Source organism: Larus michahellis, chromosome 2 (assembly GCF_964199755.1).
Source record: "Larus michahellis chromosome 2, bLarMic1.1, whole genome shotgun sequence".
NCBI classification, from domain to species: domain Eukaryota; kingdom Metazoa; phylum Chordata; class Aves; order Charadriiformes; family Laridae; genus Larus; species Larus michahellis.
This window is the reverse complement of record NC_133897.1, coordinates 52,125,994-52,270,172: the sequence shown is the minus strand read 5'-3', so window position 1 is coordinate 52,270,172 and position 144,179 is coordinate 52,125,994. Positions and strand designations below refer to the sequence as shown.

Sequence of the window (144,179 nt, the reverse complement as noted above, 5' to 3'; positions counted from 1 at the left end):
ATTAAAGTAGTTTATTTTTTTCTAAACTCATAACTCTCTTTATGTCTCTTCTTCCTCTCCTTGGAGTGAGAGGTGGGGGAGAGCATCTGTCGTCTTGTCATCGGCCAACCCGGCCCAAACCGTGACAATGTGTCAGCTCCCAGTTTAGACCCCTGGCTGCCTCTGTGGGAACAGGGCTGACACCTTACATGTGGTTGCAAAGGCAGTCTTCTCTCCTCCTCCCACTGATATCCTTCAAGGGTTTCCCTGTTGGGAAACCTTACACCTTGTTTTTTCTTGGCACGGTTCCACCGGTGCGAACCATGCCTATAGCAAAGATGCTTCACTAGAGAATGGCACCTTCTGTTTTTTACAATTTGAAGGCTTGAATGTTTTGGCCACTGTTTTGCCCTCACCTCCCGTTCGGCATGTCTGTTTTGGAGATAAACACCAAGATTTGTGCCTGTTGCAGAGACGAGCAGAAGAGTCGTCAGCAAGATGCCATTTGGTGCCATCAGATACCAAGGAGGATGCAGACAGAGGTGAACAGGGGACAGTCTTGTAAGTCGTGTCCCTGAGTGATGAATAGATTGAGGGTGAATGGAGATGCTGGAGATAAAATGTGTTATTTTGTTCTGTGTCTTACTAAGCTCTGTGGGCTGTTTTCTTTCCACTGAGTCAGAGCCGAGGAGCTTTGTCCCTGTGCTGTGCTAAGGCTGACCTGTGCTGCTGGAGCTTGGACACTTTGGTCCTGGACTAGCCTTTTCCAAGCAGCTGAAACTGCTGAGGTAGGCAGGAGGCAGCTAAAAATGGGGGGTTATCGCCAGGCAGGGTCTCAGAGGAGGACTTGGAATCTCAGCAACCTCCCTTTCCCCAGCTTTTTTTTCTGATGTCTTCCTTCTGCTAGAAGCAAATACTCCGTTTTTATTGCGCTTTGCCTCTTCAAGTTCCTGCACTCAGCTTCCCCCCTAGCCTCCAGCATTGTCACGAGAAGACGAGGCACCTGGCAGAGAAAAGGCCTTTGAGGTGTTGGTGAGCAATTCTCTCCCCGCCGCAGGAGATGGCAGCCCGGTGTGTGGTCACTAGCTTTCATTTTGGGCACGGCTCAGGTGCTGTGATGGCACTGGCCTTTCTAAATTACTGCCTGGGAGCAGCTGTTCCAATATAGAAAACATTGACCACTGATGCTACTGTTGTAGTGAGTTATGACAAAAATGAAGAGACACCAGAACAAACCACTTGAGTGTCTGTGTGCAGAGTCGTCCTTTAATGGCTCATCACTGCTCTTAACTGATGAACAGCCAGTGCCTGACAGCAAACTTATTTCTTTCTTTATTTTCAGGCTGTACTTGGGGACCCTTAGCTCGAGTGCACCCTCAGCAAGTTTGCAGACAACACCAAGCTGAGTGGTGCGGTTGACGTGCCTGAGGGAAGGGATGCCATCCAGAGGGACGTGGACAGGCTTGAGAAGTGGGCCCATGTGAACCTCATGAGATTCAACAAGGCCAAATGCAAGGTCCCGCATGTGGGTTGGGGCAACCCCCCGGTATCAATACAGGCTGGGGGAAAGAGGGATTAAGAGCAGCCCCGCCGAGAAGGACTTGGGGGTACTGGTGGATGAAAAGCTCCACATGAGCCGACAATGTGCACTTGCAGACGAGGTGGCCAACTGTATCCTGGGCTGCATCAAAAGACGCGCGGCCAGCAGGTCAAGGGAGGTGATTCTGCCCCTCTACTGCGCTCTGGTGAGACCCCACCTGGAGTACTGCATCCAGCTCTGGGGCCCTCAGCACAAGAAGGACACGGACCTGTTGGAATGCGTCCAGAGGAGGGCCATGAAGATGATCAGAGGGCTGGAGCACCTCTCCTATGAGGACAGGCTAAGAGTTTGGGTTGTTCAGCCTGGAGAAGAGAAAGCTACAGGGGGACCTTATTGTGGCCTGTCAGTATTTAAAGAGTGCCTATAGGAAAGATGGGGACAAATTTTTTAACAGGGCCTGTTGCAATAGGACAAGGGGCAATGGCTTTAAACTAAAAGAGGGAAGATTTAGAGTAGATATAAGGAAGATATTTTTTATGATGAGGTTGGTGAAACACTGGAACAGGTTGCCCAGAAAGGTGGTAGATGCCCCATCCCTGGAAACGTTCAAGGTCAGGTTGGATGGGGCTCTGAGGAACCTGATCTAGTTGAAGATGTCCCTGCTCATTGCAGGGGAGGTTGGACTAGATGATCTTTAAAGGTCCCTTCCAACCCAAACTATTCTACGATTCTATTTATATTTCCCTTGCAATGGCCAGTAAAACAATTGCAGGCACCTCTGCTTCCTGATTCTTCGGGCTATGCCAGGTATTCTGCGGGGGTTTTTTTTTTTTTTTAGGCCAAGTTTTGAAACTCGATCTCTCAGGTCATGGATTTAAGCCATCCCACTGCTGCTGCCATCCACGGCTGCAGTGAGGCACCGCTGAGGCATTGACTGCAGCTCCCTGTCCCACGCTGACTGTTGGGGGGTGCGCACTGAAGCTGAAGTTTGAGCCTGTGGAAGAAAGGGCCATCACCGAGCTCGGTGGAGTGCGTATGTTTTGCATGGCTTGTTGAACTAGCCTTGCGCTGTATAAAAAGCTTTCTGGTGAGGAAGGCTGTGATGACAATGAAGCTGTTCTCAGAGTTGAGTCAGGGCACCTGAGCTCCTTGGGCACCAGTACGCAGACAACTCTTCTGATGCTGTCGTAGCAGCCTGTTTGCTGAGGGGGTGTGTGTAGAGATCCCTCACGGAAGCTAGATTTACATATACGCTTGCACTCTGTGCCAAACACTTTTACTGTTACTGTGTAATACACCCAGCTCTGCAACCAACCAAATGGCACTGAAGCTCCATAAGATGCAGAAACCTTTCACATTAGAGAGAAAATAAGTTTCCATGCATCATCTTTGGCTTTTTTGATGTCTGTTGCTTGTCACAATAGTTTTGCTTTTCTCCACTGGCTCTGACTTGCTTATATTCTTACATTCTTCATGCTTTAAGAGCCAAAAAACATAAAAGATAAATTTTCAGGTGCTTGAGCACAAAATTAATTTATGGTAGAAGCCATTGTTCGGGGTTATAACCCTTCTGGGTCTCCGAAAGATGCAGAGGGTTTGTGCATCCCTGTTGGCTGCGGGACATGGATGTATTCTTCCCACCACAGTGCTGGTGGTTGAGATGAAATCGATGGGGAAGAGGACACGGGTATGTTCCCTAAAGAGCCCATTAGTATGGAGAGAGGGAAAAGAAGGGAAGCTACGAAGAAGGTGGTGTGGTACGTGTGCTTGCAGTACATTGATCTTTCACAAGAGGGCTCTCTGTCTTCTTCCAAAGCTCGCGTGAGCTGAATTTGGCAATAAAAAGTCCAGCTATGAGGGAGCCCCTCCGCAGTTTTGGGTATTTAAAATGGTGCCAGAGTGAGACAGGATATGTTTTGTACATCCCCCTAATCTTTTTTTTTTCATAGACAATCCCTTTTAGCAACATATAACAGTAGAATTTTTATATTTGAAAATCAAATGGAATTAAAGTGATCATACTTGGAAAGGATCCCCTCCTTCTTCTTGTGGATCAAGGATTTCCAGTTCTTGAGATTGAACGTACTGTTCAGTTGCAAGTGAAAAATTTAATTTTAAATATTTGTCTTATTCCCAGAAACTTAAATTGCCAAAATGACAGTACTGCTGGCTCCGTGGCAGCGGAAACTAGCTTGGGTTGTAAACAGTTCTGCGTATACTGCTTGCTCTTTCCATGCGTCTCTGCCTCGTGCTTTGCTACTAGTTGTAGCACGTGCCCAAAAGTGGGACCCAAGACTCTGAACCATCAACATTTCTGGCGGAGACCCTGCACTGGGCTGTTGGGGGAGCAATGAGGTCAGAGGCAGGGTTTTGTGACCTGAGGTGGACCGTGAGCTATAAGGCTTGAGGAACTCGCAGGTAGTCCTTGTTCTTGAGAAAATGCTTGTCACAAAAATAAGATGTAAGCAAGAGGAGATAAAATAGCTGTAGGTGGAAGTTGAAGGCCTTGTTGTGTTGGCAGCGCCTGAAGGATCGAGTCGTCTGACACAGGGAGGGCTCACGCCCCAGCTTCCCCCTCATTGAGCTGACAGGGGGGTTCCTCTGGGCTAGTACCACTTTATCTTCCCTGGTGCGAGTCCTACAGCATCTTGTCTGTCTCCTTGGCGCAGCTGCCTGTTTGTTGGTAAAAGGCACAAGATTTAGGTCTTGGGGTTTCTAGACAGGGGTTTGGCTGAGAAATCCTGTGGTGGGCATTAAAAGCTGCCTCTGGAGGCGGGAGCGGGTGCACAGGTGAGGGATACATCAGTATAGTACTGGAGTAAGTAAAAGGACATTCGGGTCCCGAAAAGAATCATAATTGCACTGATTTAGTGGCCTGGAAACTAAATGGGCTGATTTGAGTCATTGGTAAGTAGTTTGCTTTAAAAGAAATTTCCTCTCTAGAACGTACTTTTTAATGAGAAATGATGTTCTGCTGATGCTCTTGAAAGAATTACGGGAGCTGTTCACATGCATCGCTTAAGGAAAGAAAGCTACATATGAAATGTAATTTGCTTTGCACACCTTGAGGCGAAAGTGGCCAGAAATCTATGAAACCATGAAGAAAATACCAGTGTTTGTGCTACAGGCAGTTGCTACCTGGTCTGGATGTTCAGGCCAAGAGAATGATGAGGGGGGAATTTCCTAGACCTGCTGTGCAGACTTTATTTAAAAGTAGGTCACTGGTGGACCTGACAGTTCGTTAGTAGCTGCCAGGGGTCAGGCACATCCCTGTGAGGGGGCTGAGGTTGCAAGAACTAGAGGCGGGGCTTTGATTTTGTATAAAAAATGAGAATTTGTTGAGCATCTGTATGCATACATCATTTGTGAGCAGGTAGGTGGTCTGCTCCTTTTGTTGACCACTGAAAGGTGGCTTTGATAGCCTGCTTCATAGACCCTGTGCAGCACTGAGTTGCTTACAAGGAATACGTTTTGGAGGGAAGCCCTTTGGAGAGAGACTTTTTTTAACGCAAGTGCATCCAAGACTGAGGATCTTTAGGGATTATACAGTTTTCCTTAGCCTAATAAAGAATCTTGGAAATAAACAAATTTTGCTGCAGCTCATTACTTGGAGCCCAGTTACATCCTTGGAGAACACAGAGAAGCTTCAGAAGACAAACCAGGGACTCCTCTGCTTCCTCAGCCTCTCTCCCTGGCCCTGTGCTTCAGGCACTGCTTTGAGCTAGGTTTCTCCTGCAGTTTATTTCCTGCATAGAAAAAAACCCACACAAATCTTTCTGACTCACATCATATTTCAAATCTTCGTTGATGCTCAGTTGATACACTAGCCTATGTGTACAAATTTCTGTCTTCCTGGGCTTTTTTTTAATGTTAGCTTTATAAATCCCCTGGGAAAAGAAAAAAAAAAAAAAGCAGTGGGTGTAAGAAACATACTGAAGGAAAAAAAATCTCAACACATAATTACGAGGGTTGAGATCAGCCATACTGACAAGTTCATAAGAATAAAAACTTGAGGATCGAGTCCTTTAATCTGTATATATAAAGCTGTTGTGCAGAAAAAAAAGGCTGTGAAGCAGTCTCTGTTAGAGAATTAGCTGATTGCACAAGTTCAGAAGATGCCTGGCTTATAGCAGTCTTTATTATCCAGGCATATTTGGGTTTGGGACTGCATCTGTCTTGCCTTGAATGGAGCATAAATGGCAATATGGTTCTGCTTGAAGCTAGAGGAACCCGTAAGGTTTATGTAGGCTTTAAATGTTGAGCTCTGAGTTTATCTGTTCCCATTTGAAAAGGCACCTGAGTTTAAATATCTAATCTGACTTCTTTCGGCTCTTAAAAAAATAATAAAACAAAATGGGTTTGAAAGGGAATCAAATATAACATTTAAAAAAAAAAATCCTTTGGGTGGTTTCTGGTTTTGCTCTGTCTGATTTGCTGGATAAGCACTTGAGCTCTGCTGGGGTTGATTCATAAGATAAAGCTGTAATGTGTTATCCCATATATATCTCTGATTATCCTTTATGAGATGGAATGTCACACCTGCCAAAGTGTTAAACATAAAATATTTTTATATGACATCTTTTATCTCAAAGCACTCCGTGAAGCGCACTGAAATGGTGCTCTGAACTTCCAGATGATGGGGACCATTATTGCTGGGTGAGTCATGCTTTCAGAGATGAGTGAAGGATTTGGGATTTGGACCCGTAAGCCTGATCCTCCTCTTATGTGCTTTCCTGCAGGCAGGAAAACTCCTGGTGTGTCGCAGGGAAAAACTGCTTGACTCTCATGGTTTAAATCAAATCAGGATCAAAGCACTTCATTGACTCATTTTGGGCATCTAATAAACCGGCGATCAGTGAACTGTATATTCAGCATTGGTATTAGCAATACAACAGGTAAACCATGTGAGTAGATACTTACAAAATGTTAATTAATGCCTATAAATGCCTAAATTCCCTCTTATAACTAACCCTCCTAGCCTTCTGGCAGTGCTGGACTGGGGTTTGCCTGCTGCTGTTACCACGTTTCTCCCCACTGCTGCAAATTTTCATGTATCTTTCACGCTTGTTTCCAAACTGACACCTTTCCTCAAGTCTCTTGGGAATTCTCCACTTGTTTCTGTTTAATCCATCTGATCATTGTCTTAGGCAAACTTGGTCATCCTTAATTTCCTTCTGGCAAGGTGAATTTTGGGACGCAGATATCTCGGGTCTATTTGCAAACACTCTTGACTCCTGCATCCCTCTCACATCATCCCATGCTATCCAGGTGCAGGTACCCCCATGTTGCTGTAATTTCTGCTTCTTCCTAGAATTGGAAGTAAAAAAAATAACCTGTTGATGGAGTATTTTAAAGCACCTGAGTGTCTTAGACACACCGAATCACGTCACTTTATGAAACTGGGACTCGGCTTCCCAAAGTGCTATTGAAAAAGCTGCGCGCTGTGATTTTTCTAAGGACCCTTGCAGCGAAGTGCACCTTGAGTGAAAAACACTGTGAGCTCTTCAGCGTACGGGCAGAGTGTGCTCTCTCAGGTTTTACAGTCTCAGCTGGAGGACCGTCTGTCCATACACATGGGATCCTAGAGCATCCTACAGCAGGCTGTCAAGAGGTGTGTTCCCCTCGGAAGACAAACAGCTCGGCCTGGCCAGAGCGCTGCCCCTGCTGCTGCTGGTTTGGGGTTAGCAGAGCGATGGACGTAGAGTCCATGCACGTTGTCCTATGGCTGGACCTGGGGAAGAAGCTGCCTTGCTGAAAGCAACAGCTCATGGAAATCGCTCTTTTTACGTGGCAGAACAACCGCCCAGGGACACAGGGGGCCTTGGCCCACATCTGAGCAGGGAACGATTCCTTGTGCTGGTGCCCAATTAGTGGGTTAACTGGCCTTGCATCGACTCTTGTGCAGCAAGGACCTGTGAGTTAGGTGGCTTCCTTACAAAACCACGTGCTCAGGCACACAGGTGTTATTGAACCTTGAGGAACAATAAGGTCCCCAGGCAGCAGCACTCTTCTCCCTACAGTTTCTCTCTCCTGGTGTATTTTTGAGAGAGAAGTTAGTGTTCACAGATTGCCTGTGCAGGTGTGCTTGTTTGCATTTTCATTTTTAAACAGAGTGCAGGAGGCTCTTCCTGCTCTGGGGTGAGGAAGCCCTGCCAGAAAAACCACTGAGCTTTTCAACTTCTTGGAATATGGAAGCAAACAAAATGAGGAGCATAAAAAATGAATTTCCTTTCAAATTCAAATGGCAGGGAATGAGTACATCTGATCTGTGTCAGCTTGCCACACAGAATTGTTTCCTGAGCATATCCGTGGGTCCTTGCGTGCAAGTTTAATGTTTCTGCTCTAGAGAAATCATAAAAGATACCCATTAAACAGACCCACTATTGATAAAGCTATTTAGACACCAATTCAATAAATATCAGGCTGTTCTTAAGGGAGTATATATTCCATGAATAAATATGCCTCAAACTTTTAAATTTCTGTGGTACAGGTCAGGCCTTCTAAGTTATCTATTTTCCTTGGAGCTGCTTTGATTTTTGTGTGTCCTTGAGTGAATCTTTCACTGAATTCAATGCCTGAGATGATGATAAGCTTCCTTAATATCTTCACAAAGAAACCTAACTAAAATCATCCAGCTACTGTCGTCCAGAGAGCTGCATAGCAAGGATATTATTTATCCTGCAATGAACTGTTCTGGCACTACTCAGGGGTTACGTAGGTGTGATAAGGCCCTTCCTAATGATGATTTCTCATAATGTGTGTTCAGAGCTTGGAGGGAAGCTGCAGGGGATGAGAAACCTCCCCGGTCTCAATGTTTTGTCATCTTGCCTTGGACCTGTGGCCTCTCCAGTGACGGGACCTCCTTGTGCTTTGTCCTCCACCATTTTTTTCCATAGCAGAGGGAAATGCACAGCCCCAGTTCTTTTTTAGGTAAAATGACAGCTGAGATCCCAGTGAATGGCAAAGGGGCTGTTTTCCTCCAGCCCTGCCACTGCAGCTCTGCAGGGTCCTCCTCCATTCCCGCCTCTGACCCCCTGTCTTGCTCTCTTTCCACTGTGGTTCACGTTGTGCAGCCTTCTGGTTCAATCACACCGCTGCAGGCAGGGGCAGGCAGGGGTGTCACATACGGTTAACGATGCTTCTTGGGAAGTACAAATAACTTGCTGGCTTACTCTTTTTTTTTTTTTTTTTTCCTCTAGCAAAACCCCAGGAAAAGCGTACATGGAATTGGAGAAGGAATACTGATACAGAATAAAGCCAAAAAAGCAGACAATCTGTTTTCTCTATGTTAAGTAGGTGAGAACCTGTATGTCTACCCAAAACCTGAACTGACCCAAACACCATGGTGTTTGGCAGAGTCACTGAGCAGTTCAGGTACTTGCCAGCCTTTTTGCTGCTAAGTTGCTTTGCAACCCCCAGCCTAAGCTAACAGTAATTAAGGGCCTAATCTAAAAGCCGATGGAAATCAATGAATATTTTCTGTGACTAACAGAGTGGTCCTTCCAGAAGACTGTATCTACTTTTTCACTTGTCGATAGCTCAGATGAAATAGGTTGGGTGTTTGCATGGGCTGCCGTGGGATGGAGACCTGATCTCTGAGGTGCCTGGTAACTTCCCTGACCACAGCAAAAGCCATCTCCGCCCATCTTTCTGCTTCCAGGATTTAAACAAACTTGTCTTGTGACTTTAGCTCTTCAATGAAGGCCAGGGCGTTTTGCAGTGCTGATAACACGCTTTCCCTGTCGGCCCTTACTCAGGATATTCTTCTGGACCTCTTAAAGGATTTTAAGCTGACCTGCCTAGAAGGAAAGCGCTCTCATTATATCTGTGCTACAAGGCGAAAAGTGGGTCTGAGAGCAGGCTGGAGTAGATCATTTGCTGGCTTTAGTTCCTGTTTAAAGCATGCACTCTGTGAGTAGGAAGAGTCAGACAGGGGATTAGGCTGCTTTTGTATCTGGTGAGGTTTAGCCAGTTCTTTGACCAATTTTTCCCCTCATCGGAACTGTTTTGCAGGTGGGTAAAAGCAGTGCCATCCCCTTTTCTCATGAGGATAGAGGTGAGCAGAGCCCAAACTCCTCACTAAAGGGAGTGGCAGAGCCAGAGATAAAACCCAAGAGCTGGGCCTGCAGGACCAGGTAAGCATCCCTGCCATGGAAGGATCCCATAAATCTGCTCCATCTCTGTCCCCCAGGAAGTTCAGCCATCACTAACACATTGTGAGCGCTTCTGTCTACAGGGAGGCCAGTTTGATGTCCATTGACAGAGCAATTTAGCTATTAGGGAAATCTGTATTTGATGGGTAGCCTCTTTGATCTGTTAAAATCAGTGCTTGCAGCATACACAATAGCTTGAATTTTGACCTTGCTGTAAATTACAATTCATTACAATGTGTGTTGTGCTCGGGAGTATACCTGAGCTGGGAATGCTCCTTCAAGACCGCTTCTCCTGGGATACAGGGCTTTTTAACGTATTCTTTTCAGGGCAGTCGATACCCTATTAAGGTGATGACAAACCTTAGTGACTGTAATTTAGCACTGAGTCTGAAGTGAGGTAACCAGTTTGCTTACCTAATGATATAATCGATAGGCACAGATATGGTGCAAGGGCAAGTCTGTGTTTTTCTGCTTGCTGCTGGCAAGGAAAGCAGCAACGCAGCTTAATGAATTACGTGAACTGCCTGTTGCGTGACTTGAGAGTCATTAAAGATTGAAAAAAATAAGTCACATCTCTTTTGGGAAAGTTGCCAAAGTGTTTTGGAGGGCAGAGCAATGTCTCTAATCAATTGTCATTGGCAAAATACTGTGTTGCATTTCTTATGATATTTTTGTAAGACATTATATATATATATACACACACACACACACACATATAAAATTTCTTTTTTTCCTACCAGTTTTGTTGTCAGTGAGAGACCTGTAGAAAACTCTTACTTGGGTTTCCCAATGTTGAGAATTTTCCCATCGTCATTTGGGAAGGCCTTGCTTACCTGAGCTACAAGTGTAAGTTCTGCCAGTGATGGTCTTTAGTCCCATCATTTTATAACTCATTTTATCAAACCAGTCTTGCCAATTAATTAGTGCCTCCACTCTCCCTCGGTGCCCCATCTACCTGCCAAGAAGGTAAGCTTGGAATAGCTACAATTCCTATGATATCGCACCATGATAGTGCTGTCCCTCTGACCCATGCAGGGTCATAGCCAACCTTTCACATCTGACTTTGTCCAAATTAAGCCAATGGAGAGGCAGATGAGCTTTGGAGGATACCCTTGGCACTGAGTTCCCCTCTGCCGCCACAAACAGCGGTGGTGTCTGGGACCACAAGGCCCCAGTAGCCTTATTTTCTTTGTAACACGCCTGGGAGGGAGGTGAGATTGTGCATGGAGGATCCTTGCATGGAGGAGCTGGTTAATGGGCATGTGTCAAAAGCAGCTCTTAACTTCCCTTGTCATGCGTCACTGCCATTTCCATCCACTTCCACCAGTGGAAAGCATCTGCGCACCGTCCTTGCTAGCCACAGTGACATCTGTCCGTGCTCCTTTCTGGTGTCATGGCTCTACAAGCCAGGCTCACTCAGATGCCTGTGGTTTGGTATCTAATGGAGCATGCCGACTCAGGTGGACCAGGATGGACCCATGGGTCATCTCTGCAGCGTCTCAAGAGCGTGTGCAGGCTGAGCAAGAGAGCAGCCGCTCCTCCCCAGAAACGCTCTCCTCTTCCCACCAGCTTGGACTTCCTCTGAGGACACAGGTGTTCTGCCAAACTTACAGCATGTTCAGGTGTCCATTCAGAAGAGGACCCAAATCTATTCTGAAGCTGATGAAGCTTAAGCACAGTCTAACTTTAATGGTATGTTTATGGCACTTCTATATAACAAGCATGTGTTCCTGAAAGGTGCCATTTTCTGCTTTTATTTCATAGGGTATGACAATTTCAGGAGTATGGAATAGCAAAAAGGAAGCATTTTTAATCTGAAAAATTCTTGCTGTCGGTAAAGGGAGTGACTAGTGCAGTTTTTCACTTCTTTGGGCAGATTCTTCACTGTCCAACACAGGCGGCTTACAGCAATTATTTTGCTTTGCATTGCTATTCATCCAATTAGATGCGGATTGCTAAAACTTGGGACAGTTATTTGCAGACTCATCAGATCAAGTTCTAAAAAGTTCAAGTCTCCTTGGGGGGACAAAAAAAAAAAGAAAGATAAAAATGAATATCTGAGGAAAAAAAAAAGAGTAGATGAGTCTACTGGACTTTAACTCTGCAGTTGCCTCACTTCAGATTTGGGATAAATTAGGCTAAGAATATAAGTTCTTATATAGATTTGGGATAAATTAGGCTAAGAATGTATATTCCTAAGAGCCAATATTTTCATCCACAATCTTTCATAGTAAAGGTGTTATTGTTGAAGATTACGACATCAAATTTGCAAGAGAGGAGGGTCTCATACCTTGCAAGGTTTGGATGAGGGATATAACTTCTATGTATTTTGAAATTGCACTGTGCGCCATTCAAGTGTCCTTCTACTTCTTGTTCTATGATGCCATTGTTTGTTTTTGCATTTGGTACTGATTTCTATTTGTTAATCTCATCTTAAATGTGTTTAGAGGTTTTTCATTAAGCATGTCTGTCTTTCACGTTTTTTTCTTAAACTTAATTTTGTGAAACTGCATATGTTTCAGTTTTTTTAATTTTTTTTTCTTCAGAAGTCAGTCTCTAGCTTCTGGGGTGGGGCCTCTACCTTGCAGAAGGATGACAAACTACACAAGGTGTGAGTAAATCCAGGTGTGGGTGTCCACTGTGATCTACTTTTTAAAAATGTGGTGGTGCAAACTAGAAGTCGCTACGTGTTGGGGCAATTTAAGGCAAAAGATAGCTCCATCCCGTGAGTGCGGAGAGGTGGTAGATGCTTAACTGAGTTTCCCCATCCCTGTGGCTGCAGGGAGGTGAAGGCGCCTTGGCTACCCGGTGCGGCTGTGGACAGGAGGTTGCTATCTGGTTTTCGAGCACTTGGTGGTATCTCCTGAAGCAGCAGAGTAAGGCCGGCAGGTCGTACTGCCCGATGTACTGAATCCACCTTCCCTGTGCGAGAAAGGTTCTGATGTGTTGGTGCAAAGCCAGGCTGTGCTGCAAAGACCTGTGCCAAGGGCTTGCACTGTTTTGAAACATCTGCTGAGCAAACTTAAATTAAACCAGCTTAAACAGGGGCAGCTGCTTATCCTGGGAGTTACAACAGTGCAATTAGCCTGACCTGAACTGGATTTTGGCACATCGATTCAGGCTCTCTGTGGCAGGTCCTGCACGAGTTTCTCTGTCTGTTGTCTCAGTTCAAAGCAGAAACATGCTGGTGAAACACTGCTCTTGTTTATCTTCTCCAGGGTCATCACAAAATTTCAGTTAACTTTTTGGAGACATCAGTTACAATTGCCTTCATCTGATCAGAGTGGACGGTTGACTGTAGCATCAACCGTGCTGACACTCCTGTCCCCCTAAAGCCAGCAGGTGTCCAACCAGATGATCTTCCTGAGATAACAGCTAATGAGTTAGACTCTGTCTGAAAACTAACAGCAGGGGAAGAAAAATGTCAAAAATGTGTGATTATTATCCAGGAGAAGAAGTATTGCTTTAGTATCGGATCTTCGCAAAAGATGCAGTGAAAGTCCTTGGAAAGATTCCTTGTTTTGCCTCTTCCAGACTAACCCGGGGGGCTTCATAATGAATGGAGCAAAATACTTGCCTGGGGGGCAAGCAGTCACCTGCAGTCTCCTTTGTGTCTCTTTCTAATCTCATTTGTCGTTCCCTGATGGTTATTGTGCTAGTCTTCACTCCCGTCTAAACTTGGTTGAGCCTGCAGCTATTTTTATAACACTCCCTTGAGGTACCCAGTCGGAAGCTGCCTGTTTGCCTCGTGTTAATGGAAGTCAGGCCCAATTATATGCATGTGGGGGATAAGTTGTTTCCTCTTACTCATAATGAATCCTGACCTTTCCCAGGATCTGGCTTGTCTGTTTATTCAATAACACGCTGCCCATCACACTAAGGAAAGAAATGGAAAAATCCCCAAACCTGCCCAACGGCAGCCATCTGTCTTCTGTTTGAGCAGCTAAGGATGATAAAGCACCATGTATGAAGCAAGCAGATATGACTGTCCAAGTCTGACCCTTTGGTAGAAGGAGCACTTCAGATGCAGTTTTTGGTCATAGCGTGCAAAAGAGAGCTCCCACACTCTGCCTGAAGAAGGACCTCTGGGCACGGGGTGTAACAGTGCTTTTGTTCTGGTCACACTGGTTTATGTCTCTAGGGACCGGTCTCTGAGAAGACCCCAGCCTTCCGGGGAGCACGTCTAGGTGCAGGGGCACCAAGAGCCAGCCAAGACAGTATGGTTGTAGGTGGGGATGTGCCTTTGGCTTCGTGACTTGTGGCTGTGGCACCAGCAGGGGAACTGGATTTCTGCATAGTGGTTTTGCAATAGGACAAGCGTCATGGAAATTCAAAACTTGTGCTCTTGGGTAGGATGCGAGTGCATAAATCACACGGGGTATTTTGAAAATTTTACCCTCTAGCCTTTGGCCATGGAAGCTTTAAGCCCAATTTTTCTCTCGTTGTTTTAGTCCCCGTGTGTGTGTGCATGGAGATGAGGCAGCTGCCAGCTGCTAAATTACTAGAACAAAGGCAAGTTTTCTAAAGCGTTTTATATAAGACTTGTTCCCTTTCATTTGATGAATGATTCATTAATGTCTCTGTTTGAGATAATTATTACGAAGGCTATAACCTTTTTCATTATTTGAACGAACACAAAACATCACAAAGAAAAACTCTGGAAGGACCTAATTCGTGCCCAGCAAAAGAGGTGCTGTTCTCAGCAAGTTGTCTACACGTGCGTTAAACAGCAAAATTGGATTTATCTCATGGGCGGTGGAGCAACAAAGTCTCTCTAAATGTTTGATTAAGAAACAGATGCATTTCTATTGATGGTTAGAAAAAAATGCCCAGTCATTGCTTCCTTGCTGGTGTTTGTCCAGCCCTGGATTTTCCTTGGCTGCTCCCGGCTCTGCTGGGCATAAATCTGAACAAACCAATGCAGGCAAACCACTGGGACAGGTCTGAGGGCTGGTTCAATGTGTGACCATCAGAGTCTGTGTTTAGTTCCTGTAGTTTCTCCCTACCTTGCTCCCCAGCTTCAGGAGTGAAAGTTTGCTCTGTGGAAGGCAGTGAGGGTGCGTTACCCCAAAAGCCATGAGTGGGAGGGGGCTGGCGTAGCCTTGTGGTCTGTGGGGCCGAGTGAAAAGGGACTGACCATGCACAAAAGAGGCGTGAAGGTGGAAAAAAATAGGTCAAGCAGGAAGAGTAAAGTAGCTCTTATAACCGTGTGCTCTAGTCCTCTTCCACCATCCTTGGTGCAGCATGGCACATCCAAAGGTGCAAGATTGGTCCAGTGATGCTACCCATGGCCCAAAAGCAGCATGTACCTCTAAAGCAGAATGGTTCACTCTGCTGGTAATGTCTGAGCTCAGCAAGAAAATCATCTCTGCTCTGTTAAATCTGAGCTCAGCCCCTTTACTTTTACTCTTTGTTTTGCCTGATGGCTTCTGTGCCTTCACAGGAATTGCAGGGGGAGCACAGCCACTTGCTTCAAACACAATGTTCCCTCCGTTATCCTGGATATTTCCTGACGGTTCAGTTTTAATTTTACTGTGTGTATTAATGGTTAGAAATGTTTTGAAACATTAGTGGCCTAGCCAGTTGGAAAAATGTGAGATGACGGCATCACTATTCAAAACCTTAATGAGAATAGTGCTTTCTGATCTGCTGCACAATTTCATTCCTTTGCTTTCCAATGAGTTTCTTAGCTAGTATCAGTTCTGATTCGCAGATTAGAAGGACAGAAGGGCCATTAGATTGTCTAACCTAAACCAAATTTCCATGAAATCTTCCTTGAAAATACTATTTTTGAGTACTGACGCCTCAGGATAGCAACATCATTTTCCCCAAAACAGAATTTTGTTTTCAACACTTCTAAACTTTTATTGCTCATTTTGTGCAACTGAATTTTCCAGAATTCTCCCAGATAAATGTCCAATAGATTGTTGTCGTCACTTCATAGAGTGTCCTGTTCATAAAGTGTCAGTAAGTGATAATTTAATAAGAGTGTGTCACTTGGCATGGAAGTTAGAAAATCAATGTGTTGCTTGTAAACTTGCCTTACAACTGTGCAATATAATAGATAGATATGTTTATGTTACCAACATAACATTGCTTTAGAAGATCCGTCAGCAGTTTTAACAATTTGTAAATGAAAACTTGATTTTAAATGCAATCTCACTACATTCAGTGTTATGAAAACTATGGGGAACAGCATTGTCTCGTTTTAATGGGTGTGCTCTGCACTAGGAATGACCAGCGTTACCGCAGGCGGCTGGGAGATGGGTATCAGGACTCCGGGGTTTTAATGCCGGATTTTCCACTGATCTGTCATGTAAACAGCGAACGAGGTAATTGCACTCGTGGATCAGCGATGATTAAGTTTCACAGCATGCGGTTCTTTCTTAAATGGTGGCGAGTGGTACTCCCAAAGTAAAGCCCGCGGTCCCTGTGGATGGAGGCAGTGGGCTGCCTGGAGGGCAGAGCGGGACGGCGATACCTGCCCAGCTGCAATGAAAGAGGCACCTTCGCCGACCCACAAACTCCCTGGGTAACATTTCACAGGGGGTATTAGCGTTCCCGTAATCCCCCTAGGGATGGGAGCACCCACGAGAGCACCCTGTGTTTTCTCAGGCACGGCAGTAGCTCTGAAGGGATCGGGCTCAGGAAAATACCTTCTTCTTTTCCTTTCTTAAGCATGATATCTTTGTCACTCCAACACCAGCAGCAATTGCAGTTTCCTGATGCAACGGGATGCAGTGGGGAGGAGGAAGGGCACGATCCGCTTTGTGAAAGGGCTCTGCAAGGCAGCCCTGCCCTGCCCTGCCACCTTTCTTTTTTTTGTTTTTTGTTAGAAGAGCAGGTGTTGGGAGTACATTATTAAAATTATTGATTTTTGCACCTGCTGGACTGAAGTGTTCCATGTATGTCATTCAGTACCTTTTATTTACCCAGACAATGGAGCAACTGGAAGTTAAAAATGATGCACATGCACTTTTTGTTTACAAACTGAAATGCGTCAGCCTAAACTCAAAGTATTCCTGGAACATGGCCCTTCTGCTACAATTAGAGCCATCATTGCTCCAAACTCCTCTCCAGCACCATGGTTATGTTCTGTCTCCCAAAGCTGCTGTGTGATTGCCATGATCTCAAGTCCCTCTAGACCAGCAAGAGATGCTGTACTGAACCATGGGAGCTGTAGCTTGATCCAGACAGCACAGGCTCTGGGAGAACATAAGGATGCTAGGCATCCAAAGTATAGCTTCTCCTAGGCATCGTGTGGCATTTCAGTTGGTGGTTTTAAAAAACAAAACCAAACCCCACAAACTCCTCACAAACCTTAACATGAATACTTTTTTAACATTTTCTTATAGTGTAAACTTGCCCCTCCCGCACAACCGTACGCTTCTCAAATCTCTGGTTTGGGGTTCCCCGTGTGGGAAGCAGGTAAAAGTCACAGCCATGTTGTTAAACAAAGATGCTTCATTGCCAGATGTGAGGAGCTCAGCTTGCAACCGGTGCTGTGAAGGGTTAAATGCCCACCTCCCCTGTGTCTGGCACTGGCATGAAATGAAGACAGGGCACGCTCTCTGGAGCAGTGAGGATTGCTGGGCAGGCGCTGCAGTTACAGCTGGTGCACCCGAAGTTTTCAGGAAATTGCGGATCCACAAGCAATAGCCAGACGCGGGTGGTTGACCGCCTCTGGTGTTTCACCCAGGGTTGGCTTAGGGATTGACACACGTGTAGATTACATACACGCCCTGCTTGCAGTTTAACCTTCTTGGGACTGTGAGGCCGTGGGAGGTTGTTGCCCATTGGGCTTTTTATTTCCCAGCAGGAGATGCAAACCTTGGAGCTGTGGCAGTCACTTGGACTTCCCAAACAGCTATCCCAGGTAGCTTCTGCCCTCGCAGAGGTTATTTATCTTGCAGCTGTACATTTGTCAGCCCTGCTAGCAGCCCTCACAGAGGTTATTTGTCTTGCAGCTGTATGTTTGTCAACATGTGTGCATCGCCAATCAGAACAACGTATCTTGAAGGTTTGGTTTGGCTGCTGCCTTTACCTTCTTTCCTTTCTGTGGGTTTGCAAGTGGAGGGTACCAAAGGGAGAGAGGAAGCTCCGAGATAAGGTGGAGGTGAAATGTATTCGATTAGAGGAACATTTAAAGGATTTGTCTCTAAGGAACGATTCATCTATAATTTATCTATAAGAAAAACTCTCAAGGTACTTACTGATGTGAGGTTTTTTGAAGGGTATGTATCCTTTGTGCATTTGTCCTATTTAATTAGGTAAAGGCATACTGTTGACTATTAAGTTCAACAATAGACAGAGACAATTAGTAACAGGTCCCAGAAGGTTGGGAACTGAAATCACACGTAAAAGCATAAATGTGTCTGGGTGTAAGTGGGGTAGCTGAATCTCTGATAGAAATTATAGTTTCCATAGTATTTTGCAATAGTGCCAGAATTGTGTGAGCTTTGAGATTGACAAAGTGTCATTTCTTAGAGCTTTCCACAGAGATGCAGATAATGCAATTTACTTGCTGTTTACATTTTGGGGGGCTTTTTTGTTTGGTTGTTCTTTTTTGTTTTGCCTTTTTTTGTTTTGTTTTGTGTGTTTTGGTTTTGTTGTTGTTTGGTATTGTTTGGTTTGGGGTTTTTTTGGTGTAGTTAGTGGGGTTGTTATTTTATCCCAGCACTGTGAATGGGGTTTTATATGGAGGTACTAGTGGAGGACTACCTTGATTGAGTCATAAAAATATACATCCAGAACTTTGTGTTTGCCAAAGGATAAGAAAGATATCAGGCGAAAATGGGCTGTGAGTACCTTCCAGCCTGATTCGATATAATTTTCCTCTGGTGAAGCCTCCAGAAAGCTCTACAGGAGGAAGAACATCCCCACCCACCTGCCAAAAGGGGAGATTTAGAGTTATCTTCGTGTTTTTGCAGTCTGTACTTTTTTGTATCTGACAGAACTGGATTTTTAATTGGAAAACTAATTATTCAATTACTTTGGGAGCAGGTAAACAAAGAAATAGATGCTTTTTATCTAATGAACCATGGATAAACATGATATATTTACAATTGTTCAAGTATAAAATGGAAGGAGAGCGCACATAAGAAGTAAACTGCCAAGTGTAATTTTGATTCCTGCTTTCCACTGATGGCAAGTTCTGCCACTGCTAGTCCACAAGGCAGGATTAGAAATGGATGAACCACCATGCCTACACTGAGAACCAATGTAAATTGAGAATTATGAATTGAACTCTAAAGCTTTCAATTCTTTATATTAAAAAGATGTTTTGGTTTTTTTTTTTTATTTTAACAGTTTTTATTCTCTTTTTTCCCCCTTCTGCTTGTGTATGTAACATGTACATGGATAGGTGCAAAATTAGGGAAATATAACAAATATCTTGGACCTAGAGAGTTTCTTGTCTCCACTGTTGTCAGAGCCTGGTCGAGCCTGAGGAACTGGAACTATATTCTTGAGTCTAGACAAAGCAATTTCTATCCTTCCTTCATCTTTTCATGTGAGATAAGTAGAAAGAAAAAAAGGAATTTTCCAGCCTACTCCTTACATGCAGGGAAGGATTCATTTTGATCTGGTGTAATACAGGGTGATTAGCCATTTAGTGTACTCTGATTCAAAAATATTTCCATGTGGCCCAAGGGTGGGATTGAGAATTGGAATAGTCCAAGTTTGTTCTTAGCTCTTTCAGAACTGGAAATCAGGCAAACTCATTTGATGTTTTCATGCCTCTGCAAAATGAAGAAAGATACATTATTTAGGATGAATAAAGTTAATTTATTAATATTTGAAAAGCAATTTGATGTCTCTAGACACGAAGTATTGTAGGAATGTAAGAAATGTAGAAAAGAGACACTATTATACTTCAGACAAATCTTTCTTTTCCACCACCAATCAACTTAGTTTGCTCTGAAATGCCAATGGAGTGTACAGTATTGTAATGGTTTTAAACCCGAGTCGAATTTTTAACTGGGCTAAGTCACTCTTGCAACTAGCCTCTGCTCTTTGGAATAAAGAGCGGCCAGTGTGAGACAGTGATGTATGCTGTGGACGAATGTGTGGTTGGTGGCCCTGTGGAAAGGAAAGTGTTTTAGAATACTTTAAAAGTTTTCTGGCTCATTATTTCTTAGCTGGGAAAAATGGGAGTGACATGTTAGGTAGAGGAATAATACAGAGCGTTCCTGCACACTGTCAACCAAAAGCACTTCTGCTTCCTAGCGTTAGTCCTGGTCAGTTTTCACAGACTTTTTGCTAAGTACTAGAAGTTCCTGAGGAAGAGAGGGAAAGGAATGAAAACGTCACTTCTCTCACCTGCTCACCACGAACGCTGAATGCATCCTTCTGTGCCTTGCAGAAGGATGACAGATACGGCTCTCCGTAATGGCTCGGTTGGTCCTGCGCTGACAAGTGTAATGTGTGCGCGTTGGTCCTCTCTGCCAACAGCTTGGTAAATCATCCGTGGGAGCATCATCAGGGGGTCTGTGAACTGGGTCGCCGCTGCTGAAGCAGCACGCAGACGGTGCCCTGATTTACAAACGTCTCCTCTGTCTAGGCCAAGGACACCTCCATCTCTATGAGGAGCTGGTTTCTCTTCTGTCTGCTGTTTCTTGCCTGTAAAAGTCCCAGGCCTTAGTAGCTCTCGTTGTTTGGCTGCTGGCATTTGCTGTTGTCCCTGTGATGCAGCAAACCCTGTGCCCTTTTTCTACATACTCAGATCCTGAGCAAAGACAGGATGCACTGTCACCTCACCATGAATCTAGGTCTACATCTATACGTGCTCACAGTATTTTCTGTGATGACTCCTCAGACCAGATGTGTCCCAAAGCCAACAGGAGTCAATGTGAAGTTTTCCTTCAATGAAGGGAAACATTGTCTCAGTTTTCTCAGTCTTGTTTTATGCAGAAATGTATCAAATAGGCACACAAACCTGCAAAGTTATGATTTTAAAGGCATACCCCTACTTGGAGTGGCAGGTCCAATGAAGGCACAAGGTTTACAAAAAAGTGTCATTCTTGATGGCGCAAACCTTCCTGTCCGTTGCTACTTATGACTTGCATGATACGCGATTATTTTCCCAATTGGAGGCCGGGATTCTCTTTGAATGACTCTTTTTTTTTTTCATTTCCTCTAATAGGTGAGCCCATCTGAGGCACTGACACGCAGTGAACATCTTCACCTTTGAGTCTACATTTGCTCCAAACCAAGGTCCACTACAGGACCGTTGCATTTTTGAATGTTTACATCAGGACAGGTTTCCTATTTTCACACTGCTTATTATGCTGAATGTATGGAGATCATGATACCGCCCTGTAGTCTGGTATATAGGTAGTATTTTTAATCTCTGCTTTGTGCCAGGACATGGAGATGGATACAATCCTATTCCATAACCAAGGACGTTTAGAAACACCTACGTACCATTTAACCCTACCTGAATTCGTAACTGCACTGAGGGTCTGGTGCAGGCTGCCTGTATAGACAATAAATTATACTGTTGCTGAATTAGCTAGACAGAAAATCTGCACATGCTTTGATTAAAACTTTGCTAGTTTAATTCTGGTTACACAAAGGATATCTGGAGAGGTAAGATTGTACGCAGGGTAAAATGATGCTAGATGCTGGCTAGACAAATCAGAGAAATATCAAACTATGTCCTGGCTTGTTTTGTTTTTGTTTTTTGGTTGTTTTTTTTTTATGTCTCCTGGGGGCACTGTTAGATTCAGGATATTATGTTAGCTATTCTTTTTGCCTGACCCAGTATCTTTGGTCTTTCGCTTTTAGTAGATTCAGCATAGTTGTTTGCACTTCGTGTTTGAACAAGACTTCTAGAGTGTGAGTTGTTGCAGGCAAACAAAATGTGTCTGTCGCTCAAGCGCACAGAGTCATCCTTTTGTTAAGGCACCTCAAACACTGTGAGTGAATTTTTTTCCTCCTTAAAGGGAGACACCTTTGAAGAACACTCTGGGATAAATATCTAAAACAGGTGACATGAACTGCTATATGGAGATGACTTTCTGTCAGCTATGGAGGGCGACCAGGCAACCGCTTTAACATAGGTGCCTACATTTTAGATTATAAAAGTTAGGAGAGATGACACCTTTTTTGTAGTGCCATTTATCAGCTACTATCTCCTAATGGCAGGGGAAGATCTAGCACTGGTCCGAGATGTAAGCTGTATCAATGCTATGGCTTACAATAAGTGAAGAGTATGCCACTCAAATCCTGGTTATTCTGGGTGTATCTGGGAAGTTTTTCTGGTCAGATCTTGCATCACGTCAAGTATTGCTCTTGACCCAAGGTTGAAATTTGCTGAACCAAAATGATATGTCCTTGGGTACATCTCATCTGTGATGCCATCCAGTGAATGTCAGTGAGGGGGTCGATCTTTATTTATTATACTTTCGGAAATTGCTTGGACTAATTTATGTGGGGAGCTTTGCTAGATGGGTAAGCATGGCAATCCCATCAGTCTCAGTGCAGAGGGGAAGGATTAACAGACAGCTTCATCTGCCATGGCAGAACTTCTCTCTGACATCTGGGCCATTAAAGTAAATGACAGGTTTTACTGCAGTGTCCATCTCTTGGAGGGACGTTGACAATTTGCTGCTTAAAACCCAAGTCACAGCAGAGCACTCAGCTGACAACTGAGACCTTGGCATCAGCAGCCAATATCGATAATATACAGCACAAACACCACACGAAGGGTGGAAAACATCACTCAGACATGCCTTGTTGGAGTAGATCAACAAATAGTGCTTCCTTCTCTGTTACGCCTCAGGGAGAGAACCTTTTTCCTCAGTGTTTCGTAAAGACAGAAGGTACCAGCTTTGATTCTGTTTTTATTTATTCCTGACAAACATGATTTATGAATTAGAACACTTGTTTCATTACTGAAAGGATCTATGCCCTGACACAATGATTTCCTTCTAAGATTTTCTGCCCGTGCATTTCCTAGCCCCATTTGTAGACTGTCTTGTCAGTTCCATAAATCATTACAGATAAGTAAATCCTTCTCTTAACCTTTTGGGGTGATAGCATCGCTAATATTTTCTGAACATATTACTCCCAGTCCTTCTAGAAGAGAAGACACGTTGCTTGGTTGTGCACCACAATAAATACAAAAGCATCCTTGTTCACCTTTTTGGTCAAATTGGTGAAGTTTTAAACTCTTTGCATTGCTTGCACTCAAAGTCTTTTAAGTGAGAAGCGCTCCATCAAAGCTTTGAAACTACTTTTGAAGTTCATGTGCGCATCATCATATTTGAGTATTTTAGCCCTGAATACAGATATTGAACATTGCACAAAGCTTCTTAGCAATTTCATGAATTGTAAAAAAAAAAAAAAAAAGTCATCTGTATTTGTACAGCCTTTGAACTCCTCTCTCTCCTAGCAAAGTAATTTGGTGTACAGTAGCATGAGATTCAAATTGCTTTAGCTTTATCATAGTTCTTTTGCCGTATTGAAGAAGAGCCACAGGTCTGCAACGTGATTCAATTAATGTGACTTTGAATAAGAAAGTAAAGCCTGGAGCTTGATGGAGATTCTTTTGGAATAAAAATGGAAGCCAAAATGTACTGTAGAAAAATTGCAGCAGAGACGACAAATTTCTGTATGGAAAAAAATCAAGAAAGAAATGTCAGATTGTCTAAATAACCTTTTCAGCATTTCTCCAAGAAAGAATATGTTTTGCCATTTAAAAGGATTTTTTTTTCTTATGAAATGTTTGGATGCACAAACAGCATCATGATAGAAGGGTTCTGATTCCTCAGCTCACTGAAAAGTAGGAACAACTTTCCTCCTTCTCTGTCCAGAAAAGAGATAACTTTTTAAAATTTTATTCTTGTGACCATTTAGCAAAGATGCAAGAGAAATATTTCTTGCCCACCTTCATAGTTATGTCTCACCCCCTCACACATCCTTCAAAGTTTCATCTCCTTTGATGTCTGTGAATAGCCAGCTAACCAAGCTGTCTGTGACATGAATTTATTCATGGAGACAAAAACAAGTCAGGAATACAGACATTCCTGCATTTAAGCATTAGCAGAAAACCAGCCATGAGTGCATCCCTGACAGTAACATGAAGTAAGACCGTAAGTATGTTGATTATCTCTTTTGTTAGGGTTTTTTTTTTATAACTCTCTAGGCTCAGATAGGTCACGTATAGCCCACACAGAGATGTGCTGGTGCAGTGTTTTCCATTACAGCAGTAAGTCCTTTTTAGTGGAAATTTTGGGGGGCAGGATGGCTGCATAGCTAACTAGGGGCCAGATTCTGATATGCTTTGAAGGGGCGAGGACGTATGCTGAGTGATTTAATTCATTTCCCCGGCTTGCTCCAGTAACAAGGTACCACTCATTGTGAGCAGAGGTCACCCGTAACGAGAGCAGTTGCTATAATTAGCTGTCATCATTCTGAAATGGCAAGCACTGAAAAAAGCTTTCCAGGTTGTGAGTTTGGTTTTTTTTTTCCCCTCCCTTTTTTGGCCTCACCCTTTCAGGTTGAATAGGTCTTGCCTGAAATCTGTCAAAGGACTGTCAAGCTAAGTTCCACGACGTAATGCAGCAGGTCTCTGATTGTGCTGGACTGTGCCCTCTTTCGTAGCAGTGAATCTTTCAAGCCAGTGCATTTTTTAAGACCGTGACACATCATCTTGTCTTTTCTCTTTCAAGGTACCCCATCCATATTTAACGTCCCCTGGAGCTTCATCTGTATCCAATTTCCCTCTGCATGTCTTGGTCTAAATAGTTGTCAGGTAGCTGTCGTTCACAGGAGTTTTATTCTGTTTCCAGTGTTGGGTGTAGTAATTCTTACCTCTAGGAGCAAAACTTACCCAGCAGTCTCCATAGAGGTTACAGATGGTTGATATACCCCTGCTCTATTAATCTAATCAGCTAGTGATGAGTGATGAAGGTAAAATATGCAATTTCGTATTTTCGAGATAATTTGAAATGGAACACACTTCCAAAAAAAAAAAAAAATAGGTGTCTGATGCCCCATTGCATAGGTGTCAGCCTGTTTCAGAGTTCATTGAAATCTGGGACATGGAGACTGGTAACATGTGAGAGCTGCTAAGGATTGTCGTCTGGCCAGAGGGAGACTATAAGCATTGGGTGTTCCAGGTATGTGAAAAGTCTTAGCCTAAAATTTGATGCTACGGCTACTGATTGTCAGAGGTTGACTAGCTAGAGCAAAGGAGATGTTTGGCTTTACGACCTGTATCTTTGAACAGTAAGTGTGCATCTAATTTTCTGGTGACTGATGAGATGAACCTCCATTGGAGACACAGGTATTTGCTAATCTTAATGAAGTTGCAGTAGGCAGAAGTTTGAATGCAGTGTGAAAAGTGCTCTTTACAAGGAGTAGCAATCCATTCTACCCTTAATCATAGCAAGTTGTTGCTTGTATTTTGCCCTTTGAAAAGGGAAGATAAAGTGAATGACAACAGAATCTGATTTTGTAACCTCTAATGCATGAAGATGTCTGCGTGGGAGCCCTTGTGCTGCATTTTACTGAAAAAAACCCCTCCAAAATGTGATAACGCAGAAGTTGATCTGGAGAAGCATTAAATCAATGTCGTCCTATGAAGGTTACTCCCCACTACTTTAATTGCCTAGGGACAAATAAGAAATAGAGATCTGTTCTTCTGCACTGTATAGGGAGGTCAAAGATGCACACGTTCACAGTTGTGCCAGTCATCGTCCTGCAGATCACTTACCGGTGATGTAACAGAGGTGTCTGGCAGACTCCAGCAGAGCTAAAGAAGGGAGTAAAGTTGCTCTGTGGAGGTGGGTGCCAGGAGGTTAGGCAGTGAGACTTGGATTCCTCTTCATAGCTGAAAGAGGATGAAAGGAGGCTGAGGGGAGACTTTGTCACTCTCTGCAACTACCTGAAAGGAGGTTGTAGGGAGGTGGATGTTGGTCTCTTCTCCCAAGTGACAAGCAACAGGACAAGAGGAAATGGCATCAAGTTGCACCAGGGGAGGTTTAAGATGGATATCAAGAAAAATTTCTTCACTGAAAAGGTTGTCAAGCATTGGAACAGTCTGCCAAGGGAAGTGGTGGAATTGCCACCCCTGGAAGTATTTAAAAGATGGGTAGACATGGTGCTTAGGGACATGGTTTAGAGGTGGTTTTGGTAGTGTTAGGTTAACAGTTGGACCTGATGATCTTAAAGGTCCCTTCCAACCTAGACGATTCTATGATTCTATAAACCAGACTTCCTGGTACACAGCGTAAGTGGCTGACACCTATAGGCCTGGGAATGTGGGCTATTTAACTGTCTGCTAGCCTCTCTCCACAGCCTTCCTCTGCATGCCAGGAGGTAAAGATTTGGTTCGCACTGTCAAAGACTTGAGTGAGAGAACTAGCCTGACTGGAGAATCTGATACTGGTACCAAGAAACAGAAAGTTAAAAACAAACACCATTTTAACTGACAGTTGTGGTTTTAGCTGGTATATTGTTTTGATGGTGGTATCCTAGATGTCTATCAAAAGGCAGGATAAATTGCTCTCTAGAAGTACCAAACTCCAAACTATCACATTTTCTGAATTGCGTCACTAGTAGCATTCTGGTTAATTACTAACATTACAATACCTGTCGTATAGCAGCTCATACATGCACTGTAATAACTATTATAATGTCTGCCACTGCAACTCTAGGCATACTATGCTTATATCAGAGCTTATTAATAAGGTTAAAGAAAATTCAAGTCATTCAGAGCAGACATTTTGTACTAGCTGCAGAGGAATTTCTAATGAACTGTTTCCTGATGAGACTTGAAGGCTTCTAACAAACAGAACATGACATTCACACTCTCTGACATAATTTTAAAACTCTCCGCTTCCCTTACTAAGTATCTCTTTTCTGTCATCTGGTCAACGGAGAGCACTGCTGTGGTAATGTTTGTATTCTTTACTCCTCTCCTAAGTGAATCTTCTGGTACTCGTATCTTCTTATTCTAGCTCTTCACTTTTTTTGATACGTGAATGGAGCAGTCCAGGAAAGCCCCGGACACGGATCTTCAATGAAGCACATGCTCTGACAATTTTGTCACCGTCAGCAGTAATGTGAACCACCTATCCTTTTCCACTAGTCCATCCTAATTCACTGCTTGACTGGCTTGAATTCCAGCTCTCCACCCTCTGTTGAGGTTGCCAGTAGGACTCTTCTTTAACAGTGGTTGGTTTTATTCTTATTCTTTGGCAAAGTCTTAAGTTTTACAAGATTCCCTTTTGTTTTGTAATGACAGCAAAAACCGCTTGGATGACTGGGTTGTTGGACCAGAAGATACGTGACAACGTGCAACAATGCAGACAAGACATTGGTTGTTGCTCTAACAACATCTGAGCATCTGTTTCACCCTTTCAGCCTGTCTCTATGGCCTGACATAGCATTTCTGTTTCATTTATTCCTACCAGAGACCCAAAGGCAGATGTATTTTTCTCTTGCAAAGCATCTGAAACGTTTGGGAGACCAACTTGGGGGACTAATTAGGACAATGAACAAGGAACTTCTTAGAGCCATCCAAAGGAATCATTAGGCCAATGTGTTCAGAGCACTCCATGGAAGCCGAAATCCAGCAAAGATGTTGGAGAAGGAATGATAAAAGATTAGCAAGTCTCAATATTTCTCTTACTGGACCTAACTCAATGTCTTTCTACTTTCTGTTACCAAGTTCTGGGTTAAGACAAAAGAAGAAAGAGTAATGTGGTTGCAGAGAAAACTAAATTTCCTTCTGTTGCAGTGATTGAGTACTCAAGTCTGTTTAAGATGAGGTTGTTTCTACATCGCACTTATTATATACTCCAGTAACGGAGCAAATATAGCTGCATTAGTGTGGTTATTTGCCTGGGTGAAATAGTGCTGTCAAGATTAACTCAGGATCATATAATTTTAATTCAGAGCACAGATTTACTGAACGTGGGATGAAGCTAGGAGATTACCTCCACACTGCTTTATCGCATTTTAAGGCCATTGTGTTGGGCTCTGGCTCCAAGCTGTAGCACCTTCAGGCTGTATTCTCTCTTCCTGCCCCTGCTTGACTAAAGCTTGGCCCTGATTTAAGCAAGGCAAGGCACTGTCGTTAATGTAGCTGCCTATTGATGCTGATGACGAGTAGTTTATTCAGTAGATGGTATTCAGAGTGGCACTGAGGCTTGGTCTGCTTTCAGCATCCCATCCATCAGCTGAGCACTGCATAAGAAATGCTCTGACACTTGCTAAATTTAGAGTTGTTGGGATTTTTTTAGACAACTTCATTTGTTTTGGTGGCTCCCAGAAGACATGTGCTTTCTCTCCTGCCAAGAAAACAACCACTCCATTTTTGTTTAGTTGCACCTCTATGGGAGGGCCAAAGGGCAGGACAGGATTGCATTCTTAGGCAGAAATACACAGTCACCGTGAGAAAGATAGAAACATGATTAGTGGACCCTGTAAACATTTGCCTGTCCTAAGGCCATAGGGTTGTGGGGTAACAATTTTAGAAGGTCTGAATACATCTGTCTCTTGCTGACTTGACTTCAAGATGATGGAGAAGTTTCTAAAAACTGCAGAATGGAAATATTCGAAACCTGGCTGTAGAGCTGTAGCTTGCTAAGCAAGGGAGAAAGGGAATCAGAGCATGAGAGCCTTTCCTGTGATTTGGGAAGGGGTTGAACTGGGTCATCTGTCTTAGGATGAGGACACCCAGGTTTACTCAGTGGGTGCTTTGCACTATGGATGTTCTTCTTTCCCTGGCTCGCTCTTTCTTTGTGTGCCTTCCTTTTTTTTCCAGTCAGAGATGAACAGAAACACAGCGCGATGTCCCAAGCAAGCAAAACCTTTGCACAAATCTACGTGCAAGACGGTACCTGCACGTGAGCCTCCTGTGCCGCTCCTGGAGCCAGAGGCTGTGCCGGCTGCTCAGCCACCCTCTGACAGCCCGTCTCACTCCTCACGCCGGTCCTCCCTGCTGTTCAGTGGCCTCGCAGCTGTGCCGCGCCAGTCACGGTCTCACCACAAGTCCCCCAGCAGATGTTCCCTTCGCAGCTTGTTAGCTGGGGTTGGGAAAGGTCACTGGCACGGTAAAGCTGGGAGGGAGAGAAGTGTTGTCATCTCTGACAGCTCTCCACTGCCACCCTTCTGTGTAGGGTCTGGGCACTCAGGACAATGGGGAGAGCTGCACGTATGGGATCAGGCAGTGAACCTGCCCGTCCTTTTTCTGCCTTGAGACGAATGTTAGTTAGTTAAGGTCTAGGAGGCAAAATTGCTGTTGGTGCAGGCACTGGGAGTGCTGTGGGAAAGGAGGGTTTGTGCCAAAGCAGACAACCGAATCGTTACCCATTCTGCCTTCTCAGCATTTTTCTGTCCCTTTATTACATGTTTTGTATGTTCCCCAAGTGGCTCACCCTCTTCAGATACATAGCCTGATGGTGTGGCACCACGGTCTAGCTGTAAGTGTCTCCCATCTCAAGGGTTTGCCCTCTTCAGTTTGGTTCCCTGTGGAAAGGAGGCCATGTGATCGTACTCTCAGAGTACCTGTCCCCCTGCCTACAAACTCTTTGCCAACATCAGTCATATCTGACAGAGGTGTATCTGTCTCAAAGATCAAAATTTCCTCCAAGGTTTGTGAAAGTAAGTGTCTGGGTGGAGGAGAGCGGCACATCCACAGAGAAGAGGCAGTAAGCTTGGGCGGCACTAAGGGAAAGAGACTCTGGAAACCCTGTTCAGGGGAATTACTTTTAGAGGGGCATCATTCCCATTTAGGCAAGAGAGGGAATTTCCTAATGACATGCTTATTTTCTTCTGCATTTATTTATAATATTGATTACAGTAGTTACTTTTGTTTTGGTGTTGCGAAGTGGCAAGGAGGAAAGCACACATTCTCAGTGCTGTTCAAACCAGAACACTAAAAGCAAAGCAAGCATGGGCTAAAGTAACACAGCCCTCGCACAGCTCCCTGCAAAGGCGAGTTTGGTTTAAAGGAGGATCCAGGTTGTGTTTGGTGTCTCTTATCTAAACACAGGAGCACGCTCCAAAGGAGCCCATGGACTAAGATGTGTGTATCGCTGGGATCAGCTTGAATTCAAAAGCTTGTTGATAGCACCTTCTTGCCTCTGTTATCTGACCATTCACCAAACAGCTGGTTTTACTTTTTCTTTAAAATATAAGGTGATTTACTGCATTGTGGCTTAGTATCTCTTTGACCTTTCAGGTCATCAAAGATCACTGCCGGCACCTTTGGATTATATAGATGAACGAGGGAGCGCACAAGGCTCCTGATGGCTGGTACTGCAGAGCAGCCAAGCATTAAATAAGAGATTAATGCGGGTTCCCATAATCTGGATCAACACACAAGAATGTAAAGCTGGCTTTCTCTCTGAGTGCTTTGAACATTATGAGCTGTCATTAGTTTCTCCATCTGCCTGAAGCACCCTCGTGGGACCTGCAGCTCCCCGGCCCTCCTCCCTGCTGTTCCCTTGCACTCTGGCCAAGCGATGATTCTTATGCTGTGCCGTGCAGGATCATGTCTACCATGAGTTACGAGGGCTCAGGTCCAGCACCAGGGTATGAAGGTGAGGACAGAGGAGGAGAGCCGGGCAGGAGGTTGTGTTTCACTCCTAGCACTAGTGGCAGGCTGCGCTGCGCCTCCGATGCCACGTTTTCTCCCTTGCCTCGCTGGGGAGATGCGAGGCAGCGGGTGCTGCATCAGGGGCATCTCTGGGAAGGCTGACATGGCTGCGGGGATGTCTGATCCAGCTGGGGCCCAGGACCCAAGGGGAAGGTGAGAGCAATGGGGAAATGAACAACGACTCCAGCAGCTCTCTGTAGCAGCTCAAAAGCAGTAGATTTTCACACAGCTGCAGACACAACGTATGCCTTTCCTTTTGCAACTAGTAAAACAAACAGAAAAACAAACAAACATTGGAGATTTTACTGTTTCCCAGTTCAACAAAATCCCATTTTCCAGTGGAAGAATATGTAATTCCTAGAATTTTCAAACAGCTGTGCTGCTGCCTGCTATTTCCGATTTCCTTCCCATGATTCGGTGTGCACCAGTGGTGGACTCTGAAGATGTGCTTTCATCAGGTCCTTAATGTAGGTGAGTATATCTCACTGTAAATTACCCAGGCTTTTTGCAATTTGTCTTTTGGAAATGATCTGTAGTCTTTTTACATGTGGCCCTCAGCTGCAAAACCCTCTTAAATCTCTGTCAAAGAGGTAATAATGAAGAGAATACATTTTTATGCAGAATGGATCTTCTGACTGCAGCACACAGTAATCTCTTACCCTCCAATGTTCTTGCAGTACATTGAGCTGTCAATCATCAAATGACCTGAACAGAAAAGAGGAGACAAAAAAGCTGAAGAAAATTCTGGTACTTGAGTGAAAATAGCTGCATTTAGCCAATGGAGATCTAATAATGTTTCATATCCTAATAAAGATTACTGCAAAATGTGCTTAATGGCAAACTAAATTAGCAGTATATGCTCAATTTGGATCGGGTAAAGCTGATGTTTATGCAGAAGATACAACCCTGCATTGAAAAATTCACATGCAACAGACTCTCCCTTCTAAGCTGTCTATACAGGTGCACCCATACACCTATATCCTTATCCGCTGTACAGCCTTAGTGACCCCTTAGCCATTGTGGCTGCCGTGGTACTGCCAGGATAACAGCTAGTGTGTGTGTGCTGTGCACGTCTGTACAGGTGTCTGGCCACTGAACCCATGCACCAGTGTTGCTTTTACCTGAAGATGTTGCAGGTGGAAGAGGCACCAAAGGGTGTGGGCAGAAGGGCGATGAGAATATTCGTTGGTGTTGACCAGCTGGTGGCTTCTGAGGACTGCAGCTGCCGAAATTGTGAGGGCTGCCACGTGCCGGTGGATACCGGGGCTTTGGCAAAAACACGAAGCAGCCAGAAGCTTACGATGAAATGATGAGAGTCGGCATGGATGTGCCTCTTTCTGACAGAGGGTAGATTTTTAGAGGTACTGTAACTGGACCGCATTTCCAAGCACCAATCTAAAGACAGTCTTCATCTCCCAGCTGTCCAAGAAGGGCTTCTGCAGCACCGATTTTGACCAGTGAGTGAGGCAAGAGTGGGGCGTTGAAACATCACTGAATAAAAGTTGTTGGTCTTGGCTCACGTAGCACTCAGGGTGCCCTACTGCTAGTATGAAGGGTTGTCCCACATCTTTCACGTCCTATTGGGAACTACATTGAAGGCGCCGTGTTTCTGTGAAGATGAGCTGACCACAGAGCACTCCAGATCCCATCTGGTGATGGATGCGTCATTTCCTGAGCGTTTGCAGGAGCCAAAAAGCCTCTACATCCCATGCACAAGTCCTGTGTTGAAAGAAATTAGCCTCTGTCATCAAAAATCAGCCTGGTGTCCTCTTGGCAGCCTCTAGAGAAAACTTGCAAGTCATATTGCAGATGTGGTCAGTAAAAAGGAAGATTGACAGCCTCAGTCTCCAGGTCTGTCAGTACACCAATGAGACTTCATTTTTCCCTTCTCAAAGTGTAATATAAAATGTTTCTAACTCACATGCAGTATTTAATACATAACTCACTCTTGTTTGTGCATATGTCAGTAACCCTTTAGATTCCCCAAACTGAAATACATCTTGTTTTTCTGAAAATGTGTGCTGTTTTCAGTCACCATATTTTTGTATTGCAGGATGCCTCTGAAGGCTTAGGGCTGTGGAAAATCTGATTTCTCTGTTAAAATAAGAAATCACTGAAGCAAGTGACGTGAAAGTGCACATGTTATTAGCCGGGCATGGAAACAGGGAAGGAAAATATTAGCTCATATTTTGAGACTTGTAGAGCAGTCTGCCTGTAGTTTCCTTCTCTTTTCTTGTGTACCTGACTCATCTGTAAGTACAAAGTTAATTACTGTCTTTATATGGACAAGCCTCAGATCAATCTTTCTGTTCCAGACCCATCTGCTTGTGTCCAAATGAAATCTCAGCCTGTCTGTCTGGCATTTCCTCTTGATGTGTCATCCCCAGCTCCAGTTCAAGAAAGCTAAAACTCAGCTGTTCATCCTTCATCACAACTCTTAGCTGTTAATCAACAGTCTCTCCCTCTTTTTGGGCATCTCTGCTGTTCGGTAAGTTGCCCATTTCTTAGATTTTTCTGAATGCTTTGGGGCTGCTGCTAGTCCTTTTCTTCTTCACATGTAGGAGATAATCCTTAAGCATTGAAAAATAAAATAATAATTAAAAAAAATCTCTAATCTTTTATTGAATCCCTCAATAGAACTCTCATTTGCTGGGAGACCAAAAAAACCCTCCAAAAAATATAGCAAGCACGTCATGAATACCTAAAATATCAAGACTTTTTACTTGTACTTGATTTCCTAAGCTGAGGCTTAGCTCACTCAGAATTTTTCTGAAATTTGATTGTATTGCTATTTGAGCAAGAAGCTGGCACTTGTAAAAGCAGTGTGATTCGGAATGGAGAGCAGTCCCCCGAGTTTCACTGTAAATTCACCTACTGTTAGAATAACAATAGATGAAATTCTCCCTCCGAAGGGCTCCCATTGCAAGAGTGTAATGGCAACAAAAGCAAAAATTAGAGTGGACCAAACACCAGTCTCCCATCTGAAATCAGTCCTTCAGATCTCTGCATATGGCTGTGATTTGGCACCCTTCTCTGGCTGGGCAAAGGAGCCGCGCAGTTGTATTAGATCTGTGTCGCGTGCCTCTGAATTTGTATGTTTTTTTCCTTGTATGGGGCTTTGTGGCTACAGCTACAATTTTCAAAGATCAGTGTTTTCTAATTCATTAATTTGCTTGTTGCTGTTACCATGGTGCTTTTATTTGGCAGGCGGGGAGCACTCTTAACAAGTGCACTGAAGTCAAGCTGGAATTAATTTCTACTTTCTCTCTGTCTTTTTTCCTTGCCCCTCCAGTTGGGAAGTGTGGAAAGAACCAGCCAGGAGTATTTTTTCCAGTGTGATGGGAAGTCACTGAAGCTGGAAAAGGGGCACATGCCCGTACACCTGCTCTCACCAAGACATCCTGTCCCCCATCCTGCAGCCAGCATCTCCTGGGGCAAGGAGGAGGATGAACCTTCCCACACTGACCCAATCCTTGTGAGCTGTGCTGACGGAGAGGGAAGGCACGGCAGAGGTGGCAAAAAATGTGTCGGTGAGGCATGGCAGAAAGGTGAGGGGCTGACCTGGAAAGCAGAGAGGTGCCCCAGTGAGTTCCAACCCAGCGTGGGAGGTAGACACAAGCCCCTGCCACCAGTCCACGTGGTTTTTGGGTCTGGGGTGGTTCCCTGTGAGTCTGTGAAAAGGTAATTAGACAATCTGGCTGAGAAACCTGTTTCCTTGCCACTCCTGACGTCAGAGCATTTACCCTTTCCAAAGGTTATTTTACTAAAGGGTATACTAAAATGCTTTATTGCACATGAATCCTGATTTTTCTAATTATGGAACTAAATAAGATGTAATGCTGCCATACTAGCAGAGCTAAAATACCCACTGGTAAGCACGCTGCAACAGGTCTAAATCCTGCACCAGATGTTTGTGAATGGTGTATACTGTGCCCAGGAGCTGTGACTTTCAGGAGAGACAGCTGTTGTTGTTTCTTGAGTTTCAGCCTAATTAGAGCTACCACAGAGGAAATGTGGGTGGATCAGGTCGCCAGCGCTGGTCTGCTTGTATGTGTATGAGCTGTATGTGCAGTTTCAATGCGTGGTCACAGTGGGCCTTGTGGTTGCCCTGGCTCCCACCAGCAGACAGGAATCCGAGTTGATTTCAACAGGGCCACGACAGATTCAAACTGTGCTGTGAACATTGGGGCCTGGGTCCCCAGAAGCACAATGGCAACTGGGAGGGCAAAACCAAGCCCTCTCTAAAGACCGGATTCAGGCAATGGGACAAATTCAGGAGGACCAGAGAAATCTTCTTCTTGACAGAGTCAGTGCTGCAGGGGGTAGCTCTGCTCGGGAGGATGTCAGGAGCTACCAGAGATGTTTGTCCTCCTTGCATTCTGGAAAATGTCACCCAACCTCTTCTCTGCAGCCTGGGGTGGATGTACATTGTAAACCCTCTTCTCCTTGGGAACATGTAAGAAGTGGGACCGCTCTGCCCAGGGGTGACTTAGGGGTTTGATTCAGTGGGGCTGAAGTCAGTGCAAGGACGGCTTTTTGCATGCCTTCAGCTTCCTGCCTTCCTCAAACACTGGCTGCCGACCGCTGTTCTCAACGATCCTCACCCATGCTGGAAACGAGTCATTGGGCTCACTGGGTTGTCAGGCCCCAAAATGGCCATTCCCACCTTGTACCCGCTGTAATCCTGTGTGGTGAGCAATTCACAATTCACATGCTTTCATCCTGACCAGTGTACGTAGTTCCCGTTAAGGAATATTTGGTCTGTTTCTTCATCGACCTTTTGTCCCTTCTTCTAAATCAGCAATTGCCATTCAGTTTTTTTTAATCAATGTTCTAAATTCACTTCTGTGATACCTTGACACAGTATCCAAGCTCCCAAATCCTCAGGTCTGGGCAGAATCTGACCATACACTTAATCTCTCGGCTTTGTGTTGCTGCTTGCCGTCATCACCCTCAACTCATAGCTGGTTGATCAAGTTTTTCTCCAGGTGACAGTGTTCACAGCCAGAGCAATTTGAACTAACTTTGACAGTAAGATTTTGTGACATGGTATTAGATGCTTTGCAAAATCGTTACATATCACAGTTGCTCTCTTGCCATCAACCATACAATTTATTTTTTTTATATTCCCTTACATCTGCTCTTCTCAGTGTCCCATTTACCTGGTGTCTTCCTTCCTTTCCTTCCTTGCTTCCATTTTTCTGAGAACTGCCTTGTGGTTATTTGAAGTGTGGGATTCTCTCCCCCTCCCTTCTGCCTCCCTTGTTTGTTGTTAGACAGTGAAATAGTAGCAGTTATGATATGCCTCAACATATTGACTTGGTTAATAAATATGTTAATAGAAATTATTGAATACACAAAGCAAGTTGCTAAGTCAGCTCCACATCTTGTAGCACAACCCTTAATTATGTAAATAATCACCCCAGAAATAGTCCCATTGGATTTAACAGTGGTACACGGACAAGGGAGGATTTCTTATTAAGCATTCAAAATTGGGCCCAATGCACAACCTAATGAGCCTAGATTATGGTAATGATGTCTGCCAAGGTAAAACTAGGAGAGGTAAATGGTAGAGGGAAGAAAAATGCTGAATATTTGTCCCATTAGCAGTTTGAACCAGTTTGAGTCTTAAAATGAGGGCAGGGAGAGACAGCATTGTACATCCTTTTCCTTGGGGGATCAGCTTCAGGTTTTCTTGGTCATTAATTCAGCTAGCAGCAGTATCTCTGCTTCTATTATGGATAATGCCATGTGAATATTTACTGTACAGGTTCCAATTTTCAGTTTAGTTCCTATGATGAGATCTCTATTCCGAATCCGCATATTTCTTGATATTAAAAAACCCAAATGAACAGTGTAGGTAACTGAAGCCTCCCATTAAGAAGCTAGCAGTACAGTCCTTTCTCTTGCAAATTTGATTTTATTGATAGCAATCTCCATTCTGCAGCCTATTTCTTTGGGGGGTGGAGATGGACCAGAGAATGACAAGTCTGAAAAGAGTTTTCACTTTAACATCTCATTGAAATGGGGATTATGAAGTTATGTGATCCTCAGCTAATTCTCTGAGTTCACCAGTGTCACTCTGCAAGTAACGTGGGCTGTCGTCTAGCCAAGGTAATTAGCCCGATGTGCAGGGAACGAATACAAAACTTTGAAATCCAAGCTCTAAGCAGAATGCAGAATCAGTGTGAAAAGGAGCGGTGGGGATATTTTATTTCACTGGACTGTACTACTTCAAACAGCATTGAATAAATTAACCGATGGCGAGAAATACAAAACTTAAAATGGGGCAGCCTCGCAGTATCCAGGGCTCAGATGGGGCAAAGCAATTGTCTTGCCTTGTTTCCTTTCACGTCTTCTTGACCACTCAAATGCTTGGTTCTTCTTTCAGATGAAATTTCGTTATCCCTTTTTTAAGTGAGTCTTCTCCAACCCTGTGGTTATTAAAGGACTGCATTGCATTGTGCTGCAAAACAGGGAAGGTCTACTCTCTTCTGGTGTCTGCCCACCATTCCTGAAGGCCACTTCTTCCCTTCCAGCAAGCCAAGTGACTGCACTGTGGCAGAAGATAACTCACAGCCCCAGGCAGAGAAAGTTTCCTTTTCCTATTGGACTTGCTTGGCTTCCTCTATAGAGTTTGCCCAAGGTCAAACTGAGGATGTACAATGCAGTGCAGTGGTTTAAATCCAACAGCCATGGTGCTTGAGAAGAGTCAATGTGAAAGCTTTACCAGGATTTTGTCTGAGCTGAAGAATGCGAAATTGAAAGGGAGGACAATTAATAGGTATTAGGATTATTACAATAATAATTAGAGTTATTAGAAGCCCCATGCAAAAGAAATGAATTCACACTGTACCAAATACTGCTTTTTAATCAAACTGGTTTTGAATAACAATGATCAAAAATGTATCATAAAGCAAAAGGTGTGAATCTGATCATTGTGTAAGTACCTTAAATAACTTTCAGTTATTGGAAGCCGTCAAGTTTCCTTAAGATTCAAGTATTTCAGGTAAATAAGGGTTTTTATTTATTTTTTTATCCTTTACTCTGTAAGCTAGATTTTCTTCTCATTTGTGCAGGTGCAGGTCAACTGCAGTCAGAAAGACTGTGTTCCATTCAGAAGTATGTAATAAAATAGTTGTATTAAATACACTTGATACTAAGCGAAAGCTTTTGCCATGCCCAGTCTGTTTGCATTAGCTTACTCTCTCTTCTCTATGGTGAAATCATTCATTGACTGCACACAGATAGATGGTAAATATCTAATATATTCTGCACTAATTTATGTTTTCAGTGATCTCATTTGTTTCCAAAAGCACTTTAAGGAAAACAAGGACACAATTTGACCTATGGTTTGACTGTGATTGAATGATTTAAAGTGATCAAATTTTAAATTACCAAATGTTCGTGCAAGGGAGGCAGCCAATCAGCCCTAAATTGGTCCTTTCCTGAGATCTTGCTTGTCAAGATTAATCTTAGAGCAAATATTTATTTGTCCTTCATCATTTAAACCACATGTGCTTTCTCTGAAGGAGGAGAGGCCAATAATGTTGTGCCCCAAAGCAAGGAATGAAGTCTGGCTCCCTGGAAGGGTCTGGGAAACTGAAGACTTGGAAACTTCAAGGTGAGTAGCTGTTTTTGCATTTTTGTCAATGTCTTGGTCATTTGAGACATCACTTTATCTCCCTTGCTTTTTTAATTTCCTCTGGTCTCCCTCTCTTTCTCTTACATAAAAGCGAAGGAAAAGGGTCACAAAGGGACACAGCTCAGGTTTTCCATGAGGCAGGTTGGATTAACAGGAGAAATGAGAGAGCTCTGTGCCTTGTTCATCCCCTTCGTAAACTGGTGAAAATTAAATCACACATATCCTTGGTTTTCAAAAGCCAAACCTGAAATGATAGATTTCCATCATGCCTAGTTTGTTTACTGGTGCACAGGACACAACGTGTGGAGCTCGTGTTGGAAACATTTTCCTTGAAACAGATGCATATCACACACCCGCTACTTCCTCACAGCGGAGAGATGGAAAATCAGTGCTTGAATTTAACAATGCCTTGTATTTCATGTAACCCTACCCTGCAGAGAGATTCTTCTCTGTATTTCAACAGGCTGCAGGTCTGATTATCATTACTGGAGGCTGCCAAGACGGTTAAGTGCTCGTGGATGTGTGCCTGCTTGTCAGAATGAAAGAAGAGGACCGTGTTCAGCTTCCATTTTTTTTTAGCCCTGTGCTATGGCTCACAGTGACAGGGATGTGACTGTGATATTTGGAAGAATAAAGTCAGAGGTTATTAGCAACAGGCCACTGGGGATGGGAGACCATGCTGCCAAGAGGTCTTGTGAAGAAACTGTAGAAATTGTTAAGATGAACAATTTCACGTGCGGCATGAACTGAGCACATAAAGAAGGATCATATGTTATAGTTAAGATCTTAAATTCAGCGTTTACCTACTACATGCCAGCGTGCAAAATGTTTATTTGTAATTTTTATGCAAAAATATGATAGAACACACCGGTGAAAGCTCATATGGTCGTGGTCCGATTGATGTTAGTCCATGGTCTCTAAGTCCTGTGAATAAAACAGGCTAAGTATAATTTCTGCTTAAGTTTTTTTGTTGTTGCCCTGTGAAATAGCCTCTAATAGCTCATTCGGGCTAATTTTTGCTATCTCCTACAATGGACAAAGAAATGTATTTATGGGTAGAAAAGCAATCATAGTCTGCCATTCCTTCCCTGGGGTCAGCATGGCTTCGTGGTCTGCAATGTTCATTCTTCTTTCCTTGCAGGAGTGAAGAACAAAGTCCTGGACAGTGGCTCCTTGCTGCTCAGGTCACAGTTCACAGCGCTGATGTCTGTAGACCAGCCACGCAATATTTTTGCTCGATTCTCACAAATGAAGATAAATCCCAACTACTAAGGAAAGGCAAGTTAATTCTGTATCTTCTTTTCATTGGTATTTAGAAACTTCTCTATGAATATAGACATCAGTGTAGGTATCGCAAACTGGGTTAGCGCGATAGAAGGTATGATAAGCGTGGTAACTCACAATCATCTTTTTTCTGTCGTGTTTCAAAGATTTCTGTCACTGTGAACGTGAAAGGAAACATCTACCGTTTCGAAGGCTTTGAATAAAGGTCTGGTCATGATGTCAGAAGTGTGTGGGTGTTTCAGGGATCCAACACAATTCAAAGGACAGACATTAAGACACATTTTTAACTATGTGAGACCTGCTTCCCCACTCCCATATGTTTAGTAGATCAATATTAGCTCCTCTACAGTCAATAGAGCTCGCTGATGTAAAACTGCTGTGTGCATGTTCTTAATGATTCATAGTTTTGAAGCCCGGCCAGTTCTATAATTCAACCCTCGCGAAAGGCAAACAACCTCCTGCCAATCTGCCCTTTCTTCTCTCATCCTGTTATTTGTTAGGCGTCTGTAGCCCATTAGCTGGCTTACTATGGTATTAATATGTGGTATAATTATTCATAGCCAGATCTGCTGATAAGAAATCAAATGCTCTGGTAAACAACTGACTGCTTTTTTTCCATGACATCAACAACAAAGTCAAATAGGGTACTGGAAAAAAGGATAATTCCCAGGATCATGTTAAAAGATTACATAGTTATGTAGAGGAGGGGAAAAGCTGTTTTCAAAGCACTAATCAGGAATGTTCTGTGTCATTTCCAGCAGACACACACCAGCATGTCTTCTGCTCACACCAGGGACATATAAACTCGTGCGGCTGATCATTACATGCCACGTCTGTCCACCTTTAAGAAACGTCTGGGACTTCATGGTGTAGTTCTCCAAAATTATTTTTTTCCAACCCTCCCCCCAAGATGGCAAACTTATCTCTGGAAGAATTAGGGTCATACTTCTTTGTGCCTGTCTGCTTAAGCTAAAAGATTAAGTCAGCGGTAGCTCCGTTAGCATAGATCAGCTTTTCCGTGTGGTCATTGATATTTGGGTTTGCAAAATGCAAAATACACTGGTACTATCTGGTCCCACTCACGCTTGGGTTATTCAGGGCACACATAGTAGCAGTGACAGAAACACGTGCGTGCACTTGACCCGTGGTGATTGCCGTTCCCCTTGTCCGCTGCTGCTGCAGGTCAACATCTGCCCAGGTCAGCAGCTGGGTCTCCAAAATGGTGGCTATGCCTCCGGGTGTGGTCACAGGGCTGGCCACCGAGGGAACCTGCCTAGGCCCACTGTCTTTTCCTCCGCAGAACCAGTGCCTCGGGGAACAGGAAAGCACAAGCGGCTATTGGATTAGTTTCTGGTACTTCACTTGCATGCTAATTTTGCAAGTACTCGCTGCCGCTCACCATGTAGGAGAGAGTTTTGGGAGAAGTTTTTTGCATATTACAGGACTCCCTCTGCACACGGGGCTGCTTCGCAGTGCTCTGCGCTCATGTGCCAGTCGCGTTGGCATGGGTGCAATCCCTCAGCAGAATATGCGTGCTTTACACTATATGTGTGTTTTAGATTATTGTGATACCTCTGGCTTCGTTGGGGTTGCTTTGCTTTGACACCTGTGTGACACTAAAACCTTCCCCTCCTCCCCTTCCCAGTGTCTGCCTGACTAATAACCGGTTTTGAGGTTGAGATTAACTGTGATTAGACAACTGAAAACTCTGACTAGTGCTGCAAACACTTGGGCAACACTTATTGAAAAAGTAAGTGCCGTTTTTTAAGGCTTAAAATAATTTCCACTCCTTGTTCCTGGATAGCACAATTGCTCCTTTTTGTTTCTTTGAAGTACGCTCAATAACTTAGTGCAAGGATACTTGTAATGAAAGGCCTCTCAAAGGCTTTCATTGATTCATTGCCATTTTATATTTCAGGTTAATAACAGTGATTTTCAACAATGGTTCAGAGAGGTAAAGTTCAGACGTGACCCTTACCCTGTCTCCCACATTTCCCAGTTCTTCCCAGTCTTGCAGGGTTACAGCTGTCTTGAAGTTAGTAGCTTCCGTGCTGGGTGAAGATTATTTTCTAAGTAAATCATGTCTTTCTCAGACCAAAATTCTGCCATTCTTCTCGTATCTTGTCCAACCAGTCAGTTGCCCTTGCTCCTCAAAACATGGGCTTTATTTCTGGTCTGGATCTGTCTCATTCATCTTAGAATCCTTGGTGCTTTTTTATGTCTTTCTTGGACTAGAGAACTCGACATTGGCCTTAGCCTTGCTCTCTGAAAGCAATAACACCAGGTGAACAAATTACTCCGAAAACATCCTTTTGATGAGTTTCTGAATAACGACCTGACTAGAAGTCATTTTTGATGTGTCTGGCATCATTTTTGATGCCTTTTCCAGCATCAGGCTTTTCAGCACCTAAATTGTAACTAGTTGTGTAGCTGGTGTTCATCTTATCTGTGTCACCTGCACAGGTAACACAGTCTCCCTTACAGTGGCCACATATTTTTTTTTTTAATGTATCCTAGGATCTTTTTTTTTTAAATCCCTACTTCTGCTGAAGCTTCATCTGTGCTGGGTGGGAAACCTGAACGGGTTACATACTTTTCCGGATGTGACTGTCCTGATCTGAAGGTCTGTGGTTTCTCTGCCTTAGACCAAAAAATGTCTCTATTCATCTGAAGGGAGAGAACTTGCATCTGTGGGTGCCAGCACACGGCGTGTTTGAGTGGGTTGGCTTATGAGCAGATCACCTCCTTGTGGGTACATTTTGCCATGACTTTCCAAAAAGTTTGGAGCTGTGTTTGTCTAGCACTGAACTGGAACTTCAGCATCAACATTGGCAGTTCTTAATACATTTTCTATTGTACTGAGCATACTCTGAAAACTCCTTTCCCCCAGTCTTGACCGTCCTAGATCTTTCCCTGGTAACGTCAGCATAAACTCCAAGTTATAAACTCCAAATTTTATCTAATAATAAAAAAGAAAAATTAAAGACACTAAGCAAAAATCTAGAATCTATTTTTATGCATGGTAACTTGTTCCATATAAATTTCTATTGGTTTCTACTTTTCTTTCTTGATTTTAATATCAGCAATTACATCCTTTATCAGAGAACCAGGGAGAGCATTTAGCAAAAGATTGTTTTCACATCATTGCCCTAGTCTCTGTCCGGATGGTGTTTGATGGTGTCTTTGGGCTCGCATCCTTTTGCCCAGGACATCACCTCACACAGAAGTGACTTGGAAACTAATTTTCCTTTACTGACAGTCTGTACGGCATCACTTTCATCCTGGCTGTAGCATCTTCTTAGGTGGGCATATATGCACGTCACTGGATCCAGTATGTATTTCTTTAAGGAATACATATGTAGGCATTCAGCTTAAAACTTCAAATTGTTAATGATTATGTTTCATTCATTGTATCTTTCATTGTCTTGAAATTTTAAGTTCTCTCACAAATGTATCGGTCTCTGTCCCTTCCTTCTCTTCCTCCTCCACCTCGGGCTTTAAAAAATTTGTTCTTAATCCATCTTGTTTAACCTGCTCCTTAATTCTTTCCAACTCTAAAACACAGGCAGTAACAGGTAGGATCATATTCTCCATGGGAGTCTTTCAGCTGACTTCACGGAAGCGGCATTAGGACCTGTTTAGTCTGACCTCCATCCCCTTGGCAGTTAAACATTTTTGCCCACACAAAACCCCTCCAGCATCAGTGGGGTTCGACTCGCTGCGGATGAAGGCCATCCTTTTAAAAGAGGGATGGAGCGTAGATATTTCGTTTACTCCTCTGGGATTCCAACAGAGGCTGTTGCGGATGTTATTTTCCTCCCAGTTGTTTCAAGGGTGATCAACGCTGAGGTTCTACATGCACTTGCACAAAGACAGGAGTTTTTCTGTTGGCTTTTCTGTGGTATTGATTTAACAAAAGACGTCTGTCAAGTGGGAGGTTGTGTGGGTGGGACAACACAAGGTGACTTTCCTGGGCACGTATAGCCCAGCATTTCTGGGAAGTGTTTCAGCAGCTCGCCTCTGACTATGGAAAGCGAGGCAGAACAAAAGGGCAGGTGGCATGCCTGGTGCAAGGCTAGTAAGGCTAAGAATAACAAACAATACATGAGTTGCATGGATTTAGTTCGCAATGTTGTGGCAATTTGAGTATGAAAGCATAACAGCCCTTACCATAACATCAGACTATTTTTTGCTGAAAGGACGCCTGTGTTCTGGAAAAGCCATTGTGAAGTTATTGTCTGCTTTTAATTTAATTTGAAATCATCCACCCTTTTATAACGTCAGCCTCTGCATCTTACTACTGAGAAATACTAATTTTGGGAAAAAAAAGGCCCAATAATTAAGTTACATTTATGTGTTTATCTGCAGAGCCAGAACAGCAGCAAGAGATTTTAGAGGACTGTTTCTTCCTTCTGCTCTCTGATACCTCCCTGTCCCTTCTTTGTTCTCCCTCCAGTTGCCAGATCTGACATCTCTTCTGTTCCCAAAAGGAAGCAGATGAGATGTGTAAAGTGTGCTCTGCTCGGCTTGTGCACTATGCGCTGCATATGCATTTGTAGATAAGGAGGAGTATGAAATACTGGAGGCAACGCGTAGCCTTTCCCTTAAACTAAAGTTTGCAAAGAGTAGTTGCAAGCAGCGCTTGAAATCACCCAGTGCCATAAAAGACACCACCTGACAAATATGAAATTCACAGGAAGTACTACAAGACAAATTTTCAAATTCAGGCTCCCCCAAAAAAAGAAAAAAAATCGGTAGGAGTGCAATACTTACACTTGTATCACAAATGTCTCTACCGAGGGGGCAAAGCCAGGCTGCAGGTCTTTTCCCACGGGAAGGTGGGTGGCTGTGCCTGGACCCACCGTGCCCAGGGCAGAGCCGCACAAACCGAGTGGGAGGTTTCCTGCGTGGGAATGGGTCTCTGTGCTGAAACCTGCATCACAGGGGAGCTGCTACAGGCGTCCCTCCTTGCAGGCTGCAGGCGGGCAGAGCGGGCTGGTGGCCCGTGGCTGTTTGTCAAAGGACTGAAAACAAGGGGACGCTGGAAAATACACAAGTCTCTGACCCTCAAGTACCAGCATACCTTGGTAGCAGGAGGCCTCGTGGTTCACTTTTTCTAATTATCTCACACTTCCCTTGGGACGCTAAGAAAACAAAGCATGTCTACAGCCCGTCACCAGGGGCTAGATGACAGGCCAAAACCTATTCTGAGACGTCTCATTTGTATGCTCCAGCCCTATCTGTCTATTGTATTATTTATTCCTATGGCTTTTCCCCTTTAATCTCGGTTTTCAGAAGCTCAATTTTCTCTAGCTATCACTCTGTGTTGTGATGTACCATGAGTCATGCCCCATATACTGAGCAGTAATAGTGCCTGCAAAGGGAATTGTACCAGCCAGCATATCTGACGCAAACATCGTTTTTGGAAAGCTGTATCTGCCCTGTTGCAGCAGAGCTAGTTTCAAGTTCCCAATCTTAATGAAGTTGCTAGCTGAATCTTTATTTTTTTGAGATTTATTCTCAATTTTTTTGAGATTTATTTTGAATACATGTGATTACAACAGCCTTGGTATCTTAAAAGACAGCAGAACAATTCTGCTCTGAAGCCAGCAGGACTGTAATTAGTATAATGTCCACTAAATGACAGCCCAGTGTGTGAACTTTAATCACAGCTGCTCTGGGTGTTATTGGTCTTTCAGGACTTAGACTGAGACAAGTCATGCAGAAATGGTGTTAATCTTGCATTGCAAATATGACTGAGAGCTTATTATGAACTTCTCCAATTTCCTCAAGATTGATGCTTTATATCAACCTGCCTCTGTGTGCTCTAGCTAACGGCTGAACAGGATATTTATGCAAAAAAAAATAATAATTATTGCACCAAATATTGAACTTTGATTAGAAGATTTATTAAAGTTGACCTTTTATTCAGCAGGAATCAAAAAGTCATAACTGGATGCTTCACACATGTGGCACAGGGATCAGTTGTCAGCTGCAGGATGCTTTTTAATTTTGCCAGCTATCACAACACGAACGGTACCCTTTCAAAGCTTGCTTTTTTTCTTTTTCGTAGGAAGGTGAAAATGAGAGTCATGACCGAGAGGCTGCTAATTTATCTGGAAACCATCACTCCAAGACAAAACTCTGCTCCAAGGGGTAAATTCCAAGAGGCCCTGACCTTTGGTGGTTGGATGTCAGGATTCATTAGGAAATGGACATTGTGGGCACAGAGAAGCTGAAAACTTAGTCTTGTTTGCCTCTGCCCCAATTTAAAGACCATGAGTTGTTCAGTAACAGCCAAGAGAGAAATTTTGACTTTTGAACACACAACTGTCTCTGAAATGCAATTTCAGTCCCGTTTCCTCCTTCCTTCTAGAGAGTAACAGTTTGTAGCCAGCTGATAAGGTCAGTGAATGGAATTAATTTTTCCTGCTGGAAACCTTTCCCTTCCTCAGGTTTCCTCTGAGATCAAAGCTTTTTTTTTTGACAGCTGCTCTAATGGCAAACTGGGATTTTGCCTACTCTCTGGTGTGTTTTCACCATGTCCCACCAGACCTCGGCTGAAAATCCAAACAGGCTCAACAGGGAAGCACGGCGAACCCTGACAATAGACACCACAACACTCTGTAGCCCAGCTGCATCTTTGCAACATCTAAGTATATCAGAAGCAGCACCCATTGCCATGTTAAAATTTTTCTAATGCCCTTTTCTTATAGAAAGGGCGACTTGTAGAAACTGAAGCATTTGATTCGAGATTTTACTTACCTTGGTGAAGTTCCAACTGTGAATATGCCATCGGGAAATTTTTTGCATGGGTATGGGACAAAAAATTTCTTTATAGTAGAGAATGCATCGAGCTTAACAAAGAGGTAGAAGTAACCCATGTGGAAACTGATTGTCATTAAAAGATTGTATGTTGATCAAATCATATCTCTCAGAGACTTTTATGAACGCAGGCTTTTTACCGCCGAACACGGTAAAAAGCTTTTCATCCCCAGTTGTTCTGACACTAACACTTTTCAATCTTTTAGGTATTTTTAGGTTGCGGGTATTTATTGTGTTGTGTTGGCTCTTCAAAGCAGGCTATTTTGTCAGCTTTTGGCACCTCCTTCAGAAAGGAGATAAAAGCAGGAGGGGTTTTGGTGATACTGTCTGCCCCCGTAAAACAACCCTGAGAGTCTGCGGCAAATCTGGGAGAGGAGAGTGGTCAGCAGGAGCTTCCCGGGGAGTCCTTCACACAGAGGAAGGCTTCTGTGGGGAGGAGGATGGTGGAATTGGTGACGGCTGTGCCAAAAGCACCGGATGCATAAAACCAGCAAAAGATACAATGAGAGCTGGTGCAACTCAGCAGCTGCAGCATTATGCATCTGTGCGCGTCTGCTGAGTCTAACTGGGAGAGGAAACTTTGTCACAGAGAGGCATAACGCAATCACTGTCTGAAGCATTCTTCTTCTGGAGCCTCAAAGGTGGCTGATGTTTGGCTCCCGCTCTTCTGTCTGTGTAGTACTGACATGGCTAACACAATTAGGAGGAAAGGCAGAGTCAGAGGTTTCCAGCTGAATATTTTAAAACAATAAATAAACTGGGATTCTCACTATAAACCTTTTTCTCCACTCATTTACTGCTTTTTCTTTTTACCTTATAACTCATTTTCTACTTTTCAGCTTTGTCAGCTAAGATTCCCCACTCAATTTTTCTTAATACCTGTCCAAATCTGTTGTCTATCACCTGCTACTTACTTTTGAATAAAGAGTCTGTCCCCATCTTATTCATTTCAATTAATTGCCATGCTTAAATGATCTTTTCCAATCCTCGCTAACCCCAAGGCAACTCTTATCTGCCATCTTGATAGGTGATTAATGACTTTCCATTCCTGGAACCAATGTGAAAGACAAAAGAGAAATAAGGCAACCCAGAAAAGACTCTCCTTCTAACCTTTCTTTCACCTCAATCATTTCAGGAAGGAAGACGAGAAGGGTAATAAATGTTTCACTCTTCTTCAAGGAACATCAGCTCACTGGTGCCCAGTGTGAATTACCTGAAAAATATTTAAATGAGGGAACACAACTTAAAAATAAATAGTCCTTTTCTCTTGTCAGGTTGGGCTGGTGGCAAGAATAGATTTCTTCCGTGCCTGCTGACACTCTTAACACCCTCTCCCTTTGAGTAAGATCTTATCTTGCTCCCCACAATCCATTCAGGTCTAAGAGCAAGAGCAACACATTTTGTGGGTGTGATTTTAGGCCTATCCACATGTGCCCTTGGAGTTAAACTAAGTCAGTCTACAGTGATTTACAGAGCAGCAGTTGCAGCCAGACGTCTGTGTGGTGGTAACACTTTGGGCTCCAGTGGTACAAGATTCTCAAAGCGTTTTACAGTCTTAACTCACTTACCTTGTTCCATGTTTAATGGATTTTTATCACCCTTGTCCGCTTTTTCTCAGCCCTCAGTAGCATGGATGAATCCAAGCATCACACGGCGTACAGTTGTTATCATGCCATTGCACTCGGGCCAGAGGAGTATAAATTGATCCACAGGGTCTTCCTGCTTCCCTTCATCTTCCCTAGGGCAAAACCAAGTTCCCAAACACATTGTGCCTATTTGAGTGATGATCTGTCATGTCGGGCCGTATCGCAAGTGCTTGACTGTGATTTGACATGCAACTGCGGTTTCTACATACCCCAGGTCTCCCTGTGCCGTTCCCACCGTGGCGGGAGCTGCCTCCATTCCTCAGCACTGCTTGAATCTGATCGGGAGAGGGTCAGCTGGGGAGACCTTCCTACAATAACCTCAAACCCGTGGTTAACTAGCTTATTTCTCAGCCTGCAGGTGAGTTGAGAGTCACCATTCCTCCGCAGCTCTGTGAAAAGCTGATGGTCCCATTTTGGGAAGAAGGGACTCATGATGTACAAGCTTGGAGACGGATTCTCCGGAAGCTGGAATGGCATATTTACTTCATTTAAGAGAAATTTATGGCTCTGTTTTCAATTCCTGCTGGGACTCCCACTGTTTAAGGGCAGCCTCGAGTATGGCTTTGATATCACCTAGAGTGTTTTGGTTTTACTTGAAACAGTTCATTTTACATTAGACTGTATCTGGTGTGGCTAGGGGGTCATCATGTAAGCTGGTTAGCAGGTGTTGCTAATAAAGCAATGAACCCTGAAAGCAACATCTGTCTCATCCTACTCAGGCTCTCAGATGATAATTGCATCACCTGCTCTATATCTCATTAGCACTGACAGCTCTTCCTTCCCTTGCTCCCAAGACAGTGGGGAGAAGGTGCTTATCCCATCTGTGTTTGGATTTCCACTAAGCAGGCGCTGAATCTTCATTTTCCGTGGAGAGACTCGTGGGCTACAACGTTACATTAGATGCTGCTCCATCTACTTGTCGGGTCTTTCGTTGACTGGTCTGAGACCAAAGCCACAGTGATGCTGCTTAAAAGAGGGTGAAATCTTACTTACAAGAGGGCAGCCTCTTTGAAAGCTGGCTATGAAAAGTGGCATTACTCTGAAGGTCCAAGGAGTATCCCCCCCAGTTTTTAAGTTAAAACATGCAAAGACCTCTACCTGGCAATGCCTGCCTGAAAAAACGACTCTTTGAGGCTGAGGAAGACCTGTCTTAGTCTGGAGGTGGAACCACCCTACAGGAATGAGAGCAAAAATGGCCATTCCTATTACCTCCACCACCCACAGTTGCACTGATCTGGCAGGCAGAGGAGTTCATGCACAAAAATGGCACTGCAGGCAAGAGGCTTTTTTGATGCCGCTGGCCTACTGCAGATTGTTTCATTAATTGCTAGCATTAAATGTGACTAGTGAGCTAAATCTATGAACAGGTTAACTGGGGCACTGAAGCAAGAAGACTTCTTAAAGAGCTCTTAAAACTCAAGAAATTACGGAGCTTCCTTCTCAATTAGCAGTTTTTGTGTAACCGAAGTCTAAGGGGTGAGTACAGTGCTGTCAGATGAAGAAACACGTGTCTGCTCCAGCATCTGATCTCTCAGCTGATGCATTATGTTAATGGGGTTTGTGTATTTGGGGGTGGGAAGGGGGCATCATGCAGCGAAGCAGACTGTATTTTTGCAACCATTAATAACTTCACACAAACCAACAGAAAGGCCACTGGGGTTTTGGAGAAACCAAGCTAGAGCATCGTCACCTGTGAGAACAATATGGTCAACACTGGGCAGACAGAGTGGTGGTTTCTGCACAGCTGCATTTACCCTCTGCACCAGCTGTGCTGCAGAGCAGCTCAGACCTAGCCTACAGCCAAGGCTTCATTACGTCTGCATGAAGCACATTGTAGATACAGATATGCCCAGCGTGCCACCCTTTTTTTTTTTTTTTTTTTTTACACAAAATGCCTATAAGTGTGCAGGATACAAAGATTCTCCCAGTTAACACTGCGTGCAGGCTTGCATGTCCCATTGCACCCCTGGTATTCAGAGGGAAGGCCAGCACGGGTTCTTTGTGGTGACTCTGGGGTCTTCAAAGAGCAAGGCCTTGCAAGTGATGTGGAGGATAGCAATGGTCTTGCTGCTGCAGTCTTCAAGAAGAAATCTGTCTCTTCCAGTCTGGGCATGTGGGACCTTTTGCCCTTCTAAGGAAGATTGTAAGAAATGTCTTATTGTCTAATGAAGATTTATATAGAGGAATTAAACTGATTTTCCATACAGCACCTGTGAGTTAGTTTCAGGATGTCAGTAAAGCAGATTTGCCTGCCATTTGTGCTAGCAATTCGTATTACAGTAGCCTCTAGAGGCCACAGGACTGTACACATCTCTACAGAAGAACTACAGCGGATGGTTTAAAAGCTGCATGTATAAGATGACGGGCAGGAGTAAGCTAATAATTTTGTCTTGGGCTATTTTTGTGTATTTACCACTTTATTTACATGGTAAAATGCTGCAAACTATACAAATACTGATAAAAACACATCTGTTCCGGTGTGGTTTTCTAGAATGTCCCACCAGAGTATTAACTTTCATTTTAGCACCAGTACCATTAGATGAATTACCTTGTCCATGGTTAAGCAAGAAACTGACCACATGGGATCCAGGATACTATTTTTATGGGGTAACCTTCTCTTTACACTATAACAGCCTGGGATTGCTTCTTCCCTGTGCAGCTGATACCTCATTCCTGGCAGGACTGATCTTCAAATGGCTTAGTCAATTCAGCCAATACTTAGTAATGTGGATAGCTGTGCTTAGGTAATACATACCACATGTACTGTCAGCTTAGTCTCCCACATGCATACTGATGTAGGATGAGGTACTTTAGGCCTGCCTGCAAGCATGAGAGACTTGCAAGTGAGCCTGCTGTGGGTCATTAGGAGCCTGATCACACCCAAGCCCGCTAATCAAAAAATTCACCTTCCCACTACCCATCCGGGGTCTAGTGACTTCTGGTTAAGTGGTCTCCTATGGTTTTAAAAAAAACCAAAGGTGACCCTCTACTTCCTTGCAGCAGGAATAAATTGCAAACAAGATTGCTGTGCTGGCATCTTCAGACCTGACTGTGGTAGAGGTACCTCAGCAGGGCCGGGTGCTGCCCAGATGGAGATTTTCCATTCAAGTCACTCCAGGCCCTGCTCGAAACACCAAAAACACCAATGGAGATAGTTGCTCTCCCTCCCTTCATTCTGCTTGGGTGTTGGTGTCCACAGCATGAACGAGGCCCCACCATCCTGCAGGGAGGAATTTCTCGCTGTAACTTGGATAATACCCACAGGAAACATCGCCTTTGGCAGGAGGAGAAAAGGCAGGGAAGGGAGACCTTTGTAAGACTGAACACAAAGACGCAAGGCAGCAGCTGATGAGGATGTGGAGTGAGTGAAAGGGCGAGCAGGAGAGATTTGCATTCACTTTGCAGTTCTTGAGCCAAATGTGGAGGCACAGAGCAATAAGTAATGTAAATGGGCTGAAAACAGAAGGTTTTTCTCTTATGTTTGGTATGAGTCAAATTATACTTGGGCCTTAGAGACCCAGACTTCTTCTAAAGGATCAAAATAAGGTAGCGTGTTTTTCCCCTTCCATCCTTGATCCCATGGTAGTGGACCCTCTCCATCCCCAGTGCGGGTGGGGATGTGGCTCACAGCAGCCCCGTATCCCTTTGAATGAGGGTTTCCAACCAGTTCATAGAAGATGCCCATGTGGGAAGGCTGCTGAGCAAAGCCCATGCCAGCCTTTCCTTTTCTGGGGGCAACATGCTTGACAGCAAGCATTTAACAGAGCGGATGCACTGGATGGGCCTGAAACGTTTTTCCTGGCAGGACGGACAGTGAGACTCAGTGGGTGTAAAATGAGGGCAACTGGTGTGTTGGTGAGAAAGGTGCTGCGGCCTGCCCAGCCAGAGAGTCATATACTCATAGAATCATAAAATCACCGAATCATAGAATGGTTCTGGTTGGAAGGGACCTTAAAGATCATCTAGTTCCAACCCCCCTGCCATGGGCAGGGACACCTCCCACTAGACCAGGCTGCTCAAAGCCCCATCCAGCCTGGCCTTGAAACACTTCCAGGGATGGGGCATCCACAGCTTCTCCGGGCAACCTGTTCCAGCGCCTCACCACTCTCACAGTAAAGAATTTCTTCCTAATATCTCATCTAAATCTGCCCTCTTCCAGTTTAAAACTGTTACCCCTCATCCTACCACTACACTCCCTGCTCAAGAGTCCCTCCCCATCCTTCCTGTAGGCCCCCTTCAGGTACTGGAAGGCCGCTATAAGGTCTCCCCAGAGCCTTCTCTTCTCCAGGCTGAACAACCCTAACTCTCAGCCTGTCAAAGGACCACGAGCAGTGGAGGGGAGTGACACCTTGCAGGGAGGCACAAAGAATGACCATTTTCTGCAGTGCAGTTTGCAGCACCGCAGGGGTGTGCAGGAAGGCCAGACTCCAAGGTTTTAGGGACTGCTGCCACACTGGCTGCTTTCTTTGGCTTCTGTTTGCTTGGGATAATTTTGGTTATTTTCTCCTGCCAGACAGAAGGGCAGGCAGTGGCCAGCCAGCAACAAAACTGGCACGATCCCTGGAAGGAAGAGCATCTGGAAAGGGGCTCTGCTGGCGTGGGCATGCCGGGAACAGCCCAGAGGTCTGTTCTGTGACTGTGCCCACACACCTGCAGTGCTGCCCTCGGGCGAGAACATCGCGTGGGAGCTGCTGCCATGGCCACCCCGACCAGCTCCACCAGGGAGAGGGGGCTCCATGGAAAAGATATGACACGTTGAAGGGTTTGCTTTGCTACCAATACCACACTGCTTCCTTTAAAAACTGGATTTTACCCACAGCTACCTCTCATTTTTTCCTGTTTGTGATGCAAAGCTGAAACAACGCTCACAGTCTTTCAGTTGTGTGTTGTCAGCCTCTGACCCTATCAGCTGGCAAGCCACTGGTAGCATAGTAATTACTCAGATGTTGATTTACTTCATTCTACTGAAGGTAAATTTATATGCCCTGCTCATGGTGTGTTTGTGGGACTGACTAGCGTTTCTTTTAAAATCTTATTTTAAGCCCACAGGAATGCCGCCTGCCTTCCTCTCCTTCAGGCCTCCAAGGAGAAGTTATTCTTTATTTTCAATATCTCATTATTGTGAGGCAGTCAGGTCAGAGAGGTATGATTTACATGTTGTCCTGACAATGTTTTCAGGCTGACAATTTGTATGTGGCATGCAGTCCTAACTTTGCCTGACGAATGACATACATTTCAGAGCAGCGAGTATCCTGACTGTGCACAATGTATTGCACATTTGCGGTTCAGCTGCCTGTAACTCTGGGTTTATATGTCATATGCTTTGTCTAACGCAGATAAAACTTGTCAAGGCTAGACTCCTCTGTCCATATAATCTGTCTCAGTACTTACCCTGGGCACAAATTACCATCCTAACTAGGTGCTGAGCGCGTTAAGGTAAGGAAAAAAATCAGTCAGGACTGATTTTTAAGGCCATATGCTCTTGCCATTGGGCTGATGTTAATGAATGTTAAGATATACATATATATCTATATATGTTTATGTGTTGCTCGTATGTACATGAATAAAATACACATTTAATTTAAGTTTATTTGATTGAACAAATGACATTAATTGAGGTAGGTGTTGTATAGAGTTCCTTGAGGCACTCAGGAGGTGGGCATACATGCTGACCTGAAGCAGTCCTACTATAGTTTTTCTGGGCCTCTTTTGTGGAGACCCTGCCAAGTGTTCATTCCCCAGGCACATCACAATTTTCTATATAAAGAATGGTTTTAAAAATAACTCTCATGTACCTCTTAGATTCAGATGTTCTTTTTAGCCATGGAAAACTCAACGTTATGATGACATACATTCCCATTGGGGAAAATATTTATTCTCCTTTCTTTACAAAATGTAGTGCGCACAATCTGGATGATAATTTGGGACTACATTTTTTGTGAAATGTCTCAAATATGAAATTAAACACTTGTCTGACCCTATTTGTAGTAGAGCAGAGTACAGAAGGAGTATGCATGGGAATATCATTCACACTCCTCCCTCCTTCTATTTTAAACAGAACCTGATATACATGGTTCTTGTTCACTTTCTTTTGTGCTTGTTTTCAGTGCTGTATGACCTGTTTGATAAACGTATCATGAGTGAATAGAAAATACATATCTGCATTTTGGTTTTTGTTATGTATGAATGAGCACAGCAACACCCACCCTGGTCGGTTTGCCCAGGACAATGCTATTCACTCTGATGGTTCGTAGCATCTCAGAATGTTGTCCAGCAGAAATGCTGTGAAATGTTAGCAGAAAATGAATGTCACATAAATCTAACTCCCCAGGCATACAGTAAGTGCGTGCCACTGTTGCTGCTGGAACTTATGGACAGTCGGTATTCTTGCAGGCAGGGATAGGACCATGCTAATATTCTTCCTGTTCAGTATTTTGAATAAAACGTCCTTAATAGGATCAGTTCTATATGATATTAAAGTTATGTTTGTATTTAAATGCAAAATGTTCTACTTAGGAAGCCACTCTTCTCCACCAGCCTGTCAAGGAAATTCTATAGAAAGAAAAAGGGGGAATAAAATGCACCTCTTTTCTCATTTCTAATAATATCCATGACCAGTAACTTCAGAGGCACTGAATAAAGTACAAGACATGTGGTAGTCAGGTGTATCTGTTAGAGAGATACGTGTGTTACACCTACATATCCAGAAATTAGGGCTAGGAATTCTTCTGCCCTGATACAGATGTTTAGTCTGCAGAGGTCCACATCTGACCCAGCTATCCAATGCTGCCTTGGCTGTCGATGGATTGAAACAGGCACTCATGAGGCACAACCTAAGTCATGCAAAAGCAGAAGCCTCCAGTCGGTCAGGTGAAACATAGTACTGAAGTGCACGTTACTTTCTTTTCTGGGGAAGGGGGAAAGCAAATTGATTAACTAGCTTAGTTGTAGACATTTGCAGTTAGATCAGACAAATTACATCATAGATTTTTGCGAGAACAGTAATGTTGACTAGCCTTGTCCAAGATCACAGCTGAACTCCAGTTCCTGTGGCATTCAAGGATTCTTTTTACCGTGGATTTAAATGGGACAAGACTGATATGGCTTGCTGAATTTATTCAATGTCCTTTAGGGAAAGAAAGATGTAGTTTGAGTGCTTAATAAATCAGACTTGTCTGCACATATTTAAAATAAATGAGTTGGGTTCATTTTCCAAAGACATCTGTCTAGTGCCATTTTAGACAACCTACGTGGTCTCCAGTAGCTTCTTTAGAAGGTCACGGCTCTTCCAAATCTCCAATGTCACTGCCTGCTGGTCTTGTGCAGGTTCCTCTGATGGCACTGGGTGCTATATTTAGTCAATTGAATCTCAACAAATAATTACAAAAAAAAGGCCTGTAAGCAATGCTAAAGATACACAATGTTTGTAGGAATAAGTGTCTTAATTTCCCTGGGGCAATGAGTTCACAGCTGCTGGTGCGATGCAGCTTCTGTCTCCAAAGGAAGCCACTGAGTCAAAATGGCCAACGGTAGAGAAAGATGATAATAAACTGGGATACTGTGTTATTTATGGACAGGAGGAGGTCATGATTCAGGCATCTCATCCTCAACTCACGTTGATCAACTGTTCCTAGCACTTATGAAAGAAAATATTCTGTAGCCAGTTTTATGCTGTGGTGAGATGTTGAATGGCTTAAAATACGTTCTGACCTTCTGGAAACAAATGTTCAGGATGGCCCCACCACAAAACTTCACTCTGAGTCTACACATGCTGCATAAATTGCAGAAAAAGTACTTTAGCTAAAGTTTTGCTAAATGTGGCAAATGCAAGTACTGTAGATTTTAAATGGAAATGCTCCACAACATTTGTTGCTGATGGGTTTAGTGAATGTTCTTGAAGGTGGATAACCGAAAATGATACAGTCTGATGCAAAGAAGCCAAGAAACATACACTTCTATTCTCCTTCCAGCCATCGCATAGTCTTTATTAAGCAGAATATTAAATTAAATCTGAACAGCATTTATCTCCTAAAATTCAATTTTTCTGAGCATACGTCAGATAAAGTCCATTCCATCTTCTCTCTGACTTTTAACTGCTTGCTAATGCAGTATATATTGCAAACTGCATATGGTAGGAAAAAAAATGATGGGATACTCGTCTGGATTCAGAATAAGGCATCCAAAATAAATTTGAGGAAAATGACCTTAATTCAGCAAAGTGCTTCAGCTTTAAGCATGCAAATAGCCAATGAATCACATGCTTAAAGTAAGATTCATGTATGTGCTTCTTGCTAAATTAGGCATAAATTACGTCTACATATGAAACAGGAGCAAAAGCCCAGTAAAAAGACAAAACAAAACCAAAAAAAAACACAAAGAAAAGATAACCATGAAAGCTTTGGTTCAGAAGCAATGCTTTCTCAGATGTAATACAGTCCACATAAGGTCTGTTTTGTTTTTACTCAGTTACTTTATTAGTTATTGCTCAGTATCAAAAGGAATCAAACTGACATTGATTAAAGGCCATTGTGAGTTGTAGGTAATATTCATATAATTCTTTGACTAGTATGATGCACATTCTAGGGATAAATTGAAATCATAGAAGACTGAAATAGGAGGGAATCACAGTATGACGCAATCATGTAAACAACAGCACGTATGTGTAGATTAATACAGATTTCCTTTGTCCACTTGACAGGCCTGATCAGAAGTGGCAAATATTTTAATTCTAATGAACACTTGAGTTTTTCCTTTGAATGGGTGAATACAAAAAAAAAAATCTTATAAAGCAGAGTGGATTAATACGTCTCTACTGCTTTTCCTCTTGATCTTTAAGGCCTAGCAGAATCCTCTGTCCTCCCACTGAGTTTATTGGCTATTTAGGAAAATGAGGTGAGCAAATGTTCGTTGTTTGAACAGAAAAAAAAATATTCTAAATTGCTGATATACCCACAGAAGATATGAAATCAGATACTTTTGATCAGCCAGGAGGATGTTAATAATTGGTATAGACCACTTATGTTACAAAGGACCACATTTCAGCAGTTGACCCTCCTGCAACTTCCTCCTCTGCAATTAAGTGATACGTAAGAGCTGCAAAACGTGTCTCTGAGAGGTTGAAGACTGATCTGTTGTGTGAACTTCTGTTCGGGTGTAGAGTTGCACTGGATTTCATAAGGCTTTGAGTAAGATCAGCTATTTAAATAGGGCAACCCAACTCCTGAGACCTGGGCTTTGCAACACAGATTCAAACTGCCTCAGTCCATGGAAGCCGGACTGGTAGCTTGTTTTTAGAAACAGTGTCAACTTTGCAAAGTTGACTATACTAGCTTGCCAGCATGTGAATTTCTTCTCGTAGTATCAGGATTTAGGACATCAATTTGGGGTTAATCGCAGTAAAGACTGACATTCAGTCTCAAGCTGGTCAAACAAGGCATGAATTCTGCAGGGGGCTTTGGGATAGGACTTAATCTCTACGTCATAATACATGCTAAGCTGTTTAAATGTATTTGGTGCAATTACATCCAATTAAATACTTGGAAATTAGATTCCTTGTCTTTAAACAACGTAAGGCCCCAGCTCTACAACAGGATTGGCACTGGCTGACTTGTATAATTTGGTCAAGATCCCCAGGTCCCACAGACTGCTCTCTGGGTACCTAAAGGTTCCTGTGCTGAAAACATGTTTGAAGATGGAGGCTTACATGGACAAAACAGAACTGTCTGCACAGTCTCACTAGCATGGAGAAGATTTATAGGATGCTCACGGTGGTTTATGCCAAGGAGGAATCCATGTCAATGTATTTACTGCTGAATCTGCAAAACTTCTATTTAGCACATGAGGAAATGCCTTTGGTGTGTGAACACAATGCTAAGACACTCAGTGCCTTTCTGTCACGAGTTCTGGATTTCGATAATTACAGACTTCGCTTCTATGTGCGGTCTGTCCTTTCCTAGCATTTTCAGTCTTCTGGGGGTTAGTTAACTGTTTTATTTTTTTATAAATAGGATTAATATATAAAATCTTTTAAGTGCAATAAACACAGAAAAATATAAAACGCTTCAAGCCTGTGGCTCTTTCCCCGCATTTCGCCCATTTTCTGTATCACCAGATAAAGGTGCAGGAAACACAGAGGGACGCTTCCAAGCAGGGTTACGAATCGGAGGACCGGCTATTTTTGTGAGCGATGAGAGCAGCCATCACACCCAACATATGCTGAGAGCTTTTGTTCGTATACAGAGAAAACAAAGGAAGGACACACAAGTTCGCTACTCTTTCATATGGGAAGATCGCACAGAAAGAGAAAGCTGCCGACTTCCAGGGCACAGTGCATTTCTCGAACTGACATTCACACGCCGTCTCCAAACTGCTTCGTTGTGAGACTAAACACCAGGATTAAACGCTTAAACTGATCGGTTGAGACCGGGGACAAAACTGTAGAACCACAGCCACACTTTACTACAAGCATTGGACTGTAGTACGAGGACAGTTTGAATGGTATTTTCCCCCCTCCCCCCTAAATACACACTTCAAACAAGAAAGCAGTCCAACAGTTTTCTAAGACACAAGAACAGGACACGAGTTTAGTCCTTCAGAACAAGCTGTCTGTCTCCATCAGGGTTGTAACAGCCATCTTGCACCAGAAATCAGCCCAGAATTCCTTACCTTATTCCTGTTAGTATCCAAGGACCTCTCATTTCCCTAGTGGTTTCTGACTATAATTTCTTTCAAACGGTCCACTTTTCCTATTTCTTAGTGTTGCTGTGGCAGTCTAAATGTCTTTTTCTTCTTGCAGTTGCAGTTTTCTCACTATTTCCCTGAACATCTGCAAGACAGCCCATCTGGGTTGACACAGTGTGAGATGAGGCAGACAGGCATTGCCGACAAAGGGCTCCTACTGCAGCAAGTGGGCTGTTGAAATCAGATGTTTTCTAAGACGTCTATGGGGACAAAGCCTTTCTTCTTCCCGCTGTATACTTTGATAAAGCCATCGTGTTCCTTTTCAGAAGTCACACAAATCTGAATGCAAAGAAAGTGGGAAAATATTAAACCCTTTGCCATGATCAAAGAGAGAAATTATTCCAGGCTATTTATCAGGTGGGTTAGACATCCTGCTAGTTACTTCTATAAGTAGAACAATCCCTTTTAGACTCTCACTGCTTTGATAAGAAACTCAAACTCATATATTTAGAGAGTTACCTTTCCCCTGCCTCCCTGAAGTACCACATATACATGAGAGACATTAAAGTCGTTAAGAACTTTGTGGTAGATCAAAGATTTTTGAAACTTGAATAATGACTTCAGCCTACTGTAATGATTGTGACTTAGTTGTCTGTGTATGAGAGGAATGGGTATTTCAGATCATGAGCTAGCTGGCTCCCTCAACGGTTGGTGGTGAAAAGTAATCATGACGCCAAGGTGGGTCACTTGTAGCAGCTGATCTGAATGCAAGCATATTCTCTTTTGCATGTTTAAGGAGCCCAGGTACTTCTCAAATGAGCAGTGGGTTATGTTATTTACTCAGCCCCTGCACCTACAGGTATCTGGTTTGGGTACCAAAGTATGTGATCTAAACCCAGCTCTTCAAGCGTGTTTGCCTAACACCTACGCCAAATGGAGGCAGCTGTGGTGGAACCATATGTTTTTTACAATAGCACAAATATTACATCGCAGTAAAGGTTTGCATTTCCTGAAGACCGTTGTGATCTCAGGTATTTCCACTTTAGGGCCCTTCCTGAGACACTTCTGGTAACGGCCAAGTCATTTGAAAGCCTAGCGGCACACGTACTTTAGGCTGGGCACTTGAGCACAGAGCCACACAAAAATAAAGAATTGTTTTCAAACATCTGGGCCAAAGAACTATATATTTCTTACTAATCAAACAAGGTTAAAAACTAGCCAGAAAACTGATGGTCCTGTTGAGACCAGCTCACTGATTTCTCATAATGTCAGTGCCAGGTCTTTAAAGCCCTCTGCCTGGACTAACACTCACAAAGGCTCAGTCTGATAGGCATTTACAGTATTTAATTACAGTAATTCCAAGGGTATGAAATGAACAAAAATGGCTCTAAAGTGTTCCTGCCTAAATCCATTTCAGCATGACTGTTATGGATTGTATAGTGACACCTAAATACCACATCTGAATTCTGGGCCAGCTTGTCCTCCTGTTGTTACATACATAAAATTTACTAGCAACACTGATGCTGACAGAGGGAAATGAAAGGTCATACGAAGGAGGTGAAGCTGCTTCATATTGACCATCTCCAGTATTTGGAAATGGCCAGGTGCATCTCTGCACCTGCAAACAAAGGTTGGGAAAGCAAACGGACTCATTAATTTTCTTACTTAAGCTACCTACTTAACACTAACTGAATTGGATGCCTGGGGCAGAATGACTGAGCACACCAACAGAGCTGACATGCAATTAAAAAAAATTAATGTATTATTGTCTGGGCTAAATCACATGGAAAACATGGCAGAGATATGGAATTGATGCCGTTTAGTTTAGCTTCTGTTGCAAAACAGCCAAGCTCATTTGTGTCATGAATTCCTAGCCCAGCAGCTGCTCCCTTTGCAGTCACATCACCATTCGAAGCAGGGAGCTGTAAAGCACACAAAGGTGTTTCTGACTAGTGCTAGATGTGGGCCTGTGCCTCTGAGAAGGATACGAAAACTTCAACGATGACAGAAAAAGCCTGCAAAGAAGCCCAAGACTAAGGACGGCCAAGCATGGCAGAGTTTCCAAGAGCACCTGGGTTGAAAGATACCCCTTTGCGGCTGATCCCTGCTGCTGTGTGGGAAAATGAGCCTTTGCAGCTTCTCCATAACTACCCCTGGCCGGTTAAAAGGAATGCCTGACTCCATCACTGTGCTTTACTCCTAACTGAAGATATACACAAGACCCCTAGCTTTTTGCATGGGCCAAAGAATTCCCCAAATGGTCAGATCTCCAGAAGGGACCTCCAGCAGGTCTGCACTGCTTGCTAGCCGTGCTGCGTTTCTTGCTTAACTGCTGTTGCTGTGCAGAACATATTGCGAGAACAGAGTGCTTTTCCCTGATGTCTTGTACTGTCAGCAGAACGATTTGTGGACAAAAGAAAAATACTGAGCTTTCTGAACACTGGCTTTCTTTATCTTTGCAGTGAAAAAGGATGGTAGATTTGGTCTCTTTTTAGAGGTTTTTTTGGTTCTGCTGCTAGTTTGAGTGCTCCTTGATATCAGTGGGAGTGCTCTGCTACAGCAATAACTTTAGATCTTCCCTGGCCATGAGGAGTACAAGGCCTTTATGGAACAACTTGTCTCACTCTACATACTAATACATTGATGCGAATTCTCCCAAATTGCAGCTGAAATTCTCTCACACTGATACACTCAGCATTGCATGTGCCTGTTCCCAGATGGCAGAGTTTTTTCCCACTCCTTCCCACGGAAGGGGATGTGTCCGGGGCAGAGCGAACTTGTCCACGATATGCCACACTTTCCTAATTCTGTGCAACTCAGGAGGTCTCCTGGGGCTGCGGCAGCTGCTGGAGCTTGGCAAAGCCCTGGAACTGCTCCAAATTCCGCAGTTTCAGACAAGAGGGAACACACCACCATCTTTGGCCACTTTTGTCCTCATCCCCTTTTGTGAGCGCTGCCAAGGATTTCACCCACAAGTTGTAAACCTGGGGATTTGGCTCTTGACTTTCTTTGGAGGGTGTAAATCAGGAGTAACCCCAGATAAGTGCATGGTAGTACCCAGAGTTTTGGACTCCACCTGATGAACCAGCTGTTGCTGAGATCTATCCCTGGTGACAGACGGTAAACATGATGGTTGTGACGACACAAGGTGCCACTGCTACCATCAGGCGATCACCGTTTTCTGTATCAAATTAGAAACTGCTTAAAAAGGCAGCTACTCGGGCTGGCATGTTCTGAAGGGAAGACTGCTGGCCTGAAAAGGTAAGTGAGCGAGCCACTGAGCAGCCACCCTCCGGTGAATACGGTAGCAACACAAATGGAGATAAACGGTTGGGTGTTTTTCCCTGCACCTTGGCTCAAGAGGTTAGTAGTGGTGTAAGCCACAGGGTAAGGGACCACATCTCAGGCTATTTCTCAGTCATCCAGTGATCTTCAGAAATAGCTGAAAGTGGGATCCAATATTATAAAGTCACCTCCCCCTTCTTTCATCTCCTTTTGTTTAAAAAACCCCCCACCCCAAAACACTAAAAACAAAACAAACAACTGTTTGGATCATGGCTGCTGTTTGAACTTGTCAACACCTGCCCTGAGGATGTTTTATCTGTCAGTCAGCCCTGAGCAGATGGGGGAGATGAGCAATTAGGAAATGATCCTTTAGCCTGCACGGTCATTAATACTCTCCTGTTCTTCTAAGTCCTGTGCTTTTAATTTGGGCTCAAGTGGCAAATTCTCTTTGTTCAGGAGTAATTTTGAACTTGCTTTAATTTTCTGCAGCTGTCTCTTGCTTATCTTCTCTTTACCATACATTTAACCAATCTGTCAGCCACAGACTGGTTCTGATGAAGCAGGAATTTGGTTGTGAGGACAGTACAGTTTCAAGAACTGTCCTGGAGCCTGCAGACAGTGCCAGGTCAAGAGGTCTGAATGCTCAAGTCTTCTGTTTGTCTGTAAGAATGACAGCACAGGGACACTGTGAGTTTCTACAACTGCTGCTGCCCATGCACTAAAGCTGTTGCCTACTTTGTGAGCTTTGTGGATGGAAATGATAAGTAGTTCACTTTTTATACCCATTCAGCCACAGTCCAAATGACGATGACAGGTTTTACATCAGCTGTTTCATTAGCTTTCGGACTGAGAACACCGGCTTGTTTTACCTGTGGCATTTATTTAGGATTTTAAAGATGACTTGGACTAATCTGGATGCGTAATGGGCTGTGCCCATAGTTTGGACTCTTGCAAAACTTGTGTGCCACTCAGTATTTGTGAATAAATGGGGACACCCATCCCTGTCCAGCAAGACTGACGTCAATGAAAATCAGAGATAGCTGGAAAAAAGACCCTTTTCACCTTAAGCCTAGCTGTGAAATGCAGCAGTTATATCTGGGGAGCACATGAAGAACTACAACATCACTTTCTGCGCTAGGTTTGTGTTTTAAGTGATTCAATCAGAATGCATAAGTCATCATGATGCAACTGACTTTCAAAGGCAGCTGAGTCATGCTCTTGGAAGTTGAGCTCCTTTCAGAGTATCCCAGGATGAAAAATGTGGTGGCATAAAGTAATTGCAAGGCAGTGAGGTGAAAGGCCAGGTAGCAACAAAACATCCAGACTGATCAGAAGAAAACCTGAGGAAGGTGGATCCCCCGGGGCTGGAGACCTGGGCTGCAATCCTGCCTTGTTTAGCCTTACGTCATGGATATATTTAAGCCCATTCTCAGGCTCTCCTGGAGTGGCTGGATCATATCTGCACGTAGCTGCTAATGTACATGTGCCTAAAAGTCACTCTTTTTGAAATTTGTGTGACTGGATGTTGGGGTAGGAGGGAAGTTTGTCCCCTGAGCTGTGGCGCCAAGGGGACAGCAAGGCTGACAGCTCTGGTTCAGAGGCTGTGACCATCACAACAGCAGTGGCCTATTTGCAGTTGCTGCAGAAGTTGGCCGGGAGATGCTTTCAGTAACAGGGCTAGTTTACATCAGTGACATTTATAAAACACATCCATCGCAGAATGGATCCGTTGCACTGACCTTTATGTAAACTCACAGTCCACATCTGGATGAGGCAGAGAGTTTTTGATTGCCAGCCTTGTTACAAATGTCATGGTTTGGGGTCATTTCTGTTGCACAAGATCACTTGTGCAATTTAAAATCAATTGTGTTATTTAATCACAAAAAGCCCAACTCTAAAGTGATTTGTACTAGTGTGACTGTAGATGTCAGAGAGGCATCCAGTGAAGGATGTGAGTAGGGTGGTTTTTTTTAAAAGAGATTATTTCCTTTTTTTAAGTAGGATGTTATAAAAGGAGTGAAAACAGCCATTCAAACAATAGACTATTATGATTTCTTTAAAAATAACGATGACCAAAAATGTTAGAGGCATTTTAAGAGATGCTTTTCCACACACTGATGATATATTAGGTATGGTGATTTTTTCTTTCGTGAAAAGAGGTCAAATCAGAGCCTGTAGTCATGCAAAGAAGCATTTGTATAATGTGTAGTAATGAATTCAGGTAGGCTGGAGCAGAAGTTGCAGGCTCGAGAAAACTTTGTATATACAAATGATAGTACAATCCATAGTCGGAAATTATGCAGACAGTATTGTTTGTGAGACAGCTTAAAAGAGCAGAAAGCCACAGAAATTGTCTGGTTTTGGTTTCCCTGTTAATAAACTTGCATTATTGATGTCAGGGGCTGTGTCTGCCTCCCTCCCACCAATTCCTGATTGAACCCTGTGGTGCCCAGTCACCTTCTGAATCGATTTCAGGACCCACAAATCTGTCAGTGAACCCTAAACTCCAAGAGGTTGATGTCTCTGAAGCAGCGTGCTTTTTCTCCCCTAGGCTGGGTTTGATATTTCATAATGAAATTTTCAAGGGATCCTTCATGAACACTACCTCATGCGTATTGCTCAAGATGTTGTGTTGCTTTTTCCTCAGTCCTCTCCTTGAGTATTGGTTTTGCCAGAGAGGTTTGCATGAAGCTGAAGCTCAAAATGTTATTCCCAGGGCATGAAACTGCCAAGCGATTCCAGAGAAAGCCTCACCCACAGTGCTTCAACCTTTGAAAATGCCTCTGCTTGTCTGAAATGGCTTTTCTTAAGGTAGTCGCGTGGCTTTGTTGATGTGAATATATTGCCTTTTGCCTTACAAGAATAGGCTCTCTCCCCGGGAGCATTCATATAAGGCACAAAGGGGATAGAGAACTGCAATATTAACCATGGATGGTATCAAGCAATATAATGCAAATTCACATTACTGTCACTGGATAAGTTTTTCTGTTGGCATATCATCCTTGCCTTTGTTGTCTGAATGGCTCTGGACCTGCAGAATTTGACCCAGTGAATTAACAGTATAAAATTGAGACAATTTGCCATACTATAGTCAGAAGAATTTATTACACCAGTTAATGAGTTTTTCTAGCTAAAGTGAGACTTGACAGGAATTGGGAGCAATGAATAATCTCCCCTTCTCGCTAATCTGGAACAAGCCAGTGCTTTGCACATGGTACATATATTGCGCTCACAGCACTCTGGACACTATGCTCAGAGACAGCTAAAATGGCTGGTTACATCCCCCAGAAATCCCCAAATAGAACAACCCCCCCACACACACCCCCAACAACCAGAATTCTGCCAAACTTTTCCCAGATACCCCATTCAGATGACTTTTTTTCTTTTTATGTCTTCCCTATTGCACCCCTCTCTCTGCTTCACACGGAAAACAATAGGGAAACAAAGGACAGAAAATAAGAGAAATGGCTGAAAAAAGAAGAAAGGAAATTTGATCTTGGAAATACAAAATAAATTTTTAAAGTGAAAAATTCCCAATAGAGATTAAAATGTTTTTCATAATAAGAGGTTTTCCACAGTGAAGATAAAGTTGTTCTGTTAAAAAACCCGACAAAAAATAGAGCCATTCAGGCAGCGATCTCCATCGCGGGCACACGTCCCACAGGCTAGGTTTCGGGAGACTTGTGCTCCTGTCCCCATGCTGCTGCTACACAGTAGCCCTGTGCAGGCTGCCAGCTCTCACTGGGGGCTGTTACGGGGGCTCAAAGCCTGTATGGAGGGGCAGTGGGAATCAGATGAGTGTCCATGGCCTCACTGTGACTGTCCCACCTGGAAATTACTTGAAGCTAGTTGAATGTCTCCTTTTTGTGTAATTTGTGTGAGGGTGAAGTGGGATCTGTTGGCTCCACTCCGTTCCTCTCATGTCTCTGCATTTGAGTGTGTGTTCAGTCTGATCTCTGCCCCATTTTACATCAAATATATTTATTTTTTTCTTCCTCTGAAGCCTCTCCCAATGGAATGAGGACCTGACAGCATTCACATTCAAGCATTTGTGTGTGTTTGATATAGAGATGAATAAGTTTACTAAAAAAGAGGAAGTAGTAGACAGACAGGATGGATTCATCCCTTTCTTTACCTCCTGCCCTACCAAAGACAATGACGCCCCCCTGACTGCGAGCTCCCCTGTGAGCCTGTTATGAAGTAGGGACAATAGGAAGTCCTTGCGTTCAGGTGAAGCTGCCAGACCTGCCCACTTGGAAACTGTGATTTTGTGAGAAATGAGACAAGAAACTGGGCCCTCACTGTTTTCAGCAGCAGCGACACTGACAAGAAAGGATTCAGACCTTGACCATTCCCTCATGCTGGCGCACCGTATTCCCACACGACCCTTTCCCCAAGCTTTGCCCTTGGGTATTGCTTATTCTAGAGCACAAAGGGTGCAAAACCTCTCATTCTGCTTTGGTAATATTTTTTTCCTCTGTGTGCACATATATAAACAATAAGAAGAGGTGCTGGGTAAAAAAAATTAAAGCACTTTCTCTCTTTATAGCAAGTTCAGGGCTGCCCAATGTACTACGTGCACAGGAGGAATTAAAATATATTCTTGTCACTGTGTTGCTGTGCCTTCCTTAAAAAGCTGTGTATACTCAAGGACTGTTAGCACTTGTATGTCAGCAGCAAAGGTGTAAGTTAATCTCATCCACCAGTGGAGTGAAGTGTTACAGAAGTTCTGCGTGGAAAAATCTATGGCCCTGAAGTCCACCCTGATGCTGACTTCTGCTCTACTGGATGAAAATCAGTGTCTGTCCAGGCACTGTAAGGCAAACAATTCCTGGTGATGTGACATCAATTGCCAAAGGAAAGGAAATACCAAATGAGATGGAAGAACGCTGGGCTTCACAAGATGCAGTGAGAAAAACCTAGCTTTCAATTTCATCCAGGTGTCAGAGAACTCAAGCTGTGCGTCACCCTTAGCCGTCCATCCTCCTATTTACATGATCTTATGGCACAAACCTGACTGTCCCTTCATGCAGGTTTTGAGCAATGTTCTCCTCTCACTTTACCCTAGCAAGCATTTATAGCAGCATCACAAGACTTGACACTTTGACGTATTACATATCTGGTAAAAATTGCGTTAGAAATCACATTTACAATCAGATCACCACATAATGGCAGCCATGGCTTTTGCCTAGTGAATCCACCTGAAGGACACAAAGTAGAAGGAGCTGCTGAAAGCATGCCAGGGTGAATGGACCCTGCAAGTCCTCACCGTACGTGGTGTACTTTAGCTCACAGCAGCACTTCTAGTTTAGAATAAATTACAGCCTGTAAAGAGGGCGTGTAAGTAGCAACACAAGCAATTAATGATTAAAAATACTTTGCAACTGGTGAACAAGAGTTAAATTTAAGATTTACAGGTTTGTTTTGTGCTGTCTTAACTCTGCTCCCGCTGAAGCCAAAACAATGGGCTGTGTTTATATCTTTAGGTAAGTTAAGGTGTAGGGAGGGAGCCACTGTCTATTATTAGATTAGCTCTAATAGTGAGGAGAAAAACAGATAATTTTCCAGGCACACAAGGTCTGCCTCTAAGACCGTGTGTTCTTCAAGCTGTCCCTCTGAAGTCAGTAGGAGAGTGCATAACATGTGAAGTATCTTTATGAACACCTTTGAGACTGAAAATTTAGGCGATGTTAGGCAGGGAGTATGTGTTTGCACAAGCCCAACACTGCTCTTAACTGGCCACTAGACATTATTACTGTACAAATAATAAATCTGGTAGTAAAAGTGCAGTGAACAGCCTCTGCCTGTGCTCATCTTGCATGACTTTCCCTACAGTCATTGGTCAGACTGCTGGATGCTCAAGTCCAGTGAGGATCTGACACAGGGGAACTTACCTGGTTCTCTTTCAGAGTTATCTGTCCCTGTTCCTTGCAGCCAATGAATGTCCTGATACACCTGTAAATCTTCTCATCATGTTGCACTCTTTGAACGAAGTTAGCAGGAAAAAATCCAGTTCTGTCGTCAATTTTCCCCTGTGGAGAAAGCATGGTTAGAAGGAGACTGATAACTTTAATACTTGTAGCTTTAATACAAGTTCAGTATTGAAAATAACATTTATTTTTTTTCCCTTTAGAAAGAAAACAGATATAAAATCATTAGCACATACCTTCCACCAGTCTTCATTGGAGTCTTCCAGAAGAGTGATCATATCCCCTGGCCTGTAATTAAAAGAGGAATAGTAGTTAAGATGACTCTTAACTGTTATGCTGCATCAGCTTCCACAATTACTTTCTAATAGGAAGGCGGTCCTTTCTTGGTCATTTTATCTGAGCATTTGCTGCAAGTAGACTCAATGAGGCAGCAAGGTTTTCTTCAATTGTACATGGTAATGTAGAAAGAGAGTCTCTGTATATTTGGGCTAGATCTTTATTTTGATACAACATCTGTGAATGAAATTTTTGCTTCCTGTTTAATATGAAACTGTTTAAAATAAAGTCCCTATTTGTTACAGGCATTATCTTGTTACTTCAAGACATTTCACATTGTTGGGACACACCACTTTATCATCTGTGTTTTCAAGCTGTGATTGCAGAAGGAAGGCAGCAGGAAAATCCTTCTATTTAACTGACAAAGGCAATTAGTCAGCAGGGATATAATTCTGCCCAAGAATGTCTTTTTGATTTGAATGGGACATATTTACCTTTATAATGTGTGGTGCAGGGTTGTAATTGCTAAGTATCAGCATCCAGCTGACTAGTTCCAAAGCAGAGCTGGGAGAACAATTTGGCTGGAAATGCTAATAGCAAAATGTGCTGAGCTGATTTTGTGCAGGTAGTTGAACAGTTATTTGACCTCCTTCCCCCCATTGGTGGCACTTCATCAACATTATTATGTAATTATAATAGCACTGCATTGTAGAAAGTAAGTGGCAGCCCACTTCCAAACGGATTAACCTCAGAAAGCTCTGCCTGCTTGATAACAGGCATTTCTTTGATCTTAATAAAATTAATGGTTGACCCCTAATTATTCAGCTTTCCTTGCATTCCCTGTTAGGCTCACTGTATTGTTGAGGTATTAGCACAACAGCTTGCGAATGCATCTGGAGCATGTGATGGATAATGGGTCCAACGTAATGGGCTCTTTCAGAGCACACATAGAAGATGTGGACCTGTCCAGGATGGAGCTGGAGGTAGGGATGGTGGTGGGCCTCTTTGTTCCACTTTCCAAGTGGTTATCATTGCTGCTGAAAACTGGAGAAACAGGCATTTTGTCTTGTAACACTGCGTGTTCTGAACCAGTTTTCCAGCTTTCACAGAAAGGTGCTATCAGTAGGGCAACAGGGTAGGATTTTCCTGAAGCCCTCCTCAGGAAGACTCTTGCTTCCTAGACTAAAGCTGCTAATCCCTGAAAGGGGGCAACCTGCTCCGTGTTCACTACTGGTTGAAATCACTCTTAGGTCTCGCCTTTTTCTTCTGCAAATCACAACCCTGGATAAGTTGCCTGCTCTACATCAGCGCTGTAAATTTCAGTAGATGGCAAGATAGGAGCTCATCAGCCACCACTGATGATCATTGTAGATCCCTTCCAACTATTCGATTCTATTCTATTCTATTCTATTCTATTCTATTCTATTCTATTCTATTCTATTCTATTCTATTCTATTCTATTCTATTCTATTCTATTCTATTTTATTCTATTCTATTCTATTCTATTCTATTCTATCCTATCCTATCCTATCCTATCCTATCCTATCCTATCCTATTTCATTGCAGTGTGTGAAACCTGGTGTTGCTTGCCTCCAGGATTCTCTACTTACTGTAATATAAGGCCTTCCTTTAGAATAAGCGTATTACTGCAATGTCCTACTCTACTTATGCCAGAGCTTTGGCAAACCTGACTGGCTGCTCCTGCTGTTGAGGAAAAAGTCAATGTTGTGGGAAGTACTAATTGCTGCTGAAATCAGGGCTAACACCTCTCCACTGCAGTAATCTACTACCCATTGCATCCCCTCAGAGGTGAGCCGAGATCTCCAGAAATCTCCCCTAACTCTACTTCCCAGGTAAGCTCCTTCCACTGCTACTTGCCTTCATTATGTTAGGGTTGGTCAGTGTCTGGCAGGTCCCTGACTTAGGTTCCCAGGACAGTGCTTGTCAGTCTTGACAACACCGCTATCCTGAACCTATCTCCAGCAACTCAACTATGTTAAATGAAAATTCATGCAACTGAGCTGAATCCTGCCTGGCTCAGCAGTGACCAAACAACATTACTCGCTATTTGGCATCCCTTATGAAACAGTGTTAACCCATGCATTACTGAATTTCTGGCCATGGGACAAACAACACTGTTGTAGCTGAGTAACACTACACTAAAACCTGGCTGGTGTCTCTGGAAAGAGCTTGTTAGCCATGACAGTCCAGGTTGCAGACCACAGGTTGCTTTTTCCCCATGAGGGACAGGAGAATTTTGGAGAATGCTGTGTTTTCTGGATTGCTATGTCTTGATGAGGGTGGTAATCCAGTGCAGGCTTGTCTGAGCAGTGTTCCTCTTCATAGAACAAATGTGCAAGCTGGAATACACACCCCAGTTTGATAGAGGAAACGCAAAGTGGAATCCCTCAAGCAGAACAGCTAGCAAGTAGCACTAAAGGCCACCATACCCCGTAGTCATTTCCGGAAGAGCTGACATTCCTAAAATAATGACCAGGAAATGCCAGCAAAGCAGAATGATAGGGAAGCTTGTAATTTCTGCCTTACATCCCACACATTAGTTCCAGAGTGATGAGAAGTTATAGCTGGGAACAGGAAAAAGGCTTTCAGTGAAGGACATGCTGATGAGAGGGGCATTTCTATGGCAATTACCTGAATTCTGGGCATATTTTCACATAGGGGGTGCCTTGAAGAGAGCTGACGCGTTTCATGACAAAAGCTCTAGCAAGACCGTGCAAAATGTGAGGAGCATAAGTCAAACTAATTGCGCTATAAGATGTCCTTTCACTTCAGTGGGCTTGGATTAGACCTTGCAGTGCTAGCAGCTGATGCAGAACCAAGGAAGGAAGTGTTTAAAAATATAATTAACAAGGTTATTTTTCAAAGCTCAGAAGGCATCTTTCTTATGTGAAGACACTGTCATCCAGCAGCTGGACATCGTTCTCTTTTCTCAAACATAACCTGAATGTGAGGGACAATCAAACAGGACTGGCAAAATGTTCGGCATTAGCATGAGAGTTAGTAAGGAATTCCTAGCTGAAAACACAAAGCAACCGAAAACTGAATATTTTCTAGCTGAAAGCCATCTTGCCCCTAAAGTCACGTAAGTGTTTTTGAAACTTTTTATCTATTGTGTCCTTGCCAAAAAAGTTGGTCGCCAGCTTTTCACCTATGAGAATATCTTTGTATCTACAAGTGGATACCTCTATAAAAAATGTTTAGTACAAATGTCAGAATGAACCTTCCCTCCCCCAAAGTCATATACAGCCATATGACCCCCAGTTCACATAGGTCAAATCAACTAACAAATATTTTGGGGCTTTACCTCATCTCCAAGTCTTCATTTTCTTGTGGTACAAATTTGTACAAGGCAACATAGGTGTTCATTTGTATCGTGCTTTTATAAAATGGTCCCTTTAAGAAAAAAGAAAGAGAAAATTTAAAAATCTGTCCTGTAAAGGAATTTGGTTCACTTTGTTAGAGACTGGGGAACCATGGCCTGATCTTCCAAGGAATGAGCCGGAATCATCTCATTGCTTTCACACCTTAGAGGACTATGGCCCAGATAGGTACATTGTGAGCCACTAAGGCAGTAACTATCTTCATTTAAAAATAAGATTCTTTGAACCCCAAGATCAAACTCCAGGCTTCCAAAGAACACAAGCAGAAATCTACACAAGTTGGTCTTTCGGGTGAGGTCTTAAATATAAGTCTACCTTTTGGTCTCTGTTAATGTATGACTCACGAGCCCAGTAGTGTACCAATGGCATTATATGAGGTGTCTATTATACAGTCCTTGTTATGGATGGCACTAGAGTTGTACAGTGCGCAGGTCCAAAAAACAGGGTGGGAAAATCACTTTCTTAAATAGAAAGCTGCTTGCACTGGGCTTCCCACAAAGAAGACTGGCTACTCTCTGTCCTCATTTTCTCCACTGGTAATCTGGAGAAAAAAAAAAGTCCCTAAACCAAAACCCAAATAATTTTTCAAATCAAATCTGTGATTTTCATATTACTGCAGTTCTATTGTAATGACACGTCCTCCACACTGGATCTTTTTGTGTTCACAATATCAATTTGTAATAAACAGAAGAACATAAAAGGGACGATAACAGGTGAATCAAAGAGCCATCCTGTCCTGTATATTGCTTCCAACTGTGGCCAGTGGCCCAGAAATGGTATAAGAACATGACAGTCAAATATTGATGCTTCTCCAGAATAGTGCCTCAGCAGACCTACTCGAGGTCCTCGGCTATCCATAAAACCAAGACTTCTACATGACTTCCGATTCCCATTGCATTCTCACAAAATTTATGCCCATACCGGGGAATGTATACTTTTTGGTTCGTCTCCAAAGTGTTCTGTGCCATTTTCGGAGTATGTAAACACTGAAATAAAGCAAACAGATGACATTTTAGCAGTACTTTAAGACTTTTTACCTCAACAGGATCAGCTTTATTTTGCTAATCTCTTCCCTTTCCCCCTTACTTTCTTTGATCCCTTGTGCTCTCCTCTGAACCCTTCTAGATCCCCCCCCCAAAACACATATACCACAGGCACATGGCACAAAACAACCTCTGTCCTGAAAACTTTACAATTGTAACAAATAAACCATTTTGATCAGATGGGTATACACAAGTACAGCACTGGATATAGAACATAGGTCCCCTAATTGCATTACTATTTAAAGTCCAGCAGCCTTTTACTCACACCGAATGCTGTATTTTCATGTTTAGGATGAGCAGTATTTCCTTTTAAAAGCACCTGCAAAACCTGATGACCATATATGAGCAATATTGTGGGAAGTTTGTATGCAAAACCCCTTCTTTCCTCTTCAACCCTCTATCTCTAGATGTTTGATAGCCACCTTTGATCTTTCTCTGCAGTAGTCCCTGCCTGGGGGGCACTGGATATGCTGATTTTATAGGAGGTACCTGAATTGCTTTCAAATCAGTATGGGTTATCTGAGACGCAGGCCTGTATGTGTGAAAATTTGCTTCCAAGTTAATAAATCAGAAACTCACAGAATAAGACAACGGTCACAGCGCCTAACATACCTGATATCTAATCAGTTACCCTCTATTGTAACCGCTTCATGAGCTGACTGATGCCTGTCCTCTTTTATCTCCCTAGAAAAACTACAGCAGCTTTATTACATTGACTGAATTCCCCCTTCACAATTTAAGAATTGCCTGGTGTTTCTTGCTTCTGGATAAAGTCTGAAGATGATTTTAATAGCTGGAGTCTTTGAGTAGCCAGAACCATCAGCATCTTCTCCCACCATTTACCTCCGCAGGTGTTTTGAGCAGAAGCTGGATTTTGTAGTCTCTAACAATTTGGAAATCTCCAAAATGGTAATAACTAGCAGTCTGATTGTGTGCATTTTCTTTTTGTTTCTCTGTGATACACTTGCATGTGTCCAGAGGAGAGACGGTGCCAGGGAACACTTAACTGCTGAATTTCTTTCCCCTCTTCTCTTTCACTTGCTCGCCCTTTCTTCAATTAACACGTATTTCTGTGTCTATTCTACACTGTAAATGACAACCAAACATAGAGTCTTTGAAGAAGTTTTATGAGTGTAAGTAAGTATGAGTGTAAGTAAGGTTCCTTGATAGTAGAGAGTTGTACTTAGACATTGAGAAAATGTAGTGTTCTTGTAACAGAGGATAGCTAAAACAGCAGCCACAGAACACAGGAGAAAGATTTTGTACAAAGTGACACGCATCCACGAGCACGCACAAGCACATGTTCTCTGATAAAATGTAAGACAATATTGTCGTCATAAAGTCCAACGTGTGAATGTGAAGACAGCACGTGAGCTGATACCTGCAGCCTTTAACCTGAAAATGCCCCAAGTCGTGTCCAGGTGGTCTGACTGCAGCCGACCTGGGGGCCTCATTTGCCCCTCACCAAGTCCTGTTGTAGAGGGACTCTGACCCTGCAAACTGTCACGACTACCAGAGGGACAACCTTAAAAATAAAGCTAATTTCCTGTACCTTCTAGTATAGGAGTATATATATATCTGACATCTGTATAAAGGGGTGTAAAATGCTGCCGTTACAATCTGTCAGCATTTAATTCCCACTCAAATCACTATGTTTTGGCTTTTGTGTCCAGAGAAAAAGGCGTTAGGAAGGCAAATAGAAAAAGTTTTGGTGAATAACAAGTTGTGTAACCAGGGGCATTTTGGACTTGCAGAAAGTCAGTCACCAGATGAAGTGGAAATATTTCAGGATCACGTTTAGAGCAATTTCTGCTTGGTGACAGAAAATGAAGCTAAGTTACTAATGTACAGCCTCATGAGCTGCAGAGCTGACCCAGCAGGTGGGGTGGGAGCTGGACTGTATCCTTGTGTTTGTCAAGAAGTGCTCACCAAACCTGGGTTTGAAGGGAGAACATCCCATATTTGACTCGAGGGGAAAGGGCTCAAATCCCTGTTGATAACAGGCTCACACATGTCACTTAAAGTAAATTTTAGCTTGCGGGACTTCTGTTACAGATGGCAATTCACAGCAGTGAAGGGGTATAACTGGCTTAGAGGAGGCTGAAGGGCTGGAAATTAGGTATGCCATCTTACAGTTGTAAACTAGGAAGCTTTGCTTCACAGTACTTATGCCAGGCCCTGAATGAAAGAATCTTTCCTTTAAGTTGTCACAGGAGTCTATAGGAATGATTACTTGGCCACACGTGTGCTGGGTCCTTTCACCCCTCTACAGGCTGTGTCTTTTCTGCTGTTTCCCTTTAAGCAAAGAGTCTCAAATGGACATTCTCCTAAAATCATATTTGCAGAAGACAGTTTTTTAATGAAAAAAAAAAAAAAAAAAAAAGAACCGGAATGGACCTGATTCATCAAGGCATTAATGTGGAACTGCCTAAAGAGGCAGCGGACAACTGAGGAAAAAGGAGTGGTGAATCACCCTGTAACAACATTTTGAATTTACTTTGTTAAATTTTTAATCTCTGTTTAGCTCATGGTCTCTGGATATTACTAGGAGGCACTTGAATCTGAAGGCCACAGAGGTATGTAGTTCCTGTCTCCACACAAACAGAAATCCATCTATTTTCCTATTTGTTTGCCCTAGCAGCGACAGACCAAAAAAAAAAAAAAAAAAAAAAAGCAGGGATTTTTACAGTCTGAAAAGGATTTTACCATTTCCATAGCTTGTGCAAACAGTGCGGGCAGTTTATTAAAAATCTACCAAGGGGAAATTTTTGGAGTGACTGATGCATAATTTATAGCCTGAGCCTCTGAAGGATGGATTGTAAAAAAGCCAGTGCTGATCAAAGGAATCGTTAATGTGCTGCGGAAGTTATTTGGAGGTTTGACACACGCTGAGTTTTTAAACTAATCTCTTTGAGTAAGTTCCTTGAATGCCTCTCAGTGCATTCAGTGAATACAGATCTCGGAGAAAAAAGTTTCTTTGGGTTTCAGAAATGAAACTACTGATCGATAATGAAATATAAAGTTATCTGAAAACTCAAACAGGGCCAAATTAATCTCAGGTGGTCAGGATTAAACAATGTGAAATAGACGTAATCCTTTGTCTTTAACCAGGTCAGGTCAACTTGCATTTGCAAAACAGAAAACCTAAAAAATGTGTCGGGAGAAAGCAGATAACGTAGAAGGGAATGACTGAACACAGTGAGAAGTGATAGGACCAGGAGGGGAGGGAAGAAGTAAGGAGGTAGCATAAAATGGGAATGGACAGCTGAAGCTGTCATTTCACACACGTGAATTGCTAAGCATGTAAGGAGCACTGTGGGTGCTATGAAGAAGAAAGCTATGCTCACTGTGATTTGTTTTTGCAGTGTACATCTCATGTGAGATTCAGCAAAGCAGCCTTCAGGTGCTGCCAGAGAAGTTGTTCTGATGGTTTGGGCCTGAAGTTTTGCTTAGTGCTCAAAAACCCTTTGTACACATTGATTCCCTCACCGTGACTGAATTCAAGAACAGGGTCAGAAACATCATCCCTCAGTGGCTGAGATTTCATTACTAAGTTCTCAATTGGTATGATGATCTTGAAATCATACCAACGCCGTAAAAACATTACTCTTGTACTGCAAAGCAGACAAAGGAATTGGGTTATTAATATTGCTGGGCACATACTATAGTTATACTGAGAAGCTGCAATTATAATCAGGATTCATTGTGTTGGACATTTTACAGACATATGGATATTATATGATTCATTTCCTGTCCCAAAGACAGCATATAGAGACACGTAGACAAGTCAAACATATGGAAAAGAAAGTATTAGTTTTGTTCTACTTTGCCAATGTGGAACTGAAGCACGTTAAGTGATTAGTCTACAGTCATGTTCATGAAGCGCAGGAGATAGGGAATGGACCTGAACCAGTGTCAGGTCTGGACACAACAAATTAAGATTACTGGCGGCTTGGATTTCATCTGAATGGCAAAAAGCATTCCCCAAATTCTTGCACCAACTACATGCCGCACTCACCTCCCGCTTTGAAAAACAGCATGCTGCTAAAAGATGGACATGCCATAAAAAAACCACCTGAAATAGGTTGTACACAGGCCTATACATGTGAAGATGGTATCCTGGCCTGGCAGCACTCACCGCTGTTGCTGCGTTTCCTGCTTATGTCAAGGGTGCCTGCAGAGCTATCGCCTTCCTCAGGAACTTCTGCCAGGTCAGCTGTCTGCCGGGACAGAAAGATCAAATGAGATGGGATAAGCCAGTAAAAGTGAGCAATGAGGTGAAATAAGAGCACAGAAGAGCCTTTGGGGAATGCAGTACTTGGGTGCTACCAGAGCGCAGCAAGTCAGCCTAATGGGATTGCAGAAAACGTCGTATCTGGTGACGCACAACAAACACCTACTTCACAGGGAGCAGTGAAAGCCCAGAAAGAACTCCAGACCAAGTTTACAGTCTGGAGTACAAAAGATTTCTGCAGTACAAAGTAAAGTGAAAATTAAGGAACAAAGGATTATATTAAGCAATGCGTTTCTCTGTATAAAATAGAAGGGGCTTGGGGGAATTCGTAGGTCCTGCAGGTACACAAAATAGCTGTCTACCAAGGAGCCTGGACATTAGTTGAAACTATTGACTATTAATTTATTAACTCTGCATATATTATTCAGTAAAATAGCTGTAATGTAAGGGTGATTTTATTTCTGTTAACATGCTGTGAAAGAAGAAGCTGGAGCGGGATGGAGTTGGTGAAGTCAGTCTTTAAATATCTGCCCTCACTTTCTTATTAAACAGTCGCATGCCTGCCATGGTTAGGGAAAAATGAAACCCAAATGTTGTTGTTAGAATTACTATGATTTCTTATTTGTACCATATTAATGTCAATCATGATTAGGGACCCATTGTTCTAGGGTGTAGGAAAATGTGGGATGACATAATCTCAAGCCTCAGAAGTATACTCTGCGTAAGGCACCAGATTCCTTGGTTGGGTAGTCAGATTCTCCATGTACAGTGCATCAGGAACCAGGAGCTGCTCCAAACAACTCCATCCAATCTGGCCTTATGGAACTTTAGTTTCTGAACTTTCCACACTTGACTCCTTTTGGGTAAAGCAACCGATAAACCCCCCAAACATTGAACTTGAGTCAGGTGCTCTCCTAACCTGAAAAACCGTAAATCCTTACATGCTCCTGAACTTTATTTATTTATTGTTAACAGGATTTCAAGGCACATGGAAGGATTTAACTTCATTATTCCATGACACTTCACAATTGTACTGTACACATAACTCCGTCCATTGCTTTGCAGACCTTTGCCTGCGTTACAGGAAGAAAAGCCAAATGAGGAATATTCACTGCTTTTGTTCAGGAGTACAAAATCTGAATTGCTTTATAGATTTTTGTATGTTTTTTTCCTTTTACTAGTGTTGACAACAACGCTTTTTTTAGAAACTACTTTGACAATTTATTTCCCCTATCTAGTACATTCCTAGCTACTTCTTCATCCAAGCATACTAATGAACAAAAAGGTTAAAAGTAGATTTATGCCACAAGTATCTTGTGGTTATCTTGTTTCCCTTGCTATTTTAAGAACCTTCTACTTTACTGCTCTGTTATGCCTTGGTTTTAGACTCAGCATTTTGCAGCAGGACATGCTTGTCTTGCATCTTGCACAAATGGGTCACCCCTGGATGAGAAGGCACTGCAAGAGCAATGCTAACATGGAGTCAGTGTAGAGCATATCTAGAGATTTCTTGTTGCTGGGTGCAGAAAGGGAAAGACTGGCTTTGCTGAAATAGTAAGTCCCAGCTATTTTTCAGCTTATTGCTACAGCACGTTCCTCAGTCCTCATAGATAAGCTTCATAATTGCTGATTAGCTTCATATTTTGTTGGGTACTACTGCATATGGGATGTGCGGTGATTATCTCTTCAGTATATATACCTCACCCAAAACCTCCTGAAGTAACCTCAGTTACCTTTAATGATTTTTTAGTAAAGAGCTGTATAAAAAATGGTCTAATAGAAATGAGAGTTACAAAGTTGCTTGTAAGAGGAGGTGATCCATGAAAAACTAACAAGAACTGGAATCACATTTATTTCACCTCAAGTGACTTTCTGTATAAGTGTGGGTTGCAGAAGCACATCTCTGAAGGAAGCAGTAGGTAGTAAATCTGGAGCATATGGCCACTTTCTTTTATGGGAAATGCAGACTCCAGGCTGAAAAATCACAGTGGGTACGTCCACACTGCTCAGCCATATTAAAAATACCTTGGCTAGTTCAGAGGAAGGCAGTTATCTCTACTTTGAGCAGAGATATGAACTGCTGGAAGCTTCATGGCTGTAGAGGCAAGGCATGGCTCCTAGGCTAGTCGCCTTTGCTTTTGACTACCTTCAGCTCTGACCCAGAGCTAGCCTTTTGACAGCTTGGGCACCACCTACCAGATGAAGTAGGATCTTCGGTGTCACCATGTCCCTGGTGCCCCTGGTTCGGTGACATGGCAGAACCTTGAAGCGCTCCCCAGCTCCCAGGGCTGGGGCACAGCCTTGCAGCAAAGCCCCTGTGCTGCTGTGAGCCTCACAGCTGCTTTGAGAGGAGCAGAGCAGCACAGAAGTGAGGACCGCTGGGGAAAGATGTTAGCCCCTCTGCGTTATTAACTACACATGTGCTGCTAGCTCACATGCTCTGGCACATTTTTACCTGGGCCCTGAGGGCTCTGTGTCGTGTCCCTGCTCTGGTCACTGGTCAGTGCCTGCTCCTGGCACACACATCACAGTTGTAAAGCTCCATGGCCCCATCATTTGGATCAGGGATGTGCCTGCTGATGTTTTCATCCCTGTCCCAATCCACAGGCTTGCATTGGCAGAAGTTATGGTTTCACATGCCTGTTTATTCAGCTCTCTAATGTTTTCTGTTTTCTGTATGCTGACACGTGTTATATTCTTTCTCAGCCTCAATACCCTGGAGAAATTCCCATAACGAACTTGCGTTCCTCATTCTACACCCACACCCCACCTAGCTATGATCAGCTCCCTAGGGCAAGCTGACACAGCATTCGTGATTTCTACGCCTGAGTTGTCATTCATAATTCAACAGAATGCTTTATTGATTTAGAAAGCAATAATTACATTTGCAGAACTTCTGTTTCAAAGTAAATTAAATAATTGAAAGAAAGAACTGTAATCACAATGCGACAGGTGGTAGAGTCACTTTGTGTTTTAAAAAAAGAATGGAAATTACCAAATTCCTTTTAAGGCACAAACAAGGGTGGATAGAGGATGTGTCATTTAATAACTCCCTTGCGGATTTCACTTAGTTCTTGTTTAAATTTGTCTGTCTTCTTTCCCATCTGACACAAATGGACATCTGCTTAGAGGCCAGGTTTACCACCTGAGGTTACAGTTCAGCCATGTGAGTGAGCATTTAAGTGCCAGGGAAACGTTGTACCAAACATAAACAGATATTAGCACAACTTTAAATTAAACATGTAAGTATTTGTTCTGAGGCCTGGAGATCCAGTCTCATTATGTCTCTGTGCCTGGTGGTTTTTATTCTGAGGAATAAAAGGAGAGATTTTCAGATAACGTGTGTCTGATTTTTAGACATGACAAACAGCTTTAGCCTCCAGTGTATTCAGGTGTTTGTTTGGTTGGGGTTTTTTTGCCGGGGTGGGGGGGGGTGGGGGGGTGGGGGGGTGGGGAGGGAGTGGGGAGGATGTCTTGGAAAAAAAGAGAGCCTCAAGCATAGGCTTAAGTGCCTGTTTATGAGGTGAAAGGCTATGAAACGTTCTTTCAACACCATGAATGAGCTCCTGATCTCATGGGTCCCAGTACTGTTGAAACAACAACTTCTGTAAGCAAGAAATTGGCAATTGTTACTGTTGAACTAGGTATGGATTTAGCAAAGGCAAGGCTAAGGGAACTATCGTTTCCCTTGTCTATCTCCAGCTCTTCTGCCACTGTCCTGAAGAAAGTGACTTTTATGATCAGAGAGAGTGAATGACAAAGACTAACATGAGGTGAAAATCTCCCTGTCTGGATACAACAAGCTGAGCACACCTGCCTTTATTTGGGTTTTGGAGATCTGTGATGCCTCCCTTCTGAGTCTACACTGGGCAGGGGTGGAGGTACCAGTCCCTTGCCTTGTTGGAGTTGCAGTGTCGTTACCACTTGTATGAAGAATAAGTGCTCACCATCAACAACAGGCAGGATACATCTGCTCCAGCATGGCAGTTAAATATCTCTGTTCCGCTTTTACGCAGATATGCAAAATCAAAAGAATTTCATTTACTTTCCCAATTGGATAAAAGATTATTAATTTAATTTGTATTTTTTTTTCTTTTCTTCAAGAATCATCTAAAATATACTTAAAACCTGAGTTTTCAAAAATAATGTGTTTTCTGGTCTCATTTTGTAAGCTGAGAGTGAGATTCTTTTTTTTTTGAGTTTGAAATACAAGTTTTGTGAACTCTGGTACAAACTCCTGTGAATGAATATCTGTTGTTCCTCCAGAAACAAAATGGAAGAAAGATGTGGGATACTTACTGAGTTTCTGTTGGGAGAGTCAGACCCACTTCCAGAACTGCCCTTTTTGGTTTTCTGGGCTAAGGAAGTCCCAAAGCGGAGAGTTTCATACACAGGGTCAACCTTATTTCCACAGGCTGCAAAAGAAGGAGCAAAACATGCATTAATCCCTTGAAGACCTTTCTGGTCATGTTCCTGCTCCACTTGGAGAAACACCTGCGTCTACTAACATGGGATGTAGGCTTAGACATGAGTTGAGAGACTACCCTGATAAAAAGTATTTGATGAACTCAGTGGAATTGGATTTTGCTAGCGATTTTCTGCTGCCTTTCTGCTCCCATAAAGATCGTACTCCCTTCATACAGGCTCTTCATGTCCCCACCTTGTCTCTCTTCACCTGCCATCCTCCTTCTCTAAACATCACTGATGCTGCCTACACTGAAGGTAAGGAAGACAAAGTACCAGGAGGCTTTAATCCATGTTTGCTGCCTGTTGCTCTCAACAGTAGATGCTTGAGGGAAAAACCCTGTGTTGTTTCTGAGCTTTCTTGTGATATGGGTGGGCCATCACCTTTATCCATCTACCCTCTCAGTGCTCCTACTCAGTTCATGCGGATAAATAGGATGGCCTGGATCTTCCTTGAAAGGTACTGACATCCCTGCTGTGGGGCCATATGGGATCTGGAGGCAGGCGTGAGTAGGTACCTGCCGTTGGGAATGTGCTCCAGGTTGCTCAGCTCAGTCTAGGGGTAGACAGAAAGGCCACCACCCCTGCTGGCGTACGTCTGTTCAATTTTCATTCCCAGTCTCCCTCATAGCTGGCCCCAAAAGTCATCTCCCATGGCAGAGAAAGGGATGTCTTCAATTGGCACGAGCAAATTCAGTTCAAATCCTTTTCTACATACTGCATTATTAGACCTCAGCCTCCCTTGAGGCACAGGGCAGTAGATATGTAGAATACAGTACATTTGTAGCACTGTGTAGAAGGAGGGAAATTTTGGCCAAAATACTGAGAAAATATATGGGATTTTGAATTTTTATGAGAGCAAAGCACACTTCATTTTTTAGCCAGAGTTTGTTAAAAATCTTTCTATCAATTCTCACAAAAAAATGATGGATTTTTTTAGAAAGAGAAACTTAGATGAAATCCATGTAATCCACTTTGGTGTTTTGTTTTTTGTTTTTTGGTTTTTTTTAAACTGCTGAAAACAACTAAGTAAATGTCCTCAGACAAGTCATTTTCAATTGACTGCCTAGTTTTGGCTTTCATTTTTTGTACTGCCAGGCTTGCCTGGTAAGAGTACTGGTGCGGAGAAATATTTTCCAGAATCAACTCAACTTCTCCATTTCAAAATGTTTCTTTTCAGGAATTTGATATTACGGTGAGCAAAATCTGGTCTTGTAAATACTCGGACAATGTGTAGACATGGTCAATAAGGAAACGTATGAGGAAAGCAAGAAGTGTGGATGAAAAGGACAGCAACCTAGCAACATCACTCAAAAGCCAGACCAGTGGTTTGAATGACTCCTGCTGTTTTGATCTCTCTGTCTTTTATCTGGTTCTTCCCAGCTCAGATTTTCACCTCCATATTCTAGTGTTTCTTCCCTTTTAATTTCCTACCTTGATCTCAGGTAGCTATTATTAGAAACAGGGTAATTGCTAAGAGGTTTTATGTACGGGGTTTTGAGTGAAACGCACAATAAACACACCCTCTCCTCTTCCAGCTTTGTATCTTTGAAGTGGTTCCTTTCCTGAGATGGTAGGAGGACATCCAGTCACCGAAAGGAGCTGGAAGGCTGCTGAGGGTAAATACCACGGCTGGAAGTCTGCCGCTGCTGCTGCAGAGCACTGCCAAAAGGAGACTGAACGGAAAAGCAATCAAAACCTACCAATAGGCATCACTTCTTTGATGCAGCCAAACTGTTCATGAATGAGTAGTGGTGAGCTGTAGTACCGTCGAAATCCCTTTGGCTGGAGGGAGAGAAAGCAAAAACAAGTGAAGTGCACTGCTGCCATGACTGACATAGCAGAAATAACCTCAGCTCTTTGGCTAATGGCGTAATAGTGTGGCGAGGCTAGAAATTTGCCTCCTGTTGTTGAGTCACTGTGGGATTTAGAGATCAGGGAGTTATTTGATTTTTCTCCTGGAAAAAACCAATTTCCCGTATTTATGTGGAAGGAGGGGCTCATTTTCAGCTCCCCTTTTTCTTCTGTCGTACACAAAAGCAGCACTAATTAATTGCAGCAGAAGTGCTGAATCATTAGAGGTTCTGGGAAGTTTCCCTCTCCCTTTCTTCTTATGTAATGTGAATTTGCATTGTTTTGCATTTGCTAAACATGCGACCACCCTTTCCCACCCTAACTCCAAATCCTCATGTTCCCACATATGCACTTGTGAAACCCAAGGAATTTAGAGCCTTTCTATAGGTTTTTCTAAGATTTGTTGCTGACTGACTGCAGCTTCCACTGCTTTTTTGTCTTGTAAGGTCAAAAAAACTCCACAAGTTGTGACCAGACGTCCCCTCAATGTACATTTGTAGAGAAACGCACTATAACAACTCAAGCTATACCATTAAAGAATACTACAATATAGCCAATAACAGTGCCCAATACCACGCTAAAAACTATTCTTAGAAGGTTAAACATTTCCTGTTACCTCTCTATTTACTGTCTCAGCTAGCAAATAACTCAGGCAAAGGCTGAGTACCCAAAATGAAGGTACTAAGTCTTTGGAAATGCCCTTCAAGTTATTAGGGATCTACAGATGGTCTCTCAGATTTCTAATCTTTGTGAAAACTTCCAGCCGTATTGAGGAGTGGAAAAGCCTCATGGAGATGTGTGTATTTTCTATGTTCAGCATACATCAAAAAACCCATAGAAAACTAGTTCTTTTACTAATGAGCTGCAGTACAGATTGAGAAGGAACGAGGGGACTGACAAATTTGGTTTCTTACAGGAATAAATTCCAGACTCTCCAGCCTCTGTTTGCCCCCAAACTAGATTCAGACATAACACGAGCTAATAAAAATCCCATGACTTCCTGCTGTGAAGTTGGCATCTATTTTTCTGCTTTTGTAAACTAGTTACCACAAGAGCTGAGGTTGCAATCAAGAAATGCGTGAAACAATTCACGTGATTTAGTATTTGTCTTGTCCAAGGCTTGCAATGAGATCATTCATCTCTTCACAGACCAGCTTCCTATACCAGAATGCCTCACACTAGGGCTACTATTATGGTTTAAATGCATAAAGTTTTGCCTCAGGTGTATAAACAACAATAGCTTTCACTGAATACTGTTGGAGAAAAAAGATTTCCCTGTGAAAGGTGGGTTTTCTAGCTTGCAGTGCTTGCATTTTTTCATCATTGAACACAGTGAAACTGTTTTGTTTTAGCTCGTATTTGTCGCTGGTGCCTTCAGGTTGCAACAAATTTGAGAACATCTGAAACATGAATATGTGTCTTCAGTTTTCATATTGCAAATGGTCGTTTTTCCAAGTTCTTTTTCCAAGACTAACCAAAAGTACCGTATTCCCACAGAAATCATCAAGTTGGGTTAGAATCCTTCCAAACACAGTGTCCTGCCTCTGCCAATAATGAGAGTTTGCTGCTCAGAAGGTGACCCTGGCGCTAAGGTGCTGTGTCCATATAGGGGCAGGTCTCCTCCCAGCCTCTCCTGCTGAGAGGTTGCTTCAAACTCTGTAGTGTCTCACTGTGAAACATTGTTTGGTTTTCTTTTTAAGATTAATCATGGTTTTTCTTCAAGCCGTAACAGTGGAAAAAAGAACAAAATGTAATTTGAAGGGTTTTTATTTTGTTAAACTCCATTGAAATATTTTGACTAATTTATAGCATTCCTTGAGAGATTTACACCACAGCAAGCACAGTTTAAATCAAGAGAACTAATTTTATTATTTAGCTAAATTTGGATTATATAGCTGCATTTTCGCATCCACAAAGCAGACCAGATTTGTGTTTCATTTTTGTTCAGGTTTTTGAGTGGTAGCAGCTGCCCAAATCGATAACAGGGTACCACCTGACTTTACTTTTTCCACCTCAGTAAAGTGACCTCGTGTCAGTTCTGTTAGTGCACCAGATAAATGCCAGCCAGGGGGTCAGGCACACAAAGTAAGTGGCTCCAGCACAGGCTGGTGCCTCCCACTGCACTTGCTGCCCTGAGCTGCTCACTTACCAGCTTGCCCATGCAACGCTGTTGTCCAATACTGTCTGCACACTTGTGGTGGATGCTCATCTTACAAGCCTTACAGCGCAGTCCGTGCTTAGCGTTTGTCCCTGTGAAATGCACGGAAATGATTTAATTAGACAAAATCAATAGTTTCCATACATTTAATGAATGACCTGAAAGAACTGATGGGGAGGTCAGTTGCAGTAAATATTGACAGCATTCTTCGCCTTGACTACTTTGTTTTCTATACATTTATATATGCATTTTCTTTACAGCCTCTCCATTTTAGGCATTTCTCCCCAGGCCCTTCCCTAGGCTATTGCTTCTTTTAGATATGTATTGGATTATTGTATGATACTCTTATCAGTGATGGCTCTGCCTCGTGAACGTCAAGCAAAGCGCCTTTGAGATTTTGAAAGAGCCTGGCATGAGAGCCATGCATGGCTGAGGGAGCCACTGAAGGAGCACCCAGATTCTGGAGCTGCCCTGGGGAGCCAGGCAACCAGTGGAGGGCCAGGTTTTGTGGGTGAGAGGTAGCTCCAGGGGTGCGTGAGAGGGCTAAGACAGCTCCCTTACAATTGCCCACCCATGCACCCAGGGACTGCTACTCTCACCTCCCTGGGTCGGTCCTCAGAGGTGCAGGAAGGGTTCCTTGCACGTCCCTGAGTGCGGCAGTGAGGATGCCATGGGTCTGACCTTGCTCTCCTTCACTGGCAGCGGAAAAGTTCAGCGCTGCAGGTAGGGGAGCTCCAGGAGAAATTTTGCTTTACAGAAATAGACTTCTCCCACTTGGGCAACAGTAGTTTTGCATTATCTTCAATGTGGACCTACTCTTAAATGACAGAGCCAAGTCTGTTTGCTTCCAGGCAGGAACAGTCGCTCTTATTCATACACCCATAAGACTTCCTAAACTACACAGAAGCAGTTAAGCTGGAGCAACTCTTTTATCCCTACAGGACTGTATAAATGGAATGAGTAAACAACATGTCAGTTCATTATCATCTACTGTGAGAATGAGTAACACAAAAGGTAGTAAAAAAACCCCGAAAAACTCTTGACATTTTAACCAGCCCTCATTAGTCAGACATGATAGGAACATTAGTCACAAGGATCCTGCATCTGAAAGTACTCATGTAGCTCTTGTTTATTTGAGTAGTCAACACCATGTACGTGCCGCTGACTTCATTCAGTGAAATGCTGGGTCTGAAAGAAGCACTTCAGGGAAGGGCTCATCAGGTTGGTGACAAAAGCCGAGCCTTGACAGGACCACTTTCAGGGGAAGAGGTCCCTGAAGTGGCCGCTTTCAAGCCAGATAGATAGAGGCAGGCTGGAGGAGCTGGGAGGGCGGCTGCGGTAAGCCAAGCTCAGGCGTTTCACTTGTGCGCTTCTTGTAGGACAGGGAACTGACCTCCTCCCCGCCTGCCTACTGAGACTGCTGGAGAGATGGGGAGTGAATGGGGATGAGTGTGGGGGGCACCTCAGGGACTCCCATGCAGTGGGGTCAGCACCTTCTCCCTGCTTGTTGCTTGCCCAGCCCCTGTCGGCTGAGCTGACGCATGGCACTTCGCTGCTCGGGTACGTGCAGGCATCTAGCCTCATTCCTGGGGTCTTTTTTTCTAGTAAACACAGGATTTTCTAAAAGAACACGTCCCTGTTTGATTGTTTGATTATTTTTTTTTTCTGCATGGTTGCACTTGGATTACTATGCTGTGAGGATTTTTTCAGTTATAGTTTCTTTTCAATAACACACGCTCAAACCAGTAGTGACTTCTGCGGCTTTGTGCTTTCATTACTGATGCTGAAATGCTGAATCACCCTTCCTGATGGTCAATGACTGACACAGCAAGAAAACAGGACTTCCTCCACATTTTTATATTTTATAGGGCAGAATGAAAAAAAAGGAAACTGACATCATGCTTTGCCTATACAACACATATTTATTGTCAGTGCTTACACTGGCTCTAATCCTCCTCTCAGGCTGGTCTGTACTGGCATAACTCTTACCTGCTTTGCCAAGTTACTCCTGAGACTCATCTGAAAAGGCAGTCACTCTAACAGTCCTTTCTGCTGTCTGTGTTACACTTTTACAGCCATTTTAGTGTTAACATCACAAGGTGGATATTGGTCCTTACATGTTATAACCACGTGATCACAGAAGATACACAGTTCTCGACACAACTGTGCACCCAAATGACAGGCAAAAGGAATGCAAAGTATCTGTGCTACTTTCAAAAATCAAACCCCAACTTCTTCAGAACAGAAAGCTACGGTCATGTGAAAATGAATAAGACAATAAATTACAAAAGATCAACGCTATATTTCTATTGCTGAATGCCACTTGTTAACTGTGGGTAGGTAAGAAGCAGCTTCAAAGAGAGGAAAAGTATTTCAGCCACACACTTGAGTCTACAAGAAGTCTTTGTAAACGAAAATGAAATTCCCTGTAACTACCAAGAGCTTCAGTCTTTAATTCATTGTCATTTCTAACTACTTGGTTTACTGTGGGACTAGGCAGCTTGGAAATAATTTGCATGTATCTCCCTGCCTCCCACTGAGGAATAACTAAAGGGCTTAAAGAAGCAGCATTTATTCTGTATTTACACTTAACTACCATACCTCAAGCTCTGAAAATGGCATTTCTACAAGGCATATTTTCTTTTTTCCCCAGGATAGTTCTTTCTTCTTCAGTTTCTGACCTCCATTACAGTAAATCAAACCTCCTCAGGGAATCGTGGCTAAACTATTTCAAAACTGCATGCTAGAGATTAGACAACTACATATCGGCAATGTATCATCTGACCCAGAAGTTCCTGAGATCTAGAACTGAGGCACATCCACAGCTCACATTATGGAGAAGAACAGATCCACATTCAATATAGGTGTAAATGAGACCAGAGTTTGACCCATTGCATCAGCTTTCGGTCTCCCATGTAAGCAGGCTTGTTGACTTTGCAGCTGCCTGAATGTGGCTGGTTTTGGAAGGCATCCTGGTAGTTTGAAATGGGGAAAAAGCAGGCAGAACGTAGATCTTGCAAACAGGTTATGTAAGGCTGAGTGACTACAGTGAGAGTCCTACAGTCATGCCAATATAAGAGAGGTTGGACAGGAATGCGTCCAGGTGGGTTTTAACTATCTCCAGAGAAGGAGACTCCACAACCTCTCTGGGCAGCCTATACTACATTATTATTACTACAATACTATACGATACTATAATAATAGTAATAATAACAACTCTGCAATGGGGCAGACTATTTGAGGGGAATTTGTATCATATCACTTATCTGTTTGAAGTTGAAAGCCTCTCTATGGTGTGCTTATTCACACGGGGTTAATCTCTCTGTAGATTGAATAAAATATGGGTTTGATGGACGCACAATTCAGTGGATAAAGAACTGGCTTGACGGCCACACCCAAAGAGTGGCTGTCAATGGGTCCATGTCCAAGTGGAGGCCAGTGACGAGTGGAGTCCCTCAAGGATCAGTACTAGGACTGGTCTTGTTTAACATCTTCATCAGCAACATGGACAGTGGCATAGAGTGCACCCTCAGCAAGTTTGCTGACAACACCAAGCTGTGTGGGGTGGCTGACACACTGGAGGGAAGGGATGCCACCCAGAGGGACCTCAACAGGCTGGAGAGGTAGGCCCATGCCAACCTCATGAAGTTCAACAAGACCAAGTGCAAGGTCCTCCATCTGGGTTGGGGCAATCCCAAGCACTGATATAGGCTGGGCAGTGACTGGCTTGAGAGCAGCCCCAAAGAAAAGGACTTGGCAGTGCTGGTGGACAAGAGGCTCAACATGAGCCGTCAGTGTGCACTAGCAGCCCAGAAAGCCAATCGTATCCTGGGCTGCATCAGGAGAAGCATGGCCAGTAGGTCGAGCGAGGTGATTCTCCCCCTTTACTCCACTCTCGTGAGACCCCACCTGGAGTACTGCGTCCACTTCTGGAGCCCCTACTACAAGAGAGATATGGATGTGCTGGAACGTGTCCAGACAAGGGCCACGAGGATGATCAGAGGGCTGGAGCACCTCTCCTATGAGGACAGACTGAGAGAGTTGGGGCTGTTCAGTCTGGAGAAAAGAATGCTCCGAGGAGACCTTATAGTGGCCTACCAGTATCTTAAGGGGGCCTACAAGAAAGCTGGTGACGGACTTTTTAGGATGTCGGGTAATGGTAAGACTAGAGGGAATGGATTAAAACTAGAGATGGGGCGATTCAGATTGGACGTTAGGAAGAAGTTCTTCACCATGAGGGTGGTGAGACACTGGAACAGGTTGCCCAGAGAGCTGGTGGAAGCCCCATCCCTGGAATTTTTTAAGACCAGGCTGGACGGGGCTCTGAGCAACCTGATCTAGTGGGAGGTGTCCCTGCCCGCGGCAGGGGGGTTGGAACTAGGTGATCTTTAAGGTCCCTTCCAACTCTAACAATTCCATGATTCTATGAAGCATGGGGAAGGGCAAGAGTAAGGAGAAAGTTCACATTTGAGATGGCCACAGCAGTGTCTGGAAGGTGCAGTATTCCTGCAGAAGTAGTGAAGCCTGGCATACTAAAACATTCTCCTCAGGGACTTCTGCTGAACATACTCTGATGACCTGCACGCCTGACCATCACTCTCTTGTTTGCTTCCTGCCCCCCTAAATAGCCGACAGCCTGATTGCAGCCTACCATTAGCAGATATTCCCCTATGCTAACCTTAAAGCACAGCTGGAAGCTACTGTTATAAAGTACTCACTCAAATGTCTTAGCCCATCTGGAATCATTTCAATTTGTGGTGGATCAGAAATAGAGGAACTAAAGACTTAGCAATTAAGCTAAACTTGGAGTACCGTAACTACTTTTTTTCTCTGGTTTTCATTCAAAGGGGGAGTAGACTAACAGCTTTGATGGACTTTTTGTTATTACCTTCAAAAATAATCATCCCTCTCACCATCTTCTCCAAAGACCCTTACTAAGGTTACTTAATCAAGTTGTTAAATGCTGAGCACGCCAGAACAAAGGTTCTGCTCAGTTACTTTTTGACTGCAATCTAGGGATGCATTTGTCACTATTTTTATTCAAGACACACTACTTCATTCACTGAACAGGGTGGACAGTGTTCAATGAATGGGCAGCTCTATCCAATACTTCTTTTTTTACTTTCATTGATCAGTGTGTGTCCTGAAGCATCATCTCTTGAGTACCATACTAATCTAATTCCAAACACAAGGTGATTAATGGCCTCATGGGCGTTCCTATGGGATCACTATCTTTGTCTCTCTACGCCTTGCAATATGAACACGTTTGCCAAAACCTGCATGGGATGGCTCCCATTTGAGGGACTAAGGGGTAAAACTGTCAGAGGTGTCACTAATATGGCACTATTTGGCCCAGATGCTGGCGTTTAAGTTGTAAAAATTGCAAGCTGCTAAAACCGGGGGTTTAGAATGGAAAGTACTGGACATATTTACCTGACTCATAGTGCCCATAAACATAACTGTCAATGTAGTCATGAAATTCATATAGGCAAAACCACACATATATTTGCACGTATGTTCCCTGCATCCTATTTATTAGTGTATCTATTAATTATCTCGTAGTCTGTAAAGGTTGGTATTCCTTTTCCAAATGAAAAAGCCAAAACTGACAAAAGAAACAGTGTTTCACTGGAAGAAAATGAGGAAATTTTGTGTCAGGATACCTGAGTAGCTCTTAAATAAACTTACAAATGAGGTTCTGCCACAGCCATTTTCTTCAAATACCAGCTAATGCATCCAGACACCCGGCACTGGAAGGACACGTTGTTTTGAGAAGCAGGTCATGTTTAATAACACCTTGCTAGAAATACTCTACGACTGTGTCAGCTCCCATTTGAATATCTAAACCAGTGGCTAGGCTTTCCAGAACGGCCATGGAAAATTGAATCTTAAACTATTCTGATAATCTGACCTGAAATACTACCAAAAGGACACACTGCATCACTTTTGTAAATCTAAGCCTTTTTTGGAGGAAGCCTAAATGGAAACAGAACACCTCAATACAGGTGAATGGAAAAGATTTGGAGACAGAGAGAGACAGAAGAGACAAGGCGGAATTTGATTCCAAGTCTTTATGTCTGTCTTTCCTATAAAAGTAATTTAGTAACTACTGTGCATTTCAGGAAAGTGACATTTATCCTAAGGAATGCAAATGAGAATTATGTTTGTCACACACTTGTGAAAGGAACCTTTATCACCCTCTTGGCCAGCACAGCTATGGCCGCAGCGCTGTTGGCTGGTGCTTTTAGCCTGTTGTTTCAAGACTCAATATAAGATTAATAGCTAGAGAGGGAGAACGCGCCTTACAGCCTGGAGAAATTTGAAAGAAAACCCCAAATGTTGGTAACAACATGAAGTTTTGCTGACTGTATAAAGATAACTGTATTAAGCACTTATGCTAAAGTGAAAAAAAAAAAAAAAAGAGACGATAAAGATTCAGGTCTATAAAAGAGAGAGAGAAGAATGGAAAGAGACACACAGAGACTGTCACCTCCAGCTAATTCAGCTATGACCCAACCACTATTTTTTATCATTCCAGCTGAGAGGAACGTGCCAGTAAGAAATTGTTTTGATTTAAAACTTTCATAAATACATACATTTAAAATTACGTATTTTCCATAGAACTTCAACTTCTGCCACGGGAGGCTGATAAAAATAATGAGTCTCTTGCCCCTTTCTCCCCAAGCACATTTGCAATTGTCACCAGAAAGCTGTCTCCATGCCAGAATTTATGGGAAATAGAGAATTTTAAGCAAGCTGGGCCAGTATTGTAGCAGTGAAGGGTTTAGGCGGTCACCTTAGAAGGAGAAAGAAAAGCCCCTGAAATGGCACTGGTGCCCATGCGGTCATCTCTAAGCCATTCACAACCTCCTCTCCCATCCCCGTCTTCATAATTAATTGTCTTTGCGTAAAAGCTCTGACGCTAAAAGGGAGACTATTTTTAAAAATTCCTCTATGGCTATTTCCTGCCCCTGCAGCTGGATACTGCTGGACAAGTGCTCACCCTCCTCCTTCTGCTCTGCCTCAGTCAGGAGCTGTGAGTAGATCAGAGAATGGCATTTTCTATGCAGAACATCCATACCTTTAAAGTTAAAAATCTTGAGCCTAATTGCCCCAAATCATTGCAGTTTGAAGGATGAGCTGGGCATCCCTTTTCTTGCCCTTCCTTGGCCTTCAGCCTCCCCAGGTGCCACGCACCACCTCAGGAATTGCCCCCTTTCTCTGCGGTAATACCCTCCTGCTTCTTTTTCCTAACTGATGCTGGGACCCCTTCACCTGCCCCAGCTGACATTGTGGAGAGGACAGAGGTGCAGATCCTCAACTGGCCATCAGGTGAGCTATAGATCAAAGCCTGAACCCAGATTTCCCCAGCCACCCTAGATGGCCAACAGCTGGAAGTCATTCCTGTCTGATGCCTGACTGATAATTCAAGTTGATGGGTGCACAGTTGCCAGGTGCATTCACTGATACACCTCAGATAAAATTACCTGTACTATTACCAGTCCTCCCATTGCACCTTCCTCTGCTAAATACACGACTGAATGGATTGTTCAAAAAAGTAATAAAAAGAGGACATAATGATTTTGTGGTCTGCTGCGTATTGTTCCTAATTGGCCTGCAGATAAACGTATTATGGCAGCCCTTGTCACTGTCATTTTGACGTTTCAAAAGGATCCATTTTCCTTTTTCAAGGAGATGAAATTGCACTTTACGGATACCCTTCTCTTTTGACCGGACTAGATTAGTCTACACTCATGTGAACACTGTGGCAAATGCATGAATAACAGATGTGTAGGATGAAAAAGTTCAACACACACAGAGAAAACTAGGCAAAAAACTTATTTAGGCAATTTTTCATGAATAACGGCAGCATGGGATTGACTTCAAAGATTTTACTCTTTAGTAAAGGGGTTTTGGGTGGTTTTTTTATTTTACAGTTAAATCTTTTGGTTCAAAATGTGCAGAGTTGTGGGTAGGTTAAATCAGTAGCTCCTTGGGATGGGGGTACATTGTACAGGGACATCCAATAACATGTGGGAGTTAGAGAAGGAACCCCTCCATCTGGGACCAAGCTGCCAGGTCTGGACCTGACACCTTGACTTACTGGAGTCCCCGTTCCCCTGAGTCTACCTTGTGTCAGTCAAAACCAAACGGGGTATGGGGAGAAGCTGGGACTTTTATACTTATGTTCTGTAGAATAGGACTTGATATTCAACCATGGTACCTGTCCTGCCAAATTAATACATTTTAGATTATATATCACTGAGAGGTATGTGTCTGTTTCAGTGCCTACCCCACCCAATTTCCCCATAACAATATCCGATGTTTAAATAGCAAGAAAAGTTGGCTTGCATGTAGGCAGGCTACAAAACAGTGCATAAAATTAGAACTGACTTCCTAGTGATATAGTTTTCTTTAGAAACAACATGCTGAGAAAAAACTGAGGCAGTAATAGGCAGGTTTTTCTTGAAGGCTGTTACAGAGAAAAATATCCCTGCTAAGATAAAGTCCTTTCTAACTTCATGGTTTTAAATCATACATATCAGCAAGAGGAAATGCCTTTATTCTTCTTGCAAATCAACTCTGTAACTCCTTGACAAAGAACTTCCAAACTCCAGACCTTTTATTCTCTGGTTCAGGAACAATGAGACTTACTTAAAATGCAGATTGGCATTTCCTGTCTTTTGGTGCAAAAATGATTCTCATTCTGGTGAGTAGAAGAGAATGAAACTCACTGCCCTGTGCTGAAAAATTTGGACACAAGAGGTTTTTTTGCAACACACTTTTCACATATTCAGCAGCTTTGCTATAAATGTCTGTCCCTGAAAGGAAATATCCACCTCCATATTTCTTAAAATATCATCTTAGGTTTTTGATCATCTAAATGTTAATTAAGATGCTGGAGTGCCATGATAAATAAACTAAGAGCTAAATATTGAAAGAAAAAGTCCCAGTCCTCTAAAAACCAAACACAATAAACCATATCTAACGTTCTTTGCTGTAAACAAACTGACACTGATATCACAATACCTACTTTTCTAGACAATTTTCTAGACTGCTTAGCCTATGCTTGTAGATCTTCGCACCAGGTTGCTTTGTTGAGAAGGAAAATAGCTCAAAGAAGATAGGCATAGACTTGCTTATGGTACATGAAGCTGAACTGCTCCAGAGATGATGATGGTGCCAGAGCTGAATGGGAATGGCAACATGGAGAAATTAAAGCTGGTGTGGTGTCCCAAAGGAGGACAAGCAGAGATCAATGACTGATCTTGCTCTCAGTAATATTAGTAAACATAGTGTGTTCAGTAACGTCAGACTTCAAACAAGATCTTCATGTTCACAGGCTCAGGTTATTTGTACCTCCATTCTTACACGTGTTGAAATGAAAAGCCGTACAATTACAGCCTTTTTTTGTGTTTTGAGACACTTTGAAAAAGCAGTTGAATTTTGTAAGGCCACTTATATGTGCTGAAACAAGGGCCTTGTACCATTATGATAGAGGAGCTGAAAAACAGAAAAACAATAGCTGAATGTAAACTATGCTGTGAAATGAAGAGCAGGGTTCTGGGCTTGCTGAAAATGTGGGAAAAATGTTACAGAACAAAAGACCAGTCTCCCCTCAGTAAAGGGATTTAATATCCTCTCTGGTCTACTAATGGACTTTTAACATTGCCTGCTGCTTGCAAAGCTCCATCATCAATGGGTTTCAAATGAGAGACTGCTATGTGCCAGAAGATTAGGGCAATCAATTAGGACAATACAAAGTTTAGTTTGAAAAAAAACCCCTGATATGTAAATAGCCATTTGCTCTCTGGCCTTCTGCTGTTTCAAACTTACTGAGGTTTTTGGCTCCTTCCTCCTGTAGTAAAAACATTCCCTCATCAGCACAATGTCTCGGTGTTGTTCCTGGTCTTTGTTAGCACGGACTGACTGGCAGCGCCTGCAGCGACGGAACTCGCACATGAAATGCTGACGTGTGACTTACCATGGCCACGAATCCTCTCCCTCCCTCTTTTGCCCATTTCACAGTAGCTAGTGGTGGAGCTGGGAAGTGGAGCAACAGAAGATAACTACACGTGTCTCCACCCAAAATCTAGTGTGTGGTCAGGATCTGGCCTCTCACAAGCTTCTGCTCCAAAGCTTTTTTTTTCCTTGGATCACATGTAGCTGAGGAGGACCTCATCAGAAGCTACAGGTGTAAGTGACAGCATGATTTGCTCAGACTACGGGTAATTCAGGGCACCACTATAAGTAACTGTGCAGTTATACCAATTTGGTGGGATCAGAGAAGCCATGTTTACAGTTAGTCACAATGTGTTGCTTCTTTACAGAATTTTACAATCGCATTTTATAACAAAAAGCGTTTCAGTTTCTTTTCCGTAGCAGTTTTGAAAACAAAAAATGAAACGGTAAATGCGGAAAAACATTCAAATGAAACCTTTCAACCCAAGTGAAAGTTTTTTAAATTTCTTTTTTCCAGAAATAGTTATTGATTTCAGTGAAATCACACAGGTTGGGCAGAAAAACACAGTTTACTGCTGTCATCTGCTCAAAGAGGCAATCTCAGCCTTCACTGTTACAACTTGAGAGAATTTAGTGCTTGACACATAGCAGTGCTGCCTAAAGCACACCTACAAGTACACTTCCACATGGCATCAATTATTGTTTAAATGAATACGAAAAACTTCTGTCAAACGATTTTACAGAAGTTTCTTCAGCTCAGCAATGCAAAAAGAGTATTACTTGCCTGGCGGTCAATCTGGGGAGCAAAAAAATATGGACATTAAGCTGAAATTTTCCTTTATTTCTAAATATTTAAATAATTAAACCAAAAATACCAAAAATTTGTTTTCTAAGATTTTGTCTCTCAACAGGAACAATTCAACGCATCACTCATAACCTGTCCATGGTTAGAGAGTATTTGCATTATCTGAATTCACCCTGGATTCAAATACGAACAAGCCAAGCCAACTCAAGCCATTGCTTTTCTCATCTACACATGTGGTTTGCACCAGCATGACTTTGTGGTTTGTTGTCCAAAAGCCTTAATTAACGTTGACCATAATTGTGTTACCACTATTACAGATAAGGAAATCCATAGAGGTTTGGTAGCTACAACTGTCTGGCCTGTACAATGATACAACCTATAACAAAAGTCTAGCAAAATCCATCAGATAACCTTGCTCTTAGCAAAGTGATTTCCAGTGCAACAGGAGCTGTTGGTGGGAAGTCACTGGAGGCATGATTTGGAGAGGAAGGAAGAAAAAAACAGCAGATCAGTGTGTCAGAAGGCACTGGCATGTAGCTGGAACTCCCTAAGAGAGAGCTGGGTCATTACATATATTTAGATTTAGGAGCTGTCATAGGCAAAAAATAGCTGAAATTGTGAACACGAACAGGCAGCAGATAACTGTGTGTATGTGCATGGGTGAATGTCTGAAATTGAACTCTTGACCCTCAGACAGCAGCCTGCTACTTGCAAGCTGCAACCAGTATGGGCTGCTTGGTAATTCTGATAAAACTTTGACTAAACAGAAGTGACGTATTCCAAATCCTCCAATTAATAAAGAGACAGGAGATTGACCCACTAGTTAAGAGGCTGATCATAGAATCATAGAACCACCTACGTTGGAAGCACTGTTCTTATGCACGTACGTTATTTAGACTGGAGGAACTTTGAGCTTGGTTTCCAGAAAGGGAATCTGGTGCCAAGAAATGAGTTCCTGAAAGGAAGAAGTGGTCTCGGAAAGAAGAAGGGGACCCAGAGAGAAGAAGCTGAAGATCCTGGCCTCGGGAGAGGTCTGAGAAATAGGGCAAGATCCCGGAGATGAGGAAGCCATGGACATCAATGCCAGGGAATGCTCAGGGACCTTGACCAGTGGCACCTGAGATGGATAAGTGCAAGCAGCATCACAGAAGGAACCAACAAGACTTTCTGCCCAACCTTCCCAGCCCAGTAGTGACCTCGCTGCAGGGAAGGGGAGACCTAGGGAATGAAATTCTGCCAGAGGGTGAGTGTGAGAAAGACTAAGTAGGGTAAAAGCTGTAATGTCACTGATTCTTCAATAAAAAACCTGGTATCCAGATCCTTTCCACATTGGCATTTATGCTGTCTCACCCTTGACAAGAGCTCGGCCTCATTTTTGATTCTTTGGTTAAGGAACAGCATAAATTTCCAGGTGGGGCATTTTGAAAGAGCATCTGTCAGAGATGCACCCAAACCCCATCAACATCTTAAGAGTTGGATTCTCTGTTGCTCTTCAGAAAAATCTCTAACAAAGAGTTTGTTGCCCTCGGAGAGCACCACTATGCAGTTCAGTCTGCCAGCACGTGTCATCAGCTTGTTATGGAAAACAACCGCTCATAAGAGGCTATTGCTCATCTGCTGCTCTCCAAGAGAAACTGTCCTGTGTCCTCCCTTCTGGTGACATTTGAGACCCATCATTCTCAGTGGCCGTTTATCCCATTGTGATGGTTTTGTCTGGGATACAATTAATTTTCTTCATAGTAGCTGGTAAGGGGCTATGTTTTTGATTTGTGCTGAAACTAGTGTTGATAATACAGGGATGTTTTCATTATTGTTGAGTAGTGCTTACACAGAGTCAAGGCCTTTTCTACTCCTCGCACCACCCTGCGAGCTGGTAGACTGGGAGTGCACAAGAAGTTGGGAGGGCACACAGCAGGGACAGCTGACCCCAACTTGACGAAAAGGGTATTCCATACCGCATGACGTCACGCTCAGCAATACAACTAGAGGGAAGGTTGGGGGGGGGTTGCTGCTCAGGGACTGGCTGGGCATTGGGAGGTTGGTTGTGAGAAGTTGTTTTTATTTCCATCATTTGTCTTTCTTGGGTTTTGTTTCTCACTCTTTTTTATTTTCCTTTTCATTATAATTTTATTATTATTGTTATTATATTATATTTTATTTCCATTATTACACTGTTTTTATCTCAACCCACAAGTTTCCTCACTTTTACCCTTCCGATTCTCTCCCCCATGCTGCTGGGGAGGAGGGAGCGAGCGGCTTTGTGGTGCTTAGTTGCCAGCTGAGGTTAAACCGTGACACCCATCCAGAGGTTATTAATGGAAAATGGACTTCCATGCTCAGCTGTGTTGAGGGACTAGATTGAGAAAACCAGACCAAGCATCTTGGCGTAACCTCTCCATATTTGCTAGCTGTAAAAAACTGCAAGACAGACAACATCTCACCTTGCAGTGTAACAGATGTGCAGATCAACCCATGATGATGCCAATGTGCTGTGCCTGGGCTTACAGAGGACGGCAAAGAGGTGAAACAAAATGAGGCTGCATGTAGCAGCCTCTCATTTCAAGCCCGTTGATGATGGAGCTCTGTAAGTGACCAGCAATATTAAAAATTCATCCCCATGCTTCACAAAAAAAGACCTGGGGCAACACAAAGTCTGTCTGGAGAGTTTCACGTGCCACAGATCTTGCGATATGAAAGACTGCTACGCTTCTGAGAGGTGCGGCTAGAAAAACAGGCAATATTAGCACTGCAAATACAAGTTCCCTCATCAATACATCCGCTCCTCATTTGGAGGGATCTTCCCGTGTGCTGAATCTATAGCCTTTCTTTTGTGATTGCGGAGGAAGACAACCAGTAACATACTGATTATGACGTTATAGCTCACGCTGGCTCAGGCATTATAGAAGCCATATGCCATTTTCTCTCTTGGCTGGGAAAATGGAATTGTTGTGGGGAGTGGGGGGAAGACATAGCCACCTTTTTTTTTTTTCTTTCTTTCTTTCTTGCTTCCAACCCTTCTATTAAGCAGGAAATAATCTAGTGGTCAAAACAAAATATTTCAAGATTTTCAAGATCACCACCTGCATGTTACAGAGGAAACTACAATGTAATCACAATTTTCAACTGCAGAGAGTCTCTTCAGAACTAGAAGTCAGGGAGAGGATCCGTGTGTGTGCAGCATCCTTCAGCAATTATAGATTGTGTATTCCCAGAAAACTAAAATTTAGGCAGTTTAGAGAAGATAATTGCTGAAGTTGCATTTACTTGCATTCAAATTACCAAAGCGGAAAGAGCATGCAATGTTCTGCGTAAGCCACAAGAGTCACTGCTCTCTGATACTTCCTTCTACATTAAGGACAGCAACAAGAATTTTACTCTACATGATGGCAATGCTCTATTTCTTGCAAAAACATTTCTGCCAATTGCCTCATTTTATGGCCTCTGCAACTCATAGTAAGGTGAAGCTCCTAATAATTTCCCTTCTAGATGATGCTTTTGTCAGCTATGTGGTAATGTAATTATCCACATAACGGTGATACTCTGGCAGACAAAGACGCTAAATAGAAAAATAATGTTTTTACTAGAAGGTCAGCTTCAAAGAAGATGCATTTAAATTGCTTATCTGAAAACACCCGATGTCCCACATGAGCTCAGGAAAAGTACACAGCAGGACATAAAAAAAAGAAATCTTGTACTCTGCTTCACCCCTAGGTCTTTAACAAACCTTAAGCTTACCATTATGTTCTTCACTAGGGCTGATCTCAGGAGCAATGGCCACTTCTGAGTAGGGCGTTTGGTGTTTTTCAATATAGTTTTTGGATAAAAATCATCTTGGCTAACATCACGTTAAAATACTGATTGTAGATGTGCTGGAATTTTTTATTGTTTTCCATCTAATTAGGCAGCAAATGTTGGTCAACATCTTTAAAGTCTCGTTTCACTGAGCATTAACTGCAATGTCACATTAATAGAAACTTCCCCAAAATTACAGTAAGCTTAAAAATTATCTAGTAACAAATGTGAAACATACTTGATGCTGTTCAAGGACAAATTAGAATTTAAAATATATTTCCACCCTCTTTTCTCAGCTAAGCAGTTCATGATTATCCAATTTACTGATAACATTCTTGCCTCATCTCAGAGGAGGAAGCCCTCCCAGAGGATAAACAGACTAAATAGTTGCTTTTCAATATTTGCTTTAAAGTATGTTTAACTCTTTATTACCAAAGAAAAATATTAATTTAATGCAGGGATAATGTGTAGCTCTCTGTAGCTGCTTTACAAATGTGAGGCTATATGAATTGGACACTTTTTGTCATGCTTATTAAAAATAGGAGATGTACTGATGGAGCACACCTATACTACGTATACCATATGTGTTTCTATCTCTTTCCATCTGTTCGTCTCCACTTTAAGTATTTTAATAGACAAACTATCCACTTTCTGGAAATTTTGCAGAGTCCAGATGACGTTATCTATACCTGACTACTCCATAACTAATGGTTAACTGCATATTGTACAGTTTGATTAATGTAGTACTTAACTTCGTATTTCCAGAAGGCTTTTGTTTAGCTCTTCCTACAGGGCTCCTCTCAAAAATGTGAAGGTCTACACTTATGGAGAGTTATTAACCCAAGAAAGAAATCATCAGAGAAGCCAGGTTCAATTTCAAGCTAATAGATATGTTGACATTAATATTTTCAATCAGTTTTTTGCAGGTGTGTGTTAAAAAATACAATGGTTTTGTTTGCCCTAAACCCTGGCATGGCAGGTCAGAGAGGACTGAAGTAATTCTCACTCACACCTATTCTCAAAAGTGCTAGAAGACTTAGGTGCCCAGAGCGATTCAGTATCAATTGGAGTGAGAACCAGTCTCCTAAATCCAGGAGTGGATTTACTGGAGGGAATGAGGAGGGAGAGACAAGGACTTTAGGCCATTTGATAACATATGGGATGGCACCTGGTACCGGTCCCTGACAAGGTTATACAACCGACCGTTTTCCTCACAATCAAAACCAAAGGAGGCTGGATTCAGCTGCTTTTGAAAACCTCTTTCTATAGGGAAACTCTTTGCCCTCTTGCATTAATAATAAACAACACTGACACACACACAGAGTATTTTATACTGTAATAGTCTATAATCTGGAAAATAGGGAAGGGGAGTCTATAATCTGGAAAATAGGATCTGGGAAGGCTCAGTAGTGACTGTACAAGCCCATTGGAGAGGTGGACATGAAATAACCTCCACAAGTTGCTTCAGGGGCATCTCCTCCTCCCTGACAGCTCTTTACCCTTCTCTACAGGGGACAACTCCAATGCTGATGCAATGGCAACACGAATCTCTGCCCCCAAGGTCATCTGGGCTGGGAGATGCTATGGGAATAGTGGAGAGCAGGGTGAACACTAAATGACTAACATTATTTTTTCCTTTATCCTGCAAGTAAAAAATAAAGATTCCTCCTTTTTTTTTTTTTTTTTTTAAGAGCTCTGGAGGAGTCCTTCACAATACCATAGCCTTGGAAACACAGCTTCAGTTACAGCCATGCTTCCCAGGAGTACTTCTACTTTGTCTAGCTGCCAAGTAGTGGTGATCAACCTGTGACCATTTATCACATCCTTGTCTACCTGGATAATGCTGAATAAAGGCAGGCTTGACTCAAACCAGAATGCCTGCTTAATGGAGTACGGCAGCAAGCTTAAAAACAGTCAAGAATATTCTTTATGAGGGAGCTGATAAAACTGGAGGCAGAAAGCACTGTGTCATAGTTCCTGTGAAATTTTGCTATATTTAATAAACATACACATAAATTACAGTTATATAAACACTTCCTCAAACTATGGAGTTTTTCCATTACTTATTAGTCATAGTTACTGATAGTCTAAGAGAAGAGGTTCGGATGTAGTGACTATCAAAAATGTGGGACCATAGCTCCAACCCAGATCTCTTGCGTTCCTTCATTCCTGCATTTGAAAAGCTGGGCCAATTTATCTACTTTGAGCCTAGCTTTATGGAGGCTGTTGCAGTACAGCTTCGGGGATAAAAGTGGTTGAAAGTTCTAGTAGCCACAGCAGCACAGTGAAATAAAGAAATACAGGCTGCTTTTAAAAGATGATGTGGCCAGAAAGAATTATTCATGGCACTTTGTTGGTTGTTCGACCTGGATGACTGGCTAAAGCAGAACAGACAGTGGTAGGAATGAGCCAACACTGAAGGGACAGGACAATTTCATTGCTTAAGCACTGTTGATTAGTAGACTGGAAGTAAACTGTGCTAGGAGTTCATCATTGGTTTTATGAAACGTTGCTTGTTACTACAGGTTTCTCTCACTGGAACCTAGCTAGTTCCCTGAGAAGGCAGGTACTGACTTCTTTACCTCCAGAGCTGCAAAGGTCTGGACAATCTGCATCCAAACCAGAAACTCAATTGCCTGAGTCAAACTATAAATGTGTATATCTCAGGTACCTAAGCCAGTGATGGCATGATCCAGAAGGACCTGGTTTTGACTCTTATTGGAAATTGCAGACCAAAAATTCGTTTGGTCTTTCTGAAAGTTTGTGGCGCTCTAGCATGCCTTTCCAGGTAAAGATACCCCAACAGGTATGTCAACAAAACAGGCATCTGGTCAAAATTCTGTGTCAGAGTTAAGGTTAAGTGAAACTTAACCTTAATGAAACTTCTCAGTACATTTTTGAAACACAAAGAAACATACAACGATGTTATAAATGAGCAGCTATTTCTTTAAAACACAGCTTTAAAGGATTGACTTTAAAGTCAGCTATTTTTAAAAGCAAAGTGGTTTATTTTTTTTCTACGCTACTTATATTTGACTTAGATGGGAATACATTAATTGCATGTAATATGCTTGGAATGTGTGGAAAATAACATTTTTTCCATGTGAGTCAGCACAGGAAATGAACTGCAAATAAGTAAAATGTTGAGAAGTCTACAGATGGAGTTTTTTTAAAAATACACGATGTTTTTCAAGAGTAGAATACTGATATCATGTTTTCTTCAAGAGTAAAGTATCACAGAGATGAATGATCACACACCAGAGACTGAAGAAGTGCAAGAACTTGCTTCTGATCATCATAGTTTAAGACTCTAATCTGATGCAACATTAATTTAATAGTTTCTATCTTTGCCGGTGTCAGGTAGCTTTGCCTCCCCTTATTGGACATTGCCAAAGCTTCCCACGTTCTTGCTAAACACAGAAAATGGTAGATGGTATGAAGTAAACTCAGAGGTGTGCTGACTTAATTTTCTTTTCATAGTAATGTAAAATAAGCAAACCGGTGTCTTCTAAATAATGACCTTGTGATTCCACGAGGTACTTCAATTTTCAAATTTTTCCCTTTCCAGGGTTAGATATTAAAATAGTAATAAATACTACTAGTAAGAACAGCAAATGAATGGGTTCTAGGAGTCATACTATGAGATGATGTTCATGGGTGGATATATTTAGGAAAATATGTAACCCACCATGAAGCTGAATCCTCACTCCTAACCTAATTGACACTTGGAGCTCACAGTGGCAGCACACGGAGAAAGGAGCAGAGTCTGCTCCAACACACTATTGATTTGCTCTGAAATTACATGAATTATTACTTTTGACTTCAGTATTATAACTGACGATTGTATTGGAGTATTTGATGCTGTAAGAAGGCCCCATTAGTGTAAAATGGATCATCCCTGCACTCCTCAGAGCTCCCTTGAATCTGAAATTTTCTCCCTTATTTCATTTAGCAGAAAACTACCGCTTCTATATCAAATTCTCCTTCTGTTTACTGAGGTGCAACTACAGCCACAGTCCAGTCCAGTTAGTAGGAACACTTTGACTCCTGTCTTTATTGTGAGGTATGAAGCACACTATTAATACTGTTTTTTCTTTTTTGAACTCAAACCAATAAACAGAGTTTCTTTTGAATATGTTGCATTGCACTCTGGGATACATGGAAAGGATCTGAATGATTAAGTTTGCATTATACTGATCCTAGTAAACATCTTCCTCTGAATGCTGAAACCAATTACTTGTATTTGGCCTTTATCTTATGACTGTACTTCCGTCAAATGAACAAACAGGCACACGTGGTGCATCCCAAAGGCAACATTTGGCTCATAGTGCCTAACAATCAAAGAGAGATGATGCACATATTTTTTGTAGGAAGATAACGTTTCACGTTCCTTTGCTTTAATTTTGCTGTGAAAAGAGCAGCACGGGGAGCCTGCTGCCTCTGCTTCGAGTGTCCTGCTCGCTCTGAAGCTACAGACGGATTCTGCCACCCGAGTGAGACTGAAGCGCGTACTGCACATCCGTGCAATGCACAGTTCATCACGCTGCCCTGTACCAAACAGAGCTGCTTAGTTCATAGATCAGAGAGCCATTTAAGGTGAACCTGGAATGATTCTTGGTGGCAAAATTGAAACCATCTAAAGTCAAGCCGGGATTTTCCTGGACTCTTTCCCCCAGTCTTCAAAACATGTATCTGTCTTTGCCTTTACTCTCATCAATAAGGAATTTAAAGCCATAGACTCATTACTCGCAAATGTCACTACCCGTGAAAAATGCAAATAGAGAGAACAAATAGGCTCCATGTTGCAAGTGTAAATTTAGAGTCCCTGTACAGAAGCGATTTTTTTTCAGTCTGCCTTTGGGAGCATGCTTGACACAATTTCCTGAAAAGCTGCCTGTTTTTCTTCACCATCCCCATGACCAATAGTTACACAACTTATATGGATTAATTGAGCTGCAAACAGTAACATCCAGTTCTCCTATGCTGCTTAAAATACAATACAGCGAAACTAGGCATGACTGCAGTAAGGATCAAAGAGAGAGGATTACAAGAATAGAGTAGATGTCTGTCTATGAGAATCAGGACATCTAGACACTAAGGCATTATAAGGCAAAACTCTTAACATCTTTTCTGTCATACCTCCAAGCAAAGATGAGCTGGAGGAGGTCAGAGCAATTCACCTGACTCAGCCTGCCGCCAGACAAAATAGGTCAGATTAGCTTCTTCAGCAATTATGAAAGGCTTCTTTCTCTAATGAAGTGGCTAAAATACAGAACAGAAAAGCGAAACCCTCAGAGGATAGAAAAGAACAGAAAAGTTTCAGAAGGCAGCTGATGTTTTGAAGCTTATAGCCATGCTTCAGGACTTTCTTATCCCAGGCAGGACACAGATTGCCCAGCAAAGGAGAAGGGCACGGGTGTTTATGAACTGGAGTTACTCCCTGCGAATTTTGCTGCCAGTAATAATCCATCTTGAGCAGCAGTGTTTTGAAACAAGTATTGCTGAGTTCTGCAGATTTGTGATGATACTAATCTCCATACAACTTCATGAGAAGCTGCCAGAAATGCAAAGGACTTACATTTGCAGTATATATTTGCGAAACTAAGCTTTGATAGAACGTCCATCCACAGTACAGAAGGAGACAAGTTCTGGGCCTGCTTCCACACGTAAAGTTATTTCAGCTGACTGCCTATCTTCCAGACTTCCTTTCAATCTCTGACCTATGAACTTCCCTGATGCTGATGCTTTGCTCCTTCTCCCTTTGACTTGTTATATCACTTAAAGTAGAAAAAACCTTAAAAGACTGGAAAACACCACCAAAAATCTGGCATCAAAACTCCTCTGTTTCCCTGGATTCAGTAGAGCTGTGGTGCAGAGAGGATGAAATCAGGCCTCATATTTAATTCTTTAATTTATGGAAGCAGGATTGTCTTGCATCAGGTTTAACGTTCTGCAGACAGCTACCTTTTCCAAAGAACATGAGTTCCGCACCCAAGTGGGGGACACTGAGCACCCCCATGTGGAAAAGGAGGTACCATTTTTTGAAAAAGGTTGAGTAATCTTATCAGCATCCTTCAAGAACTTACCATACTGTTATCCGAAAGGCACTGAATTCATGCCAAGGGACTTGAATTTCTTACAGTAAGCTAGATGAAATTACAGACAATAGGTGGTACCTAAAGACCTGCACTACTTCTACATGAAGCTAAACCAGTGTTTTACTCCTTGTCCTGCTCAAAAACCTGGAAATTATGTCACTCGCTTTCATACCGGTACACTATCATTGAATTTATTCCTAACCTACTGTGCTGGGAAGACCAGATGATAAGCAGCAAGAAGACCAAATCACGTGCGTAACAAGCTAGCCACAACAACGTGAATTTCTAGGACCAGATTTCTGAACAGCAACTCCTGCAGCTTCCCACAGTGGCGACCATGCGTGTTCTACACCTCCAGCCACCTGACACTGCTTCCTTCCCGCCCTCACATTGCACAGTCCCATAGATAATCCGCATCATGAAGGCTTTTTAGGCCTTCCCCTGCGCACTGAAAATTACCTGACAAGCAGGGCTCAGTATGGAGTTGTTCTCTGCACACTGAAGAGAATAATAAATGATTAGGCTTGTCCTCTACGTCTGTCTGTCTGTCAGTCCCTGGCAGTAATTTATATGCTCATGGACAGTTTGAGAGAGAAGACAGGGCAATCCTTCAAAGCTATAAAGTTTGTGTCAGGTTTTGTGAGCAGCAGAGTTCAGGTAGAGAATCCCAAGAAAGTCTGCAGTGTGAATTCAGCTGTTATTTGTTCTGTTGACCTGGTCTCCCAAAACACGTGAACTAGACAGCCAACACGCACACACAAGCAGCCCGGAGCCTACCACCCAGTAGATGCTACTTCCTGCCCAATTGTCACTTAGGAGAGATGTGAGGCAGCTGGAGGAGGAAGGCATGGCCGCCACAGTGAATGGGAGCTGGGAGCATTGCAGGGTGTGGGCACAAGGTGCAAGAGAGTTAGAATTACTGCTGTAGAAGAGTAAGGAGAGCAGACACAAATTTGCAAGACAGATTTCTGCTGTTTCTAGTGTAACATACAACAGAGTTTGTACTTGGTGCTCAGTATAACCTGAATGAGAGAGGAATTTAACTGTAGCCGAAACCCTCGCCTGTGATTTGTGATAACAGTAGGTGTCTACAAGGCAAGAAATCTGTCAACAGCTATAGAACCTGTATTAGCCTGTGGCAGATGTGACACAAGTCCAGATCCTTTTGGCATGAATATTCTCAAGCAGACATCTGGTCTGACACAAGTTATGGAAAGGTCATCCTGCACGTTCTAGCGTGGACGCCCACACAGATTTAAAAAATCGTTTCTTACCAACAATCATGTGGTTGCAGACATCGCAGAAGGTGGGTTTTTTGAAGATGTGCTCCTGGAAGATGTGAGCCTTGTTGTTTTCTGGCAGCTGCTGGGCTCTGGTGGGGGAGGACGCCTGGCTCTCTGAGCTGGGGAGCTGCCCGGTGCTCGTGCTCACCTCAGGCATCAAGTCTACTTGCAGTTTCACATCACTATTAGTCCTCTGGAAGAAATTGTCTGCACTTTTACTCCGCAAGCTTTTGGTCTTGAAGGAGAGTGATCGTTTCAGTTTCTGCAGCTGCAATAAATAAGCCAGTTACAATTACTGCCTTTTTCCTCTTCAACAGCAAGGCAAGGCTCCTGGTTTTGGGGTGTGCTGTGGAACCTTGGAGCCACTGGCAGACCTTGAACCACCTGAACAATAAAATTTACTTTAGAATTGAACCAGCAACTTCAGAGCAAACAAAACAGATCCCAATCAGAAAATAAAGTACTCCACATATGCTTTCTGACAGACAATAAACCCTAATAGCCCTAATGAATGCTTCTATTGGTCTTTTCTTTCAGGTATGACAACAAAGAGAGTTGTACGCATTGGAGAATATATCCTTTGTATTCAAGCATGAGAAAACTTGTAAAATTATTATTATTCATCCTTGCATGGTCCTTAGGAGCCCATAAAGCCATTTCCGGAACAGCTGTTAAATGGCAGTACAACAGGAGTGAATTCAGTAAATACATTTGATATATTTAAATTTCTTTAATCTGGCAGAAACAGAGATTATATGCGGTTTTGACTGAGAAATTCTTGTTGTTTTTTTCTAAAGGAACTAAGGCTAAGGAGCAGTAACAGTATAATTAACTAGCCAATTGATAGTTATTGCATTAATTAATACTAGTTAACACACATTCACGTATATTCTTGTATATTGTATGGTGTATTGATTGTCAGACTATTAAGCACCACAATAAGGCATTATTAACTTAAATTTGTTAACTCAAACCCTTTACCTATAAACTGTCTGGTACCTTATGAGAGCTCCTCTCATCCTTACCCACCGTATTTTATATAAAGCTGAGAAGGGCGCTAGGTGAGGCGCAGAAGCTATCAGGGTATCAACTACACAAATTTGCGAGCTTGTCAATTCCAGCAGCCCACAAGTAGAGTCTGGGTAAAAGGAAAGCCAGCTCTGTGTCCGCTTCATGTTCGCTGTCTCTGAAGTGTAATACCTCCATCTCACCTTTCACTCAGCATTATTCCAACCACTGCAAAATCATTTCAATCAATCACTGCTGCAATTCTCTGGATGAATGTGATGTAACAATTGAAATTTTCCATGCCGCTCAGGCTGCCTGTGGTTACCAGCAGGAACGGTTTACATTAGAAACTGTTTATGTTAGAAGTAATGATGATCGGGAATCATAATTCACACTAATATAAAGGGAAGGAGTCCACATACTTTCCCAAAAAAGCATGGCACTGGTCTGTCATACTGACTTAGTGGCCCCAGAGCACTCGTTCTCCCCAGCTTCTATTCCGGATCCATCCACTTACTTTATGATGCAGCTGAAAGCACGCTGTTGGAGAGAAGCCTCAAGGCGTCCCGGGGGGAAGCCTCTCTTCTACCTTCAGACCAGGCAGCTTGTTCTTGGAGAAGGGAGACACTCCAGCTCTCTTCCCCACGTTTCACAACAAGCTCCCTGAGTCCAATAAACAAGTAAAGAGCTGCCCCTGCCTCCAGTAAACAGCATTCGGGTTTGCTACATGGGAGCAAACTGCATTCTGCTTCCTGAGCTGTTTCTCTGCAGCGGCTTTGGGAGCAGGGAGGGAGAAGAGCCAGGGGCCCATCCCACATGCACCACTCTCACCCATGTCTCTCTTTGGGTTCACAGGAGGAGCCCTGGATCCAAAGGAAGGAAATACCTGTTTGCAAGAAACTCTCAATCTCTGAGGAAATGTGTAAATAAGAGCAATTAAGGCACTAGATGCCAACTATGTAAGAGCAGTTTCTGGTTTCTGAAGCTGTTTCAGCTGAAGCCTATGTCTTGGACTAGCTGAGCCCAAAACTCACTGTACAACAGCACCAACGCAACGTAAGGTCTTCCTTCTTCTGCTCGAATGTTAAGTCACCGGCTCCTGAAATCACTGAGGTTACTCAGTACGGGGATTACTTCATCTCCCCAGTGACAGTGAGGAACTCTGCAATAATTCACACTCCCCTGCTCTTGAAATACTTCTCACTGAAGTGAGACCTAATTAGTGTAGCAAAACACAGAGAATTACAACACCACAAGGTGACTGAAATGGCATTCATTATTGATTTGCCATCCATTTCTACAGTGCCACATGAAGTTAATTAAATTTCAAAATGCTGCTTCTGCCACAGAAAGGAGACTAAGCTGAGCAAAACAGTATTTGTTTTATCATGAAACAACTGTCCTACTAGTTTGGACAATGCGTGCAGTATATTTTAAGGACGTCTGCATTTACTATCCTCGTCCTGCTCTCCTGTGCACAATCATTTGCCAGTCAAGGGATGTACCAGCAGCCTTTCCTTCCCCAGGCAGAAAAGTCAACAGGTTTCCAAAGAAGGTAGTCCAGCATTCAGGCTATGTACGTCCAAACGTATGCATACACACTAAGGTGAGCATGCAACCATGTGGACTCCATGCATCTCCAGCCACAATGTTCAGGGCAGGACAGAAATTCAAGAATGAGTTAACTAGGTTACATTCACAGATTTGGTAGGCATCTCTGCACAAGCTAGTAGTCCTCTCTGAGATTCCCTGAGAACTGTCCTGTGTTAATGTGGTTAAATAATTTCCAGACAATGGGGGCATCCTTGTTACCCAAATGCATATTTCGTACTCATTTGCATTCAGGCTGGAAGACACCTACCGGCTTTGGCTTGCATTGCATACCTAAAACACCAACGAAAGTCTGCAGCTACTATATCCCAAATTGTGTACAGAAGTGACTACGCAAAAATGCAGAACATCTTGCACACACTTTGCACAGTACTTTTTAAAAGTACTTCTCAGATCAGAGTGTTTTACATGCATCTTGCATAAGTGCGAGTACACAGGGCAATAGAAGATTGGCATCAGGTTTTAAAATGTGATCCAACTTTCCTTTCTCATACTAGGCCCTCGAGAGAATTTGAAATAGTGTACTGGTATGTGATTGTTTATTCAGGAAAAGTTGGCCCAAGAAACGGCAAGTTGTTGTACAAATAGTAAAACCATAAAAGCTTAAGTGATTATTATGCTGCGGTCAAGTGAGTGTCACATCCCTTACTTAAATACCAGCTTCTCCTCATTTTGAAGTTTGCTGTGTTCTTTTATTGGAAGATTTCAAATGTGATTAAGTACAGGCAGGTAATATGTGTCTGATTTTGATCTGCCGTAAACTGATTTAATGCACTTGTGATGCCACTGGCTTCTAATAGAGTGGCTATAGCATTCACCTGAGGCAGGAATCTGCTCTATCAATAGAGAGGAAAGTATGCAAATTTTACTATTCATAATTTATTTCTGCAGAGTTAATGAGTCCAAAGTTAAATCTTAGGAAGAAACGCTACCAACCTTTGGAAAAACCTGTGACTAGGGCTGTTCTGCACTCGATACTTCAACACTTCAGTGAAAAATCATGTATTGGGACTGAAAGAAAACCCTAAACCAAGCACAAAAAGGCTTTAAGAAACATATTTGAGATAAATTTCCTAAGCCTTTCACATTTTCTCCTCTGCAAGGACAGTTACAAATTAGCTTTCATTTAAATAAAAATTAAATTCCCACAAGCACAAGAGTTTTTCTAGACTCATGATAGCATCATGAGACTTTGCAACATTGGCACTTCAGAAACATGAACCCTTGATATCAAATCCAGGATGTTCCTGTGGTTTGAAATTAGAGTCAGGGAAAAAAGTTATTCTCTAGTTAAAAGCACTTTATCAGTCACATGGACTTTCAGTGACTGCACATACTAAGCCGCAGGCAAGGTAGAGATAAGTGCAATAGCTAAACCTCAGAGCATGATTAACCTTTTTTTTTCATTATCATCTAGCACAATCTCCATCTTCCTCAGAGTTACTGAATGTTCAAGCTGCAAGGGATCCCAAAGCTCTGATGAACCATTGCTTATCACCACCTCCTCTGTTCCTAATTCCCCTATACTACAACTCTTTAGTTGCTATAACCAGAAAAAAAAGAGGCAGCAAAAGGACAGCTATTGAGAGTCATTCTTAGTGTTAACTAGGGGCCGCTGCTTTTGATGTGAACGAGAATTGCACCTGCCCTCACTAAGGCTTTATTTGACTTAAGCATTGGAATCACACAACTCTGTTCTACAATTTTGGTTTAAGAACTTCCCATGGAAGTTGGGAAGGTGTCAAGGATTTGAGCTGTTTTATAATCCCTAGCTTTGCAACTACAGAAGATAATCGTCCACCCTGCAAAGAATAATTTATTCAGGCTCCTAAATGCTCCTTGATATCTAGAAGCTCTTTTTCCCTTGCCTCTCCAGCTTGTCTACGTTAGCAGTCAGCATGGCTTAGTAGGAGCAGATGTGGAGAATGAAGCAGGGGCTGTTGAGGACCCAGCGTACACACTGTATGCATCCCAGGGCACAGAGTACTCTGAACCAGACCAGTCCATTAGTCCTGGTGTGCATTAGGTGCATTACTAGAAGGAAAAACTGTTTATTATGTTATATTGTATTACATTACATTATATTAGTTTGCTTGGTCCACCAGCTTTGGCATTCAGAGCAACCCTCATGGAGTCTGCCCACATCAGCTTATTTCCCAACATGCTTGATCTTGTTCCCTCCTCAGCCACTGCTAACCATCCGTGCCAGCAGCGGGGGCTCCTGCGCAGCATGGGGCCAACAGTGAGATTATTTTTATACGTTTCCACTCTTAACTATCTTCCAGGAGAAATGAACCGGGCTTATCAACTGTACTTTACTAACAGACCATATAACCAAGCCCTCATTTTCAGACATCAGCTGTCTGCTGTATTGCTACCGTGCTAGCAATAAAAAAAGATATCTCTTGCTCTTCTCTATTCCTTTCTTTACACTACTGTTAACAATATCATTAGATGGATTACGAGTAATACAGGGTATTAACAGAGTTGTAATCAGCCATCAAGCCCATTTGATTCCTGCAATTCTTATAAAATGTAGCTATTTTGTTTAGCTATGCAGACTAAAAACGCTCTGTCAGCAGATTTCACTCTGCTGTGAAATAAACATCCACCTTCTGTAAGGAACCCTTTCTTCTTCCTTTCAGCTTCCTACAGCAAGTTTCCAAATTATTTAACTCTCGCATCACTGTAAAAGAAGGACTTAAACATACAGGGCCCAGATGATGTTGTGTAGATTCACTAGAGAGCGTCAGGTACATGGGATACTACCAAAAGGGACTCAGACCAAAAGCCTTTCAAATAAGGGAAAGAACCAAAGTCTTGATGAATGGCATCTATTCTACTGAGTACAGTCCATTTTCTGGGTCAAGGAGCATTCAATTTGTATTAGCAACCCTCAGAACATACTTCAAATGTTAACTAGATTTGTTGAAGGACTGGATGTTACCAGGGTGTAAGCTAGCCTGGCAGCATTGCTGGGCTTCAGTTAGCTATGCTGATTAAAAGCAAACAAGGAACAAGCTCAAACAGAAGTGCTTACTTTTTGTGAGCATGAAGGCTAATGACTTTCTTCTTAAAATTGAGGATACAAAAGTAAGTGATTTTTGAGCACAGAAAAGGGTGGGTTTTTTTCTGGATTTAATTTGAAAATGCACTGCCTTGGCGTTTTAATGAGCAAAAATAAGATTATGACATGCCCAAAGCCAGTATGCAATTTCATAAATAATATGTGTGTTTGCCTGCTGATGAGAGAAGTACCATGTCTTATAGAATTAACAAGATAAAAGGCTTTTTCAAACACTTAAGGGGTTGGTGTTGCTTATTGGCAAAGCATCCGTTATAAAACTTGTGAGCAAAGCTGATTCCTTTTCTACCCCCTTCTTCCTAAATAATAAATAGTACAAATACTCTACTGGTACAAATTTAATTACCTAAACTGACTTCAATTGTAGCTGATTTATACAGTCTGAGAATCTGGCCCTATCATGCATTTGTGTCTGCCCTAGCCAGCTTTCTTGGAAGCTGTATCCTTTTAATCCGCTACAAAGAGGGAGTGTTCGTTATTGCAGAATCTGCTACGTATTATATTTGTGTATTTTCCTAAACAGATTGCATAGCTGACATTAGAACAAATACGTTTGTTATTGTTGTAAAAAAATAAATAAATGAAACTGATTGCTTGAATACTGTATTGGACTAGTCAAAGGGGAGACATTTTCCATAACACCTAACAATGACATTGTTAGTGATTTATTGGGTATCTGCAACTACTCTGGTTGGCTCTTGATGCTCTGATTGTCATCCTCAGATTCTCCTCCCTGCCCTATACTGTTTTTGAAACCCACTCACAGATCCTCAAACCTATTTAGGATATAAACCTTTTCAGGCAGGGCTCTTTCTGTGATTTTTTTTCACACGTACGGTCCTAAGTACAATAAAGTGCTCTGATTGGCGTGTCAGTGTGTAACAGCAAAAGTCCCTGAAAGAGCCTCAGGGTTTGAAAGCATGAAATCTGAAGGGATGCTCAGTTGTCACTGCTCTCACAAATGTCACTGTGAATCACATGTTCTCAGCCTTCTCCTGATGTACAACATCCTTGGCAGCTGTGCGTTTGCATCTCTAATTGGCAGACCTCTAAATTATGAAGAGGTACAGTCTGTATGTGTAGCCAAACAGTGGGTTTGCTTACCAGACCTGTTCATTCTGTAAGACTTTCTGGTTTGGTTTAAACCGAGCTGGACAATTCATCTAGCTCTCAACAATTGCTCCTGCAGTTGGTTTGAAATTATCCTAGTTTTGGGTACATCTTCTTCTAATATTGCAAGGAACCAGGATTAGCAAATATGTGAGACAAATGTGAAATAAGTACTGAAAGTTTCAAGACCTGAAAATACGAAAAAGTCTCCCTTGTCCTCCAAATTCCTTTATCTACCTTCAAAATGAGCATAAGATGTGACAGGACAAAGTAATGCAGTCCAGGGAGAGGTAGATTTGAGGAAACACAAACAATTTATTAAATATAACAATTGCCATCAAATTTCAGGGAAATCCAGTTATGTCCAGAACTGTCTACTTAGTCTTAAAGCATAAGAGTAAACTCTGTATTAGATATTCTGCAATTGTGACTTACCCTAAGCTCATATTACCTTCCCTACCAAATATATTTTATATTAACTTCAAAAGACTCACTGTCATTTAAATAGTTTAAAACAGCTTGTAAAAAGGAGGAAACGTGCAAAATAAATATAATGATACTTCTATGCATGTCAGATCCACAAAACTTTAAGGCATTTTAATCAAAAACTAAGTAAAATCCCCTCCTCTTTTATAAATCACTTATTTAGCCAAAACTCCCAAATTTTCTATCTGACAGAATTTTTGCTGTTGTGTTTGTGAACAGTGTATTCCTCTCTTTTCTTTTAGTCAAGCTATATTAGAAAGAGTAATCCAGAAAGAAAAGAGTGCATATTATATTTCTCTTCCTGAGAGATCTAGTCTCTATTAGTATTTCTTCAAACTTCCTAATGAGTTTGATTCAAGTTTAGTTTGGGGAAAATGCACGCAATATCACTCAGCCATGGTTAGTGTGCAGCCTGCTTCTAGCATAGAGGAAAAACAGTGAATCTTTCTCAAATTTGCAGCATTTCAAGCTAACAACTCACAAGATCTTTCAGAAACACTTTACTGTAGGTTTCCAAAGTTTATCATCTGATTCATGAAAATCAGATTAACTGTCCCAAAGTAAGATCTGCTGGGTTCGTTGTGTTGAGCTTAACAACCGTCAAATCTTCCTCCTTTGTGAACATGTGCATAAATCAAAACACATTCGAAACCTAACTAAGCAACATTTCAGCCATGTCCAAAGCCTATTGCTTGTTTTATATCAGGGTTGGAAAATGTTTTGTCCCATTGATCTCCTCTCCTGCGTCACCTAGCAAAAGAAGAGCTGCTCCTCTCAGGAGCACAGGGAAAGACTAGAAATCTCAGATTTATATCCAGGATTATATTCTCCCTGCCTCTAAACAGCTGTTCCAACATGGGTGGCACCAGCTGCAGGAGAGCTTTTAGAATGGAGGTTATGAAAGGTGGCTGGTGGAATAAGCAGCTGCAAACCTCTGTGTGGCTCCTGTCTCTCTTTCATGGTCTGGCAATTGAATTGTCTCCAGTCTTTCCTCCAGAAACCAACAGGAAAGCCCACGAAGAAAGCAAGAGATGGTTAGGAATAGTCCTTCAATTTGTTTAAAATGCCCCTGTACTTTCAGTTTCAAGACAGGTATGTGTTTACAACATCTTGTTTTGTACTTTGGGTTTCACCTCAGGCATCTGGTTGCTAAGCAGCAGGTCATCTCCATACCTTGTCCTCATTAGGATGAGGCACATGTGGTTATCTCTTGCCTCTTGACATAGAAAGAATTTGGACTGTTATCTCTGAGGTCCCTTCTGGGAATCCCCCATTTTGCTGCCCTGTTTGAATATCTCTTTCCATTTCAGCTTCTAAATGGAACAGTGATTTCCCTTTGGTAAGTCCTGGTTTAGTTATTTACTAATCTTTGCTGTGGTGGAAGTGGCACAACGAAATTTGGAGACTAAAAAGCTGGATTTCAGAGTAATGTAAATCCAGGCAGCCCTGCTGAGGTGAAGGAAACTACACTGGTATCTACCTGCTGAGAGTCTTCAATAATAACAACAATAGGGCCTGAGTTCTGCTTCTTTTCAGAAGAATGAGAATGAGAATTATTCTTCTCATGAAAAAACTGCAGTGAATGTGATTGTGAATGTAAGATTAATTATCCTTGATTGTATCTCGTGTCTGTCCATCTATGAAGTGTGCATCATTATTTTCCACTATTAATCTTGTGAGAAATTAAAGCTCAGTACAACTCCCTTAGACCTTTAAAAAACCCCCCAGTCTTCTGCTGAAAAATGCTGGTCTACCTATAGCAATAGTTTCCACTAATTTATTTTACCGTTTTACCGATTTGCTATTCCTTTTTTTTTTTTTTTTTTTTTTTAAACAGAGCTGTTTTATAATACTTTAAATGGTAGTATGTCTCTGGAAGCAAATATGGAAATACATCTGGCAGGGAGGCTGATACTAACTGAGGGCAAATTAACATCAGCTCCAGATCCCACATACTGTATAATCACATTTGTACTGTCTTAAAGCAAAAAGGAAGACTGAGATCTACTGGGAGCTGTTATAGTTAATATTCTGCCAGTGTTTCCACTCCTACTTCTGGGGTTCCAAACTTATGCTGTTAAAATTGCTTTGCAGTGAAAACACGTAAGTGCTCAGCTCTACAACAAAGTTATTGTCACTGGGCCAAATCCTAAGGACTTTGCTTACTGCTAACTCCTGCTGACTTCAGCGAGCGTGTTTCCTGAGTAAAGGCTTGGAGTTTGGCTGGGTTGTTGATTTTTTTGTTTTGAAACAAAACTTTTTTTTTTTTTTTTTTTTTACTTTTTTTACACTGTGCATTAAAAGCAAAGGCTTTCTGCACGCCGTATGAAAAAACACCTGTCCACATTTGGAATCCTATTATCTGGCTGACTTTATTCAACGCTTCTCAGTTCCCTTCTCTTTTTTTTTAAACCATCTCTATCAACCTGCTCCTCCACAACCAAATATAGACAAATACAGGGGGACACGTATTGCTTCTCGCTTCTTTTCTCTTTCCCAGACACTTGTTTCAAATTCATAGTTTGTATGAATTAATGCTGCCCAAGTAGCTCGCTTAGCTACTGTGCTTTAACTCTGAGATGATGTTACCTCATTTTCCGATCAAAGAACGAACTAGAACCACAATGCCAGATTTTGGGTACTATATGGCCTATTGGCTTTTAAAAAGCCCTCAAATGTAGATATTTTGGCTTATTTGGCCTATTAAGGGGTTTCTGCACTCTATTCTTTGCTGCCTGTTCATAAACAGAGATTCAAATCCAAATTTTACAACTTGTTTCCATCTTTCCATTTCAAACTCTTCTCAGTGGGAAGATGGGGCACGAACTTAAGCCTTACAGAATATTAGCAGTGTTTGTTGGTTGACTTGCAATTTTTGTTTTTCATAGTTCCCTTCACCCTGTTTTTGCAATCTGGTAGCAAATTTGCTGCCTTCCATCTTCTTTTTATCCCTCCTGAAGACTGATGCTGTCCCATCCTGTGAATGCTGCCTCTTGCCAGCCATTCTGGAGGTCAGGGTGTGCAGCCACCCTGGCACTGCCTGTTCTGACACGACAAGTCCATCAGGATCCATATGGTCCTGGTGCCGATCCATGTGGCTTCCCTGGCACCACTCTGGCCTGAAGTCCTGGATGTGGGGGAAAAGCTGGCAGCACAGGTCGAACAAAGCTCCTTAATTCCTCTGGACTTCTCCATGCTTCACCTGAGTACCCACCGTGTTTCCAGTTCTAAAGGCCTACAGCAGCTACCAGATACATGATGTGCCAATTAACATTTTTTCCTACCTCAATAACATCTTCCTTGTTGTTCATTCTGCATCCAGTTATCTTACTGTCCACCACGATAGAGATCTGTTTATTTGCAGACCCAGTTCAGATACAGCACATTTTTCATTAAAGCTCTTCTCAAAGTGCAACTTAGGGCGTGCATTCTTCCCTTTCAACACATCTACTCTAGCTGTATTCTCATTTTCAAAAAGTACTTCCAAACCATTTGGGGGAAAATTACGCTCGTAGTACCAGTTTCCAAGGAACCTGTTACTAGTACAGAAAGTTTCCATCTCAATCTGTCTTTTGTCTTCTTGTTATTACATGTTAGTCATGCCCAGAAAAAAATGCATTCAGTGTCCTACGTAAAGAATAGGCCAAGTCTCCACAGGAAAAATCTGTTTAACTTAATGATGATATTGTCATATATGAGACATACAGTTACTTGGCAGTTTATGGAGATGTTTGAAGGCCTAAACACTGCTTCAAGTGTTGACAATGTTAAATACATATATTTGGAGATGTTAATTGGCAAGAGTTGTCATGTGTGAGATTTATCATACATCTTTGACTCCTTTTGCCTCAGGCTAATCCATTTCTTTTGTATTTTTCCTAAACCTCCAAGCTGCTGAACATCTTTGGCCAGCTATTGTTTCAAGATCAACCTTGCAAAACAAAAACATTTCATTTTATTCTCACCAGCTGCACAACTTTCCTCCTCAAATTACCTCTATCAAAGTTTCAAGATTAAAATGACTGTCTGAACTGCAAAAATGTGTTTTTATACTGAGATAGCTAGCTTCATGTAAAGTGCTACATACAGCATACTGCAAACAGAAAGGCAGAGAATTTAAGACTATAACTGTTTCTGAATGTTAAAATAGATTTTTTTAAGTCCCTCAGAATCCTCTAAAGTTAAACTGTTGCTAATGAAAGTCTGCACACAAATATCTAATATTAAAAAAAAAAGAAAAAAGAAAAAAGCTTGTAACACTGTCGTGAGGTTGTGCTCACCTAATAAATGAAGGCTATCCAAACTTCATATTTTTGGTGTTGAGAGAGAAAAGAGATGTTGGTATTGACATAAGATAGCAACAGATTTAATAGGAGTTACTTATTTGATAGGAAAGTGAGGGATCTTGAACCAGTAAACACTGTGATGCCTTGTCTGACAAAAATAATAGCAGTGACTTCAAAAGGAGCAGCATATTGCACGGGCTTGCATGAGGGATTCAGGCAGGCAGGAGAGCAGGGAATAGAAGAAGGAAGAGGAAAGGAAAGTCAAGTTAGGACAGAGAGTTTTAAAGAAAATGAATATTAGTCCTGTGTAAGAGGGGGAATTTCCATGAGGTACTTCACTTTATTCTACTGTCAGAGCAGGTACAATTCTTGATATCAGCAGAGGAGTACTGACTTAAGAGTGTGACATATTACAGCAGAAATCAGAGCTACTGACCACTGCTGAATTGAAGAGCAAATGCAGTGGTAACTTCTAAGATTAACATCCATTTTCTCCTGCCAGCTGACGGTTTTCTTTTTTAATATGCAGTAGTGGCTATGAGTACGACTGTGCTGGAGGGATGGTAACTCATGGAAAGGAGATTTTCTTCTGGAACTCAGCAGCTGGTAGTAAAGACCAAATGACGTTACCTCTATTGCTACTTCAGGAATATTGTATTTATTGCAGCATGTACCCTACAGTGCCAGAAAAAACAGGTTAGTTTTCTCATCTTGTTTCAAAAAGGTCTGACTTTTTTTTTACCAGACTGAGTGACTACTTCTTATGGCCAGCATCGAGTCATAGCTGAGTTCTCCTCAGAGGCAGATCACACTGTTCAGATTTTTGTTTTAAGGCTTGGCTATCATTTTCTGAACCTTTATGAAATGCTTTTAATTTATCTACAATGTAGCAGGATTCAAGTACATCTATTACAGTTGTTGGCATTCATTTTAGCTTTGATAATCTCTAAGGAATCATTTTTCCAGAGCATTTTTCTGCTAAAAAACCCAGTGCTGTCGAAGCACAGATTTGCAGTCCAGGGAAGTCTGTGGGAGCCTAAACTGCTGAGGAGGCAGGAGCTCAAAAGCCCTCCACTGGCAGTGCAGTTGAAAAGGGATCTCCTGAGTTGCATTGGTCTTCAACTACCTACCCTGAAAGGAGGAGACTGAGATGACAGGGGACATTAAGAAGAGGGCTTAATTTCTTCTGCATAAGGAATGTTTTCTATTACCTCATTGCCTAGGTTTTAAGTTTATGTATAGTTCCCTGTATAAATATATAATGAAAACATGAGGTTACCTCAAGAGATAAATAGGCATCCACAAGCAAGGAACAGACCATGTAATACCAGGCAATGCAAGGAAACTAAAATGCAACTTAGGGCATTTCTTTGTGAATTAAGTAAGCAAGGCTTGGGTATAGGTGAAAGGGAAAGTGCAAACTATAGGGTTTGCTTTTTTCCAAGAATACTTATGGCTTGAGTGCCAGCATCTACACAGTGTTTATAAAAGGTCCCTCCCCCTAAGGGAAGCGCCACCATTCATTTTCTTAACAGGAATCTTTAAACTTGGCTAAGCTTGGAAACCTCTAGGTTTTTCCTGCAAAGACAGAGCTTGCACTGGCTTATTGTGTCAGAGAGCCTGGTCCTGGATTAAAGCATTTGGGTGAGAACAGGAACAGAGAGGAAAGAAAGAGAGAAACGTTGAAAGGCAGAGAGCGAGTGGGTGAGCTAGCAAAAAGTTAACTGTTCGTCTGGATCTTTAACGGCCAGGAGGATGAAGTCCATTTGTCATTACGACTAACTACAGGAGATAGATCTAACTGCTGTGAATCTGCGAAAGACTCCTGTGTGCCCATACTTCATGAAACCGGTACATGATTCATCTTGTAGCTACAGTTTAATAGCAGCACTTCACATTTTGAAGTCTGGATAGGCTCACATTTTTCTCTCTTTTTGTCATAGGTGCATAACTTTCCATTACAGGGCTGGCTGGAAAGCAGCAGTTCCACTTAGCAAAAATTTTCAAAGTTTGAATGATTTTATTCCACGTTGACATGAAAAACAACCGCAGCTTTTCAAAACGTCTTTGAGAGAGCTGTGGACAGAAGAGGGGAAAGTCAGACAGACCAACCTGCCAGGGGAACAGACGGCTGACCAGTTTTTGTAGGCAAGGTTCAAGACCTCACTCTGACAGATTCACAGTGGTGCTCACCCTACTTAAATTCAAGCTTTTAACTCAGCTGTGGCTGCCGACTATGGTCAATGGAAAAAGATTTCCCCTCAGAGAGGCTAATTCAGAGCACATAAGGCAGGCTTTTCCTCTAAATCACCTTTGATAAAACAATTTCAGTCTGTGTTCCATTTATAACAATAGGGAGACTGAACTACTAACTTAACTGCCTGAAGGTGGTCTCTAATTACAGGTAGGGGTGTACGATTTAACCTAGGATGCATTTTTCTACTCTTTTGACTTGAAATTTCATCTGCAACCAGGGAAATCTTCCTGACAAAAGTTTACACTATCAGGAAAATGGAACACTTCCTCAAAACCAGAACTTTTTCAACTAAAAAAACCCCAACAAAACTGCACTTGACAAGCATGAGTTTCACTGGAATTTTCATTAACAGAAACATTTGGCAAATCATTACAAGTCACCTTATGTTTATCTGTAAACAAAAATCTTTGAAGAGAATGTGTGAACATATGGAAGAAATGAGATGGAGGTACTAAGAGGTACAACAAAAACTGTATATACTTGGTCTTTGAGTTGATACTGGTTGATGAGTTAACAGCAGGTGCTATTTAAAAACGCATATGAACCTGAACATCTTAACAACTGGATCCTCAATTTAACTGTAGAAAAGTCAGTGGCACTATTCCAAGTTTACTATGTTGAAGTTTGCCTAGTGTATTTCGTTTACTTGTGAGGACAGAGATGCCCAGTCCAAGGCCATTTCTCACCCTGTGCGTGCACAAAGGCAACTGAGGCTGGTTCAGAGTTTTCAGCCTCTCGGTTCAATCCCAAGAAATTTTGGTTTTGCAAATCGCTACGACAGCATTTAAATTGGCAGTGATAACACTGGCAAATCAATAATGAACAGTACGCTTATATATGTGATGTTTGAGGAGGTGACTTGCATGCATTATGCCAGAAATCTGACTCTCGGCCAACAAAAGCTGCTGCCTCCCTTTGCTATGCATAAGTAATTTTTGAAAAAAACAAGTTAAATATTGGGGTAATGGAGATGCAAGTCTGCCTCTAAGATCATATTCAACAGTATTTGCTGTAACAACCTGCTAGGTTGACTTTGCTCTCTAACCTGAGCTGTGCCTCCATAGCCTACATTTCTTTGTCTTACTTTGATGAATAAGCTAAGAAAAAAAAATTCTAAATGTTGATTTTAATAGCTTTGTGAATACCAGTTTATAGTATTTTGCTCCTTTCTGAATTAAACCTAATCATCAGTTACTACAGGTCAGCTGCATTCTGCTTTTCTATTCAGAACACTAGGCTGCTAAAATGATCTTTATTAATAAAGCAGTGCATGTGTGGCATTTTAATAAAGCTTTTAAATGGCACTCAGAAATGGAACATATTAAGTCTACAGCAAAGAAAAGCATTCAAGTTGTCACTGTTACTTGCCTAAAGAGCCCTGTCTTCAATTCCATATCGAACTTGCAGCCTCCTGCAGCTGGGAAACACCTCTCTCACACAATTATTAATGCTACGGCATTTTTAAGTTTCACCACTGCAGCCCCTAAACTATAACAATTCCATTTGACAGTGCTTAGCAATCTACTCTCATCAGTTAAAAACGGGTCAGCTAAGAAATGCTGACCTGTCAATAGGAAAACCTCTATGAGTGCCTAGCACATTTATGCAAAAGTACAGACATAAGGCTCATTTTTAAATAAATAAGAAGATATGCAAGTCATTTGTCATATTTAACTGCTGATGTCAAAGACACAAGTTTGCTTTTCAGACATTCAGACATTGTAAATATGTTTTGCAGGGTTCCTGAGTTGTATTCCCTGACAAGGGGCATATATTGTATCAGTTGGTCTGCTGAATCAAGGGAGTTTCCTGGAGCAGAGGCGTATGTCAAAGGAAAACAAGGTCAAGTTATTTCAGTCATTCACACACAGATTTCTCATTTTCACAGCTGGTCCTCTTTGCTAATGAACATGCAAAGTTTGCTTATGCTTCAGCTAGAATATAAACATTCACTTGCCTGGAAAAGGCAGTGCTCTTTTAGCACTGAATGACCATTTGCCTGTGCAAACGGAAGTTGTGTAGGGCTAAATACTGTGTTAAGAATATTCAACTCATTCTCACTTCTGAACGATTAGTCCTCTGCCTGACAAACATTAGCACAAATTTGTCAAATCTTCCTCCTATCAAGAGTATACAGCAATGGCTCAGGTAGGCAATAGGAGAAATTCTCGTCATACAAGGAATTACAGTTTTCTATTAGATGGTTATGATTTACATTCACTTAAATTAAATAAAGTGTAAGGGAAAAATGCACTTCTAAACCAAGTTTTGGATTTCAAGAGGATAGCCTTTGAAGTCCTATGTCCCCTTGAAGAAATTCCAAGCCTTCAGCACTCTCAGCTCCCTAGAGATATATTTTAGACCACATCACATTTTGGAGTGTGACACAGAAGGACCCAAACTGGTGTGTCCGTCTGAAAGTATGAAGGTCTTAGCAGTGGTCTGGAAAGCAGCACAGCTGGGTAAGCAGGTCACTGCATCGGCTAACGGGTGCTGGCTCTCAGAAAGTACTGAGTGCTGATGAACCCACATGACCACAGGTTGTGGAACAGCCTTTGCTAGCCGTGAGGTATTAGGTTACAGACATGATTCATTGATAAAGATGACTGATCAGAAAGGGTCAAGTACTTGGATGGGCTTGAACGAGTAAGAAGTATAGAATTTCTTCAAAGCAAATCTGTTAATAGTACCTGAAATATGACACAAACAAAAAAAAAAACCAAACCCCAACAACAAATACAAAACAACAAAAAAATAGGAAAGAAAAATAGGAAAAAGAGAAAAAAGAAATGGTATGCAAATAAAACTTGAGTTTTCAAGCAGAGTTCCTTAGGCCTAAGCATGTTGTCAAGAAAAGCTGAGTGAGTCCTTGCAAAAGGTACTTAAGGAAATGTCAATGGATTGATTCAGGCTAGGGAAAGCTAAAGAAGAAACAGGCTGTGGTACAGTAAGGATGAGATAAAAGGCTGTCTCAGAATTTAAAAAAACACTTCATCTTACTTTCTTCCCAGAACAATGATCCTGGAGCAAAATAATAGGAATAATAGAAACGAGGTTGCAGAAATGGATGGATGGCATGACATTAAAAAGGCAGTTCAACGTGCCTGCTGAGGTGAAAGGGAAAAAAGAAACCATTTAATCTCCATTACAAAATTTACTTTGGAAGTCAAGGAACAAGTTTTCTTAACAAGCTTTATCAAGCCAGAAACGATACAAAGTAAAATAGAAGTCTGTTTCAAGAAGCGGGAAAAGTGATCCCAACAAATACAGATTTGTAGATCTGACCTCCATAGTGCTTGACAAAAACTGGAAAAAAAAGAAAAGGTCAATCCTCCTAGACCAGTTGTCTTGGATAAGACGAACAATTTTCTAGAGAAAATGTTTTAAGTCAAAGGTAGATTCTGTATATATGGGTTTCATTAAAATTATTGACTATGTAACCAAAAGGGAATTTATTAGATTGAAAAGAAGGGAAGTAGTGAAGAAATTTAAAGTAAACTTCAATGGCAGATGGTTACTGTTAAAAGAAGTACTAGGCTGAAAGAAGGTTGTTGGTACAGTTCTTCAAAGAACAACGTTGGCCTAGTTTTAGGGTCATTCTTGCTCTCTGTATTTCTATTACTGAATTTGATGCAAAGATTAGGCATGTCATAAGGCCATTTCCCTCTGACATGAGGTTGGAGGCATTGTCAAAACTGAGGAGGTCTGGGGCTTGAGGGATGGAGTGATGGAAATGTGATGAAGTTCAGATGTGGAAATGTAAGCTTGTGCACCTGATCCAAACCACTTTAGATGAGGAAAGACAAATGTATCCTGGATCCACTGGAAATTACAGAGAAATAGAATGGCGACCTCTAGTTGACCTAAGGGGTGACTAGGGGACACAAACAGTATACAGTAGTGACCTTAACAGACATCAGAAGCATGGTTTCTGGGAAAGTCAGTGAAGCATTAGTGGGACTGTACAAGATCTCATGTAGAATACCATGCACAAGTTCAGTCACCCTTTTTCAAGAAAGAGTATTCAAAACTGAAACAGGTGCACAGGTCTGCTACTAGAAGGAGATGAAGAATGGAGAGTTTATCTTAACGTCAGCCTGGCTTGTTTAGTCTAGAAAATAAAAGGTTGGGAAGAGATAAAAAGTCTATTCTGACATGATGGAAACCTGCACTAAGAATGGAAAATAGATGTTTAAGCTAAAGCAACATTATCAAAATTACAATGCCACATGAGCTGGCCAGAAATAAACTTAGACTGGAGTTAGATGAGGGTGAGGGGCAGAGGGCATCCCTTAGCCATTAGAGCATCCAGGTGTTGGGAGAGCCTCTTAGAAATAGTGGTAAAACCTGAATTCAACAGGATTACTTCATCAAAAAAAGACAGCATAAGACACTGAGGTGGCAGGACTGCAGTGTCTTCCAGCTTTGAAAACAACTTGTTTTGTTTCAGTGAAAATTTACGCTTTTTAGTAAATCCTTTTTTTTTTACCACACCAGATTTCAGTCAAGTCATCATTAGTTGTTGAAAGGTAATAGACATTTTCTTCATTCTGGCAAGGCAGAAAGTGTGGATAGAAGAGAATGAACGGATCAGATTTCTATTTTGCCTTAGATATCTCAATGCACCTAGGAACTGATATGACATATATATCAAAGCGAAAACAATACCAGAGTGTTTTGATCAGAAAAAGAGTAAGAAAGAGAGAAAAGTCAAAATAAAGGTAAATACAAGAACAAGTCTGCTCAAGAAATTGATAGAATATTACTTTCTTGCTCTTAATGAAATCTTCCTGTACCTAATTTGTTCTAACACTTGATAAAAATAGATAAAAATACTTAAGATCATTTCTTTCACTTCGTCTTACCTTCACAGTATGTACTCACCATTTTATGCAGAGGCATGGAGGTAAGATTAAGAAAGAGAACCGCTTTTTTATTCCCCTTTCACAGGATTTTTAAAAGCTGTTTGGTATTCCTTTGAAGGCTACAGCAGTAGTTTACATACTGGATATTTCTCACTGGTGTGGAAGGTGAAACACTAACTGTACACCATACTCCCTGCCCTTTTAAAATATTAATTCATGAGTAACCATCTATGGAGCCTCATAAAGTATTAACTCTTTAAGTGGGGAAGATCTCTGCTTAACAACATAGCATCAATCCTACATGATTTAAATCCCATGCAATCCTATTAAAATCCAAAGAGTTTCAAGCTGTTTACGTTAGTTCAGTACCTAATATTAACACCTGGTTTTCAAACCTTATGTATGCATTATTGGTCTATCGGACCAGCAGGACAGGGGAAAGTAAGTTCAATCTTCTTGACTGATGTGGGAATATACGTAAATGAAGTCTACATCTTGAACTTCAACGCTTAATCCTTTTTATGGTTTGCTACTTTTCAGCAACTTCCATTTTATGTACTGTATGTCAGGTTAAGCTAGTGTTTGAACAATCGCGCTACGTCTCCTGAATCGCCATACTTGAATTTGAAGATAATGGTCTGTGTTTCCCTGAATGCTGGCCACTGGACAGTCAGTGTATGGAAGTGTCAGACTGAGACAGGCTCATTTATTTTGTGGAATATTTGTTTGGAGGTCTAGTTTCTCTTCCCCACCTCCCCCCCTGCCTTTTTCAGCTATTCAACTTACCTAACTGACCTGAGTGTAAGCAGTTTGTTAGGCCTGTGATTTTGTGATTCAGTGGAAAATTTTGAAGCTATCACACCAAAGATGCATGACTGCAGTACATAACAATTACATCTAGACTTTATAAAAAGTAGATGGAAATGGGCAAAGCCGTGAAAAAAACATTTGGCCTTCACAGATATCCACTGATATCTACAAATAACTAAGTTTTACACAACAGATTACCTGCAATAGCAGAAGCAGAGCTTGATACCCCTTCTGGGGTGTATGAGAGAGCCTGACACATGTTTAACATACTTGAAATGAAACACTAATAGCTTGAAGATCATCAGTGCTGACCAACCCCGCTGATACTAGCTCAAACATTACAGATGCTAAGCCCACCCCCAACTTAAAAATGGTAAGGGAATTTTCTAAGATATACTTTATTGTTTATGAATACCTCCAGCCTATATTCACAATAGAGCAATAATGACTTGACTCACACCTAAAGAAATTAGCAGATGGGCTCTTTCCTCTTCATATAGAAATGTCAGTTAAATATAAGAAGGATAAAGCTAACAGAGTTATGTGCCAACTATGCCAAAACATAAAGAAATATTGCCAGGTGTAGGATTTTTTTCTTCAGACACATGTTCCTTCAAATTTTAGTTTTCTTTACTAAATTCCAAGGTACCCTTACATAAGAGACATCAGAAATATGACCTCAGATTGTTGCTACTAGATTTCTGCTTATATTGCTAAGTTAGTGACTGTACAAGTGTGCAGTGTGTCTTTAATTGCTACCACCAGGAAGAAATTTTCCCTTAGGACTCATTAGCTAATGACTTCCTCCTTCACTGAGTTGTAAATCTACAAAAGCCTTTGGCAAACTGGTCATTTGCCTTCTTGGTAGCCAGATGTGAAGGACCCAAACAGGTGGGAGCCATAACTACAAACATATGAAGGTAACAGAATTAGAAATTACATGTATTTGTATGGTACCTTCATAAAGTTATTCTCCTAGTAAACTTTAAGTACCCACTCAAGTCATACTTAGGTGTGAAGTAAATGTCTTCAAGAGCCATTAAATTAATTTAATAAATTAATTATTAGTTTTGCAACATTCTAAACTGTTCAAGCTCTCGTGTTTTTAGCACAGTAGTAGTATATGTAGTGCTACAGGATGGCCCACTTACAGTGTCTTTCCTACACTTTGGACGCCTATTTGAAGTTACACTAATGAGACAATACACTGGAGGTGCGATGTGTAAAGTACTGGAGGACACATAATTCAAAAGACATATATACTATGCCATAAGGCAAACATGTACTTAGAACATACAAGTGGATTTGCTCTTAGGACCCAGGAAATGTGGTGTATTGAAAGTGTATTTGGATTTCCTCATTCTGAGCAGTTGTACTAAAGTCCAGGTGTTAAGGTGTTCATGATGAGGAGGACATGCACGAGAGTCTAGTCTTTAAGCTTTCCGCATCCAAGTGTGCTCACCTGCAAATATGCTCCTAATCCATAGGAAAAGGCAGTGGGAGGCTTTAGCATTTATCAAAGGGTGAGCTGCTTTCCTGTGACAGGGGTGTGTGACTAACACGAGAGTTATTCTTCCAAATCTCAGCTACTTGGTAGCAGCCTGAAGTTCTGCCTCTCAAACTCATGCTAGTCAGAAACTGCAATATCTCCTCTGTGTCATCTTCTGAGTACAGTCTGGACTGTGCTAGATAAAATTCTTTTTCTGGACTTTGGTACTACAAGTGGCTATGTGCCACAGTTGTCTACAATTACACCGGACCGGAAGCAAGCTTGCTACAGTAGTTCTGCATTAGTTTTTCAAAATTGTTTTTCCCCTGAAATGTTTTCAAATGCACTTTGAAGGTTGTTATTATCCATGTTGTTTCTGTTCCTATATTTGGAGTCATAATGGTGTTTTGCCACAGAAACAAGTCATTGTGGGGTAACTAGATATTGCACAAACTGTTCTGCAGTAACTGCAGCAGACATGAACTTGTTAACCTATGCAACAGAGAGGACCTGAAGAAAGCTGAGCCCTCTGTGAATGACAGGACAGCTCCCTCAGCAAGGGACACCGTCGGATAAAAGCTTGGACATAGTCCCTTGGCACACTCTGGCTTATGCCTTTGTTGAAGTCTTAAGCTTTTGAGGTACAAAAATTCTCTTAGAAAAAAAAAAAAACGACAAAAAACATCTTTGTGAAATCACTGAGAATTTTTCCACCCTGCTGTTTACTAGGACCAAAAAAAAGAAAGCTTATCTCATTACCTCAGCGATCAGAAGGTTCTTTTGCCTCCATCTACTGAAACGACAATACAGCATGCTTTCTGATCATATTTGCAGTTCTAAAATATACGCAGATTACATGTTTACTAAAAATATCTGGCATTAACTGCATAGTCATAGCTTTTGCCTATTCCAGTGTATCACTTCAAACGCTCACAAGACTGGAAAAACTGATGATAGTAACATTTGATTATAAACCAGTTTGTAGTTTATTTGTTCTCTGGCCAGATGTGCCTAATTCCTGTTGTCACCCCTGCAAGTGCATAGATGCACAAACAGCAAGAAGGAACCCTACATGCTGCACTTCACTTTGTCTCAGTTTAAGATTCATGCTTGTCAGGTCGTCTTGGGCACAGCGCTCTGTGACCCAGCGGGAAAGTCCCTCAAGCACCACTGGAATAAAGTGCCTGACCATGTGAGCGGCACCTTGAGCTCTGTAACAACTTACCTGGGACTGAGGACCACAGCTGGGAGCTCAGAGCCCACCAGGCCCTGTGCACAGCCCAGCACATATGAGGAGATTCTGCTGGCAGTGTGGTGAAGGATCTAGTTACTTTTGGGACCTCACTGGGGGCCTGAGTGTCCCACTGGCCAAATAACAATTCAGCAATTCCAGAGAAGTGGTCTCAGGGGGAGATTTAGGTACGGATCAACCGGCTCCTTTTAGAGCCTGGGGTTAAACCAATAACCCGTTTACTTTTAATTTTCCATTAACCAGGAAGACTGCAGCAGTGTCCCAGTAGTGCTGAATGTGTATAGTGAATAGTGTGAATAGTGTATGCTATTGCTGCTGGGAGAGCTCTTTTCTTTTAAGGAGGCTGTTTTACATAGGGAATACCTTAGCTCTCCTCCTTGGAGTATAGCATCTAATAAAAAAATAAATCCCAAAGCCCACGTCAGAACTCTACCCACACAGACAGATAATTTCGACTCACTCTCCAGAAACCTAGCTATAACTGCGGAATAACGTAGCAGTCTTCCTACGTTAGACCCAGGCAGCCACTGCCTTTAGACTTGGGCCACCACAAACCTTCCCTGTCGAGCAGCTGTTTTGCTCATACGGTACCTCCTAAGGCTCGACCCAGCCGTAAGCTCCTAGTGACAAGGACCTCCCTATTTTTACATGTTTACCACAGCACATAGCGTCACGATGAAGTTCACAGGAAGATCTGTCAGGTGCTATCATGATATCAATCATAAGTAAGTAATAGAGGATCAGTAAAAGCCCATTATCCAGGTAAGCTCCAAAGAACATTCATTATGTAAGGTTACTACTTTTCTCCCTTTATGTCTCTATCTTTAAAGTAACATACTGCCAGGCAGAAAAACTTTTCATACGCAAGTCAATTAAAAATTCAGAGCCATGCCATTTGAGCTGGGAGTTGGTTTTCAGTAACGTAAATCGAACCACATTTAAAAATTAATAAATAAATCAGAGGCTGTGGGAAAAAAAATCCTTTTCTGGGTGGTGTACATAAGGATTATTGTGCCAAAACTGTCACTTATATCCTGTTTCAACTGCTGGCTCGTTAAACAGTGAAAGTTCACTGCTGGGTCTGCCAAAGAAGGTGAGGCAGGTGAAACACCCCAAGCCCCCAGGCAAAATTCTCTTCTCTGAACCCGTGAGAAAAATCAATCTTTCCAACCATGAACAAAATCCTTTAAGTGATCTGATGCTTGGTGTGAAAAGAGCTAACAACACCTATTGGCACCAATCCTCTCCCTGAGCCCCGCTACTCCCCCAGGTCTTTACTGTAATAAGGAGGATAAAACACAAGCAGAAATCCCCAACCCCAACCATCTCAAAAGGCGGGTATTTTCCCAGTTCAGGCTCCTGAGCTGCCCAGGTGACAGGGAGAATTCAGAAGTAGGAGTGTCAGAGCAGGCACCGCAGTCAAAGGTGGCTCATAGCACTCTACCGCTGATCCTGGCACAGAGGCTCCAAATAAAAATCAAAGCAACACATCTCTCTTCAAAACAAAGAAAGAGAAAAAGGAAAAAAAAAAAAAAGATCTCATTTTCTGAGTACCTTTGATTCCTGGCTGGTAGTTGATGCTGGAGAGGGGGGCTGCTCTGTGCTCTCCACTTCATTCTCTTTCTCCACACTATCCACGCTGACTTCAGCCGTGCTGCTTGGAGGAATCATTTTACCTCTAAACCACTGCTACTATCAGGAAAAAAGCTACAGACCTTTCTCGCTTTTTTTCATTTAACGTCCTCTTTCTTCTCTGCTCTTCTGGAGCAAATGAACTCCGACCGCTCGGTTTCACTACATTTGCAAGGCTAGAATTCTCTGGATTTCCTTTTTTTCCTTCTCCTCCTCCTCCCCCTCTTTCTTCTCTCCCTCCCTCCTCCCTCCCCTATGCAATTCTGCTGCGAGGGCAGTAAGTTATCGATGGCTCTGTAGGTCAGTTGTGTGCCTGCTTCTGTGTTTTCCCCGATCCTCCTCCCCTCCGCGTGAAGCCCGGAGGTGTGGAGCAGAGTCGTGACCGTCAGCCCCGCGATCAGAGGGGAGTGAGCCGAAGCAGAAAGCCCCAGCCACGCACACACACACGGGGCACTGGAGGGAGGAGTTGTATTTCTAATGCTGTGAATAGCTTCGGAGGAGCATGTGCTGTCATAGTAGTGAAAGAAAGTAACGCGCGCATGCACGCACACACACACACATGCACACAGAGAGGCAGGCAGTGTGTATGAGGTTTGGAAGCATTTTACCTTTTTACAGGCTGGAGAAGGCAGAGTTTGAAGGGCAGCTTTATATTCTTACAAGTCTTTTCCTGAAGAAGGACTCTAGAAACAGAGGAGAAAAATGAGTCTTCCCTTACTTTGTCCCAGAGAAGATTATTCAAAATCCTAGCTAGCCAGTGTCTCTAAAGCTCCCACCTTGCCTTACATGCCAAACTTGCTAGTAAGTGACAGGACAGAGTCAGGGGAGAGTCACCTGTGGATCCGCATGTTCTTTGCTCCCCTCCCGGGCAGGGAAGCCCAGCTCTGAGCCATGCACACGCAATCAGGGTCAGCTGGAGCTCCCACTACCGTGCACATCCTATACCTGTAGGTTGTCATAGTGATAACATTCCATCGGGCAGCAACGGAGCAGATGCAGCCATCGGGAAGGGCCGGCTGGCTTCCCCCAGCGCTGTCATTCCCAAGGATGCAGCACCCGAAGTCACACTTGGGGCTGCAGTAGTACTGGCAGAAGGTCAGCATGACTTTGCTGGCTGGCTCAGATTGCTTTATATTGCTCGAGTTTTTGCCTCTGATTTAAATCTGCTGCAAAGGTGCCTGGCAGCTCTCTTCCCCGCTGAATTAAGGTCTGTATTGTGAAAGCCTGAATGGATGCACTCCCCACCAGATATATGCACCAGCCGCTCCATACAGCTGGTGAAGATGCCTCTTTCATTTAAAGAAAACAGAAAAAAGCAACCCAAACATGTTTCCAACAAGCAATACTTACATCCTGGAACGTGAAAAGAAAAATTTTTGCTTAGTTGATCTATACTGGAGGTCCAGGTGTTTGGAGGTGATTTGCTGAGGTTTGAGTCAGAGAGGAGCTTCAGTAACTTGTAGCTCTGGGAGAGGCTACCAGATTCTGTTCCAGCCCCATCCCTTAGAAACACAACTGCTACCTGGGGCTGCCTTGCAGAACCCCTCCACTTCAAATAATCCAAGCGTGAAAGTGAAGGCAACTTTTCAAGATAGTAGGGGTTATACGTCTGAAAGCCAGAGCAGAAATTGCCCTGCAGCCTCTGTATTCTTAATAACTATGCAGAAGCCAGGAAAAAAACCCAGCTTTTCTTTGAATCCCTGGTGAATTTTCAGGACTGGTAGTTAGATGGGGAAAAAAGCTTTATTTCTTTGAAATAGAGCATTTAAGACACTGAAATCTTTAGCAGACGATAAACATGAAATACTGCAATACTATTTGTACAGCTACTTCAGAGCAAAAGCGCGTCTTAGGAGTCTGCCAGTAGAATCTATTATTTGGCCTGTAGTCACTAACACCGTTACAGAGATCAAAAAGAGAACACTGGTTGCTGTTGAGGCAGTGTCAGTGACAACCGAGATTGAAGCAAGGAAATATGGAGCTCAGAGAGGCAGATTTGGCAGGTAAGTAAAATAATTTATTTCCCAAGGTTTGATTTCTAAAATACAGCAGCATCTTAGACTGTTCTCTTCAGAGCCAGAGGAATTCTCCAGGTGCAAAGCTCATTTCTTCCACTCGGCAAGTGAGATTTGGGCTTTTCTGCAAAATCCACCTCTTAGCAATGAGCGGGGACTGGCCAGAGTCAGAGTTTGGGAGAATTAGGGCAGCTGTGGGCAATGGAGATCTTGGCAGGGCAACAGCAGTTGAATGCTCCAGCTCTGGCAGCGGTATCCTTCCCTGATGGTCCAGCCAAGCACAGCCAAGTCAGGGCTGGGACATGGGGTCTGCCCCCTGCAAGGACTCTTCTGTGTGCCCAGCAATGTGACCAGTGAGAACCATGAAACTAATTTTTGTCCAGTTCCCCAGCAGGGTTGTGCACCAGTCTTTCCTGTTAAGAGGCTCAAAACCATCTTCTTGTTAACTTGTAGGTCACCTTTGAAATGGACCTGGAGTGGCTGGTTAATAGTTAATGCTCTAAGTGTTGTAAAATCCTGCACACATTTGGTATGAAAAGCTTGTAACGTCATGACTGTGTAAGTGACTATCATACCACTCTCTACTCTTTTTTTTTTTGTTGTTTTACCAAATTAGTACTGACACCTGCTGCACTCCCTCTCTTCTCCCAATTACTCACTTGTCAACCACGACTGATCTGTCAGTTTCTTGACAATTAGCCTGGGAAAGATGAGTCAAACCTAAAATCTTACCAAAAAAGCAAAAAGGAAAAGAAGCTGGATTTCTTATAATTTTATTTCCTTCCATGGGAGCTGGCTATAGAAAATCAAATATTCGGTATAACAAAACAGACTGATCAAATTAGATGAACCTACATCTTCCTCTCTCTCCCACGCATCATTCCTGAGAAGTTGGACTTGTGACTACCGCCGATCAGTCTCTAAGTGAAGGTACTCGGCGGAAATATGAGCACTGCAGCAGAGTGCTAAACAAGAGGAAATTGAACAGATTCTCTAGTGAAGAGATGAGTGTAGGTTTCTGGAGTGGGGAAAGGCAATTTGGATGAATAATACATGAGACCTGATTCTCAGCCCCCAGCTGAAGTTGTTGCACCGTGTAAAGGCGCTTGAATGTTGCCCGGAGTCACCGCCAAGCATTCCCCCTGCTGGGTGGTGCGAGGCTGCTGCATAGCTGCTACACCTTGTCCATCTTCCCTCCCTCCTGCTCTCTGGCCGCACACAGGAAGGTGTCAGGGTGTGTTGCAGAGCACTCCTCTGCACCGGGGATCCTGCAGTTCTTCCTAAGCTCCGGCTGTGGCTGGCATGATAAGAGCATTCCAGAGGCTCCTGACACCAGGAATATACACATGCTGTTGTACTGCCAAGTCCTACCTGCTGTAGAGCTCCACGGTGGCAAGATTAAGCTGATGTAGGGGGTTTGGCCCATTCCATGTTCTTTTGCCTTCTTTTCCTCTACAGACATTCCCTCAAAATATTTGAGAACCTTTCTGCAAAAGAGGTATATGAGTAGAGCTGGATTTCACCAAAGGAAAGATATGAAATCAGTCCTTATCAAAAGACGTTATTCCTGTTTAGACCCCCATGTATTTATTAGAGAAAAATAAGAAGTAAAAAGGGATAGAGGGAGCTATAGATGTCATTATTCACTGCCTGGTGCATAAACCATCCCACACTCCTGAGCAAAGAGGGTATAAGGGAGCATATAGAGATGATACTACTGATAAATGGCATCGGTTTAAACCACTATGTACCTCTCTCTAGAAGCGTACAAAGCAGCAAGGAATTAGGCTGGTTGCCACCAAAGCAGAGCCCTCGAAGGAAAGAGGAATTAAGTCTACTGAGAGTCCAACTTCCAAGAGGATGCAGACTGAGCGCCACAGAAAATTATTAGACACAGAAAAAAGGTTGTAGTTCTGGCACTTGCAGTGAAACTTGATCAGCCTCTCCCAAAGTCCCTCAGTCCAATTTGTGAGTAATCCAGGTGACAAATAGTAGCTTCATCTCTTAGTCAATTCAGTTTTGCCTTTGTGGAAACTGGCAACAGGATACCCCCCTAGAGCCATTTGTGATGGGAATTTTACTTTTGGCATGGTATGTTTGGGCAGATGTACTGGTGGATGTCTTCACTAAGCTCTCTTCTCAAATATCCACTATCGCCCACAGCTGGCTACTAGACTGCAAAGACCAGACCATTGCTCTAGTGGAGTATCTGCCTGTGTTTCCAAGTAACAGGCTTGTGGGCACTTCTCGCCAGCAAACATTGTACCCACAGAGAAAACAATATTAAAATAGTATCAGGTGGCTGGGTTTTTTTGTTTATAGTCACACACCCCTTGTTTGCTTTCAGTACAATCTTGGCAGTTCACCAAGCAGCTAATATAATAACAACCCTCCCTGGATTCTGCTTATCAAAATGCCATCTAAGGGCTACAATCACCCGCGCATCAAGCTGGAAGCACAAACTGGTCAATGTTCTGAAAGCATTCCCAGTGCTAATGGGATACTGGTGGTTTGCATTTTGACTACATGATCTCGAAGTACTTTTTAAAGTATTAAGCCTCCCACTGCTCCAGGGAGTGATTATACTGTAGCAAACGAGTAACAGTGGAGGAAGCCAAGCCAACAGATTTGTGCTTGTACTTAAGCAGGGAGAAAAATGGAACCTCTGCCTGAGTACTAATTTCAAAACCCTCTTTCTCTCCATCCACAGCAATGCCACAGGGAGTGATGCAGAGATCACGCTGCATCTTGGGCAATTTGAATCTGTCTTTCAGAAAGATCACGATGAGATTGAAACACCACTACCCAGACATCTAGACCAGGAGAAAGAAGAATGCTGCATCTTCTTGTGACAGCAAGAAATGTTTGAGAAAGGGAGGAAGGGGATGTAATTATAAAAGATGGAATTTAGCCAAGATACAGCATGTAATATGTTCAGTCTTACAAAAAGCATTGCAATACCTTTAAATAACCAGCGACAGTCCTGACCTGATTTTACATCTCTGCTGGCAATATGATTCCTTCTCACTTTTTATAGGAATGCGATATAAAAAGAAGAGGCCCGTGGAATCAGTAGCACCATTTCCTGCAACTCACAGATGCTCCTAGAAATTCATGCCATTTAGTAACCATTTACTGACTCACTCCAATAGGACTGTAGCAGGAATGCTGTGAATCAGTTCAAGTGTTGCTGCAGGGGTGATTTAGCCATGTACTAAATCCTTGCTCCAAATTCATGGTATCTCCTGGTATCCATGCTCCAAATATTTAAAGAGATAACAAAGATATGATAGTTGACATCATCTCCTCCACTGTTTCTGGACTCAGCTTTAACCTCACTTCTGTTTCCTTGGATAGTTAAGACTGCTCCTGATAGCTCTCAGAACCACTCAGAAGGGTCTCGTCTAATCATACCATCTCAGCCAGCTCTACCTCTTTTCCTCCGCCTTTTCCAGAGTGGGATGGGAAGAATCCCCCACAGGGTCACCACGTTGGGTCTTGGGTGCATTTTTTTTCTGAAAGGCTTTTGGTAGGAGGGAGCTTTCAACCGCCTCTTTCTTTCCTAGACCTTCCTTAACCTGAATTGTTCCTTAAATTCCTTTGTCCAGTTGTTAGCCTTTCCAGGCGTGAGCTGGGCATTACAGCTCACAGGGCTTTACTGGATTTGTCTCAGGTTTCCTGTTTTCACTCCGGTATTGAATACCGTCGTCATGAGCTATTTCTTAACTAATGTCAGTGAAAATGCATTGAGAGCAACATTTTGCCTAGACTGTAAATAGAATCCAAAATAAGATCTGGCAAACATTCCCAGCATAGCTGGTGGCGAACACAAGGATATGTATATGCATTTTTTTTTTCATACAGATATCTTATGGCTATGCACCAAATTTTAAAAGGCTGTGCATGCACAGTATTTCCTGTCTTAGGTAGTTACAGCATGCCTGTCACTGTAATATTTAGGCACAAACATGCATGCTGAATGCAAAATGAACCTCACTGTCAACTGCAAACCTGCAACAGTTGTGCTATCATATTTTGCTTTGGAAGAAAAAAGGATCTCTCAGTGTGCCAGTGACCTTTGTCAGGAAAGTGGGGCTCTTCTGCAGGGTGTGGTAGAACTCAGTGACGTGCAGCAAATCTTTTAAATGCCTTCGAACCCTGTAGGATGAAAAGCTTTGTAGAAATATCAGAAATTATCATTATCAAGATTAACATTCCACTCTATCAGATTAGTGCATGTGTCAACTGGAATAGAAGTGTGCATGATGAGGGTTGCCCACAATTATGTAACTTATTATAATGATCTATTACAGCTCTCAAACAAGAATAAAGAAAATAAACGTTCAGCCTGTTATAAATCTGACGGGAAAGTGCATATCTTACAGCCCAGATATATTGGTTTTGTTCCTTGAATCTTGATAAGAATCAAAATTTGAAAGATATTGATGGTAGCTGGGTTATCTCTCTACATAGTTACCAATTCAAAATAAAAATGGGAAGTAAAATTTGAATTAAGCAAAAAATAAAGGTAAACCTTAAAAACACTGCAGGTTATCTCTAATGATTTGTATTGTTTTATTTAAAACAATAAAGGGTCTTAGAGTCCAGTGCAAAATGATAATAGGAAGATAGGTTTGTCATCTTGGTAAAGACAAGGCTATCACTATCCTATGAGCCTATCAAATGTAATCAATTAAAAGGATTCAGGTCACTTTAAATAAAAAAAATCAGATCTCACTATTAAGTCTACAAGCAGTGATAAAACCACTAAGGACTGTAGTTGAGATCCTTTCCAACTAGATTTCTTCAAAGAAGATCCATTTTTTAAAGTGCTCCAGTGCATACAATAGTTATTTTTTTGCTTAAAGCAACGGGAAAGAATACGATGGCTTACTTCCATTTGAAATCTCAACACAGAGCATTCTGGAGTCACTGCTTCATTTGATAAGTGCACGTCACTGCCTCTTATTATTCAAAGGAGTCAAGCTCAGCTGCAAGAGCAAACGATTTTACTAGCAAGGATAGTCAAGATTTTTGGAAGTACAAACGTCAGAAAAGAAGAAAAATAAAAGAAAAATTGGGGGAAAATTGTCCAAAGTATGAGTGCCTTTACCTTCCACATTCATAACTATTTCTATTCTTCATTGGATTTAAGAGAAAAATCACTTAACGTTTCCTTATGTTTGTTAGTCATACCACCTGCGGTAATACCACTCTATAATTGTCATTCTGATGCCTCAGTGTCTGAAGTGTTCAGGCAGAAAGGGACTGCACACAAGACCCAGTAAGAGCTGGACCTCTCCTGCTGTTTCCATGGAACGGGTTATCTCAAATTCAAACACGTAATGACCGAGCTCCGTGGTTTCAGACTTTGAGTAAACAGGGTACTGAAGTATGTTGTAGGTTTATCCATATAATTGGTCAAATTGATTTTGATAAGATAGCCGAAGACACTTAAAGTTACATGAACGATGACTTAGCTAATAATCTCCATATGATTTTAAAATTCTATTTTCATTTTGTAGTCCCTAATACTTCTGTGTCTTATTAGTCTCTTCTACTGGAACATGAGGAAAGAAAAGACTACTGAGCAACGAGCACCAGGCTGGCTGAAATCTGGAGGAAAAGCAAGTTACTACAATTTCCTAGGGAGGGCTAGTATTTGAGATACTTTAATTTAGCCAAAAGCAGAACTAAAAGAAGTGAGCACAGGTGGTTGACAGACACAAATTCAGGGAACCTACAATTAAAGAAAGTGGTTTACCGCAGAAGGGATAGCCATCATCTCATAACGTCAGGGATTATTTCAAACTGGGGCATTTTTCTGGGATCGCCATACAAGGAAATTCAGCAGACTTGGTAGTCCACATGATCAGAACATTCAAGAGATGCAGACATTAGGAAGGTATGAGTGCAGCTCTGGAGTCCTCAGCACAGTAAGGAGATGGACCTGTTGGAGCGGGTCCAGTGGAGGGCCACAAAGATGATCAGAGGGCTGGAGCATCTATGCTATAAGGACAGGCAGAGAGAGTTGGGGTTGTTTAGCCCGGAGAAGAGAAGGCTCCAGGGAGACCTTATAGCAGCCTTCCAGTACATAAAGGGGACCTACAGGAAAGATGAGGAGGGACTCTTTATCAAGGAGTGTAGCGATAGGACGAGGGGTAACAGTTTTAAACTGAAAGAGGGGAGATTTAGATTAGATATTAGAAAGACTTTCTTTACTGTGAGGGTGGTGAGGCACTGGAACAGGTTGCCCAGGGAAGTTGTGGATGCCCCATCCCTGGAAGTGTTCAAGGCCAGGCTGGATGGGGCTTTGAGCAGCCTGGTCTAGTGGGAGGCATCCCTGCCCATGGAAGGTGTTCCTGCCCATGGCAGGGGATTGGAACTAGATGATCTTTAAAGTCCCTTCTAACCCAAACCATTCTATGATTCTATATAACTTCAGTCAGAAAAAAACTTTGATTCATGAGAAAATATGAAAAGGAAAGTACTAGTAACCAAGCTGGAATACAACAGATGAGATTGTCTTTCCAAGGGAATGTGACCAGTACTCAGATATGAACTCCTGCAAACACATAAAGTTTATATCTAAATTGTGAGCTCTTCAGGCTAGGTATTGTCCTTCTGTTTTGAGTTTGTACAGCACCTAGCAGCTAGTTTTGCTTTCTGTCTGGACTTAGGTATTACAGTAAAACAAATAAATGATCATTTTAAAAAGTGGATATGTGTCTGCTCAATTCCACAGCACCGTAAATCTAACTTGTGCAGTATTTGGCTGTGTTTAAAGATTTTATCACCAAACTTTTCCCTTTGCTTTCCCCTCTACACCCTCCCTGACCCCCCCCTACATTTTTGTTATGATAAACAAAGTTCTGCTTTTCTGCACTGATGGAGGAAGAAATATAAAAACATTTTTTAAATTTAAATTAAAAAAAAACCACAACGGCATTTTCACGACTGAAAGCTTAAACAAAGACACTGAAGTAAAAAACTAGAAGCTAGACAGTAGTTTTATATATATATATATACGCATACACATTCATATGCTGCACACTTAGCACAGTAATGGGCTTCATAGGTTGTAGACATGTTGAATGATAGACAGTAACAGGCAGTAATGCTCAGGAAAGATAGGGGAAAGATCAGTGCAGTAAGTACTCCATACATCAAAAGAAGTAGTGTAGAGAATGATCTGATTTAGAAAAAAAGTGTCTGCTGTGTATTTGTGTGACCCCCTAATGAGAGCTTTGTGTAGGAAATCTATTTTTATCTTCCACATAGAAAAGCAAAGAATGTGCAGGGCTGTGAATGATATACTTTAACTGCAGATAGTTGGTAAAGGTTTTGACTTCTTTGGGATATTTTTTCAATCCCATTGCACCCAGTGGAGTTAAAAGGCTGCTTGCAATATGTCTTAAAAGCCATTTCTCCATGAACTGAAATACACTGTGCTTAAATCATCATGCGATTTTTCAAAAATGCTTCACGGACCTTTCTCTTCTTCCACAGATGTGAAAGCTGCCTTCCACTGACCTGGGCAGAAAACCTGAACCATAATCAAACACTTAGCTGAAAATCCTAACACCCCTTTGGTCCAAAACAGTTTAGGTCTATTTTCCTTGTTATTATTATTTTTTATTATTATTAGGCACCTAAAAATTACTCAAGGATCCTACTCTCAAAAATAAAAGTAATCTGGTGCTAGCTTCAGTCACCTCATGACCATGTTTTTTACTCCTTGAAAAGTCAGGATTGAAAACTTTATTCTACTGAACCAAAACTTTATCTGATCTAAGTACAAAAAATAAGTTTTAAGTAGCACAAAATACATGATAGCAAGCAGCTGCAACCAGTTTTTTTTGCAGTCCTTTATTGTTAGGTGTTGTTTGCTTAGCAGCTAGTAAATAGGCTATTAAAAAAGACTTGGTGACAATTTTCCAAGAGACATGAATGACATCAGAGTCCTGAACTATGGTTAACCAAAGACAGAGAAAGCTAATTTTTAGTTTAAAGAGAACACATCTGCCTCCCACCCAGAGAGGCACATTTTGAAAATTACAGTAAAAGCTTCTGTGCCAATTCTAAAAAACGTCTTTCCTGAGCAATACAGCTTTGCACATGAAGTGTCAATCCTATTATTCTATTGACAAGGGGGAGTCATTCATATTCAATGACCAAAAGAATAAATATTTTGAAAGAGGATTATCTTAAAGGGAAATTTTGAGGATACATGCAAAGTCCTGCCACTGAAACCAGGAAAAGGTCCCAGGATTTCATCCCTGCAAACAGATCCAGGTGGCTCCAGTTAGGCACGTCTGCTGCTATCTGTGGGAATAAAATGATTCTGAAAAACCAGGCCGTAACAGTCATCTGGCCAACAGATCAGACAGTGCTATTACAGTCAGCATGCAAACCATTTTATCCTGTTAATTATATGCATCTAATGTCAGAGATCTAATTATCCAAGAAAAAATTAAATATCCTAAAAGAGCACAGAACAGAAAAAATGGAATACGGCCAAACTTCCCTGAAGTTTTCACTCACGAAAATGTTAGCCTGAGAGATGAGCATCAATTTTGACCATGTTTTAACTGTGGGTTGTTTTTTTTTCAAGAGGCATGAAAACATGGAAAAAAAAAATCCTGGGGTATATTACTTTCAAACAAACACTTACCTCTTTCCAACGCTTCTTTTGCCATCTGACTGTACCAAATTACCTTGGTTATTTTTCTCTTTCGGTCACTGTGAGAGAAGCATCCCTGGAAATGTATGAAATTACTTGGTGAAATACATTTTTACATGTGTTCATTTCACCTCTGAGAAGGTCACTCAGAAATTACTAGAGCCATGAATAATATCAATAACTGCTCTGTTAAATATTTAAGCTAATCAATTGTGATTGATACATAAAACAGAAATTAGAGTTTAGGTGAAATTCCTTCCTGAAAACATAAATTTTCTCTGGATAGGTGTTTACCTCATTTCACCTAAAACAAGAAATGAAATGGCTCAGTTAGGAGATCTGATGAAGTATTACTAAGCTCCTTTCCACCTTCCACATAGAGGTTCCCTGGACTGAGGACTAGCTATTTCTCCAGGCCTCTTGGGAAGCATTATACAAGTCAAGAGAAGGTTTGCATTTAGCAACTTTGTCCCAAGGCTTCCTGCTGCAAAAACCTTGTCATTCTCACAAGTCAAGGTGCTATGGCACTGTGCTCTTCAGTTTTTTCCTTTAAAATTTAGCACTCAAAAAAAAAAGAAAAAAAAGGAAAGTGAAGATACAGGTGAATATAAGAGGGAAAATTCTGTGAAATGTCCAGGTATTGGATTGGCCTGATATTGGTTGGTAGTCAGCTGGGTTAAACAGCCATAGCACAACTGAATTTAGGGAGCTGTGCTAATTCACATAATTGGGTTTAGAAGCATGAAGTAGCATTGGAAAGCAGGTGAGCCAGAACCTAACTTTCATCTGAAGATACGTGTGGAAGTTTCATTTTGATGGCTCTTATAATTTTTCTTTAGATCAAGCCTAAAGTCTCCGTTCTCAACTTTCAACTTCTCTACTACCAGAGGGTATAATATGAGCTGAGGGCAAATTTATAGAAGAATGCACCAAAAGGAGGAATAAGTATTAACTTGACATTACAGAAACTATATTAACTATATCACCTGGGACCACAGAAGAGACACAAATTAATGGAATCATCGCTCTCATTTTGTAAGAGTCTACCCATGAGGGAGCAACTTGACAAAATATCAGCTACTATTTTAAACAACAGAGCCGAACCAATTTGTCTTAGCTGTCAGACATTACTACTCAGACAGGACAATCTCTCTTTTTAGCACACGCATTCCTATTTTCTGTATTTTTCTGTATATTCTGTCTCACAAAGAAGTGTAACTATTCCAATGCATTTCAGCACAGTTTAAAAGCCATGTCCCTGTTTCAGCCTCAGGGGTTCCTATTAATTCGCTTCAAATTTTACATGTTAGTTCAGGAAACAAGAATTTTCTGCTTTAATTAGCCATCTTAGTTATCAACTCATATTCCACTATCAGTCCTGGACATGTAAACGATTTATATATTCCCCATAAGGCTAGTTTTTATATCGGGGGCCTTATCTACCAAACAGTTTGTCAGGGCTCTCCAGCAAATTTATCGCACTATTTTTTTACTCAGAGAATACCACTACACTATAATCTCTAATGGTATTGATTGGCAGATATAGAGAAGCATGATTATCAGCTTATCATAACCAGCTGGATAGGTTTTCCCAATGTGGAGGAGGCAAATTGCTGCTCAAAGAGAGCACTGCTGGTGTCTGGGCCTTTATTAAAGACTCATCACAGACCTGGTAGAGAGCCATCAACAGCAAGGCTTCTTGGGAGACAGGTTCTGGCTGTATGTGAGCATGCCACTTTCAGCTGTGGCCAGAGGATCTTCCCTTCTTCCCCAGGTGGGGAAGGAAAGAACATGGAGTTATGGAGTGGTTTGTCTACATGAAACCTGTGTGCCTGTGTTCACATCGTGTGGATTCAGGCATGGACTGTGAGCAGGTTTCAGAATATGTTAAGGAGAAAGCTAGAGTTTGGTCACTGATTTAGCTGCCTCCTAGATGGAAGTGAAAGGAATAACTGCTTCCTGTTTATTAGAAATGAACACCTATCCACCACAGACTCATTGGCCGTGTAGGCTTAATGCTAGCATGAAGGTCTGTCATTCAAACTGAAGAGGAATAGGTGTTTTTTTACTCCTTGAAATTCTAAATCAACAATGTAAAGTATCCTATCAATGAATGTTGAGCCTTTCCTAAGCCCAGCTTTTCAGTTGTAATGCCTTAGCCGTGTTGGCATGAAGACTTTAGGCAATACACTGTGAAGGCTAATACCTATATCTATTTATTGCACCACCAAACATAACTCCTAATTCCCTCACTCTTAGACCAGTGCAAACTACTCTCTCCCACCCACGCTCTACCTCGGCCTTTGATTGGAATAGTTGTGCATAATTTATCTCATCTATTCAGACAAATCTCTCCAGTGTTCATCATTTGTGACATGGACAAAGCCTTTCAAACCTGTGAGTCATTAGAATTTGATCAAGCCATGTGAGCTCATGAAAGGAGCGTGCTTGTGGAAATGCTTTGCTTTCTTATCTGTTGTGTGTCTGAAGTAAGCCTTTTTCTAGGCAACTGCTCATAAGCAATGGTCTTTCTATAAAAGGAGGGAATGCACTGGGTATACTGTGTTCAAATGAGCTTTTAATTCTGAATATAAAATTCTTCTTGGTTGTCAGCTGTACATACTGATGCATATTTGAA

At 42.3% G+C, this 144,179-nt stretch overlaps 1 protein-coding gene across 1 annotated transcript; it reads right to left on the bottom strand.

Annotated features, from left to right (window-relative positions):
- Window positions 1-56,146: 56,146 nt before the first annotated feature.
- STAC (SH3 and cysteine rich domain) lies at window positions 56,147-131,343 on the bottom strand. Its single transcript, XM_074575402.1, has 11 exons — window positions 130,766-131,343; window positions 106,944-107,220; window positions 85,003-85,103; window positions 82,703-82,784; window positions 80,835-80,950; window positions 76,440-76,521; window positions 72,180-72,244; window positions 71,183-71,271; window positions 67,818-67,869; window positions 67,546-67,683; window positions 56,147-58,705 (listed from the first exon to the last, which is right to left on the bottom strand). Exons 1-11 carry the CDS (start codon window positions 130,880-130,882, stop codon window positions 58,607-58,609), a joined length of 1,218 nt encoding a protein of 405 aa, XP_074431503.1. The 5' UTR covers window positions 130,883-131,343; the 3' UTR covers window positions 56,147-58,606.
- Window positions 131,344-144,179: the final 12,836 nt, after the last annotated feature.

Bases quoted from the DNA above. Each gene is read 5' to 3' on its own strand.
- STAC (XM_074575402.1), bottom strand. From the start codon at position 130,882: ATGATTCCTCCAAGCAGCACGGCTGAAGTCAGCGTGGATAGTGTGGAG. The intron at 72,245-76,439 runs GTGAGTGCTGCC...GCTTTATTTCAG, and splicing joins CAGGAAACGCAGCAACAGCG to TGTTTACATACTCCGAAAAT. The intron at 58,706-67,545 runs GTAAGTTCCCCT...CTTTGCATTCAG, and splicing joins TAACTCTGAAAGAGAACCAG to ATTTGTGTGACTTCTGAAAA.